Source organism: Mesoplodon densirostris, chromosome 11 (genome assembly GCF_025265405.1).
Source record: "Mesoplodon densirostris isolate mMesDen1 chromosome 11, mMesDen1 primary haplotype, whole genome shotgun sequence".
In the NCBI taxonomy this organism is placed as follows: Eukaryota; Metazoa; Chordata; class Mammalia; order Artiodactyla; family Ziphiidae; genus Mesoplodon; species Mesoplodon densirostris.
The window spans coordinates 64,803,160-64,929,554 of record NC_082671.1 but is presented as its reverse complement, the minus strand read 5'-3'; the positions used below and the strand labels follow the sequence as shown (position 1 = coordinate 64,929,554).

The window sequence follows — 126,395 nt, the reverse complement described above, 5'->3', positions numbered from 1 at the left end:
GGGCCCCATACTCATGGCCTTATTTAACCTTAACTACTTCTGTAAAGTCCCCATCTCCAAATATAGCCACACTGGGGGTTAGGGCTTCAGCATATGGATTTGGGGAGGACACAGACATTCAGGCCACGACACTGACTAATAACACCCCAGTGACCTCATGCCACTGTCCACAGAGGGTCCGCCATGTGTCAGGCACCGCCAGCCCACCATGCTCTTGCTGCAAGGAGGAGACGGCTGCCAGGGAGCAAAGGACAGGTGTCCACTGCAGATATCCCGTCAGCCTGTCCGTGCCTGGGATGGGGTGTTGATGCCCAGCTGAGCAGTGACCCCGGGTGTCCATGTGGACCCTTGGGGTCGCCCAGGGCTCCACTCTGGAACCTGGAGGGTGTGGGCACCTTGTTCACCTCCTGCCTCTTCTCACCTCCATGTTCACTCCACTCCCTGACCTGTGGAGTGCAGTCCTCTACCCTGCCTGTCCTCACTGTTTTTAAGGGAGAGGACATGTGCACAGTGAACCGTATCCCAGTGCCTGGCAGTGAATGGGTGACACCTCGTGCCGAGGACCGGGCAGACCAGGGCAGGGGAGCATCTGTGTGTTTCTCTGATGCAGATTCCGTGCCGCATCCAGGCTGGAATACGGAGTCCCCGAGTCCTGGCCATCCAGGTGGTAAGGACATCGGTCCTATTACAGCTTCTGGGGCAGAGGAGGTGGAGCTGGTGGCGGGTGCTGGAGGGGGGACCCTCCCACTGACACAGTGCATCTTTCTGGGGAGAGGCTGGCTCAGCCCCGTGGGGGCGGACGTGGTCGGGGGCTGAACTGGGTCCCTCCTGTGGGGCTCGAGGGCGACACAGGCTGTCATGCGGGGCCGCAGGCTGGTGAGGAGACCACTGCCATCCTTGCTGGGCACTGCGCGGCGCTGGGGCTGACGCAGAACCACCTCCCCACCTGCGTCTTCAGCCTCATGGAGCCCAGCTGGCTGGGTGTTCATGGTTGGGGCTTGAGAGGATTTAAAGAACATCCCTCTTCGCTGCCCGGGCTCAGAACATTGCGGAAAAAGCAGACTCAGGAGCCCCTCAGGGAGGTGTCAAAGTGTCTGCTTCGAGCTGACCAGGGCCTGGCCTGAGTTCTGTCGGTAGCCAAGGGCACTTGCTAACTAGTCACCCTGATTTCGACAAACACCACCTGGTCGTGGGCCCCGGGCAAGGCTAGAATCCACGTGCCCTGCACAGCTAGTTCCTGAGGAGCACGGGCTCAGTTCCGCCGCCCAGGCCCACCTTCAGAATAGTCCCTCCTCCTCCCAAGGGAGGGCCGGAGGGTGGGGAGAGAGGCCAGGAGGATGAATCCTCCCTGATGAAGTTTCACTGACCATGGGGCAGGTGGGCCTCTGTGTCTTCTCTGATAGTCTCGTTCCTCATCTACAGATGAGGACCTGGAGGCCCAGAGAGGGAAAGGGCCTTACTCCAAGTCACACAGCTTGTATGTGGCAGAGCAGGGATTCAGCCCTGTGCAAAGAGGCAGAGATTGGGGCCTCAGTCTCCCCACCTGTACAATGGGGGGGTGTTTCACACTGCACCCTCCCCTCCAGCTCAGAAGCCACAAGGCCTGAGCTAGAATCCACTCCACCGCACATCTGATCACGTTTAACCTCCCTGTGCCTGCTTCCTATCTGAGCACAGTTGAACGATCCAGTGTGGACATCAGGGCTTGTCTGCCCAGTGTTTACAACAGCCGAGACTTGGAAACAACCTAAGTGTTTCTCGATGGATGAATGGACAAAGAAGATGTGATTATATATGCAATGGAATATTATTCAGACATAAAAAACAAGGAAATCCTACCATCTTTGACCACATGGATGGACTAGAGGATGTTACGCCAAGTGAAATAAGTCACGCGGAAAAAGACAAATACCATATGTTCTCATTTAACGTGTGGAACAAAAACAAACAAAAAACACCAAACTCATAGAAAAAGAGATCAGATCTGTGGTTACCAGAGACAAGAGGTGGGGGAATAGGAACTGGAAGACAGTGGTCAGAAGTTACAAACTTCAGTTATAAGATAAATAATACTGGGGGTGTAACACACAACACGAGGACTGTAGCTAACCCTGCTGTATGATACATAGGAAAGTTGCTGAGAGAGTAGATCCTAGGAGTTCTCATCACAAGGAGATTTTTTTCTTTTTATTCTGTCCATATGAGCTGATGGCTGCCGACTGAACCTATTATGATAGTCATTTCACAATATACGTAAATCAGACCATCATGCTGTATGCCTTAAACTTACACAGTGATGTATGTCAATTATTTCTCAATAAAATTGGAAAAAAAAGATTTGTCTGCTGCCACACTATATTTTGGGCATTTCCTGGTTGTTCTAGAACCATCTACATCTTTGGGTTACTTTTTTATTTATTTATTTAAATTAATTAATTATTTTTGGCTGCCGTGGGTCATCGTTGCCCCGCGGGCTTCCTCTAGTTGTAGCGAGCAGGGGCTACTCTTCGTTGCTGTGGCCTCTCTTGTTGAGGAGCACAGGCTCTAGGCACACGGGCTTCAGTAGTTGTGGCTCACGGGCTCTAGAGCGCAGGCTCAGTAGTTGTGGTGCACGGGCTTAGCTGCTCCGCGGCATGTGGGATCTTCCCAGACCAGGGCTTGAACCCGTGTCCCCTGCGTTGGCAGGCGGATTCTTTACCACTGCGCCGCCAGGGAAGCCCTCACCTTTGGGTTTAAAACATGTCTTGGTTGCCCGGATGGCTGTCCACACTCCTCCCTCCATGTGTCCCGAGCCCTCCACACGTCTTCAGCCCCGTGTCCTGGGCATCTGGGGGGTGCCCAGGGTCTGCTGTTCTGAGTGGTATCGCCAGTCTCCTCCCAGCTCCCTCTCCCTCATCGGTCTCTCCACATCCCCCCTTCCTGGTTCTGGTTTTCCTCCCCTCCCCCTCCATCCGTCTTCTTTATCTGTCTTTACTGTTCCTTTCAGCTCTTCCTCTCTCACCACTAAGCCGACCAGAACGATTCTCTTGTACAACTTGAAAAGTGATGATTGTTTCCTTTCTTTTCTATTCTGCTACAAAGACTTTTTCTTTTTTTTTTTTTTTTCTCTTTCATTCGTTTTTCTTTTTTTAAAACACCCTCCAGCTCCAACCAACCACAGCCAGGCCCTAGGGGCCCAGCCCCCAGCCCAGAGGGGTTCAGTTTGGAGCCTGAGGCAAACACACCGCCTGTCCCCCCCTGGCCTCAGCCTCTGGAAAACCTGCCTGGCATCTGCTCCCCTGCCCCCAGGAAGGTGTCTTGTTCTCATACAATTCAGAACAACCCTAAAACAGCCTCAGAGTTCTGTTGCCAGGAAAAAAACAAATCTGAAATAAAAATGACGGCTCCCCTAAGAGCACAGCACTGTGAACACCAGAATTAACAACGACATTAAATCAAATCTCATGCATTATGCAGAAAGGCTTACAGTGCGAAGCACATTTGTGAAATATATGTTTCAAATTTTCTGACTCCGAGAGGTGGCCCCGAGATGTTCTCCTGTGGCTGCTTTGATAACAGTCTCCCTTTCACAAAAGATAATTGTGGAATCCTAGCTCCAGCAGGCGTGGCCCTGTCACCCTTCCCCTGTATCAAAGCACAATTTCCACAGCCAAAGAAAGTGATTACGGTGATAATGTGTTGGAGACACATGCCGCGCGTATCAGCCTAAAACAATGAAACATGTTGCAGAAATGAGGGCTCCCGGGTGTCTCTATTGATAGGACGTGTGAAAGAAATTGTCCAAACATTCACTTTTGCAGAAATGACGGAGATTTTAAGTGATTTGGGATATTAGACTGGCTGCCCAGACCTTGTAGCTGACATCTACCAGGAATGCATTAATCCTGCCCAGAACAGAAACGTCTGTAGGCAAAGCAAGTGGGCAGTCTACCCTGAAGGGATCCAGGCTGCCATCACTGGGGGAGCAGGCAGTGGGCTCCCCGCTTCTGGTACAGCTCAAACTCACAGCCGTGTGACCCTAGGCAAGTCATGTCACCTATCGCGGGGAGTTCAAAGTCGGAAGGCTCAGCTTGGGTTTCTGTCCTCCACGGTGGGAGGGAGGCCGGGGTAAGCTCTTTGAGCGTTTTCTTGTTTGTGTAATGGAAGGGCAGTCTCCACTCTGTGGTTCCCTGTGTGCTTTTCAGCCTCTGCTTTGTGCCAGGTGGTGCCAGTCTCACAATTATAGAGGTGAGGGGAATACACTTCCTGCCTTCAAGGGGCCTGCAGAATAGTTGGGAAGAAAAGCAAATAAATGCACAAACTACGTCTTTTTAGAGCCACTGCAGTATGCACAGGACTCAGGCAGGTGCGGGAGAAAGATGGGAGACAGAGGAGAGTCCCGGGAAGCTCCCAGGCTTGAGCTATGTGGGCCCCTGAGGGTGGGGTCTTCCCCTGGGGTGGATGGGATGGAAGAGGCAGGGCAAACCCTGCTGTTGGTTTGATAACAAAAAGCTTTACTGTTTTGTTATCAGAAAAATAATTGCTAAGGGGAAAAAAATTCACTGACAGAAAGTGCAAACAAAGTGAGCATCCTTTAAAATTTTACCACCCAGCGAGAACCATTGTTAATATTTTGAGGCATGAGCACTTTCCTACACTGCTCGTAGAAATGTAAATTGGTACAATCACAATTTAGCAAGCTGTTGAAGTTAAAGCTGATCCGGCAATTGTAAGTTGAGGGAAATAACCAAAAACGTAGGTACAGAGCATTACTGCAGCATTGTCATCAGAGCAGATAATTAGGTGCAGCCTGAGTGTCCATCAGTAGAAGAAATAGCAGATGAATGAAAGTTACATCCATGTGATTGAATAGTGTCCTGCAGGTAAAATGGATAAACTGGATCTGTATGTTTCCACACAGCTAGATCTCCAAATATTATGCTGAGAGGGGAAAAAGTTGCAGAATGATAAATACAGGGTGCTATCACTTATGTAAAGTTTTAAAACTCCCCAATCCTCTATATAGTTTATGAATTGAAAATATTACACGTTTGGAACAATATACAGAAGGAATTTTTAAAAAGTGAGTAGTAGGGAGACATACCAAATTCCTCATGGAGGAGAAGAACAAAAGGGTCTTTAACTTTTACTTCATTCTATCTAAGTTTTTCTAAGGATTCTTAATATATCTAAGTGTTCTGCTTCCAGTACGGCTGAGTTACTCTGTTGGCATTTGACTTTCCCACAGACAACATCTATAAACTCCAGACAAAGTACAAAAGAACAAAAGTAAACAAAGAGAAAATCAACAATGACTGAAAGGCACTGGAGAATGAACCAGGGCAGATTCTGGAGGAAAGTCCACACTTGTAGAATGGCAGGGATAAGGTTACTTTATGTGGCTTTTAACCCAAGCCAGGCCAAAGCTGTCAACTCTGATAGAATGGCTATGTCAACAATAGAAAATGACTGCCTTTTTGGCTTGAAGAACAGAGGACAGAATTTGGGACAACCGGAGTCCCTAGAAGGTGGATAGAGGATTCCAGACAGGAGAGAGGCAGACAGGGAGAGCCTACACTTTGTGCATAAACTCTGCTCAAAGTTCTGCCTGATCCGAGCCACACAAGCAGGACACCACCTAATGATAAAAGAACTAAACTGAGGTTTGAGCTACCAACTGACAGAGCTTGCAGTTTGAGTTCATCCAAGTTCAATGCCTGCTAAAGCAAACAAAAACCAGCCCTCTTCAGAGAAATAGAACCCAGGGTCTCTACAATATAATTCACAACATCCAAGATACAATTAAAATTTTTTCATCATACAAAGAAATAGGAAAATGCAACCCACTCTAAAGCACTCAATGGAGCTCAACCTTAAAATAATGCCGGTGTTAGAAATTGCAGTCAAGGATGTTAAAGTAGCTATTACACACATCCTCAAGTATATAAGGGAAAATATGATTAAAGTAAATGAAAAGATAGGAAATCTCAGTGAAAAATAAAAATAGAAACCATTAAAAACACAAGGGAATTCTATAAGAGCAAAACACAGTATCTAAAATTATTTTAAAAAGAAAAGAAAAAGAAACCCATTGGTTGTATACAATAGGAGAATGGAGTTGATGGTAAAGAGTTATCTTGAATCTAGACCAATAGAAATTACCCAGTCTGAATAACAAAAAGTAAAAGGATTGAAAAAATCTGATCAGAGCCTTAGGGACCTGTGTGACAACATCAGAATGTCCCCCCCCACACACATAATTGGTGCTCCAGAGGCAGAGGAGGGAGAGAATAGGGCACAAAAAAATTTTGAAAATTAATGGCCAAAAAAGCCACAATTTCGTGAAAGACATAAATTTTCAGATTCAATAATCTCAACAAACCCCAAGATAGATAAAAATCAAAGAACGATACACGTAAACACACTATATAGAGACTTCTGGGAATTATGCAGAGAACAAGGAGACATTGCATACAGAAGACCAAGGATGGAAGTCACCTGACCTATCAGCAGAAACTATAAGGCCAAAAGACAGTAAAACATCTTGTTCCAATACAATAAAGGAACAATAAAAGGCCAAAGGAGGGGAGAGGTTTCAAAATAGAATTCTATATCATCCAAAAAGACTCTTCAAGAATGAATGTTAAATAAAAACTCTTTTTAAGTAAAAGAAAACCAAGGAACTTTTTTCACTGGCAGCTCTGCATTACAAAAAAATGCCGAAGGAATTTCTTCAAGGTGATGGAAATAACACATTGAAACCTGGATGTTTAGGAGGTAATAAAGAATGTTGGAAACAATAAATATCTGGGTTATATAAAAGAGTGCTTTCCCCTCTTAATTTAAAAGAAGTAGACAGGATTGTTTGAAGCAAATATATATAATATTGTCTGGTAGGATTTATAATATATGTAGGTATAATACATATGACAGCTGTAGCATTGAGTATAGCAGCAAGGGACTTATATTACTTCAAGCTTTCTACCTTTTACATGAAGTGGTACAATATTAATCCTAAGTAAACTGAAAAGGTAAGGATGTATATTACAACCCCTAGAACAACTACTAAAAAATAATGCAAAGAGATATAGCTTTAAAAATAGATAAATTAAAAATGACTTCTTAAAAATACTCAGAAAAGGGGCTTCCCTGGTGGCGCAGTGGTTGAGAGTCTGCCTGCCGATGCAGGGGACATGGGTTCGTGCCCCGGTCCGGGAAGATCCCACATGCCGCGGAGCGGCTGGGTCCGTGAGCCATGGCCGCTGAGCCTGTGCGTCCGGAGCCTGTGCTCCGCAACGGGAGAGGCCACAGCAGTGAGAGGCCCGCATACCGCAAAAAAAAATACTCAGAAAAGTTTAACTAAGGCAAGAAAGGATAAACAGGAGGAAAAAAACCACAGGGGACAAAAGGAAAAAAATAATATAAACGGTAAACCTAAATCCATCTGTGTCGATAAAATTATCTCTAGTGTTAATGTACTAGACTCTACAGTTAAGGGGCAGATATTGTCCAAATGGATAGAAAAAAAAAAAAAAGGCATAACTACATGCACTTTAAAGATAGGTCAAAAGTAAAGGGATGCAGGGCTTCCCTGGTGGCGCAGTGGTTGAGAGTCCACCTGCCGATGCAGGGAACACGGGTTCGTGCCCCGGTCCGGGAAGATCCCACATGCCACGAAGCGGCTGGGCCCGTGAGCCATGGCTGCTGAGCCTGCACGTCCGGGGCCTGTGCTCCGCAACGGGAGAGGCCACAACAGTGAGAGGTCCACGTACTGCAAAAAAAAAAAAAAAAGTAAAGGGATGCAAAAATATATACCATGCACACAGTGAGCATCAGAAGTCTGGGGTGTCTATATTAATAATAAATAGGCTTTAAGACAAAGAATATTACTAAATATGGGTGGACTTTTATAATGATAAAATGGTCAATTTATTTAGAAGACATAACTATCATAAATATGAATGTACCTAATAATATAACTTAAATACATAAAGCAAAAAGCCCACAACAGATTTAAGGGATTTCTATAATTGTAGTTGGAGATTTTAGTACTATATTGCATCAACTGAAAGATGAACTAGATAAAAAGTTGGCAAAGTCATAGATAGTCTGAACAACACTACCACCACCTTGGCCTAATGGACATTTATAGAGTGCTACACTCACCAACAGAAGAATATACAATCTTGTCAATTGCACGTGATATAATCACCAATATAGACCAGATTCTGGGACATAAAACAAGTCCCAATAAATTTAAAAGAACTGAAATCATGTGAAGATGACAATGAAATCAAATTAGTGATAAAAATCATATCTAGGAAAAACCTAAATATGTGAAAAAAATTTTTGGAAGAAAAAGGAGCCACAGTTCTAAAGAATCCATGTGTCAAAGAAGAAATCATAATGGAAGAGAGAAAATAATTTGAACTGAACAGTAATGCAAAATATCAACAATTGGGAAACAGAGATAAAGCAATACCTAGAGGGAAATCTAAATGCTTATTTTAGAAGTAAACAAAAATAAAAAAGAACAGTCTAAAATCAATGACTAATGTTCTACCTTAAGAAACTATACATACAGGCAGACTTCAGAAATATTGTAGGTTTGGTTCCAGACCACTGCAAAAAAGTGAATACTGCCATAAAGTGAGTCACATTAACTTTTTGGTTTCCCAGTGCATATAAAAGTTGCGTTTGCACTGTACTATAGTATATTAAGTGTGCAACAGCATTATGGCTAATGAAACAATGTACATACCTTAATTTAAAAAATACTTCGTTGCTAAAAAGTGTTAACCATCATCTGAGCCTTCAGTGAGTCATAGTAGTAACATCAAAGATCACTGATCACAGATCACCGTAACAAATATAATAATAATGAAACGTTTGAAATACTGTGAAAACTACCAAATGTGACACAGAGACACGAAGTGAGCAAATGCTGTTGGAAAAATGGTGCTGATAGACTTGCTCGATGCAGGGTTGCCACAAACCTTCAACTTGTAAAAAATGCAATATCTGTGAAGTGCAATAAAGCAAACTGCAATAAGGCAAGGTCTGCCTGTATATATATTTGACTCCACCCTTTGGACACAGCTGATTATCCAGGCGTGGGGTCCTCAACCTACTGAGCCTATTTTATATATATATATGTGTGTATACACACACACACACACACACACACACAAACCACTAGAAGGAAGGAGATGATAAAGAATGAAATAATAACAAAAAATAGACAACTACAGAGAAAATTAACAAAGCCAAACTTTACTTCTTTGAAAAGGTAAATAAAATTCATGAACCCCTAGCCAGATATATTAAGATAAAATAAACCACAAATTAAGAATGAGAAAGCAATGATCACCTCAGAGTCTACAGAAGGTAAAATGATAATTAAAATATTATGAGAAATTTTATGCCAAAAATTCAAAATAGGTGAGATGAAAAATTCCTTGAATAATTCAACTTAACTGGAAATGACACAAAATGAAACATAAAATCTGAATAGTCTTGTATATTAAATACATTGAAATTTAATAAAAAAGAAGTCTTCCCACAATGAAATTCCTGGCCCAGATGGCTTCACTGGTGAATTCTAACAAATATAAAGATGCTCTTTCAGAAAATAGAATACTTTCCACTTGTTTAATAACATAATTTGACAGACATTGCAAAGGAAAGAAATCTATAGTCAATATCCCTCACAAACATAAATACAAAAATACTTAACAAATATTAGTAAATCAAATAAAGCAATATAAAACAGATACTACATCATGACCACATAGAGTTTATCCCAAGAATTCAAGGTTGGTTAAACACTGAAAATTAATATAACTCACTGTATATAGAGAACAATGGAGAAAATCCACGTTTTTAGATAGATGTAGTATAAGCACTTGACAAAAGTTAGTAACCATTCATGATTTAAAAAAAAAAATCTAAGCAAACTAAGAATAGAAGAGAACTTCCTCTTTCTATTAAATAACATACGTAATGGTCAAACTGCTGAAACTTCTTCCCTAAAATCAGAAACAAGACAAGGATGCTTATGCCCACCACTTACATTCAAATTATATTGGAGGTCCTAGCTATTGCAACAAGGCAAGAAAAATAATAGGCATAAAGATTGAAAAGAGAGAAGTAAAATTGTCTCTATTTGCAGGTGACATAATTGTTTATGTAGAAAACCATCTACCAGACAGCTGTGATAACTAATAAGTGATTTAGCATGGTTTCAGGGTACAAGGTGTTCAACCAGGAAACAGAAACCACACAATAATTTTAAAAGGAAAAGTTTGGTATAAACAATCACTGAGTGTAACAGGGAAGTAACTATGAAGGTATAAAGTGATCCCTAAAGAACAGTGCAAGAGAGTACCCAAAGAAGGGAGATCTGGAAGGCAAACACCCCTCCCCAAGGCTAGGATTCAGACCCCTTTGGAAAAGTGTGGTTGCAGCCCTCTGGATGCTGAAGTTTGCTGTGTTGCCTGGGCAGAGCTGATCCACAGTCACTGGATATACTGGAAACACCCCAAGGGTTGCAGGTAAGCTGAAGCTGGTGGGTGGTCATACAGAGGGAATTGGGGCTTTAAATACTTCTGTAAGTTTAAAAAAATAAAAGAGATGGCTCCCAGGTATTCCAGCTTACACGGACCTTGAGTGCTAGATGCTTCTTTCCTGATGGTGTCAGTGAAATTCCTGGGGAGCTCTCTCCCTGCATGGCTTGGGTCGTGTGGCCCATCCTTTAACAAAACAGCATAGCTGGGGTGGCCCCGGCAATCTGAGTTTCAACCAGCCCCTCAGATGATTCTGATTCTCACTCAGGTTTGAGAACTGCTCCCCTAGAATTACATTAAAGGCATACCTTATCTCCAAGTTTTGGATAATTTTTCTTGATCCCCCAAAAAACTGGTCAAATTACATTTTTGTAGTATTTGGCCAAATTCATTCACATCAGTGCAGGAAAATGTGTTAATTAACATATATCAGCCTCCTTGTGAAATTGTTACAGTTTAGAGACATATGTTTTTGGTGAACTGCTAAGGCCAGAGAATTTCCTTCTGTTTGGAAATTTTGTAAGGAATCTAGGGTTGCATTTTCAAACCCAGCAACTTTGGCTAATGCTGGACACAAGTTTACTTTGGACCCACCCTCCTCGATTTCTCTCTCATCTGCACACATGTACACACATGCATACAAAGAGCAGTTTGGTTCTAAATGTTTAACCACTGGCTCTCTAGGAATGTAAAGCCCTGATTTGTGGCATTTGCAATTTCCATGGTGTAAATACTCCCACCATGGCCAATTATAAACTATCAACATGAAGTCATGGACTTCCCTGGCGGTCCAGTGGTTAGGACTCTGCCCTTGCACTGCAGGGGGCACAGTTCGATCCCTGGTTAGGGAACTAGGATCCTGCCTACTACACAGTGAGGCCAAAAAAAAAAAAACCCATGAAGACAGTAAATGAGGATTTGGAAGAGACGCACACAGTGATTCCCTGGGGCTGGCGCGAGCCTGCTCTGGCACCAGTACCATACCTCCAGAGGTGGCCCGTCCCTGGCTGGGCCTCCCCTCCACTTCCGGGCAGTGCCTCCGCCTCACCAGAGCCCCGGCAGTGGAGGCCGTGGGGACAGCTTCTCCTGTTGAGTTAACTCCAGGTGTGGGAGAAACTGGGGGTAGAAGCACATCTGCACACACCCTCTGGAGCCAGCCTTCCTCAGCCTGGTTTTCTTACCCTGCAGGGACCTGCAGGCTGCTACTAGCACCAGTAGGTCTCTGTCACCTGACAACAATAGGGACCTGTTCGGAGCTGCCCCGCCGGCAGGTGGGAGTCCTTCCGTTCTGTTTGGAAACCAAGGATCCTTGGGGGTGGGTGCTGGAGCCTCGTCACACAGAAGGTGGCCAGTGGATGTAGCAGCAGCTACAGCCAGCACCCAGCGCTCTGTGGGTCCTCCCAGGGGACGGAGCAGGCAGGACAGGGTGTTGGACGGTGTGGCCTGGAAGGTGGTCTCACACCACTCTCAGATGGCAGCCACCTGCTCAGACTTCTCCCCAGGACGCCCTGGGAGTCCCTGGGGGAGCCCCCAGTCACAGTCTGAGCTGCTGCTCAGGGGAGGGCGGGACATCAAGGTGGGGACCAGAAACCACCCAGCGGCATCACCAGCAACTGCAGGCACTGTTCTCGGGGAGCCATGGGGGAGTCTGAGATGGGTTGGGGGCAGAGCAGAGTTTAGTCAAGAAGCCCGGCCCCCCCACCCCGTGGGACACACAGTCTGGGCTGAAAGGGTGGGGAAGGGCAGTGTGTGTCAGTAGCACTTAGCTAGCCTGTGCTCCCTCATCTGTCCCCTCACGCCTTGGTGGAGTCACCCAGGGGCCCGGTCACCATCTGCAGCCCCAGACTGGCCTGCTAGCCGGGTCAGGAGTGCGCACGTATGCAGCTTGGTTGGGGTGGCCTCCAGCCAGCCACAAAGGCCCCACGATGTGACCAGTGTCCAGTGTCCAGAGAGGCAGAGTGGCCGGGAACCACCGCCTGGGATGAAGTCACCTGCTGGCTGTGTGACCTGGGTGTGTCCCTTTAGGTCTCTGTGCTTCAGGTTCCCTGGGAGGGGTTGACGTGTCAGAGCAGGTCCGAGAAAGAAGCCAGGTGGGGTGGGCACACAGCAGGTTGTCAGGGAACAGGCTCCTCGGCAGGATGACATCATGGGCTCTCCAGTCTGCGGGCTCTGTGGGGATGGACGAGGCAAGGGGGGCAGCCCTGGGTGGTCCCGGGGGGCAGAAGCCGCAGGGAAGCTGCTTGCAGACACCCTACGGAAAGGTGTCTGTTATGGGTTGAATTGTGTCCCCCTGAAAAGGAGTTGAAGTCCTAACCCCCCAGTGTCTGTGAATGTGACCTGATTTGGAAATAGGGTGATTAAGTATAAGTGAGGTCATGAAGGTGGATCCTTATCCGACTTGTTCTTATGAAAAAGGGAAATTTGAACACAGACATGCACACAGGGAGAAGGCCATGTCAGGTGGAGTGGAGACGGGGTGAGGAGGCTACAGAAGCCAGAAACAGATTCTGCCCCACAGCCTCAGAAGGAACCAGCCCTGTTGCTACCCCTTGATCTCGGACCTCCAGTCTCCAAACTCCCTGCCTTCGTGAAGTGGCCAAAACCATACGAAGGTGACTCATAGTAGGTTATCAAAGTCTCAGGAATCAGAGCAGGGAAGGAGAGAAAACGCCAGGTCTTGTTGAGGGAGCCTGGGGACAGCTGCACTGGGAGGGGACTGTGGTCATGTCCCCAAGCAAGTGAGGGAGACAGCTGGGGAGGAGCAGGCGGGTGAGGACACAGCACGTGCAAAGGCCCTGTGGTGGGAGCAGACCCAGTGGGTTCCACGTAGCACCCGGAGGCCACGTGGCTGGAACAGAGCCGTGGACGTGGAGCAGAGCAGGAAGGGAAGCTGAAGGGGTCGGAGGAGGTGGGCGCTGTGGCCTTGGGGGCTTCAGCCTCTGCTGAGCCAGGAGGGATAGCAGGGGTTTAACAGAGGCACCGTCACACTGGCTGCCGGGGGAAGGGGAAGGTGACCATGTGGTAATCCAGGGGAGAGGATGGCTGAGACCCAGGTGGTGGTGTGGGTGGTGAGACATGGGCACATCCTGATAATATTCTGAGGGCACAGCTGACAGATGGCCAGTGGCCAGGGGTGGAGGGCCAGCCCACCTTTTAGGAAGGCTGAATCCCCCCAGGATGGGGTAGGTGAGGGAGGGGTTGGCCTGGTGGAGACCGAGCCGTTTGAGATGTCTGCTGACATCAGTGGGGCTGGCCGTGGGCAGCTCGAGTCCATGGCAGAGGTCAGGGCTGGAGAGGAAGGCCGGGGAGCCACCGGCACAGAGACAGAAACCCAGGAGGCTGGACAAGGCCCATGAGAACTCAGGAGTGGAGGGAGCACAGGCCTGGGGTCCACAGCGCTCAGGGATCAGGCAGAAAAGCTGGGGCAGTCTGACTCTGTTACCTGGGCCAGGGGGGGACAGGACCCCCACTGGGGGCTCCAGGGGGCCGTCACTTTGTATCCAGTCCCATTCTCTGGCCACAGCTGGTCCAGCAGTGGGCTCCTCTCCCAGCTGGGCCAACCAGAGGCGTCTGCACAATGTCTGGAGCAAGGATGCAGGGGGTCCGGCTTCCCAGTTGGGCTGTTCCCAGTTTGACTAAGCCCCAGGGCGGTTGTGGGAGCTTGGTACTGCCCGGGAGGCAGAGAAAGCAGTCACACTGATGCTGAGAGGGGGCAGTGTGGACACGGCCCCTGGGCCCCACACAACACCCGGCCTGGGTCCTGGTACTTGCAACCATCAATCCTGGCCCTAATAGGTGCACCTCCCGGGGCTGGGGGATCTGTGCGTGGAGGGTGCCCCAGAGCTCTCTCCTCTCTCCCTCCCTCCCTCCCTTGGGGTGGGGACCTGATCAGGAAGCAGGACCCTGATTTTCAACCTCTCCAACTCCCACCTCCCTGCCCCATGTGCTCTCAGAGGCCTCTCTGTTGAAGGCAAGGAAAGAAACCACAGGGCTTTGAAATCATCCATCGAGTTTAATGCATCGTACAGAAGGAAAACTACATCGACATATTTAAGACAAACACTTTCTCTAGTCCCACTATCCATCGGACGGTCCTCCTTGGTCCAAAAAACTAAGTATCAAGACACATTGGTAGCTACCCCTCCCGGGTCCAACCTTTCATATCTTCCCGTTACATTTTTTAAAAAAATTTAATTCAATCCATCCAAGAAGAAAAACCAACCAACAAAAAAAAGGAACCTGAAGACATTTACATCGCAAGCCACGCAGTAATGCATAATTGGCATCTAGAGTAACCAATATGTAAGACGTGTGTCTTACAGTTCACTTTGTTCATCAATAAAAGAATATAAAAAATCTTGTTCAACCCAGTGTTGAGTGTATTAAAATAGATCTGTATCGTACAGCACAGTTTCTCCCGGAGTCGTGAAAATGACAGGAGGGACCATGGCAGTCTGCGGGGTTCCGGCCAGCCTCCTTGCTCTGCACCTGGCAGCGTGCGTGCATGCGTGTCTGGGGCCACGTGTGCACACGCACACGTATGTTCAATGCAATTCGGCACCGTGTGATGTGCTGGGGGTGGGAGTCCTGTGGCTCCCGGATGCTCATCCTGTTGTGCTAAGTCCCTCGGGACTGGAGAAGCCAGTGGGCGTGACAAGCCCGCATGGCCCACCCCGGATGCAGGGCGGTGGGCACCCTTCGCTCTCCTGGAGACAGCAAGAGGGACCCTTCAGTCTCCCGAGGCCACCGCCCTCTCTCCCTCCCCCTCCCCCCACTTCTTAAAAAACCCTCTGGGTCCCTCCTGTTTGGCAGCTCCCCCGCCCCAGGGGTTTTCCGTTCATTCTGGGCAGCAGAGACCACTGTGAACAGGAAAAGAAGTCACCAAGGGTCCCCTTCACATTAAATATCTCACAATAAAAACGCCATACAAAAATGTAAAGTTATTTTTTGGCATAGTGTCTGTACTGGCAAGAAAAGAGGAATGGAATACTTTTATCGGCTCTTCAAAAGGAGGAAAGAAAAGGCTTCAGTCGTTAAGTTGAACGATTCAACCCAAAATAGAAAACCTGCCAAACGCCTCCCTGGCGTGGCTGCAGCTCCATCTCTTGCCCAGAAACTCCATGAGAAAAAGACATCGAGGGCAAGATGAGTCCAAAACGTCAGCAGAAGAGGGAGGCGTGCAGCGAGGGCGCCCCCAAGACCAGGGGGCAGACGGAGGCCTGGCCGGGCCACAGCAGCGTCCCCTGGGGAGCTTCCTTCAAGTTAAACAGTTGCGATTCTGAACGCTAATAACACTGACAACACGGATCGGGCGTTCTGGAAGGCCTGGCGTGAGCCCGACGGCCCCTGAGGGCGGGCGGCTGAGTCTACCTAGATTTGCTACCCGCCTCTCGCCCCAACTAGCTCTACTACTTGGCTACGTCGTGTCCTCGGCTCCCCTCCCGCAGGGCACCTCGGCCCTTCCCTCTCCCGCGGGGGTGGCACGAGGCCGAGGAGACAGCTGTGGCCAGAAGCCGGAGGGCCGGGCAGCCCCCCCAACAGCAGGGAGCTGACTCTGTGCCCGACCTGGCTTCCGGGCGTCCCATCTGACCTGAAGGGTGCAGGACTCCGTCCCCACCCATCCTGGCTCTAGGACTCTCACTCAGCTTCTTCTCCCTTCTTTCCTGTCTCTGTCTGGTTTTATTTTTGTCTGAAATTCATAGTGTTTATGAATTAAGGCTGACAGAACCCTCAGGTCTTGTGAGCAGGGTCCCAGTGACTTTCCATGGGTGTGAAGACGGGTCCCTTGGGGTCAGTTGTGCCCTGGGGGGTGCTGGAGGGCAGAGTGCATGGCCGCTGCTGAGGGCTTGGTCCAGGGCCCGGCCAGCAGCGGGGCGGGGCTGGTGGTCGTCATGGTGACCTGGAGCATCTGCTCGCCCTGTATCAGTCTCAGGAGGGCCCTCAGGCGGTCCAGGGACGACTGGGTGCCCCTCTGCTGGGCCAGCAGGCTTGTCTTAAGCTCCAGGCATTTCTGTCAGGGGGAGGGTGTCAGAGAGAAGGGTCTCAGAATTCAGTGACAAGCCACCTGGGGCAGCCACCCCTCAGCTTTCTCGGAAAGCCCCTCCCTTCCACCGCAGAGGCTGAAAGAAACCAGGAAGAGGGCCTCACGCACACTAGGCAGAAGCGAAAAATGGAATTAAACGGCAGCCAGACCCACAGGAGAAGTTTGTCTTAAACATTCAGGGCGGGAGATGATGTGCTTTGCAGGCATGTGGGAACGTGCTGCCTCGTGGCTGTGAGGCTGCCTAGCTGACCACATCTACCTCTGCCGCTGGAGGAAGCTCCGAGCCTGTTTTGGCTCAAGTGCAGCCCTGCAGACGACCTTCAGGCCACTGGCCAGTTTTCTGCACTTCCTCTGGCCTGCTGTATTCATGGCCATTTCTAGCCTTTTATATACCATGGCGACACAGTGAAGTGGTTAAGGACTGAAGCCTCGAGTTAGAGTTGTAATTATGTGCTGCCTGGGCAAATAAACTCCTTGAGTCTGCGTCCCAAACTCTAAGAATAATCACAGAGCCTCTTCATAGGGTTATGGAGAGGATTAAATGGGATACTACATTTAAAGGGTTTTACCAGTTGCTGTTACCAACATCACCACCATCATCAGAACCACCATCACCTCCATCATCACCACCACCTCCATCATCACCATCACCACCATCACCATCACCTCCATCATCACCACCACCTCCATCATCACCATCACCACCATCACCATCACCTCCATCATCACCACCATCATCACCACCATCACCATCACCATCACCACTACCACCACCATCACCTCCATCATCATCATTGCCATCATCACCACCACCATATCATCATCTTGTTTATCACCACTCTACAGAGAAGAAATCACTGTGTTCACTTTATACAAGAAAAAACTGAGGTTCAGAGATGGTCAGGGCCTTGCTGAGGTCACAGAGCTGAGAAGCAGCAGAGCCAGATGCTCAACTGCTCGATAACTATTTGTCGAATGAGTCACACAGCTGCCTTCTCCACCTGCTGACTCGCTAAGTGATGGTGGTGAGTCTGTCTTCTCCTGGGGCCTCAGCGACCAGACAGCGATGCTTTGGCTCTGCACCCTGTGGTTCTAAGGGCAGACACCGCACCCCGTCCCGCGCACCTTCACTGCACCCTGTGGTTCTAAGGGCAGACGCCACACCCCGGCCCTGCGCACCTTCACTGCACCCTGTGGTTCTAAGGGCAGATGCCGCACCCCGGCCCTGTGCACCTTCACTGCACCCTGTGATTCTAAGGGCAGATGCCGCACCCCGTCCCGCGCACCTTCACTGCACCCTGTGGTTCTAAGGGCAGACGCCGCACCCCGCCCCGCGCACCTTCACTGCACCCTGTGGTTCTAAGGGCAGACGCCGCACCCCGCCCCGCGCACCTTCACTGCACCCTGTGGTTCTAAGGGCAGACGCCGCACCCCGCCCCGCGCACCTTCACTGCACCCTGTGGTTCTAAGGGCAGACGCCGCACCCCGCCCCGCGCACCTTCACTGCACCCTGTGGTTCTAAGGGCAGACGCCGCACCCCGCCCCGCGCACCTTCACTGCCAAGGCCAGGTGCCGGTCCCGCTCCTCCAGCTGTCGGCGCTCGCTCTGTAGCTCGCTGCCCCTCTGCAGCAGCTTCCGCTTCTCCTCTTCTTTGACTGTGAAAGAGAAGACCAGGCCCCACAGGGAACTGCAGGCCAGCAGGGGCTGGGCCGAGGCTGAGCAGGAGAGGTAGAAAGAACCCCAGGCCTAGAGGTCGTTCTGGCCACATCCTCCTGCAGGGGCCGGCGGCTCTCGCTGGATGCACGGGGACTGGAATTCCATCCCTGCAGTAACTGCCCTGCACCCAGGACTAGTCCCAGGGAGCTCTGGCCCAGAACAGCCTCTGCTGGGCCCAAAGTGAGTCCAGTGGTCTAGGGGCAGGGTTGGACAAAAGGGAATCGGTGCCCTTTCCCAGATCCCGAGGGTGTCTTTCTTACCTGTCTTGTGGGTGACGTAGGAGTGCACAATAGCCAGCATCCCGGTCCAGGGCACACCTTCGTCTTTCTTTAAGGCCTGGAGGGCAGACAGGGAACTGAGCCAGCGGGCAGCCCGGGGCCCGGCACGCCCTGGCTGTGTAACCCGGGCTGGCGGGGGGATGAGCTCCCTGGGCTGTCACAGCCACCCTCTCCCTAGGTCCCCACAAAACCCAGAGTGACAGGCGCTCACGAGAGTTGTGTTGTTTGAAAAAAAGATGACTGCCCAATGATTTCACAAGTAATACATGCTGTAGAAAAGCCTACTTTTAAAAATGCTGATACTTCCCCACCACCCAGCCAAACACAGGTATCTTGTCCCAGGTTTTTATTATTCCGCACACTGTTTCTTCTCGGACGGCTGATGATCAAACTATACAGCAGCTATAAAACCTGTTTTTTGTTTTTATTTATTTTTTTATTTTTGGCCGCACCACATGGCACGTGGGATCTTTCCCAACGAGGGATCGAACCCATGCCCCCTGCAGTGGAAGCGTGAAGTCTTAACCACTGGACCGCCAGGGAAGTCCTATTTTTATTTTTTTAAAATGTAATCCCACATGGTGAACAAGTCCCAAAGGATCGCAAAATCCTTGTAAAAAATCATTTTCAATGACCACATCTCACTGAGTAAAGCACTGGAATCTACTCCACCAACTCCTGGGGGGAAGCCAGGCTGTTTCCTTCTTTTCCCTTTTATAAAGAAAGGATGAGGGGCTTCTTTTTGCACAGAACTTTACCTGTATATGACTATTTCCTTAGACTCTATTCCCCAAAGCAAGACGCCGGGTTTAAAAAAAGTACACATCTTTAAGGCAACATGTAAGAGTGCCCGCTTCACCGCACCGTCACCAGAAGGGAGTGTTGTCGTTTTTGCTAATTTGATAGCTTTTCATTTGCGTGTTGTCATCAGTGAGATCAAACGTGCTAACTGGCACTGTTTTTTGTGGTTTGTGTTGTTAGTTCGGTTCTTCCCTGGGAAATCTGGAGTCACCAAGTCAGACAGCTGCAGAGGGAACCTCTGCTCACTCTACACCCGTGGTCCTCAACCGGCAGTGTCTGAGATGGCCATGATGGGGGCTGCTGTTGGCATCTAGTGGGTGGAGGCCAGGGACACTGAACACCCTGCAGTGCACAGGACGGCCCCCAAAATGGATTATCCTGGGCCAAACGTCAATTGTGCCCAAGTTGCGAAGCCCTATTCTTCACCCAGTTCCTCTCCTCACCCCTCCACGGCCCTCCCCGTCTCTGCTCACGCGGGGGACGGCCCAGGAAACAGAGATGGTCTGAGTGGCCTCAGACATTGTGCCCGGTGAAGGAGGGCCCTGCGATTCCGGGAGATGGTGAGGGTGAGGGTGCGGCCGCTCCCCAGGGACACAGCCTCCTGTACCTTCTGCTGGCACTTGGGGCACACCCACACGCCCTTGGGTGCTGTCTTGAGGGGCGGATCCAGGCAGCTGAGGTGGTAGGCCCCTGGGCAGGTACCGCAGGGCTGCAGGTTGGCCCCTCGCTTGCAGGCAGTACAGTGCTCATCGTGGGTGATCTCGTTCTGGAAGAGACGGGATGGGGGGAGGCAGGTCAGCCGGGCTGGGAGTTGGGGGTTGGGATGCAGGACCTGCCTGGGGCCCAGCTCTTCCGCCAGGGTTCTCAGCAGCTCGGGAAGGGGAGGAGGAGGGGTGATGACCAAGGGGGCACAGGCCTGGAAACCAGCAGCATCCGGGTCTCCTGCCTCAAAGCCAGCACCCCTCCAGGTGTGTGGGCTCCGCGCAGCAGGACTCGGGCTCAAGGCACCTCCTGTCTCCACGCCCGGGCCGGCCTACAGCTACAGGGTGGCTGCAGACAAAGGCTGCCCGCCACGGCACCGACCTGCGACACTGCAGGGTTATGGCTGCAAACAGCACGGCCTAACGGGAGTTTCATCACGTGGTGCTTTTTAGCGGTTTGACTGTTACAGGCATGTAGGGACTAGAAATGTCTTTTACAATTAGATCTGAAACTCAGTAAAGAAAGACACTGAAAATAAACTCTGAAGCCGCGCCCACAAATGAGGTCATGACCAGCCAGCATCCTGGGAAGCAGGGACGTGGTGCATGTGTGGTGGGTTGGGGTCTCGCACAATCATCGAAATGTGGGCATGTGGGGTGAGACCCTGAGACCCAAGTCCAGTCCCTTATGAGGTAGGGAATGAGGACCAGAGAGGACCAGCTCTGCCCAGGGTCACACAGCGAGGCCAGACAGAACACACAGGCACCCAGCATCGGCTGCTTCCATTCAGGGCTTCGTGGCTCCCGGTATCCCTGCGTCCAGAGGGCTCCTGCTTGAACCTGCGGGCTGAGCCCTGTGGTGATGTCCAACTCTGCCGGGCAGGCTGAATAGTGGACTGGTGTTGTACAAAGCCCTCAGCACCGAGGACGGAGCCCGAGGCCCTCAGCTCCACTCCAGGGAAGCAGGATGCTGGGGTCCTGTGCCCCCGGCCAGGAGTGACCCTACCTGGACTGTATGGAAAGCATGCCCCACCCCCCAACCAGGCGTGAAGACCAGGGCACACGTACCTTCCAGCAGGGGTCCTCATTGGCTAGCACAGGGAAGAAGGGTGGAGAGCATGTTAGAGGGCACGGGAGGGGCACCAGTCAGGACTGGAGTCCATGAGGCCCAGTGTGAAAGGAGCATGATGGGAGTGTCACAGGCCCCAGTGACTCCTGGATCCTCACCCAGGGCCTGGTGGGAATGTCACAGGCCCCGGTGACTCCTGGGTCCTCACCCCACAGGCCCCAGTGACTCCTGGATCCTCACCCAGGGCCTGGTGGGAGGGTCACAGGCCCCGGTGACTCCTGGGTCCTCACCCCACAGGCCCCAGTGACTCCTGGGTCCTCACCCAGGGCCTGATGGGAGGGTCACAGGCCCCAGTGACTCCTGGGTCCTCACCCCACAGGCCCCAGTGACTCCTGGGTCCTCACCCAGGGCCTGATGGGAGGGTCACAGGCCCCAGTGACTCCTGGATCCTCACCCAGGGCACCATGGAAGTAACAGTCTCTGCCCCAGTCATGGCCAGGACCCGCCCAGAGACAGGTTCATGGTGGCCCCTGAGCTCCCCGAGGCACATGGCAGCTGTGAGCTGTCCAGCGCAGGGAACATCGCTCCAGGGGTCCCTCAGAGTGACTTACTGTCAGCTCGTCTTCAGCCATAAGGCACATCCATTCTAGTGAGTGATGCCAAACCACGTATTTTAATGATCACAAAAAGTAGTTTTCTTTTTAATTTCTGGAAATCATACCATCCAGTGGGAAAAACAGTTCCTGCGTGTACACAGCACTCGACAGTTTACAAAGTGCTGTCACGTTCACCCCTCCTGTCACTGTCCCAGCTCTGAGAGGCCGGGACTATTATGGGCCCATTTTATATAGATCAGCAAACCAAGGCCCAGGGAGGTAACGTGGTATGTGAGGACAAGTGTGGCCATGGCGCAGGGGGCCTGGAGCTGTGATGCGCTATCTGCCGGTCAGCAACCATGTGGCCGCTGCTGTGGACAGGGCAGGCTGGGTAGCCAGGCCGCTGCCTGTGGAGGGAGGTACGGCCCAGCCCAGCCCCAAAGCTGCCCTGCGGGAGAAGCGCTTACCTCTTGCTGTGAGGAACAGGGGGGTGTTGAGATAGTTGGACGCCAGCCGCTTCCTCTGCAGGGGACAGAAAACCAAACCAAACCACCAGATCATGGGGAGCCCTCCTGGGTGACACTGACCCCGCCCAGGGCTCACCCAGGACAGGCTCCCCATCCTGGGCTCCGGGCTCCAGCCGGACACCCACGGCCAGAGGCAGAAACGGGTACAGACACAGGGGCGTGGGGAGGGGGAGAGACAGGTTGGCCAGGGCAAAAGCCAGCAAAGGCTCTGCCCAACGGGTCCATCCCTGCTCCCCGTGGGAATATCTGCCTCATTCAGGAAGGTTAGGGCTCTCTGATTGGGGCAAATCAGTAACAAAGCTGACATGTGGCTGTCCATCTGTGTTCCTCCTGTATCTTCTTTCTCAGCTGGTTCTGGGGTCAGGTGGGGAAATGAGGTGTATTATGGACTGGCTCGCTAAACCCCACTTCTCGGCATGAGTTCCAGGAACCCTGACCACAAAGAGTGGCCCCTGGTGCCCAAAACATCACGGGTAGATGGAAGTTCCTGGTATATTCCAGAAGGTGGCTTTAGTCCTGGGCTTTAGCAACCACAGGCCACGTGGGTTCAGACTTTGGTGGTTCGACATGGCTTTGGCTGTGGCAAGAAGATGGTTCTAGACTTGGGTGATGGGCTGTAAACCCATCTCTCTCGACATGATTGGGCCGTGTTCAGGGCCAAGGGAGGGACCCACAGGAGGGCTACTCCTGGGCTACATATGTGTCCAGGGCTCAAGGTCACAGGGCTTTGCATCGGCTCTTGATTCGCTAATCAGGTCATCTCTGGCCGTGGCCACAGGCTTCGGAGAAGAGGTCACAGCCATGCCCACAGAGCAGGGGACGCTTCCATCAGTGAGCACAACCAAGGGGACAACGCCCATACTGTACAGAGGACACACCGTCTCCTTGGGTGGAGATGCAGAAACGGCTCTGTGACTCTCACAAATGGGGCCCAGCGCTTGGGGCTGTCTCAGGACATGGCTTGCTCAGAAAATTGGGGAGGAAGTGAGCAGGTATAAACACGTGTGTTCTCCGAGCAGGAGTCGGGGGACAGTATAAGCAAGGACAGGCGGGCGGGCTGGGGAGCCAGGCGACGCAGACACAGGTGGGCTCTCCCCACAGGGCCACCCACGGGAGCCTCCCTCCCAGTGAGGGCCAGTTTGTGAGCCATAGGTTTGGGACCACTGGCCCAGGCTGACGAACACCCCAGGGGAAGCGAGCATGGCATATCGGTGACCCTCGTCCGGGCCCTGCAGAGTCTTGCTGACCTCTGGAATGTGCCAGGCCCTGGCCTCTGCAGACATGGCTCCATGTCAGGGGGTTGCCCGACTTCGGGGCCTTCAGGCAATGGCTTCCATTCTCGGGGAAGATTCCAGGGAGTATTCCCTAGGAAAGCCCAGGGCATCTGGGAAAGGCTGCTGGCAGCCTCTGCAGAGCCAGCTTCTGGGAGATGACATCTGGATTTTAGCCTAGAATTTTGGACTTTAATTTGCAAAGGCAAGAAGATCTCATTCTGGATTCAGTTTTTCCCTGGGAATGTGCTGATGGGAGGGGGCCAAGGTGCTCCCTGGAAGGCATCCTTAAGTCCTGACACTGCATCACTGGCTGGTGTTTGGTTACTCTCATCATCTCCTTACAGGGCCGCAGCGGGCCCCGGGCAGGGAGTCTGGACGGGATTTGGATTGTGAGGGAATTCCCTGTCTTGGAGTTCACTTTAATGCCCTATTTTACCAGTTTCGGCTCTCTGGGGGAAGTGCACGCTACCCACCATGAGGAAACAGTCTTGGAGCCGGGGTACCGCCGTGTGAAGGGGAGATGGGCTCAGGGCGTCGGGAGGAGGGAAAGCCGGGCATGCCAGGCCACGTCTCTTGCTCCTGGCCTCGCGCCTCCACACGGAGGGAAGTCAGCTGGAGTCACGGCCGCTCCCTTCCCTCCTCCCCGGGGGAGACAAGGAACCACCCTCACTCAGCCCAGCCCCTTCCGGGACTTTCTCTCTGTGGCCTCACGTTCTCGGCTCTCCAAGTCACGAGCTCCGCCAAGCCGGCCGGGCTCCAAAGTTGGGCCCGAGTGGTCCCGGGAGGCCCAGGCGGCCAGCACTGCCTGCGAGCAGACCTCATGTCGGATAATCAGGGTGAAGAATCGGAGCCGGCTGCAAGCGGCATCCCGACCACACCCCCCAGGGCAGCCTAGGTGAGGCGCCCCACTGACATCCCGATCCTCTGCATCTGTCTCTCAACTGCTTCTGAGCCCAGGAGGTAAAGAAAGAATTATTGATGGCACTCCCTGAACTCTAATCCCTGGAGGGGCAGGTGAGGGAGGCCAGCCGAGGGGAGCCTCCCCCTTCCCTGGTGTGGAGACGGCGGGTCCCTCACCTCTGTCTCTAGGAGGCCGCTGTAGGCGGGGTTCGCTGTGCTTCTTCTCTTCCGCTCCTGGCGCTTGCTCTGGATTTCTGGAAAGGCACAGATGCAGCAGTTACTGGCACCTTCCTGCCCCAGGACCCTGGAGGCCTCCTCTGCAAACCCCAGGCGCCACCATCCCTTCCTGCCCTACAGCCTCTCTGCCTGGCCTCCGCGCCCCAGAGTGGCCCCGGGCGGGTGGGTGCCCCGGGAATTGCTCACTTCGAGGCAGGACGGACCTGCTGGCCCCAGGCTGAAGGACTGACTGGTGGTAGGATGGGAGGTACCCAGAATCCAGGCACCTGGTCTCAGCAAGGCCCCGTGTGCCATCCTCTGGCCCGGGGATGTCTCTCATGGGACCCTGGGGACAGCAGATGCCCGCTGGTCAGACGCTGGCCTGGCTGAGCTGCAGGGTGGGACTCCGGGCTCCTGGGAAGGGCAGGTGCAGCCACTGTTCGGCAGCCTGACTCCCAGGACGCCAGGAACGAGTCCTCCTGATGGGGGCCGGCGTGGTGGGCCTCATGCAGCTCGAGAACTGGGTTTTCTCTCCCCCTCATTTTCATTTTCTTCCTTTGCTTTGACTGCCAGGTGGGCCCTGTCTCTCTGTGTGTAGCTGTTTTGACATTATTTCCGAATCTCTGTCTCTTGGACCTGATTTCTTCTCTGAAACTGTTTCAGTATTATTTGTGTGTTTCCTGTAAGGCAACTCAGACCCTCTTTGGGAAAAGATAGGGTCCAAATAAATAAGTATTTAGGGTATCATGGGCAAGAGGGAGGAGAGTTTTCACAATGATGATTTATAAAAATCACAACATTCCCAAATGTATTCGCAGAGTGCTTTTATCTCAGTCGCCACGACACCCCTGCAAAGTCTGAAGATGTGGTTTTCCTCACGGTGTAGATGAAGAAACTGAGGTTCAGAGTGGGGAAGGAGCCTGCCCAAGGTCACCCAGCTGTAAGCAGCACGGCCAGGGCTTGAACACAGGACTTCTGACTTGGATGTGCAGGCCAGTCCCACTGCCCCAGGCTGCCTCCATGACCCCAAAGGCAGAGCATAAATAGCTCTCAAAGGCCGCCAAGCAGAGCTGGATTCCTTACACTCAAGTTCAAGCAGGAGTATTCAGACATTCAGATGGAAAGCTCAGAGAACCCCTTCCAGCCCTGCACAGCAGAAGGAAGGGGGCCACGAGCAGGGGCTGCTCAGATGAGACTTGCCCACTGGGGCCAGGTCAGTGGAGCCTTGGGGGTCTGGGTGGCTGGGCCACACTCCGGTCCCTCTCCACCCAGATCTATACCCCAGCTGCCGCCAGAGAGCGAGTCAGACCCAGGGAATGCAAAGGGAGGTGGCTGTGGAAAGGCCTGGACCCACCTCCTGGGCACGTTTGACTCAGCTGTACACGGGAGGCCCCGGCGAGTTGTGTGGGCTCCCCAGGTCCCTTCCCTTCCCCGAGCTTCAGTTACTCACCTGCTGTGATGGAGAGAATCTCCACCTGAGATTAAAGCCTGTAAGTGCCTCGGGCACTGGGGGATTCAGTTCATTCCCTTCCTTTCCTCGATTTTAAGGAGGAAAAGCAAGTTAGTTTTCCTTCCCAAATCCAGATTTACCTGGGGTGTAGGGATGTTTTCACTTTATAAAATAATTTTAGCGGTGAGGTCAGAATCGTGGAAAACACCCTGAGCTGGGAGTCAGGAGACCTGGATTCCAGCCTGGGCCTGATACTGACTGACTGTGGGACCTTGAGCAAGAAAATCAACTTCTCTGGCCTCAGCTTCCCCACAAGTGCAACCAGAAGGTTGGTTTCCATGCTTTCCAGGCCCTTAGATTCTATGACGACGCACAGACCTCATTTGTGATTGATCTTATCGGGACAGTCAAACAGCACCTGTAGTGTTACGCTGACCTGTCTGCTCAAATAATGTTCTGGTTTCCACCGATGGGTTTGGGGGCAGACAGGGCCCATGGACCAGTTCGATAGCAGGGGAGGTGGTGCTGGGCACTCCTCTTGGTTCTTTACAACAGTCCCAGGAGGAAGGGTGGGTTATTGTCCCATTTCACAGACACAGAAACTGAGGCCCAGAGGAGCTGGGTGACTTGCCCAGGCCTGAGTAGTTAGTAACGGCCGAGCTGGGCACCTTGCTCTTATCACTTCACTGTGCTGCCTCCAACTTGGAGGCAGGGAATGCACAAGTTCCCTCCAATAGACACAGTGGGTTTTGTGCACAGTCACAGGCTGGGAAAGCAGGCAGGCGCCTTGGTCTCTGTGATGACCACCTGGCACTTGGCATCAACCGCGCAGAAGGTGGGTCACACCCGGGTGCTGCCGTCTGACTGGGAATCCGAGACCCACTGCTTCTGTCTGATGCCAATTCAGCCACCCCCCGCCCCATCCCGCAGGCCAGGCCCAGCTCCGCCACAAGGGTCCTCACCTTCCAGATGCTCCGTTGTCACCAGGCCCAGCGCTACCATGAAGGCGATTTTCTGAGGGAAGGAAACAGAGAAGGGTTAACGCAGCTTTTCTATTTTGGGTTTCCTTAGTTTTCATTTAATGCCCTTTCTCTGTCCCAGGACCCCACCCAGGACCCCATATGACATCAGTCATCCTGTCTCCTTAGCTCCTCTGGGCTGTGATAGTTTCTCAGACTGTCCTTGTTTTAGATGACCTTGGCTGTTTGAGGACTGACCAGGAATTTTGGAGGCAGACTCTTGTCTGGGATCTGCCCGATGTTTTTCTCAGGATTAGACTGGGGTCCTGGGTTTTGCAGGGAGACCACAGAGGTGAAGGGCCCTCATCCCATCCCCTCAGCGCATCGCACGCACCATCAACATGGCTGATCGCTGTGATGTTGACCTTGATCACCTGGCTGAGGTGTGGCTGTCAGGCGTCCGCTCTGCAAAGTCCCTCTTTACCCCACCCCCATCCACGCTGTCACCTTTGGGAGGAGGTCACTATGCACAGCCCACATCTAGGGAGGTGGGGATTAGGTCCCACTGGTGCTTTTTTTTTTTGGCCATATAGACTTTTTAAAAATTGTACGTAGTAGAATTTATCAGTATTTTCTTTTGCAGTGTCTGGATTTTTGCATCTTAGCTAGAGACTCTGAGTTTAGAAAGCAAGTTGCTTATTTTTATCTTAGTACCTAGAGTTTCACTTTTTCCATTAAAATTTTTGATTTGGCATTCATCCTGTCGTATATGGTATATATGGATTCATTTTATTCCATGTGGCCACTCATTTTTTCCAATACCATTGATTGAAAATTCCATCTCTCCGCTTTTCACTGAAGAGTGAATCATACACTAGATTATCATACACACACACACACACACACACACACACGGCCCTCTATTCCATTCCTTAAATCTTCCCATCTATTCATGAGCTACCACCTCACTTTTAGTTTTCAAGGCTTTACAGTAATCTGATAGCATTAGAATCCCATCCCTGTTTTTTCCTGTTCTGAGCTTCCTCGGCTCTTCTTGTTTATTTTTTCATGTGAAATTTAGAAACCATCTTCGGCAGTTCTGAGAATGAGGGAATCAGTTGGTATATTTCCTGGGATGATGCTAAAATTATAAATTAACTTAGGACATAACGACAACCTAATAATAGTAAATTTTCCTCTCCAAAACCACAAGGTGCTTCTGTTCTTTGTCTTCAGGGGTTTCAAACTTTTCCTCAAACAGGTATTGATTATCATGTTTATTCCTTGGCATTTCATCCTTCTGTTGCAATCACAAATGCAGTTGTCTAGAAAGCTTCTAACAGGTTGCTATGTGTTTCTCTGAAGACTACTGACGTTTGTAAGTTAATATCACACCCGCCGCCACGCTGAATTCTCTTATTGTCTGCAGTTTTTCCACTGAGATTCTCTTGGGTTTTCTACAGCATCTCAAATAGCGACTGTTTACTCCTTCTTTCCAGGTTTTACTTCAATGCTGCTGAAAATAGTTTGCCTCAATTTGTCAGCTTTAAATCATATTCTTCGATCCACTGACAGTTCCAACTCTACAAACGTGACAATCTGAAAGTTTATTCCTCCTACCTTCTCTCCCTCGCTCTCTGTTCACTTAGGTGAATCTTACACATTAATATTTATGCGTCATCTTATACATGTAATATTTACATTCTGTTCCAGCACCCTTATCCTGTTTGTTTTACTCTGTAGTTAAATATGCACGACACTCAACCAGCGTTGGTGCCAAGCTTTCCCAAGTGTCTCGTGGTCGATGGGGGTTGAGTTTCTAGTAGTTTCTCATGAATGGCTCATGGGTACATCATTTCCTGAGTTCTTGGCAGATTTAAAACCTTTAGTCTGTGGCCTTTCAACGTGAAGGACATCTTGGCTGCACCTAAGATCCTTGGGTTCCCTTCTCTCTTCCCGCTCTCCTGTGTTCTGGACTGAATGGTTGCTGTGGAAAAGTGAGAAGCCAGCCCAGTTGTTCTCCCTCTAAAGCGACTTGATTGCTTTTGCCTGGATGCTTACGTATCCTTTCGTTTCCATTAAGTCAGTGACTTTACTGGGCTGTGACCCAATGTCAACCCAGCACACACGTCAACTTCCCCTGGTACCTGGTGTGTCCTTGCAGTATAGAAATTAAAGTCTCCTTTTATTTCAATAAATTTTCTTGAATTACCTTTTTTTTAAATTAAAAAAATTTTTAATTATTATTATTTTGGGGGCTGCTTTAGGTCTTGGTTGCTGCACGGTGGCTTTCTCTAGTTGTAGCGAGCGGGGGCTACTCTTCATTGCAGTGCATGGGCTTCTCATTGTGGTGGGTTTTCTTGTTGCGGAGCACAGACTCTAGGCTTGTGGGCTTCAGTAGTTGTGGCATGTTGGCTCAGTAGTTGTGGTGCACGGGCTTAGCTGCTCTGTGGCATGTGGGATCTTCCTGGACCAGGGCTCAAACCCATGTCCCCTGCATTGGCAGGTGGATTCTCAACCACTGTGCCACCAGGGAAGTCCCTTGAATTATCTTTTAAAAACAGTGAAGCATCACCACACCATGAAAAGTCAGGCCCATCAGATTCAATCCTGTAAGACGTGTGCTCATGTCAACACAAGACTACTAAAAATGACTGAGGTGGCCGCAGATCTGCTCCAACAGGGGTTCTGAGGTCCAGCAAGCTTCAGCCAATTGATGCCAGTGCAGGCTGCAATTTGGTGCCACCTGGTTTCAATGTCACTTCTAGGGTCCTGTGACTGAATGGACAGTGGCCCCTAGGAACCTGCCAGTCCTGGCACCCCCTTCACTGGCCTGAACTGGGAAGACTGGGCTGGGCCAGTACTAGCGGAGCCCATGCTCTGCCTCCTGGTTCCCCACTCAGCCTTCCCTTCCCTCCAGCCCTTCCTCCGCAGAAGATAACGTCAGCCCACCATCACTGACATAACAGGAGCAAACTGCCGACCACATTATAGCCAAATTCATATCGCAGGGAACCGTGGGCAAGTTTTACTGTAGCTCTTCTGCCCCGTCACCCCGGTTTTCTTCTTTAAAGCCTCCAATTATCCACCTGTTGTATCTTCTTTGCTTGTCTTCTCTAGGTACCACTTCCTAATATTTAAAAATCCATTCTTCCTTGTTTTGTATACTTCTCTCACTCCTGCCTCCTAGGTCTCACTCTGTCTTCTGCTGTGTCTACGGTGCCCTGTGCTCCCCCAGTTATGTATTTATGTGATGGTCTTCCTATTTTTTCCTGAACATTTTCAGCTCACGTTTCCCTCTCTCCAGTACTTCGGCCATTTAGCCATCTCTTCCCTCAGTCCTTGTCTTTCAGCACTGCAGTTTCCTCCTTAGTAGTGATTACTGTATTGATTTCTTTCTTTTAATTCATAGTAGAATACTGGACTCTGGCGGTAGTATTTTTTATTTATGGTAAAAATTGCTTCTCTTTCTCTTATTTCTCCTTACGGCGGCTTTGTACTGACTTCACTCTTCAAATATGGTGCCTCAGTGGGATTCTGTTTTATCATGCCTCCTTGCTGCCCAACAAGGTCAAGGAGAGTCCTGTGGCACCTTCTCTGCTCCTGGAGGCCTTACGGAGGTTCTCTTTCCATATTCCTTTGTGTGGTCCCAGCCCTGTCTACCCTAAGTGCAGCTCATAGACACTGCCTGTCCTTTTGCACTTGAATACAGACTTGTGGTCCTCAGTATGCATGACTCTTTCTGCAACCTGCAGCTCCCTGGCCTTCAGCAAGGCCCCGCCCACACCACTCAGTTCTGCTGCTTCATATATATATATATATATACATGAATATATAATTTATACATATATATATAATTTTATATATATATAAAATTATATATATACAATTTTTTATGCTTCTTTGCATCTCTGTGCTATCTCAGTGGTGCCATATTCCAAAGCACTAATTACCTCTGTTCATCCTATTAATTTTTTTATTTCAATCACGTTTTTCATTATCAGATTTTCAAATAATTTTTGTAACTGTCTGATGTTTAATTTTCATGATTTTTTTGTTTCATTATTCCTTATTTATTTCAAGTGGATGTTATTCCTTTATTTTTAACTTCTTTGAGTATCCTAAACATATTTAAAAGTCATTGCTATGAATACGCCACAAAATTAGCTTCATCTTGAATAAATTCATGTTCCAAAAGTTGATTTTATTGATTGCCCTTCTTAGCATTAGATTGCATCATGTGTTTTACAATTCTGTCTACAGACTCACCTTGGGCACTGCTTCTTTTCTTCTCTGTTTTATGTTTCATTTTCTCTCCCTACTGCTTACCCTCGCCTTATAGCAAGTTTGCAGTCACCCTGGCCTTACCCAGCCCAGGGGTGGCCCCAGGCACAGGCTGGCTCCTGGACTAGCAGGGAAGCCTGGTTCTGCTCCTCTCTTGCCAGAAGAATTTTGGGGACCCACTGCCCCTTGGGAGCTGCCTGGTCACCCTCATCTGATTCTGAACCTGGGGGCCACAGTCTGGAGTATCCGTCGTGCTCACTGCCTGTGTTTCTGGGACACAGTGATGCACAGCTACATCTTCACTACTGGCTCTTCCTGCATGCTATCTGTTGTTGCTGAGGGTTTGCGGCAGAGAGGTATGGTCCAAGCGAGAACTCAAAGCCATCCCAATGGGGGCTGTGCTCTGATGGGTTTCAAGAAAGGGGGTGACCAATACAAAATTGAGGAGACCCTGCCATTTCTGATGATATGGATGAAACTTGAAGGCATTATGCTGAGAGAAATAAGGCAAACAGAGAAACACAAATGCTCTATGATTTCACTTATACATGGAATCTTAAAAAAATGAACTCTTAGCAAAAGAGAACAAATTGGTGGTTGCCAGTGGCAGCAGGTGGAGCTTGGGGGAAATGGGTGAAGGTAGTCAAAAGCTACAGATTTCTGGTTATATGATAAATAAGTACTGTACAGCATTGGACTGAAGTTAACAATACTGTCTTGTAAATTTGAAAGTTGCTAGGAGTAGATATTAAAAGTGCTCATCACACAAAAAATAAATAACCATGTGAGGTGATGGATGCGTTAACTATAATTACCCATGTGATCATTTTGCAATATATACATATATCAAATCATTATGTTGCACACCTTGAACTTATACCATGTAATATGCCAATTACATCTCAATAAATTCTAAATGGAAGAATTTTTTTAAAAAGAAGACGGGTGACTTGATTATTTCTGAATTGCAGAAAGATCCTTCTAGCTGCAGAAGAACCCATCTAGGGGTTGGGAGCCTGGGCAGGGCCAGGGCAGGAACCGGGGCTGTGGCAGCAGGGATGGCGTGGAAGGAGGGAGCATCCGTGTGCACAGGTCTTGCCCAGAGAGGCGGCCGGGGCTGGCGTGTGGCAGGGCTGGAACAGGGCTGGAACTCCTGCTCTGGCTATCATTCCACAGGGCACGTGCTAATCTGAGGGTGACCAGCTGGGACAGATGCTGCCCGAGGCCAGGATAGTGAGTAGCACAGAAAAGGCCAGGCTCTGTCCTAAAGAAGGCAGAGGACTTGGGACAGGAAGGAGCCTATGGGGCCTGGGGCAGAAGCCTGGAGCCCCAGTTCTGTCTGGGTCGAGTGGCGGACACGCTGGCCTCTCTCAGCCCGCCTCCTCCTTTGTACAATGAACACTGTTAATTCCTGCCCCACCTACTTCGCAGAGCTGCTGGGAGGATGCGGGAGAGAAGGGGAGGAAGCGCAGTTAGCTATGAAGGCTCACTCGGCAGAGAGGTGGGCTCACTGCACGGGTCCCTTCGATGCCTTGGGCGGGCACTATCATCTCATCTCATCTCACAGGTGCCTGCGGGCTCACAGGTGCTGTGCGTGTGGGGTGTATGGACACTGAGACTTCGACAGCCGCTACCCCAGAAGCCACCGTACAGCTGAGCCTTACAAACAACCATCAGTGTCTCTACCCCAAATCCACGCCCCACCCCAGGACCCCTGAGCCCGCGCCTGGCTCAGCGGGTGAAGTTTCTGGGGCAACTGCTGCTCTGGCCTCAAGTGCTCCTGACTTAGATTCTTCACGAACAGGTTCAAAGGCCGCCACGAAACCCGCGTCTGTGCAGCACGACTGCTCCCAGCCCTCTTCTGAAAGCAACTTTAATAAGGATTTTTACACCAGGACGTGTTGTAATTGCAAGTTCTATTTAAGTCATTACACGTATTTACACTAATTATGTAATTAGATGTAATTATACTAATTGTATAAATGCACAATAATTGACTAAGATATACTTTGAAAGAACAAAGAGAATGTACCCAGAAAACCTTCCCGAAAATTAAGGGTGCAGCAAACCCCATGGGAGGACAGAAGGGTGCTCATGGGAGCCTGAGCTGCGAGCTGGCCCCAGGCCTCACCCCGCATATGGTAGGGGCTCATGCATTGCCACCAAATGGAACGCGTTGTCTCTCTTGAGACAGAAATGGGCCTGAGGCCACAGAGGAGACTGGCTCCATCTCAGCCTCGGTGACTGGTCGACTCTATGAATTCCCAGCAGGCTTTCTAGACATGTCAAAGCACAATAACCAAGTCACTCTCCTGCTCAAAGATATTCCATGGCTCCCCACTACCCAAGGAATCCAGTTCCACCTCGGCAGCATGCATCAGGTCGTCCAGGATTGGGCTCCGATGTCTATCTTTAACCCCATGTCTAGAAATTCTCACGCACACATGCTACCCACGGTCCAAACAGACCAGCTGACTTTCCTGGGAGTGCTAAGTCCTTTCCCCTCTGCCCAGGCAGTGCCCTCCCCCTGCCTCTTGCTCTTTTACTGAAACCCCACCTGTTCCCCTGGTCCCTTCGATTGTGCCCCTCCCCTGCAAGGCCTTCCGCAGTCCTTCCACATGGAAACACGGCTCTCTCCTTCTCCCTGGATCTCCCACAGCTCAGAATCTGTAACTCTCTTGACACCTGACATTTTTTTAACCCAAGTTCAAGTCCTAGTGGCCGTGCCTGTGTCTGCCAGTAGGAGTGAGTTTCCCTAGAGCCAGGATGAACTACATTTGCCCCGTCTCAGTGTCCCCACCCTCAGCCCAGAGCCTGGCCTGCAGCAAAGGCCACACGATTGACAAATAAATGAATGGATGAATGACTTCTTTGGATGACAGCACTTTGATAAAAAGAATCAGAAGGAACTGGAGGAGCCCAGAGGGATCTCTTCTGCCTGCTGGGGATGGGTGGTCAGGGAAGGCTGCCTGGAGGAGATGGTTTCTGAAGGGAATCTTGTAAGATAAACTAGTCAATAGGGAGAGAAATGGGGGCTAGGCAGGGGCAGTCACATGGAGAAAGGCCCAGGGGGTGGTGATTTGGGCCCAGGATGGCTGAGGATGCAAGCAGGAACACAGGGATGTCGCTTGCTGTGACCAAAAATTCCACAAAGAGCTGTTTAAGGCATTCAGGGTCCTGCTGTGCCACCTTCAGACATTCAGTGAACAGTGGGGTGGAGGGAGGAGCAGGGCTGCTTTAGGGCCACATGTGCCAAGAGCAGCGCTGTCCCCTGGACGGAGGGTCCTGAGGACAGGGGGACGGGTGGTGACAGCGGGGGCTTGGGGTGGTGGGTAACAGCCAGCAGTGCCCAGGCACTGTTCTGGGGCCTCGGCAGACACTGACTCGTGGGATCCTCCCAAAAACGCCGCCAGGAAGGCAGACTCACCTGTGCCATCCTCACAGATGAGGAAACAGACGCGATCTGCTCCCCACCCCCGTGCACCCCGCCACACCTGCGCTGGGATGCAAATCCAGGCAGTCTGGTCTATGGTTGGTGCTAACCACTGCCCCACGCTGCCGCTCGGCCAGCAAATCCGGGACACACAAAGGCTGAGACCTCGGCTCACTGGGCCAGTGCTGCCTGGAGCTCCCACTGCCCAGGGCGGCTGTGCTCTGGGCTTGTCAGAGTGAGGCCCATCCCCACTCCCTGGGCAGCCGTGTCCTACAGCGGCCCCCAGACCACAGCCACCCACCTCGGGGTTCTCCTGGCTCGGGGGCCGGTCTTCCTTCTTCTTTTTGGTGGCCTGAGCTCCCTGAGATGGCTCCTCTGTGGGCGGCCGCGACTCCGCCGTGCTCTCGGGCTGCGTCTGCACTTGAGGCTGAATGATGATGACCTGGAGACGGGGCAGAGGGGTGAGGGGGGGAACTGGAGGGCCCAGGGAGGGCCGGCACACAGAGCCCAGGGCCAGGTGTGTCCGCCCCAGACGGGCACAGGGCCTCGAATGGCGCGATCACAGAGGAACGAGGAGGCCTGCACCCACCTCTCCAGTCCACGGGGTGCCTGCACCCCAAGGAGAGTCTGCACGAGACTCGGTCCTGGTTTAGGAACCAGAAGGCCCGGGTCCAATCCTGTGCTACTGTCACCCGGCTGTGTGCCCTCAGGGAGGTCACTGCACATCTCTGAGCCTCCGCTTCCTTATCAGTCACACCTTCGCAATACCTACTTCCAGGCTGGCTGTGAAGATTCAGGTGGCAAGAACTCAAGGCAGGTTGGTTTCTTTCTCCCCAGCTCACATGCAGGGAAACTGAGGCTGAGAGGGCTCAGACCTGCTCCCTGCCTGAGGTCATCAGGTTAGGTAGCAGAGGGGCTGGGACCCTTCCCGGGTCTGTATGGCTGCCTGCCCTGCCCCACCCACCCCCACACACCCAGGCCACTGTTTCTGAGGTGCTCAAACCTGGCCTGGGGGTTCGGGCAGGTGGGAGAAAGGAGGTCCCGTTTTGCTCACTCTGAGGGGCCCTGCCAATCCTGGGGGGATGGAGAGGGGGAGAGGAGTCTAGACCCCACTCAGCATCAGGCAGAGCAGCCCCGATCCAGCGGTCCTCATGGGGTTCAGGTCTCATTGGTTGGGGTGAGGTGCCTGGAGCTGAGAAGTTTGAGATTGACTTCTGCTGCCCGGCCTCTCCCTAGGCCACAATTGCCTTCACCTGTGAATCATCTAGCTTATTTATTTTTTTGGACATTGAATTGGGAAAGAATCGTTCTTTTTCATGGATCTAGGTAAAAGAATTTACCAGGAGCAGCCCTGGGTCTGGCCTCAACCAGGACTGACTCGAACTGTTTTTCCCTCCTAAGAACACATAGTGACTTGTGAATTTTTTTCTCAGATACTTGCAGCAGACTTTTTTTTTTCTTTTTTTTCGTTTTCTGTGACTTGTGAATTTGAAGCTCTTACACATGAAGAGAAAATGCATCCCATTTTTCTGCTGGCTTAAGGGAAAGGACTTTGTTCTTCTTTGTAACATAATTTTGAAATCCCAGAATTCTCTGGATGGAAAAAAATCCTCCCTTTTTATATTCATGGGAAGAAAACAGTAAGATCCCCCGCAGAAAAAGGGCAAAGAATATCCTCAGATGAGTCACATGGAAGGAGACAGGATTCTTGAAAAGTACAGGGAAACCTTCAAGTTCAATACTAACCAAAGGAATTCCACTTTCAACGACCAGCATCTGTTTGCATCAACTAAAGGAGCAAAAAGCATTTAAAAATGACAACACTGAATGCTAGTGAGGTTGCAGTGAAAAAAGCACACTCAACCAACAAACGTCTGCTAAGCACCCCCTCTGGACCAGGTACCATCCTGGGGTGCACGTTTCCTCACTGGAACTTGCCATCCGACCCTGGCTGGCGATAATTCTTTAGGCTTGGAGAATCCTTGGGGATACTGTCCATAAGTGGGAGAGCTCAAAAACATACCCAGAAATATACTGAGTGCAATAACATACGGCTGCAGGAGAGTGGCTGACACTAGGGCTGGGAAGTAGGGGACACGGGCCATAAGCAAGAGAGGGGCAGCCTGGTGGACCCTGAATTGGAAACAGAGGAAAAGAGACCAAAGAGAGGAAATGGAACCTCCTGTGCAGCCCCAAACACCTGACACAATCATCAAGGAGCTCAGAGGGGAACAGGAAGAGGATCTTAGTTTTAAATCTTGGCAACAAATCATAGATATTCCGTTCAGGCACCCAGGGTCCAAAAAGTCCTTGACTATCTCCCTCCGTTGGCAGAGACTCTTCCAGTTGTCCACTTGGCCACACATTTTATTAATTAATTATTCCAACAAGTGAAGTAATTCATCCATCGACCAATCATTCTTTTCCTACTGGTATTAATTCATTCAGCCACAGTCTTTTGCTCACATATTCATTCCCTTGTACCCCCATTATTCCCACGCCAATTCATTCATTCATCCACACCCTCATTCACACACCATTCATTCTACCACTGATTTATTCATTCACTGGTACACGCCCCACCCCCACCCCCCCATTCATGCACTGATTCATTCACTTATTGTTCATTCCCACGCTGTTCATTCAGTCCTCTGTTCACACTCCATTCCTTTGGCCACCTAATCGTTCCGCCATCTGGTCATTCATTCTGCCCGGGCCCTCTTCACCTGGCCCCTCGGGGAGCCTGCCCGCAGGCACCCTCACCTTGTTGTCGGCACTGATGAGGAGGGGCTGGACTTTGACGCTGTCACTGACCACGGACACGGCGGTGCTGGGGGCCATGGCGTTGGCATTGCTGGGGGCGGTGGAGATGAGGGCGTAGGCTACCCCAGCGCTGCTCAGAGGAGAGGTGACGGTGGCAGGCGCAGCGAGGGCACGAGGCTGGCTGCCGGGCGTTGGCACATGGCTCACGGTGTTGTTGGCAGTGGGAAGGGCTGGGCTGGGGTTCTTGATACTGACCACGGTGGCCTTCTGGAAGGTTGGGGGCTGCTTGGGTGGCCGGTCCCGGCCCGGGGTGATGGGGAGGCTGTCTGGAATCAGAGTCTTTGGCCTAACCTGGGGAGGGAGGGACAGTGGCACAGTCAGATAGACACACAGACGGGGTGATGACAGCCACGGCAGATGACAGGGGCACAGACATGACCTGGTCAGGGACTCCCACGTTAGAGGTGAGGAGATGGCAGCGGAGAAACCATGGACCTGCCAAGGCTGCCCGGGCCCTGGGCGTGCACTGACTGGCCCGGGGGCTCTGGTCGTGGGTGTGTGTGCCTGTGTGCGTGTGTGTGCACGCATATATTGGGGCAGAGGGAGAGGTGGCCCTTGGACTTTTACAGTTGAGGGGTGTACGTGGGAGTGAAAACTCCTAGGAAAACAGCACTGGCCTTGAGCAGAAGCCTTTCCTTGGAGCCCAGTCCTGACCCTCCCTTTTGCTCAAAAGCCTTCCGTAGCTCCTCACAGCCATCAAGTCACTGACGGGCAAAGCTCAGCTCCATTTTACTCCATATCCAAGGTCCCCAGAAGGCCTCTGCTGACGTCTCCAGTGCTATGTCCGCTCCCACTTCCCCTTCCAGTGGCACCAGGCCTGCGGTTCCGGTCTCCCCACTGCCACCTGCCTCCTTTTCTCACCCCCGTGTCCTCATGCTCCAGTATCCTTCTGGGGTGCTCGTCCCCTGAAGCCTGCCTCCACCTTGGACTAGCAAGACTTCCTACCCTCAGAGTCCTGCTTCTAGCACCATCTCCTCCAGGAAGCCCTCCCTGACCCCCAGGCAGGCTATGAGCCTCCTCAAGGCTCCCATAGCCCCCATGAATCTTTCTGATTCAGGCCAATCACTCTGGGTTCAAATCGTCTGATTCTCTGTCTGTCCCCCTCCTGGAATCTGAGACTCTTGGGGACAGGATCCTGTCTAATTCAGCACAGGTGGGCATTCAGCGAGGCTGCCACAAGGACAAGAGGGCCCAGGGCAGCCGCCCCTCACTGTCCTCGAGCTGGGGGCATCTGCCCAGGCCTGCAGCCCCAGGACAGGCAGGAGCCGTTGTCGCCTGTGCAGCTGGCAGCCCCTCGCAGCTCAGCAGCAGGTGCCCCGCAAAGCTGCATACTGGGCGGTACCCAGCAGGCTTCTGCTCCAGACCAGGCCCGGCTACAAAGGCTTTGTGCCCCGATTCAGTCCTCACGGCCGCCAGGGAAGCACTGGCACCACCCTCTCTGAAGACGAGGAGACGCAGCCCAGATGACTTGCCCAAAGTGCAGAGCCCAGCGGGCGACCCTGGCTGGAACCCAGGCCTATGGCCTGGCGTCTGCGCCGTCTCCTGAAATGCACCCTTTTGTCCAGAGTTTCTAACACTTTTTTGACTGTGACCCATATTCAAAAATCTCCATTAGGACTTCCCTGGTGGTGGCAGTGGTTAAGAATCTGCCTGCTATGCAGGGGACACGGGTTCGAGCCCTGGACTGGGAAGACCCCACATGCTGCGGAGCAACTAAGCCCGTGCACCACAACTACTGAGCCTATGCTCTAGAGCCCGCGAGCCACAACTACTGAGCCCACGTGCCACAACTACCGAGCCTGCATGCCTAGAGCCCGTGCTCCGAAACAAGAGAAGCCACTGCAATAAGAAGCCCATGCATCGCAACGCAGAGTAGCTCCTGTTCATCACAACTAGAGAAAGCCCGCGTGCAGCAACGAAGACCCAATGCAGCCAAAAATAATCAATCAATCAATAAATTTATATAAAAAAAACTCCATTACGTCGTGATCCAGCCCAGAAAAAAATTGTTCACGAAAAAGTGCTTATGATGCGTCTTGGTATTTTCTGCTGTCTTCTAGTCCAGCCTAGTTTATTCCATTAAAAAAAAAAATCCTGGTCATGACCCACTAAATTGATTTCTCAATTCCTCACTGTGTGAAAAACTGGGTCTGGTCCAAACACCTCCTCTGAAGGGCAGGCAGAGGAGGCAGGAGAGGAAAGGGACTCCCACGACGTCACACCCAGCTCAGGGCTCACCTAAACCTCACTGCTGAGGGGCTGTGGACAGACAGACAGACAGACAGCCCGGGGCCCACCTGCAGGCTGCTTACCTGAGGTAGCACTGCCGCTCCTTGCCCGGCCAACCTCTGCAAGGAGCTCACCTGAGGACCCGTGACAGGCACTGCAGTGATGGTTCCCAAAGCCTGGAAGACAGAGGAGGGCGGCACTGAGACAGGACACGGCACCGGGACTCACGCGACCCCACCCAGCTGGGACCCGGCGACTCTCCCCAGCCTGGCGGCGCAGGGGTGCCTTAGAGACAGTGAACTCTGCTTTCCTCTCTTAATGGTAAGCTTTTAAATCACGAAAGTAATATGTATCGTGCAAGAAATTTTGGAAACCAGAAAAAGAAAGAGAATCCCCGGAAAACTATCACTGTCTCACATTAGCTTCCTTTTTTTTTTTTTCTTGCAGTACGCGGGCCTCTCACTATTGTGGCCTCTCCCGTTGCGGAGCACAGGCTCCGGACGCGCAGGCTCGGCCGCCATGGCTCACGGGCCCAGCCACTCCGCGGCATGTGGGATCTTCCCGGACCGGGGCACGAACCCGTGTCCCCTGCATCAGCAGGCGGACTCTCAACCACTGTGCCACCAGGGAAGCCCCCATGATGTATATCTTGACAAAATAAAGGAGGCTACTAATAAGAACCAGCGAAGGGGGGCTTCCCTGGTGGTTCAGTGGTTGAGAGTCCGTCCACCTGCCGATGCAGGGGACATGGGTTCATGCCCTGGTCCGGGAAGATCCCACATGCCGCGGAGCGGCTGGGCCCGTGAGCCATGGCCGCTGAGCCTGCACGTCCAGAGCCTGTGCTCCGCAACGGGAGAGGCCACAACAGTGAGAGGCCCATGTAGAGAAAAAAAAAAAAAAAAAAAAAGAAAGAAGAAGCGAAGGTTCATTAAGAAAAAAATCATGCTAAACTTGGAGTCCTTCCTTCCCAGTTTCCTTGGACTTGTCTTTCCTCATTTCCCCAGAGTGGAATCCACTCTCATTTTACCCAAAGACACAGCACCACTCACACCAAACAGAATGTGATGTATAACCTGTTTTTCTACTTGTACTTAAGGACACATGTAAGGTTTCCTGAAGTTGTTACAATCTCCATAAATCACTCCTTTAATGGTTATAGAGTCTTTCATTCAGCAGACATCATGCTATTTCCTCAGCCAATCCCATCCTCCTAGGAATTTGGGTTTTATTCCCATCCTTTTCCGATTAATAAACAGTGGTACAATATACATCTCTATGGATAAAGCCATTTCCACATCACAAAGTATTTCTGTAGGACAGAGTCTGAAAACAGGAATCAATGGGTAGGAATTTTATTAATTAATTTAGTTAGTTAGTTAGTTAGTCTGCACTGGGTCTTCGCTGCTGCACGCGGGCTTTTTTCTAGTTGCAGTGAGCGGGGGCTTCTCATTGGGGTGGCTTCTCTTCTTGCGGAGCACGGGCTCTAGGCGTGTGGGCTTCAGTAGTTGCAGCACGTGGGCTCAGTACTTTCAGCTCACAGGCTCTAGGGTGCGCAGGCTTCAGTAGTTGTGGCACTTGGGCTCAGTAGTTGTGGCTCCCAGGATCTAGAGCACAGGCTTAGTAGTTGTGGCACACGGGCTTAGCTGCTCCGCAGCATGTGGGATCTTCCCAGACCAGGGATTGAACCCGTGTCCCCTGCATTGGCAGGCGGCTTCTTAACCACTGCACCACCAAGGAAGTCCATCAATGGGTAGAAAATTTAAAAGGTAGGACTATTTTGGGCCCTTGATATATGTCCCCACTGTGCTAACTCAGGAGGGGCCATGACCAGGGCTCACCCCAACACACACTCAAATCTCAGCCTCCAAGTCAGGGCTCTTTCCAGTGCATGATGGGATGGCCACACCTGCAGCAGGGTGGATATTTAGGATGTGGAGATGGGAGATGACACGCTCCCAGGGACTCCAGGCCCACACAAATACAGAGGATGTGTTTTGGGGTGCCCATTTGCCTAAGGTCCCTTTTCTAGGAATCAACACTACCTACAGCTGATGAAGGGGAGGTTCCACATGGCCACGTTTGTACCCCATGAGCCTGCCTGATGGGGAGAGGCATCTCTCACTTGGGGCCAGCCAAACCACCAGTGACCAGAGAGGTTCTCTCTTGAACTAAGAGGCCAAAATTCTTAACAAAGTGTCAGCAAATCACCCCCAGCAATAATATGAAGGATAATACATCCTGAATGAGTTGAACTTATCCCAGGAATGCAAGGCTGCATCACCATGTGAAAATCAGTAAGAAAAAAATTGATATGGTTATCTCAATGTATGCAGAGAAAGCACTGAACAAAATTCAGCATCCATTCATGATAAAAAATTTCAGCAAACTAGGAAGAGAAAGTAACTTCCTTAACCTGATAAAAGGCATCTATAAAAAATGAACAGCTAGGGCTTCCCTGGTGGCGCAGTGGTTGGGGGTCCACCTGCCGATGCAGGGGACGCGGGTTCGTGCCCAGGTCCAGGAAGATCCCCCACGCCGCAGAGCAGCTGGGCCCGTGAGCCATGGCCGCTGAGCCTGCGCATCCGGAGCCTGTGCTCCACAATGGGAGAAGCCACAACAGTGAGAGAACTGCATACCACAAAAAAAAAAAAAAAAAAGAACAGCTACCATCATACTTAATGATGAATGTTCTTCCACTGAGATCAGGAATGAGGCAGGGATGTTCTCTTACCACTCCTGTTGCCATTGGACTAGAAGTCCTAGCCAGTGCAATAAGGCAAGAAATAAGGTTAACTTCCTTAACCTGATAAAAGGCATCTATAAAAAATGAACAGCTACCATCATACTTAATGATGAATGTTTTTCCACTGAGATCAGGGATGAGGTAGGGATGTGCTCTTACCACTCCTGTTGCCATTGGACTAGAAGTCCTAGCCAGTGCAATAAGGCAAGAAAAAGAAAGAAAAGGCCTTCAGATTAGGAAGAAGAAATAAAACTGTCTCTGCAGATGGCGGTAGCAACTACGTAGAAAATCTGACAGAATCTACAAAAAAAGGCTGTTAGAACTAATAATTGAGCTTAGCGAGGTTGTAGGTATACAAGTTCAACATACAAAAAGCAATTGTATTTCTATATACTAGCAAGAACATTTAGAAATTTTAAAAAAATGTTTACCTGCCATTTATAACAGCATCAAGAAATGAGGAATACTTAGGGATAAATATGACAATAGCTGTATAAGAGCTGTACACTGAGAACTTTCAAACACTGATGAGAGAAAATTTAAAAAGACTTGCATAAAGAGAGAGACATACCATAACCATGGATCAGAGGCCAGTATTATTAAGATGTAAATGCTCCCCAAATCGACCTATGGTTTCAATACAGCCTCCATCAAAATACACCCCAAAAAGGGTAGAAAATGACAAGGTCCTTTTTAAATGCATGTGGAAATGCAAAGGACCCAGAATAGCCAAAACAACATCAAACAAACAAAGTGAAGGACTTATATTTCCCAACTTTAAGACCTATTATAAAGCTACAGTAATCGAGACAGTGTGGTATAGGTGTTAAGTTATGCAAATAATAGATCAACGGAACTGAACAGAGTCCAAAAATAGACTCAAACATATATGGTCAATTGATTTTTCAGCAAAGGCTGCAAATTCCATTAACATAGTGGAGAAAGGACAATAGTTTCACAAATGGTGTTGGAACAAGTAGATACTCATATATTAAAAACAAACAAGACATACGTCTCACATATTTTTTTAAAAACCCAAATGGATCAGAAACCTAAATGTAAAGCCTAAAACTGTAAAATTTCTAGGAGAAAACACAGGAGAAAATCTTTGGGGCTGTGGGTTAGGCACACACAGTGTGTGTCTTGGATACAACACCAAAAGCATAATCCATATAAGGACAAATTAATACACTAGACTTCAAAAAATTAAAAACTCCTGACGTTGGAAAGACAGTGTTAAAAGAATGAAAAAACGAGCCACAAACTGGGAAAAAACATGTGCAAATTACCTATCTGATAAAAGACTTGTATCCAGAATGTATAAAACAACTGTCAAAACCCAATAACTGGAAAACAAACAACCCAATTAAAAACTGATCTGAAGAGAACACATCACTAAAGAAGATATGCTGATGACAAATAAGCAAATGAAGAGATACTAAACATCATTCGTTAGAGAAATGTGAATTAAACCACACTAAGACACCACTATGCACCCATTCAGACGGCTACAATAAAAAAGGCTGACCAAGTCCAGAGCTGGTGAGGATGTGGAGCAGTGCATACACTACTCTTGGGAACATAATGCAGTGCAATCACACTGGAACAGTGTGGCAGTTTCGCAGAAAGTTAAATATACATTTAATGCTATGGACTGAACGTTGATGTCCGTCCCCCCAAGACTTGTATGTTGAAACGCTAATCCCCAGTGTGATGCTTTTGGAGATGGAGCCTTTGCGGGTGACCAGGTCATGAGGGTGGAGTCCTCACGATGGGATTAGTGTCTTCATGAGGACAAACCTAAGAGGCCTTGCTTCCCCTCTCTCTCTGCCACGTGAGGACACAGCAAGGAGCCTGCCATGGTTTAAACGTTTGTGTTCCCCTAAAATTCGCTTGCTGGAATCCTAACTCTCAATGTGATGATGTTAGAAGGCAGGGCCTTTGGGAGGTGCTTAAGCCAGGAGCGGGGAATCCTGGTGAAATGAATGGGACTCGTGCCTATAAAAAAGGCTGCAGAGACTCTTAGCTCCTTCCCCCAGGCAAGAATACACCAAGAAGTCTGCAGCCGGAAAGAGAGCCCTCACCTGACCATGCTGGCACCCTGATCACCCAGTCTGTGGTATTTTGTTATAGCAGCCCGAATGGACAAAGACAGCATCCATCTGCAAATCAGGAAGAGGGTTTGCACTGCAAACCAAATCAGCCAGCACCTTGATCTTGGACCTCCCGCTTCCAGAACTGTGAGGAATAAATGTCTGTTGTTTAAGCCCCACCCCACCCCCAGTGGGTGGTATTTTGTTATAGCAGTCCCAACTAAAACATTCTACCCCTAGGCATTACCCAAGAGAAATGAAAGCACATGCCCACACAGAGGCTTGTTCCAGAACGTTCACAGCAGCTCTACTTGTGATCGCCCAAACTGGAAACAGCCCAGATGTTCATCAACAGGTCCACAAATGAACAAACTGGCAAATCCACCCAATGGAATATGACTCAGAAATAAAAAAGGAATAAGCAATTGATACACACAACGTGGATGAATCTCAAAGTAATTTTGCTGAATGGAGCAAGACAAAAAAAAGGACTTACTATTGTATGATGCCATTTATATGAAATTCCAGAAAATGCAAACTCATCTAAAGGGATCAGAGGTTGTGTGGAGATGAGGGGATCGGAGGAAGGGATCAAAGACACAGGGAAATTTTTGAGGGTCAAGGGTGTGTTTACTATCTTGATTCCGGTGATGGTTTCACAGGTGTAGACCTATGTCAAACATCTTGCACACTTTAAATATGATAATTTATTGTATATATTATTCTAACAAAGCTGCTAAAAATAACCCCCCTACTTCCCCCCTTATAGCTCTCTGTCCCTGGAATGAGTGTCATCCTTCTCCAAATGACACAGCAGAGGCCCACCACCCACAGAGCTGCTTCTCCTGATTATGATGGGATGGTTCCTCCCTCCTCTAGAATTTTCCACCTGCCCTAAAGTGGGCAAAACTCTGAGGTTCACGTCCTTCCAGCCAGCTGCTTGCCTCTCTGCATGAAGCCAAATTATCCACATTTAACTGGAAATTCACTGTGGACATTTGTTGGAACAGAGCTTTATATGCAAGGCAGAGAGCATCCAAACAGACGCGGTCACTTTAAGAGGAAGCGTCTCAATCCACAGTGCCGTTTTCAGTCCCCCTCCAGCACGGCTCAGTGAGCCCTGCCCAATGCCCATTTTAAAGGCTCTGCCCGGCTTCTACAAAGGGATGCGCAAGGAAGGCTGTGCCCTCTCCCTCCCCTGGACCTGCTGTCTCATCGGCATCACAACCCCTGGGGCCCGGCCCCAGGTGAGAAGCAGGCACGAAGGGAGCACCATTTGACTCACAAGCTTCCAGATGATTCCATCAACCTGGGGACCACAGGATGAGAAGAAGCTGGCCTGTCCATCCAGCAGGTTCCGTGATGAAAGGCCCACACGGGGGCCTCCCTGGTGGCGCAGTGGTTGAGAGTCCGCCTGCCGATGCAGGGGATACGGGTTCGTGCCCCGGTCTGGGAGGATCCCATATGCCGCGGAGCGGCTGGGCCCGTGAGCCATGGCCGCTGAGCCTGCGCGTCCGGAGCCTGTGCTCCGCAATGGGAGAGGCCACAACAGTGAGAGGCCCGCGTACCGCAAAAAAAAAAAAAAGAAAAAAAAAGAAAGGCCCACACGGGCACCTCACTCCATCAGTGAGCGGAGCTGTGTGGTCCCCTGGGTGCAGGGATCCCTGCACAGGTGACAGGTAGCCAGAGATTCCAGGGCCCCGGGAACACAAGAGCAAATCCATGCCCAACACCTACAGGAGCCAGAGAACAGGCACAAAGCTGCTTTCCCTGGGGACTCCCTTCTGGCTAAGATGCCCAATCAAGCCCTCCGGACGAGGGGTGTGTGCCGTCTGTGTGTTTTTCCAGTCCGTGTGTCTCTGCACGGAAAGGCATGAGGGTTGCTGTGTGTTCGTTTCCGGCTGTGTTTTTGTACCAGCTACTCCATTCTCTGGCATCCACGTGGGCGCCTGTGTCCTGTGTGTTTCCATATGGATTCTTCTCTGGGTACCTCTTTTGCTCTGATCCGCCTGTCTTGTGGATGCCACCATCTGTGGTTCTAAGCCTTCACCGCAGGTCGGCGCTCAGTCCTCTCTCCTGACTTGGGACACCGGGGACATCTGTCCACACACCTTAGAAATTCGCAATCAGGGAGGGGGAGGGAGGGGACCACGAGAGGGAGGGGTGGGTGGAGGCTGCTGGGGGTGCAGAGCCCCCGAGGTCGGAGTGGGTAGGGGGGAAGATAGGGGGAGCTTTACTTTGACCTCGTTCTCAAATACTCAGTTACCAAGAAAGAAACAGGACCCGCCACGGGGGAAATACTGAACGCCTGCGGGATGTTCACAGCACAAAGATGGTTCGCTTGCTGACTCCATGAACTAAAATACCGCCTGACTCCAACCCGACGGCTGGCATTTATACTACTGCCAGGGACTTGGGGTGCCTGATGGCTCTTTAAGGAGCACCTTACCGTGTGTGGGGTGCCCTCTGTGCCACAGCAGCCGGAGGAATACGGAAGAACGGATGACTCCCTGGGTCAAAGCCCGAAGTCCCAGGCTTTGGGGAGGAGTTTGCTACAAAGAGGCTTCTGAGCAGGGTCCCTCCGCCACCCCGCTTCTGGGAACCGTGGGTTTCTTCCGGGAACACCAAAGCCCCCTTCCACCCCCTGTCCATCCTGTGATCGCCATCTATTTGCTTCTCTTCGCTCCAAGGCTTACCCCAGAGCGCGTTTTTCCACATCCTTAAAAACCTTTAATTAACAAGCCGAAGAGACATTTTATCAGGCAGGGCCTGACCTTTCTGCTCCGTGTTGGAATTTATCGATACCAGCAGAAACAATCATCTCAGAGGCTATTTCACAAGCACCGGATAGCTTACAGCCACACTTTTGTCAAGATAAACGAGCTCCTGGGCTTTCCTGGTGGCGCAGTGGTTGAGAGTCCGCCTGCCGAGGCAGGGGACACGGGTTCGTGCCCCGGTCCGGGAGGATTCCACATGCTGCGGAGCGGCTGGGCCCGTGAGCCATGGCCGCTGCGCCTGCAAGTCCGGAGCCTGTGCTCCGCAACGGGAGAGGCCGCAACAGTGAGAGGCCCGCATACCGCAAAAAAAAAAGATAAACAAGATAAACCGCAGATGACTGCGGTTACAGCTCTAAGCATTTTAAGGGGGACAAAAAGGGGTATAAAAGTCAAAGATAACTTCACATTTTTTCTGCATCGGTGGAGTCCCTGAGGCAGCCTGGAAAACCCTGGAGAAGCTCAGTCGCAGCCGAGGCAGATGGGAGGCGCCCAGGAGACACGGGGGTGGGGACGGATTGGGCTCCACGTGGTGTCATGGCTCCTCCCCCAGACCACGTGGGCAGGGCTGAGAGGAGGGAGAGTTCCTGAAGCCTCACAGCCAGGGAGGTAGAGACGCAGGGCAATGCCCCACCTGGACGCCCTTTTCCAGAACTTTCCCCACTCACGGGACTCACAATTCAGGGCTGACGCCTGCTCTAACCCGGCCTGTCCCTGGACACACCATGCGTCTTTCTCCTGACCCTGAACTCAACCTCCGACCCTGACCAGCTGCATGCCCTGGGGCTGTTCCCTAGCCTCTCCGTCCCTCAGTTTCCACAGCTGTCAACCACAGACAACCTCACGCCAACCTCTCAGGACAGCTGTCAGCGTGAACTGTCACAGTGGGCGGGAGAGCACGAGGCAGACCGAGCTCAGCCCCGGGCCAAACACAGACCCTCCAGAAGCTTGGAGGGAGCATCCATCCCCAAACTGGAAACGTTCACACATTTTCGATTTAACGCTGGTGGCACAGAGGGTTTCCCTGGAGTGTGAGTCTGGGAGGCTGGTGGAGTGGGGGCATGTACAGACACTGAGGGCTTCCACACGCCTTTTCTCCAGCCTGACCCACCAAACCCAAACCACTGACCCTCAGACACGTGCCCCCAGAGGAGGCCCAACCCTGCTTCCGGTTGCACCCGGGACACCAGAAGCTATTTTAAAAACTTATTTCCATCCAGCACTGGCAGAGCTGGCCACACAGAGGGGCTTTCTCATATGATGGCACCAGAGAGGGGTTGCCATGGCAAGAGCCACCTGGGAATGCAGTTGGGGCGGGTAGTGGCCGTGTGGTCTCGCACCACCTTCTGGGGGACACTTGGCTCTCACGCTCCCGGGGGCCCGGGCTCCTGTCCACACATGGAGGGGGCGGAGCGCCTTGACCCCATGAGCTGCACCAGCAGTGACTGTCCTCACCGACCGTCACCAGAGAGACACATCCTGCCCTCTGAACTCCCGTCCACGTATCATGACCCAATCACTGGGCAGAAAGGGCCACAGATCGCCGCTCAGAGGCTGCGGGATACGGATCCAGGGAATAGTTTTCTACTTTAAAATCTCAGAACCCAAGGGTCTTCCCTGGTGGCGCAGTGGTTGAGAGTCCGCCTGCCGATGCAGGGGACACGGGTTCATGCCCCGGTCCGGAAAGATCCCACATGCCGTGGAGCGGCTGGGCCCGTGAGCCATGGCCACTGAGCCTGCGCGTCCGGAGCCTGTGCTCCGCAATGGGAGAGGCCACAACAGTGAGAAGCCCGCGTACCGCAAAAAAAAAAAAAAAAAAAAAAAAAAAACTCAGAACCCAGAGGAGAGAAACTTCTCAATGGGTGCTCAGTGGACTTGCCAAGGGAGCTCTGCTTTCCCTTCAGAGAAACCAAACGACGCAAAGCGAGTGTCTGGTGGGCACCAAGCAGTCTCCCCCTCGGTTTACAGGTGGAGGAACTCAGGCCCAGAGGCTGAAGGTGTTTTCCTAAGGCCACGGGACTCTCGGCTGAAAGCTCAGGTCTCTTCTTGGCTAAGAGCAAGCAGCCGCGAGAAGAGAAGGAATGTGCAGCTGGAGGAAGGCTGGACCCTGCCCTGCCCCGCCCCGAACGGGCCACGCCATGGTGCAGGACACACAGGACACACAGGAAGCCACGACGGCTCCTCGTCCGCTAACCTCGCTCGGAGCCCAGAGCGCCAGCAGACACAGGAAGAAAGGCCGTCAGGAGGTTAGGATGACTGGCCAAGCCATGGACGACTCAGACGTCAAGAGTCCATCCATCCAAGAAGGTGCTGGGCCGGCGGGTGGTGGAAGGGGGGAGCTGAAGAAGGCTGTGCAGGGCCAGCTCCCACAGGACACTCCCGGTGGCCCTGGACATCAGTCTCCGGCTAAGCCAGGTCCTTCCTGAAGGCCTCCTGGGGAGAGGGTGCAGCCTTCACTCCCGTCTCCCACACCCAGTGCTACCCGTGTGATCTGGGACTCAGTCTCCCCATCTGAGAAATGGGAGCTCAACCTTCCCCTCTCATAGGGCTTCTGAAGACTTGGGAGTGATATTCGTGGAGCTCCAAGTGGGCCCCAGGGCCCTCTCAAGGTGAGGACAGCACTAGCCATGGACGTTGGGATTAAGCCCCAGAAACTGGCACCACCGCCCTGGGGAGGGAACGGGCTGGTCAGGTGGCCACAGCTCGGTGTCTCTGGTCTTCAGCCCCCTCCGCACCAGGCCGTTGCTGTGGGACATTCAGGAGGGTTGGGTTTCTCCTCATCTATATGAAGGCCAGTGCCTATGTCAACACAGATATGCAGATAAAATTCTAGAAAAACCAACAGGGAAGCCGTCCTAAAGAAATGACATCCACACGATGTGTTTCCTGTCGAGACTGCGTTGAACAAGGTGGGCAAGGCTCCTAAGAGGGCTCACCTGCTACCACAGGGCAGCCAGCGGGGCAGTCTTTGTCCACTGAGGCCCTGGGGCTGGAGAAGGACGTCCTGAGGCCACGCTCTTGACCCAGAGCCTTGAGCCTTTGCCCTCTGCCGAGGTGTAAGAGAAGGTCGTCTGTACCCCTGGGGCCCACCCCAGGATACGCTTCCTGGTTCCTTCGGGGTGGTGGTGGTGGGGGAAGCCATCATTCAAGAGCAGGGAAAGCAGGGACTTCCCCGGTGTCCCAGTGGGGAAGACCTCGTGCTCCCAATGCAGGGGGCCCGGGTTCCACCCCTGGTCGGGGAACTAGATCCCACATGCATGCCGCAACTAAGACCTGGCGCAGCCTAAATAAATAAATAAATAAATATTTTTTTTAAAAAAAAAGAGCAGAGAAAGCAGCCGTCCAGCTGGTCACCTTCAGCCACCCACCCCGCCCACTTCCGGAAGCACAGCCCAAATCAGTTCACGGGAAAGGTCTGCATCCTGAGTGGTTGGGGATATGGTCGTCTGCACAGGAGCAACTTGTTGCTGTGTCTAAACAGCAGTGGGTGTCGCGCCATGCCTGGACCGGGCAGGAGCTCGCCCAGGGCTTCTGTGTCTCTTCATCGCCCACCAAGAAAGAAAAAGCAGAAGCTGAGTTTTGCTAAAGGCAGCCTGCCAGGTACTGCCAATTCCTTTCCCATTTACCAGAGCATTTACCTCTGCCATGCCTCCTCCCCACCGAGGGATGTCGAGAAAGGGGGCCGGTGCCCCACGGCCAGCCTGTGGTAGGGCCCGGCTCTCGCCAGAGCCTGAGCCCTTGGCCACCACGTGGGAACCCCAGACAATTTGGGAGGGGGGGTTCCTGGGGCCCCTGTGTCCTCAGTCCCTAAATGTCCCTGCAGATCTGTCCCCTGGTTTCATCCCAGGTGGGCTGCCGGCCCCTCCCTGGCATCACCCCTTGCTCAGATGCCCACAAACATACTCGTGGTGCAAGGTGAACCCTGGGCTGGGATGCTGAGCCTGAGGAAAGGATTCGGGGCTTGGAGCTTGGTGGGGAGGAGGGCCAGCGAGCGTGGCCTGGGAGCCGGGAGCCCGTGGTGCGATCAGCAGCCGGTTGAGGGTTTCCAGGCTGGGCAGGGAGAGCCGAGGCCGGGTCACAGCCTGATCCTTAAGGGGCTCAGACTTTATCACTGGAGTGGTGGTCCCCGAGGAACAAGACTAACTACACAGGGACAAACGTTTCTACAGCCCACGTCCCTCTGTCTTCTCATCTGACCTGGGTGGCTGGGCTCCAGCCGGCAGCGCGGTTACAGAGCAGGAGGCCCCCGGGAGCCTGGCTCCCGGCAGGAGGAGGAATGCCCTGTGTCCTGAGCGTCCTGTATCCGGGCACAGTGCCCGTGACCTCGATTAACCTCTTCTGGGAGGCTGGTGTCCCACAGTGGGCCCTGGGGTCAGGTCAGGGCAGCTGGGGCCCCGGACGCTCACCGTCAGGTCTGCGGGCCTTCAAGGATGGTAGGGAAGGGAGCGTCTGCTTCTCCAGCCCCTCCGCCGGCTGGGAAAGTGTGTGCTGAGCTGACCAGAGACGGGCCCCTGCTCTCCATACCCACGAGGCTCCTGCCTCTGTCCGGCTGGGTGAGGAAAGTGGGGCAGTAGCCCCAGACATCCAGGAACCACGCCGGGCGCCCCGGGAGAAGGTGGCCTGCTTCCCGCCCCGCGCCCACTGAGCGACTGGGCAGCTTGTCGAGCTGCAATTTTCCGTATCTTTATGGAACCACTGTGATGTGGGGCAAAGATAACAACGAAGCTGCAACATCAGCAAGTATTAATATAACATAAGCACCACTTCCACTGTCGTGTGAAACCAGTTAATTATTCACAGATGAAATCCGACTGCCGCCTTTATCACTGTCGGGAACTGAGACGTTCCCTGTGCTGCTGGCGCACTCTGCTGGCCCAGGCTCCTTGCCCCCAGGCCCGCTCTCCGCCTCCACTGGCCCCGAGCTCATCCACATGGAACCTGCAGAGGCCTCTGGGGGTTCATGTGAAAACCCAGGGAAAGGCACATCTGCCTTTGCTGCCCCATGTCTCCTCCCAGCCCACGCCGGTGTCCACAGCTGGGACCCAGCACATACCCGGGGAGGGGACCAACCAACCTGCCCTTGAATTTCACTCCCCTGTTGGCCTGGGTCACACCAAGCACCCCTGTCCTCACCTCCGAAGCAAGAGGATCAAGAACCGCTTTCCCAGGACTTCCCTGGTGGTCCAGTGGTTAGGGCACCATGCTCCCAATGCAGGGGGCCCAGGTTCGATCCTTGGTCAGGGAACTAGATTCCGAATGCTGCAACTAAATATCCCACATGCCGCAACTAAGACTCGGAGCAGCCAAATTAATTAATTAAATAAATATTTTAAAAAAAAACAAAAAACAAAAAAAAACCAACCACTTTCCCTGTTCCCAGGACCAGAGGGGTGGGTGGGAGTCACCTGGCACCGAGCCACTGGTATGAGTCATTCAATGAGTCCTTGATTCACAAATGCACATCAGGGACCAGGTGTCACGGTGACAAGGGACGGGGAGGGAAGGACTCGGGGGACAGCACTGGCCCCAGAGGGCAGTGGGGTCTCCTGATGAAGCGAAGACCAGCACGCCCAAGCCTGCGGTTCCCCTTCTGGACACACCCGGGGCCACCCGTGCCCACGTGCACAGGGACCACACGGGAGCAGTCTCACGACAGCACTTGCAATGGGCAAGACTGGGAATAGAACCGTCAGACCATCTGCGGGGGATGGATCAACGGGAATGTTCTCAGGATGGAAAACCTCCCAGCCGCCAGAGTGAATGAACCACCGTACATGTGTCTCCTGGTGAGCAGGGGCCTTAGATGACACACCTGGAGCTCGGACCATTCCCCGAGGGTGACGGGGAGCCAATGCAGGCTCTTGGCCGGTGTAGGGGGCCGAGCGGGGCTGCTGCAACGGAGGCAGGACCCGAGGCCAGGTGTAAAGTGCCAACTGTGGCCCAGGGCGGAGCCCTCTGGGGCTGGGGGAGCGGGGGGCTGGGGTGCATTTTCACCTGTTGGGACATGCCAGCCGCCTCCCTGGAGGGGCAAGGGGTCAAAGTGGCCAACAGTGCTGCAGAGGCCGGTTTAGATGTCCCCTCCTGGTGCTGGCCACGGTCGTGAGGCTCCTGCCCATGGGCGCTCACACCCTGGGCATCCTGCTCTCTCCCGGGGTTTGGGGAGTGGTCCCCAGTATACTGCAGCTCCCGGGGGAAGGGACCTATACCCAGGTGACCCTCGGGAGGCCATAACACTGGGTCTTTAAAACAAGAACCCTCTTCCAAAACCCACTTCTTCAAGCCTCACGAGGGGAGTCATTTTCTGCAGCTCGGATCCCAGGGTTGCTGCCAACTGAGTTTTACTGAGTGCGCCTGGGGCAACCAGCTGCTGGCACAGGTGGCTCCAGCCAGGCTGGGTCCCGGTGACCCCGACCGAGCGGGGCCAGCTGAGGCAGGCTGCCCAGGGCCACTTAACCAATGCAGAGGTCTTTACAGGGGAGGCCGTTCTTAATCAGAAAGCCCCAGAAAACACAAGTGGCTACCCGGCGCTGACATTTAAAACACCCTTTCAGCAGCCCCCAGTGTGGCAAAGTGGTTTAATTAACTTGAAAGGGTGTAATTTTATGCTATTTAGTAGGAGCTACACACTCTAAATGGCATCGTGGACTAAGTATTGGGGGCTGTGATCCTGAGAGTGTGGGGGAAAAAAGAGCCACGAGCCCCCGGCAACCACAGGTGTGGGGTGGGTGCATGCCAGAAACGCCCCCCCACACGGCAGTCTCTGAAGCCACGCAGGATCTGGGGTGGAGGTGTCCACAGGGCCAGCTACGTGGCTGCATCCCATCAACTCAGCTGGGAAGCAAACGCCGGGTCTGAAAGAGAACTGAACTTGGGGGAGGCTGGATCCGGTCAGGAGCCCCTGTCGAATCCCCCTACTTGGGCCCCCTGGGTCCCTGTATCCCGAGGGCGAGGCATCCGCCTTGCTGCCCGGCTCTGCCTGTGGGGCACATCCAAAGTCACAGGGATGGGGGGCAGGCAGTCCTGGATGGCAGCCCCTGGCTGGAAGCTCCCCCATCCCCACTGAAGGGGCTGCCTCTTGGGGAGGAGGCCAGTCTCTCAGCCCTGAGGCAGGAGGGGGCGAGGTGGTGTCAGCCACAGAGGACCCAGGGGCTGGGGCTGCAGCCTCATGGGGATCCTGGGAAGACCCTGGGGCCGGCTCTCCTTCCTCTGTCTGCCCCCTGGAACGATGCAGCAAAATCCGACACCAGAAGGGCGTGGGCTCCTGTCCAGGGCTTCAGGAGAGGGGTCACCGGGGCCGCTCCCTCCCCCGGAGAAGAGGGGCTGCCCCCCCAGCCTGGGGTGGGAGGAAGGCACGGAGTGGCGGGTGCCGGCCCCTCCCCGTCTCCTGGGCCCCACGGACCGCCTGGCCCCCTCCTTGCCTCGTGCTCCCCGCTACCCCAGACTTGGGAGCAGTCGTGTCTGCTCCTCGGCAGGAGGCTCCGGAGCTGCTCCCCAGGCCCGGGGGGCCACAGGCAGCCACCGCCCACCACACATCCTCAATACGAATCACAGTGACAGTGAAATGCAATCCATGGGAGCGTCCTAACAGCCTGCCCTGGCCCGCCCCCCGCCGACCCTGGACATCCGGAAAAGTCATTTAGGAAACCTAATTTCCACGTGTGATCAGCTGGCGCACGCCCCCCACGGGCTCTGGCTTCATCATCCTGCCGCCTCCGACGGCCCAGAATCTAATTTAGGGGACGTACATCTGCATGGCGCACCGGGGAGCCTGCTAACGGCCACGACTCGCTCCCCTATCGGGAGAGGCCCCCCGTGGCAAGCCTCAGGTGGGCAGTCGGGGGGTGGGGGGAGCACCAGTCCCCCAGAGGCGCCTGGCTCTCCAAAGGGGGGGCCCACAGGTAAGACTGAGACAGTTTACTTACTGTGAACCGGAGAACTGAGTGTATGGCTCGACGGATTTTGACCAATGCCTACAGCCAAGTAACCACCACCCAGACCAAGATACAGGACACACTAGCAACCCTGGAGGCTCCCAAGAGCCCTGCAAAGAGGGTCTGGCTGGGGGAGCAAGGTCCTGCCCTTGGCAATCGGCTCCTGGTTTGATTTCCTGACCCAGCAGCCAATAGAAACACAGGATGAAATTGCCACTACTTTCTCAACCTGTTGGCACTAGTTGGCACCGTTTATTGAGCAGCTACCCTGCGCCAGGCCCATGTGGACAGAAGGGAGCAAGGCAAGGTGGCCGCCCTGCCTGTGGGGAACAAGCTCCAAGCAAGCGCTCGGCCAGGATGTGAGCCAGGATCCGACGCTGCTCAGCCAGTGGAGATGCAGGTGGATGGAGGTCCCGCCAGGAAGGCAGGGGTGTGAGGGTGTGGACCGTTGTTGACAAAGCACCTCTGTGTCTAGGTGGCTTCCTCGGGTCTGGGAGGTGAGTTCAGGACCCCGGCGTGCAGACAAGGAAAGTGGAAGGAGGCAAAGTGACCTGCCCCAGGCAAGAGGCTAGCGAGATGCAAGTGGGAGGGGACCTGAGGGGGGCCCTGGCCCTCAAAGTGGATGGTCCTTCCACTACGTCAACCTTGCCCTTCCTTCTCTTCCTCCTAACCCTGACCCGCAGGATGAGATCAGGCCAGAGGAGGAAGGGAGGACACGCAGAGAGGAGCTCGGGGTCCCCGCGGGGTTCAGCGCAGTCATCTCACACACACAGGCTGGGGTACAACAGTGCACTGTGATGTGCCAGACCCAGCCTGGTCAATCACAGCAATGGATTATCTGGGAACTATTAATGGGCTAGTGGGTGGGCATGTGACCCAGCAGAGCCAATCAGAATCCCTCCCTGGGAGTGATTCTCCGACACAGAGAGAGAGAGGCCGTCCTCCTTGCTCAGGGACTGGAGGTTGTCCCCCAAGCCCTGGGGCCCCAGAGCGTCACCACTGGGCTGGTTCACACTGAGTAGAGGGGAGAACACAGGATGGGAGCCCCGTACATGCAGCTCTGCTCTATGCTTTAGAAATGAGAGCAGTGCCTGCTTCGCCCAAGGGGAAATTCCTGGGGCCTTTGAAATCTTGACACCTGGTTAAACACGCCCACACACAATATAAATACCTACTCTGAATCAAGGAAAAAAGCAGAGCCTCCAAAATGCCACTCCAGCCAAGTGCCCACACGTGCGAGAGCTGCCACTGATGTTCCCAGGAGGGTCGTGGAGACCAGTCCACTGTCACCTGCACCCCCAGCACGCTCCCCAGGAGGCCAGCGGGGAGCAGCAGGAAAGCGGCCTGGGGCCCTGTAGTCAGAGCCCGGTCCTGGCACCGCGGAGCTATGAGACCCTGCACAGGTTACTCAAAGCCCCTGAGCCTCTGCTTCTCTCATCTGTAAAGCAGCGACACGTACCATCCATACAGGTTTGCTGTGACAGGTAAAAGAGAAGCATGTGGCGCACACCTGGAGCCTAGGAGTCCCGGAAAAAATGGTAGCTACCACGAGAGGGAGGACAACACGTTCTCAGGCAGCTGGGACTTTGATTAGGCTCCCTACCCTCCCGAGCCTCAGTTTCTTCACCTATAAAATGGGCGTGTGGAAAGCAGATCCACAGGGTGGTGAAGAATCAGTGAGAATCAGGAATGTAAGGAGTTCAGCTCACCAAGAGGTGGTCCTGCCCCGTCTCTGCCCTCCCCCAGGATGCCCAGGCCTCACGCAGAGCCCGCCGAGCTGGACCCAGTGACCTGCTGAGCTGGGCCGTGCCCGGGGATGGGGCGCCCCTAGCCCGCTGCCCTTGGAGGACACTCAACACTCTGTCCTCTCTGCTGAGGTTTTTTTAAGAAGGGGAACAGTACTTCTGACTGGAAATGAGTAAAGTGTTAAAAATAAGCTTTAGAATTTGAGGTAGATGTGCTGGGGAGTGGGGAACAGGGAGGGACAAATCCTCATAGGCGAAATATAGTGGAAAACACCTCCCCAGAGTGTCGTGAGGAAAGCAGCGCTGCTGTCTTCACTCCTGGGATGAATGGTGAGTGCTATGGCAATGGGGCCTGTTTCGTTACCCCCACTTACAGGCGGCCTTGGAGGGCTCCTCCCAGCAGCATCCATTTGGGGCAGGGCTGCCGGGGCAGCGGGGACAGGGATGGAGAAGCTACTAGCAAACAGACCAGTTCAAAGCATCTCCTTGCAGAGGCTTCTGTGGGCACCCAACCACAAGGCCACACGCTCTCCCCCTGACCTGGCAGAAACTCTGGCCCCTGGCCGACAGTCTTCATCTTCTCACTGTGCACGCACCGATCCCCAAACCCCTCTCCTCTGCGCTCCAGACCCTCCCCCTCCTCTCAAGCCATCTCTTCCTCCTGGGTTCCCACGGCAGGAAGGGGTCCCCTCACTGCCCCCCCTCTGCCCGTGTCACACCTGGGCTCATCCCTGCCCCTCTTCCTGTCCTGGAAGCCTTCTCCATCTCCCCGGGCCAGGTGGGAGCTGGGGCCCTCACAAACTGCTGGGGAGTGGGAGATGGGTGTAACACTTTGGAAAAGAATTTGGTAGTCTTCTTAGCAAATTAAACACACCCTGTGCCCTCGGACCCAGCAGTTTCACTCCTAGGTACTGACACAGAGAAAGGAAAAAGTGTCCTCAAAACAACGTGTGCACCAACGTTCAGAGCAGCCTCATTCATAATTGCTCCAAAGTGGAAACAACCCAAATGTCCATCAACTGGAGAGTGGACAAGCGTGGTGACACATCAGGGCCACGGGATGCACAGGAATGGACGGCAGGTATGCCAGCATCAGGGAGGGGCCTCGAGAGAACGCAGCGGGACAGGAGGGCCATTTACTGACAGTTCCATCCACACGGAGTTCACTGAGGTGAGAGGAGCAGCTGCCCTGGGGGAGCTGATGGGGCAGGTGCCTGAGAGAACTTCCAGAGGAGATGGGAACGACTGTATCTCCATCCCCATCGCGGTGTAAGTTACTTGGGTGTATACAACTGTCAAAGTTCATCAAACAGTACAATTAAGACCTGTACATTTCAATGTTTGCAAATTATATCTTAAAGAAAAAAATTATATATTAAAAAAAAAACAGCGAGAGCTGTAGCTCCAGCACTCGTGGGAAGAAAGGAAAAGGGGGTGCCACTGGAGGGGAGCGCAGACCCACGCCCAGCTGGGGGGAGAACGTGGATCACCACACCCATCCCTCTGCCACCTTTCAGAGGCTTCACAGGCACCTTGCTGCATTTGGGCAGGAATCCGCAGTCCTAGTTCTGTGAATTAGGGCCTGAACAGCAAGGTCCCGTCTCCAGGAGGGGCCTCTGGACTGGGATCAGGATCGGTATGATTTCTGGGTAGCGCTGAGGAAAGCAATGGAATGGACGTGGGCCATTTATGGAAATAAAATGCGGACGGGCCTCACAATCGTGGACAGGACTTTACTGTCCTGTTACATACTTTTGTTCTCATGTCTCTGAAAAGCATCAAAAGCACCTGAAACAGCAGGGAAGGGGTGCTGGCTGAGGACTAAGAGGGACGGAGGACGTCCCAAACCTCACTCGGGCTCCTGGGCCAGGCACGCGGCACCTGCAGCAAACGCGCAGAGCTGCACGGATCAACAGCAGCCCCTGCAGTGAAGGGACAGCTCGGAGACGCAACAGGGACCAGAGGCTGCACACGTGGAGGCAGGGAGGCCAGGGAGGAGGTGCAGGGGGCCCCAGGGAGGCCACATGATATGAGGGACAAGGCATGGAGACCTGGGGGTGTTTTAAGCAGGACATGACACAAGTCATGAAAAACCCAGCAAGAGCCCAGAGTTCATTGGTCGGGACAAAGCTATGAAAAAGGTGAAGTCCCTGTCTTCAAGAAACGCACAACCAGGGGCTGGGGGAGTACAGCGCGTGGGCAAACTACTGCCGCTCTGAGCCTCGATTTCCCCATCTGTAAAAGGGAACCGTCAAGGTAAAATGCAGACGTGCCCAAAACATGACCATCCTCCACCAGGCACCACGCGGTGAGATCACAAGGAAATTCACGCCTCCTGGTGGCAAGAGGGCCTGATCCTCCGGTCTCTGGGCAGGCCTGCTCCAAACCCTCCAGTCAACTTAATTATTTCCACACTCCAAACATGAAACCCGGTCCTTAAATTCTGCGGGAGCCTGTGTCTTCGGCGTGGTTCTAATTATCAGCGTTAGCGCTGCTGAGATGCGCCCTCCTGCTGCGAGCGACTTCCTAGGTGGCCGTGGTCCAGCACCGCATCCTCCCCATCCTCGTGTTAATAAGCCGGAATAATGAGGCTGTGCGGAGCGCCAAGGCTCACTGGACAGAAAGATATTTTAATTTCACATTTGGGGTCTCGAGTTATGAGGGACAGCCAGAGGGAGAAGCAGGCACGAGCCCAGGGGGCCAGAGCAGGAGGCCGAGATACTGCCCGGGTCAGTCGGGCTATCGGAGGACATCATGGACCAGGCTGGGATGCAAGGCAGGGCTCTCGGGGTGGAGGGTGGGGGGGGGGGCTTTCTGTTCAAGCTGCACAGATGTGTGGGCCCCTCGCACCATCCCTGCCTGGGTCTGTCCCTGCACACCCGGGGGGCCAGGACACAAAAGGGGGCACAGCTCAAAGGGAGCCCATCTCGTCGGCCCTCACTCAGGGGGAAAAGGAGCGTCGCTCTCAGCCATGACCCCCTGCCCTTGGCCAGGGAGCCCTCCAAGTGCACCCACACCTGTCCCCGGTGCAGACGGTGGGTGCCCTGGAGTCCCCCAAAGTGCTGAGGGTGAAAACAATGAACAAGCAGCCCTCGAGGAAGAGGACCAGACAGGCCAGGGCGGGAATAGACACCCCTCACGAGGCCTCTGTGCACCTGGGACACCTGATCCCCGAATCGCCCTGCTGAGGAGTTGGCTGGGCAGTGGCGCGCCAGACACACGGGGGCTCTCCCACCACTGGCACCTCCCCTTCCTGCCCACTCGCTCCAGCCAGGCCAGGGGTGGGGTGGGACACACCAGGGCCCAAGGCCTCCAGGGAGGCGGACTTGCGGTCCAGGGGGAGCAGAAGCGACGGGCCGGGGCGGGGCTGCAGGGCATGGCAGGGAGGAGGGTGTCCACCTGACCTGCAAAGGGGGACTGGCCAGCTTACCGCCATTTCGTGCAATTTAATTTTGTGTTAGTATGCGAACTTCTAAACATTCCAGCTCGTTCCAATTTTTAAAAGCTCAACAAATATTTATTGAATGAGAAGAGGGATTAGAGAATGATAATTCCAGCATTTTTACCAAGCCCCTGCCGTGTGTCACGCAGCCCGGAATTTGTTTACTACTTCAGGACCCTGGAGAGCACTCACGACGACTGTTCCCTTTCACACAGGAGGACACGGAGGGCCAGAGGGGATGAGTGACTTGCCCAAGGTCACTCGGCTTTGAGCCCGTGACCCACTCGAGGAAAATGCCAGAGACCCCGGTCGGGGGGCAGCAAGGACCACCAGGTCCCGGCTGCAGGCTTGCCTCCCAGCCCCTCCCCATGTCCCCGGCACCAGGCCTCCCCGCGAGCTGCATGGCACTGGGCTCACAGCAAAGGCCAGGTGTGGCGGTCTGCCCGAGTGGGTCAGGCCTGCCTGCCCCTTTGTGGCTCAGGTCCTGCACCTGCAGGCTCACCCCCTCCTCTCCTGCAGCCCTGCTTTTAATCTCGATTGCTCAGAACAACAGCAGGCACAGGAGGCAGGGGACAGAAAGACCAGAGATTACAGGTCTCACGGAAGCCGAGAATATCCTGATTCTCTGACCTGCTGCTGGACACGGAGTGTCAACTGGTGAAACTCGGCCAACTCCACCAGCCACACTAACGGTGGGGGGACCTCAACCTGGACCCTCAGAGCCTCTCCCCCATTCAAAGACCTGAGCGGTGCACCTACTGTGTGCCAGGCACGGGGGCTGTGGGCAGGCCTTTGGTCCAGTCCGTGGTGACAGGCCAAGGTCAGGGCACTGGGGGCTGTATCAGAGGGAGTGGGGAGGCCCTTCCCAGCCTTCGGAGCTGCACCCACTCCATCATCAATTTCTTCCTCCCTCCCCTCCTTCGTTCAGCATTCTGTTCCAAGCAGCATTCTGTTCCATGCAGCCCATCCTCAAGAGCTTGCGGTTCAGTGTGGACAGACCGTCTGCTCTGGTCATGGGAGGCAGAGGGAGCATGTCACCTTCCCAGAGGAGGTGACAGTGAACCAGACCACAGAAGGAAAGGGCACAGCTGAGCAAAAGCCTGGCCAGGAGCAGGGGGCCTTGGGGATGGGGAGTAGCCTGCACCAGGCAGCAAGTTTGGGGCTAGAAGGGCCTCAGAGGCCAGGCTCAGGGGCCACACTTGTGCTGGCACTGCCCGAGGGTTCACTCCCCTTTCCCAGCTGGACTCACAAAAGAGACTGACATTCACCTAAAACCTGGAGGTGGGACCTGGTAACACAGCGCCAGCACCACTCGCGGGGCAGTGGGCTGGCCCCAAGGGTGCCCCGGGCCCCAGCACCACGGAACATAGAACCTGGGGCAAAACAGCCACAGGGACACAGGGCACAACGACCCTGGTCCAGGCCCGTCACGGGCATTGCTGATCTCCTGACAACCCTTTGAAAAAGCACCAGTCTCATCCCCACTCAACATATGGGAAACTGAGCTTAGTGACTTGCCCAAGCTGGGAGGGGTAGGGGGCTGGGTCTGAACCGGGCGCCTGGCCGCAGGGCCTGTGCTCTGACCACTGCTCTAACCACTCTCACAGCTGTGCGCCTGCAGCTTGGGCACAGCCTGGCGTCTGAGCCGAGACCCAGGGCAGCAGCAGGGAAACCGCGTTGGGGGCAGGCCGCCCGAGCTGCCAGAGAGACACAAGTACGTCTTTGGAGACCAGCCGGGTAAGGAGGTGGGTGTTCACTTCTAGCAAAGGGACCTGGTTCACTTCTAGCAAAGCCCTCGTCTTGGCTGGACCTCAGTTTCCCCATTTGTATGATGGGCCCTGAGGTCCAACGTGAAGGGTCAGTGCAGGAAGAGGGTATGCAGGGCTCACCGTCCGTCCTCTGTCCCCTACTGACAATTTCACCTTTGGTAACAGGCTGAGCCCCTTCAAGCCTCAGTTTTCCCATCTGTGACACGGGAATGACACCACCACCCACTGGTAAGCATCAAGGGGGATGTGGAGGACATTTGTAGACTGTGAAGGGCTCTGAACCTAGGCAGCTTGACCTACCACTCGCATCATTGGGCTGCGTAAACTCTGACAATGAATGTGCTCTAAAACCACATCCCTTCGAGGGAAATTCAGGGAGGAAATAAGCTTCATTTCCACGTGTACCTCATTTCCACGTGCATCTCATTTCATGCCCTGGTGGCATCAGGGATGGTGTCCTGGGCGGGGGGTGGGGGGGGTGCCTCCAGACCATATATTTGCCTCTAAAATCCACTTCAAGCTGTTCTTCCTCCCCCAGTCACTTAAAGGCCCTCTGGATTCTGGGAATGATCGAGACTTAATGACGGCCACCAGTAGGCCCTGACAAGGGCCTGGCCATCAGGAACACGAATGCATTATTGCCTCAGTACAGGGACAAACCGGGGACCCACAGACAGGCATGAGCAGAGCTGGAAGATGTACTGACAGTCACACAGGACGCCCAGACACACCCGGCCCCTGCCTGCTCCAAACCCAGCCTGCCAACCAGCAAGCTGACCCAACCCTGGGTGAGGCCGGCACACCCTGGTTCCCCATCAGTGGATATGGGTGTGGGACGCCAGGCCTGTGGGTGGGGTGTCCCCTTGCGGAGAGGGTCCTCAGGGCAGGGGAGGAAGAAGTGGGCAGGGCTCCTCAGAGTGAGTGAATGAGTGACTTGAGGAAAGACGTATTCTTTTCTTTTTTTCATATTTATTTATTTATGTATTTGGTTGCACCAGGTCTTAGCTGCGACTCGCAAGCTCCTTAGTTGTAGCAGGCATGCTCCTTAGTTGCAGCACATGGGCTCCTTAGTTGTGGCATGCAAACTCTTAGATGCGGCATGCATGTGGGATCTAGTTCCCTGACCAGGGACTGAACCCAGGCCCCCTGCATTGGGAGCACGGAGTCTTATCCACTGTGCCACCAGGAAGTCCCCAGGAATGCCGTGTTCTGAAGCCAGAAATAAAGTCGTGGACATGCAAAGAAGGACATGGGGAAGAGCGCGTCAGGCCCGGGGTCAGGCAGAGCGGGACCCTCGCTCGCTCCCTCATTCTCGCCTTGTCCAGCATCCACCTCTCTGAGCCTCAGTTTCCTCCCCTGTAAGCCGGAGCAAGATGCTTACCTCATAGGATCACACGAGATTTCTGCATAGAGGTTGGACTGTGTCTAGAACCTGTTTACTAATGGCCCGCTCCTACCTCCTCCTGCCTTAATTTCCTGTCAACTGCCGCTGACGATGCTTGAATAACATAACGAGTAGAAAAGCCCTTAGTGTGTAGAAAGGGCTGCAGGAGGAGGGCTCAAGCTCTCATTCACGAGTAAATTCTTTCATATTTCTCCCGCATCTTGGGAGGCCCGTAGGCTCCGTGCTTCCCCGGGAAGAATAGGCAACGTGGTTTTCGCAGGAGCCGGTAGGAAGAGGGTGAGGGAGAGATGGGGGTCTGATCCGGCTCCCCGCTCCGTGAAATGGGGCGATTTCATTCTGGCCAGATAATGTGAGGTCTGGTGCTTTCTATGCAGACACACACCTAAATCTGCACCTCCTCCACTCCCGAGAGGGAACCCAGAGCTCATGAAGCTTCTGCTTTCTACGAACCCCCTGCTTCGTGAGTGAATGTGGCCTGGGTCCCAGGACAGCAGCGGGCAGCCTGGGCTTGTCTCCCATCCATGGCCCTGGCCCTGGCCCCAGATCTCTGCTCTGCTCGGGGCTCCTGCACCTGGGCTCGGGGCAAAGCACCTCTTGAGAGGGCTGCAGTGGAGGCAGGGACAGTGGTGGGGGTCCTGGTATCCCCATCTTCTGCCACCCGACAAGGCTCCCCCAAATACTATGGCAGGATGGGGGCAGGGGTAATTGGTCCCTGCTTACCTTGACCTTGGCAGACAGCTGTGGGCAAGCACAAGGGGGGCAGCCTGGACACACCTGAATCTTGGGGCTCCACGGAAGGCTGACGGCTGTGCCTTCTGCCCGGATCACTCTTCCTCACTCTGCCTACCTCACCACTTTACTCAATGCACGAGGGGGTGGGCTGGGAATCTTGGGGGCACTGAAAACTCTCAGGGCCCCCCTTGGTCGGCCCTCAGGAAAGCTGAGCAGGGGGTGCTCAGCCTACTGACTTAGCTCCCCCCCATTCTGGAGACCCTGGGGTTTCTTCCGTAGCAGCCCAGGGAGAGCAGGGGGTGGGTGGGCTGGGTGCCAGGGGCCCAGGTTCCAGGCAGGACCCCGGCCTGAGCACTGGAGCCAGAGGAGACAGTCCCCACTGTGACCTCCTCAGGGACACCGAGGACCCCTACCAGGGAAGAGACGCTGGTCCCGCACTTTGGGACAGGAGGCACGTTCTGATCTCAGTGTGGCTTCCCCGTTTGCTCGGTTTTAACTGGAAACCGTAACATGCGGGCGCTCCACCTTGGAAGCTCCCGAGGGCCCCCCCCCCAGTCACCCCCAAGTCATCCGCAGACCCAACCACTCACAGGCACCACCGGGCTTTCATGGTGTGATCACTTTTCGGTTTCCCATGTTCCCGTTCATTTTATTTCTCCTGCTCTGAGTTATTAGTCTGTCTCTCTGCTCGCAACATAATCCCAGCCCCGGATCTTCTAACGCAGCCAACGCCTCTGACTGCTCTCTCTTCCAGTGCGCTGGGGAGGGGATCGGAGTGGGGGCTTCCTGCTACAATGGAGACTCCCCAGGGGAGCCCGCCCCGACCCCGCCCAAGACCCGCAGCTTCCAGGTGTGCGGGTTTGGCTTCCCGGGGTTATGCTGCCTCCAAGCTGCGACTCTGTCTTATTTGGCCCTGAAGGTGCCCCCTCCCCCATCAGCTGGGGCTCCCATCTGCCTCCTCTCCCGGATGGACTCGCCCTTCTCCCATCACTGCTCCCAGGCCTCAGGCCGGTCCTCCAGCTTCGGTCCATCTTCTTCAGGAGCTTCCTTGGCCCCTGGAAGGGCCTCTGCTTTTGCAGGGAGTAAGGGAAGCTGCACAACCCATGAGGTTAAAGCAGTGCTGTCAAGGTCTTCTTCCCTGAAGGCACTGATCCGCCACAGCTTCTTCCTTTCTCTTCCCAAATCCCCTTGCAAGATACTTTCACCAGCACCCAGTGCTGTTCAGCACTTTCCAGCTGCTGAAAGAATCCGCAGCCACCAGGACACATCGGCCCCTCCCTCCTCTGGGGCCAAGCACTCGGGGACTTTGAGCCACTCCTGTGAGCAAGCGGCTCATCTTTACCTCTGAGCCCCCCACACACAGGGATCTTGCTGAATTCTTTTCTCGTCCTGGGAAGACTTGGGTTATATGGTCTCAGCGAATGAAGCTGCCCCCTCCCCAGCAGAGCCTCTGTGGCTGGGGCCGCTCAGGCCAACCCAGCCAACCTGAGCCACGTGGGATGTATCTCCGTGTTAGGTCCTGACCTGACTTTACCAGCTTCCATCCTGTCACACTTGTTTCTCCGCAGGCATCTGTTTGGTCTCTCTGGGGCCATTCGGGTCTCCAGATTAACTGAGAAGCACAAAACCATCACTTCAACCATCACGGCAACATCCCTTCCCGCACCAAGTCCATAGAGTCTACCCCATCAGGTTCAAACCCTCCCACAGCGCACCTGCAGAACACACGTGGGAGAGCGAGGAATCCTGACTCAGATTCTGCTCCTTCCGTCTTTAACAAGGGGGCCCTGGGTCCCCAGAAAGCCACCAGGCTTCTATGGTTCACAGATCAAATCAGGCCAATTGCCTGTTTTTGTACAGCCCCCCAGCTAGGATTTGTCAAATGGTTCGCGGCGGCAGTGGCGGGGGCGGGGGTGGGAATCAAATAAAGAATAATACTTTGGGGGCTTCCCTGGTGGCGCAGTTAAGAATCCGCCTGCCAATGCAGGGGACATGGTTCGAGCCCTGGTCCGGGAAGATCCCACATGCCGCGGAGCAACTAAGCCCGTGTGCCACAACTACTGAGCCTGCACTCCAGAGCCCACGAGCCACAACTACTGAGCCCGAGAGCTGCAACTACTGAAGCCCGTGCACCTAGAGCCCGCGCTCCACAACAAGAGAAGCCACTGCAACGAGAAGCCTGCACACCACAACGAAGAGCAGCCCCCACTCACCGCAACTAGAGAAAGCCCGCGTGCAGCAATGAAGACCCAACACAGCCAAAAATAAAATTTTAAAAAAGAATATTTTGTGTCATGTGGAAATTACATGAAATTCACATATTCGGTGTCCACGAATGAAGTCGTACTGGAATACAACCGCACCTGTTCTCTCCGTACTGTCCACAGCTGCCTGACAACTAGCTGCAGAGCTGAGTAGTTACGACAGAGGCCCTGTGACCCATAAGGCTGAGAAGATGCACCGTCTGGCCCTTTTCAGGAAGTCTGTTGACCACCCAGCTAAGCGAGATGAAGGACATGTCCAGATCCAACCGTGTGCGCATGCGTGCAGACGACACGATTCTTTCTGGGGCTGCTTGTGACTTCCGGGGACACTTGGAGGTCAGACAAGGCTAAAGATCGTGGCTGGGCCTCACCATCCACTCCATTCAGGAGGAAGAGCCTTGACTGGACGAAAGGCCCCAGACAGGACAGTCAGAGGGACAGGTCACCCAGAGTACAGCTACTACGAAACACAGTTAACTCAGAACCCAGGCTGCCAGCGTCGGGAGAGATGTGAGGGGTGCTTTTCGAATGCAAACACCTACACAGCACTGATGAAGCTGGAAACAGAGAAGACTCCATAGCAGAGGAGTGTGGTGGCCTTGTGACAAGTTGAGGACAGCCTGGACCATGAGGGGATGGGGCTCCGGGCCTGGGCTAAGCAATCCCACGGGCTCAGGTTTGATTCCCAGCTCTGTCCTTCAGTACCTGTGAGGGTATGGGGAGGGCACATACCCTCTGGGCCTCATCTCCCCCACTGTCTACTCTGAGGGACTCCTGTAAGGAATAGAGAGAAGGGACGTGAAGCAGAAGGACCAACTCCAGGGCTTCCCTGGTGGCGCAGTGGTTGAGAGTCTGCCTGCCGATGCAGGGGACACGGGTTTGTGCCCCGGTCCGGGAAGATCCCACATGCCGCGGAGCGGCTGGGCCCGTGAGCCATGGCCATTGAGCCTGCGCGTCCGGAGCCTGTGCTCCGCAACGGGAGCGGCCACAACAGTGAGAGGCCCGCGTACCGCGAAAAAAAAAAAAAAAGGACCAACTCCAACGCAGGGCATGTGCTCAGGACATCGCACCTGCTGCTATTATTACTAGCCTGTCTCAGCTCGGCTCCCAAACAACCTAGTGGGCTAAGTATTCTTACCCTTGTTAACATCTTTTGAAATAGACTCAGAGAGGTGATGTGACCTGCCCGAGGCCACCAAGCAAGATGTAGCTGATCTGGCTAGACCTGGGCCTTCCGACATCAGATCCGCTCCATCCAAGGGTGTGCCCTGGGGAAGAGCCGTCCTACCCAACTGTACAGGTAGCGCTGGACGAGGCACTTCAGTCGGGCTTTGAAGAAGGGGCAGATCTTGACACATGGCACAGGGGCTGCCCTCCAGGGACAAGAGAAGGGATGTCCAAAGCAAGGAGGTGTGAGCCATCGAGGACAGCAGCGCCATGGGGTGGGTGGGCAGGCAGGCAGCCCAGCAGCCATGGTCAAGCTAAGCCCAGAGCAACCACAGAATGGACCACAGGCCAGTGATCCAGCTGGCTCAGGCCTGAGTGGGCAGAAGGTGGTGGCACACTCCCTGGTCGGAAGCAATGGCTCTGGACTTAGCCTGGTGCAGAATCCTGTTCACTACCCCTTGGCTGTGTGACCTCAGGAAGATCAGGAACCTCTCTGGGCTTCAGTTTCCTCATCTGGGTCATCACGACCTGTGATCGCAGGGCGGTTGTGAGCATTAACTGTGATGATACAGGAAATGATGGAGCAGATGCTCCGTGTATGTCCCGAAGCAAAGTCCCAACAGGCTGGCCCCGAAGGCCAGAGATCCAGGCTCCTCCAGGGGAAAGAAAATGAGGTGAGATCTCCCAGAAGACAAGGTTTTGAGAGCTGACCTGGGGAGGAGCCGAGGAGGAATGACAGAGCCAGGGGCTGTCCAGATGGAGGGCAGGCCCAACCACCCGGGCACCAGACCGACGGGGTGGAGGCCTGACCGGGCGCCCGACAGTCAGGACCGTGTCACCATGACAAGTATATCTTTTCCTCATTACTCAACGCTTAACGGGGATGACAGCCAGGATTAAATAGTAAGTCATCTCCAGCCCCATTACAGCCCCAGCAAGATGGCTCCAAATTAAATCTAACAGTCAATGAAATCGTCAATATTTAATTTACTCATTGCAGGTGGCAATGCAGCCCTCATGACGCTATTGTTTAATGGCAGATATACTGGGATTTATCACGCATCATGGGACTCAGAATTGGTGGGCTCTCTCTACGAGGCAGCCGCTGGCCAGGCGAGCGGGGGCTGGTGCCCTGGGGGACCCTCCACTCACTGCTCGGAGAGCGCAAGGCCCTCGGGGAGCCCGCCCCCACTCCCAGGGCAGTGGTTCCCATTTCTGAACCCCTTTTGGCCTTCTTTCGAAACAGGAAACTCGGGAAGAATTCAGGGATGAGTGGTACCTCCTGATCCTCTCACCTCCCTCACCTGGTCTCCCAGGAGCTGGGACGGGAGGAAGGGCTCTTCTGAGGGCAGCATCCCAGATGCTTTGGAGCATCATCCTGCATCCTCCTTCCCCTGGTGGGAGCCCTACCTGTGGTTGTTGCCCCACCTCCCGCCACCCTCCCCTATATCCTTCCCGCCCTGCTCCCTCCCCAGGCTTCCTCCAGCCCCACCCAACACCCAGGATGCTTCCCTGGACCCATAGTCATGGCCCGGCTGCCCCTGCCCTTCTGCAGAGGGACCAGATTCCACTGCCCGAGCTGCGAGCACAGCCAAGAAGTGTTCATCAGCCCTTTTGTGGGTCAAGCACAGGATGGCGTTCTTTACAAGGGTTAACTTTCTTGGAAAAGTCTTTTCCCCTCTGATTATACGCACAAAATACCTTATGAAGGCCAAAAGCAGGTTCATGCAGTGAGTGACGGGAATCAGGCCTGTGTGGAAGGGCTGGTGCGTGAGGTCCCAGGCACTTTGCTGCTGCTCAACCTCCAATGCCACCTCCAGGGGAGTTTCTAAATTAATTTTTATTTGTATTTAAATAACGCATGTCCATAATCAATAGTCATCTCTCTCTCTCACAACTACTTTTTTTCCGGCCTTGAGTTTTCATTGGCTTGGTTTTCTATGATCCTCTTGCTACTTTTCCCTAAATTCCCTGATTGAATTAGAAAACCCTTTTCTGTACAATGAGATGTCAGTTCCTTTTTCTTCTGGAAGCTTCCATCTCCTGCTCCAACCTAAATGGGCTTCTCCCAAGGTTACTGGGCCCCTCTCCTGCTGTTAGATGCCCTGCTTTTCTGGGTTTAATTCTTTTATTTTCGTGGAGCACCTCACCCAGAAAGGCAGCATGTGAACACATTTCCAAGGCCTTGTGTGTCTTCAAGCAGAATTCTAGGCTGGAAAGCATTACCCTCCAGCTTTTTGAACACCAGCTACACTGGCTTCTGGCTTCCAGGGCCACTGCTGAGACAGCTCCTGCCTTCCTGATTCCTTTGTGAGTGATCGTGCTTTCTGGCTCCCCAGGGTTGAATCCTAAACTCAAACCCCGTGCTGTGGACTTCATGGTGGTGCAGTGCCGGTGGACCGTCAGGCATCTTCAATCTGTAAACTTGTGCCCTTCAATTACGGAGAATGTTCGTATTTCTTTGGTCCTGTTCTGTCAGTTTCCTTGTTTTATCTGGAATTCCTCTTGTCAATTTCTTCCATTGCTCTTATCCATTCCCACCTATTTATCATTTTTATTCTACTTTTGGAGAGACCTCCCAACCATCCTGTTGACTACTGAATTCTACTACTGTATATTTTATTTCCAACGGTTCTTGTGGGTCTGTGGCTGTTCCTCCTTTTAGCCTCTTCTGATCTCATGGATGCTGCAGATTGCCTGATTTCTTGGAGGATTTTGATTGAAAGTTTGGGGGAGCTTCTCCTGCTTCCTGCATGGCCTCCTCATCCTTTTTTTAAATAAATAAATTTATTTATTTATTTATTTATTTATTATTTTATTATTCTGGGCTGTGTTGGGTCTTTGTTACTACACACGGGTTTTCTCTAGTTGTGGTGCACGGGCTTCTCATTGTTGTGGCTTCTTTTGTTGAGGAGCTCTAGGCGCGTGGGCTTCAGTAGTTGTGGCACATGGGCTCAGTAGTTGTGGCTCATGGGCTCTAGAGCGCAGGCTCAGTAGTTGTGGCGCACGGGCTTAGTTGCTCCACGGCATGTGGGATCTTCCTGGGCCAGGGCTCAAACCTGTGTCCCTTGCATTGGCAGGCAGATTCTTAACCACTGCGCCACCAGGGAAGCCCCCCTCCTCATCCTCGTCAACCCTGTTTTCCGTCTGTCTTGGTCTCTTCCTTGTTAGAAACACCCCTGAATGCACGGTGACCACTGACTTTATGTTCCCATTTCAGAACAAGGGATTGGAAAGCCTTCTGGCGGTCTGTCTGGTTCATCAAAGTTTTCTACAAAATGATGGCCCTCTGTCCTGATCCATCTTCTCACATGCCCACTGGATGCTTCATGTTCCAACTACGGAACTTGTCACAATTCCTGGGCCCCTTGGTGCCTCGGTGCCTTTGCTCCTGCTGTGGTCTCTCTTCTAACTGTGCTCCAGATGAAGGATCCCACCCCAAGCCCTCTGGAAGTGTCCACTCACTCAGCAGGCATCTGTAACACCTGCTGCAGTGGCTCAGACCCCCAGAGGAAGCCGGAGGGTAGGGGTGGGGAGGTGGGCAGGTGTTAGAGACATGCAGGAAAGGGCCCAGGGGCTCTGGAGGACAGCGTGCTGGGTGCGGCGGAAGGACCCAAGGGAAGGGAGAGCCAGAAGGTCTTTACGAAGAGCTGAGAATTGAAAAATGTGCAGATGATAGACAGGTGAACATGAAGGAAGACACTCTAGGAGAGGGAACAGCTTAGGTAAAGACCAGAGGCGGGAACAAGGCCAGTGTGTTTAGGGATACACAGGGATGCGGTCCAACTGGAGAGAAGGCAAGGGCGTGGGGCGAGCCAGGCACGAGTGAGCCAGGCCAGCTCCCTGAAGTCGCGGGAGCCCCAGGATCGGAGCAGCATGGACGCACCGCCAGTGTGCAGTTAGGAGCACGCCCTCCCAAGGTGCTCAGGCAACCACACGCTTCTCTCCACATGCCACCCTCACTGAAAGTCCACTTCCAAGGGCGCTTATTCACTGTCGTGCATCCAATGTCCAGCACAAGGCCTGGCACAGGGTAAATGCTAAATAAACATCCACCTGGAAGAAACAACCATCCCGAGACATCCTGGGAGGCCGAGTCCTCCACGAGCCAAGGGGCCTACTTCCCGAACATATCTCTGCTGACTATTTCCAGTTGTCCCAGGCCTGCAGAGACGATCCCCCGCCCACCTCCCTCCTCAGCTACCTAAGTTCAATGTCAAATGCTGGCTTTGAGAGAGAACGTCAAGACGTCTTTTCTTTTTCTCACTGCCTTAAAAATTAAGGAAATCTGTGTGGCACAGTGCAGTTTGGTGGCACCGTGCAGACACGGCGGGCGCTCCTGCCCATCGAGGCCCAAGGCCACCCCCTGTCTGCAACACCCCCCCAAACCCCTGTCTCTCCTCTGCCAGTTAGAAGTCACTTCTGGCTGCTCCACGCTTCCGGGCTGCACTAGGGGATGTGTCCTGCACCCCGGGACTGCTGGCTCTTTCGAAGGCCCGGTCTCCCCAGAAGCTGTGTGATGGTTAATACCATGTGTCAGCTTGGCTGGGCTGTGGGGCTGCAGACAGGTGGTCACGCCTGATTCCGGGTGTGTCTGTGAGGGCAATTCTGGCTGGGACTCATGCCTGACTCCATGGACTGAGGACAGCAGACAGCCCTCCCCGATGTGAGTGGGCCTCACCCAATCCACTGAGGGTCTGAAGAGAACAAAAGGCTGGGAAACGGGGAGCCCCTACTGCCGACCGTTTGAGCTGGGACATCAGCCTTATCCTGCCTTTGGACTTGAACTGACGTGGGCCCTTCTGAGATCTCGGGCCAGTCAGCTTCTGGAGTGGAACTTACACCACCAGCTCTCCTGGGACTCCAGCTGGCCGGCTGTAGATCTGGGAATTCTCAGCCTCTAGGACTGCCTGAGCCAATTCCTTATCATTAAGTCATATACCCTTGAACAACACAGGTCTGAACTGCGTGCGCCACTAATACGCAGATGTTTTCAATAAACACAGACCATAGTAACTACACGACCCGAGGCTGCCGGAATCCGTGGATGGGGAACCAAAGAAATGGAGGGCCGGCTAGAATGTTACAAGCGAATTTTTGACTGCTCAGGGGGTCGGCGCCCCTAACCCCGCGTTGTGTTCAAGGGTCAACTGTATATCTATCTATATCTATACTTTATCTATCCCCATTCTACTGGTCCTGTTTCCCTGGAGAAGTTAACACAAGCTGGGTCGCTTGTACCCCCGTGTCTTGCTCACAGGGGACACGATGCTGGGTGGATACAAGGAGAACTGCTCTCATCCCTCATAGAACAGGGGTTGGGGTGCAGGGCAGGGGACAGAGGAAGGCAGACCCTATTCACGACGTGGCCAGAGGACCGAGGTCTCCCAGGAATGCCTTGCTGGCCTGATACAGATCGACACCCTGCAGGACTGTTCTTCCAAGCGCCAAGGTGACCACGATGATAAAACCAGCAATGATTCCTGCGAGTTGTGCAGCATCTCATGGTTGACAAAGGACTGGCTGGCTCCTCCATGAGCATTTGATTCTCTCAGCAACCCAGGGAGCAGGCGGCAGGCACTAAGTCCATTTTGCAGATGAGGAAACTGAGTTCTCTGGGTGGCAAGCGCTCACCCCAGGCCTCACCTCGTAGCAGAATCAAGGTCTTGCTCCAAGCCAAGTGCTCTCTCCACGGGGACCCTCTGCCAGCTGTGAAATGGGTCCCCGGCCCCCTCTTCATCTGAGGATGAGAAGGGAATGGTCACATGAGCCTGAGCAGTGGCCCGGGGAGTGAGGCAACCGCTGATAAGTACAGGGTGAATGTCACACAGGAACGCTGGACACGCAGGGCACTCAGGGTGAAGCGACCCTTGCTGTTCCAGTGCCTACGGGTTTGTTTTTACCCAGAAAAAATGACTGATACGAAGTCCCCTCCAGGAAGCCAGTCCGGTGGCCCCAAGATGGCTCAACTGCTGTTTCTCCAAGTCTTTTGGGGCAATCACTGTCATCATTATCATCATCCCAAGCCAAAAGTGCTGCTCAAGGAAAGAAGGTGCTTTCTAAACAGCCAGGCAGAGTTCAGACGCTAACCGCTAACCTAAGACTCTGCTTTAATTCCGAGACCCCGAGGCCTTTCCCTGACCATCCACACCATGGGAGCCAGGAAATTCTTGAAGGGCAAAAACACCCGCAAAGTCAGGGCCACCCCCGAACCCTCTGCTCAGGGCTTCTCTCTCCACATGGAGGAGCATGCCAAGGACCAGCCCTAAAGATCAATTCTGTGAACATGCGTGGGACCCGCCTTCAGCTCAACTCACTGAATCCCTCGTGATGGAGAAAAGCCTGGCAGACAGAGGGCACTCAGAGTTCTCCGAAAGGGCACCAGCTCCAGAGAAAGACGGCCTGCGTTCCCACCCGAGCCCCGTCGCGTCCAGCTGGGTGTTGGGAAGGGTCCTGGAGGTCTCAGCTTCCCTTCAGCACCACAAGGCCAACGAGAAGGCGTCTGGCTGGGCAGCTGCCACATGACACGATTCCCGACGCAGGTCCCAGGCCTCTGTCCTCCCTGCATGGTGCTGATCACCATCTCCCTCAAAACACAGAACCCCCCAAGACACACTCTGCAGTCGAGTCCCTCTGCTGACGAAGCGCCCCAGCCCTGAGAGAGGGTGGGGACGACGTGTGGCCCGGCCCTGGCCCTGGCCCTGGCCCCTCCCACTGGGCGTCCCTTCCACACCCCGCCTCCAGCAGTAAGACAGCAGCCCCCCTACCCCACAGGAGAGAGCCCCACTCACTGTGCCCCGCATTCGAACGAACCAATTATGCTAATTTCAGCCACAGTGATTAATAAGTACGTTTTAAAGGGAGATACCTCCCAGGGTGAGCTTTCTGGGGGAAAGTTCTTGCCTGCAGCAAAGGTTCTAATGTGGCTTTAGACAAGAAAGGGGTTTCCTCGACTTATTTATGGGGCGGTGGGAGGATAAAAGCTCTTCCATCCCCGGGTTTGGATCCAAGTCACCCGTAGCCCAAAGGGAGAGACCTGCCGCTCGGCCTCCCAGAGACTCACTAAACACTGAGCTTGAAGATGCCTCTCTGGATGGTTCTCCGATCGGAGCCCGTGGCTCAAACCTATGCTCGCTGCTTTCTGCTGTGTGAGCCCGGGCAAGCACCTTAACCTCCCTGATCTTAGCCTCCTGTACGTACGCCCGAGATGAGGTGGTTGGGAAACGATGCATCTCAGGGCTCATTACCACCCTTTCCGTCCTCTGTGGTTGGTGGGTCTCCCGGCTAGGCTGCCCCACCTGGTGTGGACGCCCCAGCTACTCTGAGCCTCAGCCTTGGAAGCCACGGGCCTGAACCACCAGCCTGGAGATGGGCTTTGCGGGACTTCCCCTCCCCCAGCCTCCTGCCCCTCCCCCACCCACCAGATGCTGGTCCTTTGGGATCTGTGCTTGCACTACAGCCCTGGACAGCACATCCCCTACCACGCTCCCCGTTCCCACCCCTGCAGCCACTTGCACCTGGGCCTTCCTTCTGGAGAAGGGCAGGGGAGGGAAACAGGATTCCGAGCTTCCAAACACCCGCACCGGAGCACATCGCCTGTCCCAGCCGGAGCCTCGCCGTTCCTGGCCCCACCTCCGCACCCCGCACCCTGTCTCTTCAGGCTCTCCCCACGCTCCCTGGCCCTGCGCCTGCTCATCAGCCCCTCTCAGCCCTCCAACTTGCAGCCTGAGTTCCCAACTGTCCTTCAAGACCCGCCCAGTGGCTCCTTCCCGACTCCTTTCCCAGCCCCGTGGGCCCAGCTGATCCCCCACATTGGATCCCCTCCATCGCACCCAGACCTTCTGCTCCAGACGAGGGGCTGTGCCTGACCCAGGACCCAGCGGGCAGGGCCTCAGGAAGGGTCTGTCCAGCACCTCCTCCTGCAGGGCCTCGAGCCTGGCGTGGTCAGCCCAGCGGGACAGGGGAGGTGTTGGAGCCGCTGTCTGAGCACGGCTGAGACACAGCTGGGCAACGGAGGCGGCCGGTGGACCCCGGAGCAGCGTGGCCTCAGTCAGCCACGCGAGGCACCCCCTGCCCCAAGGCCCTGCTCTGCTTGGACACGGTGCCCTGCGGGCTGAAGCCACGCCGCCCACTGGCTGGGAAGTCACATGCGAGACAGAGCCAGGTACCAGGTGATGGCAGGCACCAGCCCACCCCGGCAGCCTGGATGCAAGCGGAATGCCAAGCACTCGCCCACCCCACAGCTGCCCACCCCCTGCACACACCACTTCCTCCCCACAGGAGCTGGAGCCCCAGCCAGGATCACCTGGATACCGTCAGCGGGTGCTCGGAGGGTCAGGGGTGCTTCCTGTGGCCACAGGGTCACCCCTGGCTTCGTGGAACCAACTGACAAGGGTCTGAGCAGCACGGCCTCCACGCGATGGTGGTGCGGCCTGGCCCCGCTCCCGTCAGGTAGCAGGAGGGCGTTTCCAGCACCAAGGACACCCTGCAGGTAGCGGCACAAACATCTAACAGCTGTGGGGTTCCTGCCGCTCAGATCCCCGCCCCCCACAATGCCCACTCCTCGTCAGAGGCCCGGCCTGTGGAGTCAGGAGGCCTCGGGTTCGACCCCCAGACCTGTGCTCACCAACCGACAAACATGCGTGAGAGTAACAAGAGAGCGTGTGTATGAAAGGCTGAGAAGCCAGGGGGAGCTCGATGATAATACAGTCTAGCGTTTGTTTGCCACTGTAGGCTGCATGTGATAAATCTCCACCGCCGCCTTTGCTCCTTGTGACAATCCTATAAAGGCCATTTTACAGATGAGAAAATGGAGGCACAGAGAGGTTAATTAATTGGCCCAAGGACATCCAGCGACTAAGTGTCAGAGCTGAGACTTGAACCCCGCCCCATTTCTCTGGCAACCTTCAGGGTCATGGCTCTGTCACCCTCACGTCCCCTGACAGCAGGGTCATCTCACGAAGCCACAGGAGGTGAGCTCTGGAAAGGTCTAGAGACCACAGCACCCTCCCAGCATTTGATACTAGGGAAAAGCAGAGCCCAGAGAGGCTGTGCGGCCAGCCCAAGGGCACGCAGCTTGCTCGTCAGAAAGCTAGGACAGCATGCCTGCCTCACCACTCAGCATGCCCACTTCTAGGGAGGCACATGAAAAGGGTCCTGAGATGGCAGAAAGGTCAGCAAATCCTGAGCCTCCTCATGTTCGAGGCCCTGGGCAACATGACCTGGTGGTGCATCCCCACCCCGGAAGCTGGGCTGGCCATGTGACCTGCTCCTGCAGAGAAGAGCCAGGGGACTCCTTTTCTGCACACTATTTTCTCAGGATGGACTCCAGCAATTCCCAGTCCACTCTGCAAGGCTACTGGGCAGATGCTGGCACAACACCATAGGCAGCATCTGGGCCAGGTGAGGACAGGGTTGGGCAGGGCCAGGTGTGCTAGAAGGCAGCCCCGCCGCTACCCACTGCATAACTGCCGGCAACACACCAACGCAGACCCCTGAGCCAGCTCAGTGAGGCACGTGCAGGCAACCCGCCCCCCCCCCTCCATGCACAGAGGAGTGACCTCTGCACCGCTGCCACCCTCAGCAGCAGCAATTCCCAGGCTGGACTCACCCGCCCTCCCTATAGCTGTGGGCTCAGCGGGCAAAGGTGGGGCTGGGCACCTGTGTGGTCAAGGCTCCCCCGGCTGCTCTGGGGAACGACGCCTTGGCGTCCAGGTCCGGCCTCTACTACAAGTATTCCCCTCCTTGCCCCCAGGGCTGGACGGGACGGAAGGGGGTGCTAACACACCCTGGGAGTCTCACTCACAGCGTTTCCTTATTCCACACCCCTCACCCCGTGCCCACAAAGCCTGTTACAAGTCCTTGGGACGTGACGCTTCTCCACGCACTGAAGCTGGTTTCAGGATTTCAGCTTCTTGCAGGGGCCAATGAGGGCTGGCCGGACTGGCCCGAGGCACCCAGCACGCAAGGCAGACCCACCCTCCAGAGTCAGGAAGATGGAAAGAAGGGGCTTTACATTTCCACCCTGGGCGTGTCCACGGTGTGTCCACCACTGACCGCAGGTACCTGCAGATGCCCGAGGGACCCAACGCAGCCCTGATTACCTCCAGGACAGGACGGGTAGCCGAGAGGGGGTCTGGCCTTCAGGCAGTCTGGTTTCCCCATGCTGTCCCGCCCGCCTGCCCGCTGGAGAACACAGACCCACCCATGCCTCTGTCTCTGGGAAGCCTCCACCATGTGCCCAGTAGACACTCTGTTCCCTGGGTCCCAGTGTGCCGTGACTTGAGTCTGTGCTGACCCTTCACACGCAGGGGTTGGGTCTGTCTCCCTGCTGGACCGAGGGCGCCCTAAGAGGTGCTCCATCCTACAAGCCTCGCAGCCCACCTGGGCACTGGACAGGCGCCCCACAGCTGCAGACAAACAGAAAGGAAGCCGGCTCGGGTCCTCAAGGCTAAGCACTCCCAGGTTAGGGCGGGGTGGGGGGCCGAGGAGGAGGGTCCCGCGGGCTCACGACGGGGCTGCCCGCATTGTGGCAGCGAATGCTGTAGAGTGAGCACTGATGCCACTTCGTTCACACTCGTGCGCTCCCTGACAGACCACAGCTGAGTCTTGGGGGAGCCCTCAGAGCAGAAAACATTAACGAGAGATAAAGGCTGGGCTTTGAAATTCAAATGCCTTTGCATTCTTCACCAACCGAGATGACTATGACTCAGGTTGGTTTTTCCAGACCTAATCGCTTTGATGTTGTTAATGGCAATGTGAAAGGTGATTAAGGAGAACTCCTTTTCTTTTTTCTCCTCTTTGTTTTATTTCTTTTTTTTTACTTTGGGAAAATGTATAATGAGTTATGGATTTAGGCATTTTGACCTGTTATGCTTTTCTCATCATTTTGTTAAGGGGGTGGAAAAAACGCTGAAAAGCCAAACAAGTCTGGAACCTAGTCCTGGCTGAGCTGACTTTCCGAGTGGGTGGAGGGAACGGGTGGGGCTCTTACCGCCCACAGGGTTGAGCCCGAACTCCTCTGCGTGGCATAGCTCAGAGGTGCTCTGGGCAGAGCCAGGTGCAGAGCTGGGACTGCAAGCCCTCACTCAGTCAGTCAACAGACACTGAAGGAGCACCTCCTCTGTGCCTGGCCCTGGGGGAGCTGTCCCCCTGGGACTAATATGATCCCAGCCCTTTCCCTCTCCTAAGCAGTGTACCAGCTCCACCAGGGCTGTGTGGGTGTTTGCCCCGACAGACAGGGAGCTCCTTACTCAGCAGGGATGGTGTCTTTGCTGCCAGACAACTGGGGCCCTAGTACAGCCTGGTACCTGGCAGGTCAAAGGAGGGGAGGCAGGAGGCTGCCTGGACACACAGACAGACAGGTGGCTACAAAGAATCAGAGCTTACCAGGAGCAGAAGCTGGGCAACTGGGTACTGGCAGCAACACTGATAAGGTAACTTCAACAAATTGCTAGAAGCTGAGTGGAGAAGAGCTTGAGAGCTAAAAACTCCTAGGGGCCAGTCTAAGGGTGGGGCCCGCATTTTGCGGTTTTACCTCCAGGAATACCATCAGGTTCTCACAGTGAACCTGAAGAAAAATCCTCTCACGTTTGGCAAGGGGAGGGGGAAAATAACTATTCCAAAATATAACGAACACATATGGAGCACGTACCATGTTCCCAGCTTTGGCAAGGCACCATGGGAAAAGAATGTGGTCCCTGTTCCCAGAGCTGTGCAACCAGCAGGGGAAGACCTAGTCCAGCACTGTGCAGTCAGGGGAGACTTCTCAGAGGAGGTGCCAAATCAATTTTTAAAGGATTAGCAGGGGAACTTCCCTGGTGTCTCAGTGGTTAAGAATCCGCCTGCCAATGCAGGGGACATGGGATCGAGCCCTGGTCGGGGAAGATCCCACATGCCACGGAGCAACTAAGCCCGTGCACAACTACTGACTCTGCGCTCTAGAGCCCGTGCTCCGCAACAAGAGAAGCCACGGCAATGAGAAGCCCGCGCACCGCAACAAAGACCCAACGCAGCCAAAAAAATAAATTAGAAAAAAAAAAAGGATTCGCAGGTATGTCAGAAGAGGCAGGAAATAGACAACACAGGCAGAATGAGCAGAAACAATACCGGGTGCATATGTTTTGGACACTTGATGAATCATCCAAGTCTATGGCTTGGCAGGGGCAGTTGTGTCATGGAGCCCTGGACTAAGTTGACCCCGCCTTATCCAAAAGCACCATCAGCTTTGGGCTGGGGTCACAGCAGTTATGACAACAGACAGGAGTGAAACATCAGTTCCACTCTTGGCCCTGAAGTGTTGGTGTGCGATGGTGTAAACACACATGTGTAAGGACCCAGGGGTCTCACGAACATGCCCTGACGTGACCCACGCTTACCTTCTCACAGACACAACATGCACACCCAAATGTGCTGGTGCCACACAGCACCGGCTCCCTTGGACTTAGGTTGAGTTTTATCGCTAGACAAACACTGTGCCCACAGCTGGTCACTTCCAGCCCTTGTCACCACCTCACCAACTCTGACTACAGTGTATGACACGTCAGGCCAGAAATCAAGGAGAAAGGATAGGTCTTCAAACAGCAGGAATCCTTGCACCCACGCTGGGTTCATGGTTCAAATCAGAGCTGCCCAGTGTGAATGTGATTTAGACTTCATAAGGCCAGGGTGGGATACGGAGATGAAGATGCCAACCAACTTGGTTCAACTGATGGAATGTTTTCCTTGTTATTGAGAGTCTAGATCATGTAATACTCCCAGTACCCAATCACTGAACAAATAAGTAAAAAAGAAATGTGCATTAACAGATGGGTGTTGTTGTGACTAGAAGCAGATGCCCCAGAATTTAAAGCTGAGAGAATCCTCTCCTGGACCGATGACTCCCCACCCTCGCCTCTGTCCTCATGCCTCCTCAACCTGCTCCCCAGCCACACGCATGGTCGAGGTCCTTGCTTCTCACTTCACTGAGAAAAGAGCAGAGAACTTTCCAGAAGCTGCTGCCACCACCGCCCCGCCACCATGTGCATCAAGCCACCCTCTTCAGAGACCGATGGTCAAGGGTCCAAGCTCCTGGCTGAGACACCTCTGCTCCCTGCACCTGCCCCACCCCTGGGACAAGCCCAAGGCAACACTAGCACCTTCCTGTCCTCGTCCTCCTCTGGCCACCCTGAGGCTGGTCCTGAGCAGGAAGTGCAGGTGGCAGATGGGCAGGTACCTTGCAGAGCGACAGCAGGGCTCCCCTCCGCCCTGCCCCCTGTGCCATCAGCCTAGGAAGTGTGTGAAGAGCCTGGTGACACTAGTCACCACTCATGGTGTCCCCCACATGTCACATGACTCCCAGAGGCAGGACGAATCTGGCTTCTCCCGCCCTGACCTGCTCACCCTGGCCCCCGTGACCATCCTGTCACCTAATTAGACACTTCACAGAGACACGTGCTGGACACACCTGTGTTGGGGAAAGGAGCCTCTTCCCCTCCCACAGCACAAAGCGTTTTCTAACCAGGACACCCACTCCCAGAGCACATGCTGGGGACCATGCAGCAGCTTCCCGGCTTATCTCCCCTCCAAGGAAGGCAGGAGGGAACTGAGGCTCCAGGACCCTAAGAAATATGCCCAAGCCCACACAGCTAACAAGCGCAAGGGGCAGGATGCCAGCCCGGGGCTCCAGGCTCCAGGCATCCTCATTCAGCAAAGCTGCCCCACTCGGCAAGGTGCGCCTGCGCCAAAGCAGGGAAGCGGGGGCGGGGGCGCTGTCCGTGGTGCTGAACCAGCGCGGTCACAGCCCTCCTCCCGCTGGAGTCGCCAAGGCTCCTTCTCACCTTGCCCAGGAGGGGGCGCTAATCAGTTTTGCTTCATTTAGAGATACATCTTGGTTAAAAACAAAACTTTTAAAATGTGGCCTTTACGCTACTTTAGGAAAAAAAGCAAATTTATGACTTATGTTTCACCATATACGCAGCTGGCTTCATACACTTTTGACCATTCTGCCTTATTTCCAAAAGTTACACAACTTTTTTCTTCTAGGAAGCGGGAGGTGCCCTGTCCCTGGAGGTTTTATGGCCAAGGACAGCCCTGACCCATCCGCCTGCCTAAAGCACATAGTCTCACAGTGGGTTTGAGGCAGGATGCCCCATTCCGCAGGTTCACTTTATTAAGGTTTTTATTAAGTACTGAAGAGATACCAGAAATAATAAAGTGCATGACATTTAAAGAATAACAATACCATCTGTGTACAAAGTACCAGCTTAAGAAAAGAAAATGAGGGACTTCCCTGGTGGCCCAGTGGTTAAGAATCCGCCTGCCAATGCAGGGGGCATGGGTTCGATCCCTGGTCTGGGAAGATCCCACATGCCGTGGAACAACTAAGCCCGTGCACCACCAACTACTGAGCCCACGCTCCACAACAAGAGAAGCCACCGCAATGAAAAGCCCACACACCGCAACGAAGAGTAGCCCCCGCTCGCCGCAACAAGAGAAAGCCTGCGCACAGCAACGAAGACCCAATGCAGCCAAAAATACATAAATTAATTTTTAAAAAAAGAAAATGAACACTAGCTTTGAAACACCCCTGCCTGCCCTCCCTACTCCCTCCACCTGAGTAACTATTATTTCATATTTATCATTCCCTGACTTTTCTTTATAGTCTACCAAATGTTTATAAATATACATTTTTATATATCATATATTTATATATATTTATAAATATGTTTATGAATATATATAAATATATAAACACATATATATTGTTTTACACGGTTTGAACTTTCTATAAATGGACTCATACCAAAGCATTTTTCTGCGACTTCCTTTTTGGACTCAAGTACACTTTCCTAAGTTCACTGTTGTCATTGCACGTAACCTGGCTCATCTCTTTTTGCTGCTACACAAGCCAGGCATGTAGCTGTTTATCAATTTACCGTCAGGGGGCATCCAAGCTCTCACCACTTTTACTTGTTGGGTATGTGCGGGTCTCCTAGCACACCTGTGCAAGAATTTCTCTAAGGTATATACCTAGAAGTAGGATTTCTGGTCACAGGGTGTGTGTATCTATCTTCAGCTTTACTAGAAGACTCCAGATTGTTTTCAAAATTCTCCAATTTCTGGCCCACAAGCACTGCATAGAGTTCAGGTGGTACACACGCCCACCAGCCCTGGACAGTGTCAGCACTTTCCACTGAGGTTAATCTGATGAGGAGGAAATGGAATCTCACTGTGGTTTTCACCAGCATTTCCTTAACTCAGGTAGGGCCGAGAGGCTTTTCACATGTTGATCAGCTATGCTTTTCCTCTTCTAGGAAGGCCTGTCCAATCCCCCAGGCCCGGTAGGAAAGCTCTGGACCACGGTTTCGTTCCAAGGGACCAAACACGTGTCCTTTGGGGGACTGTACAGGCTAGTGTTCTGTGTGGGCTCTGCACAGAGTCCCCTAGCGAGGCAGGCCATCCACCCACCCTAGGGACCTCACCTTACAGGAGAACTCATGTTCCCAGTTCACAGCTGAACACTCCTTTTGCTGCCCACCGCCCATAATAATCCCTTAAACTGAAATTGAACTTTGAGTCCACAAAGCATTTCCTCAAGCTGTACCCCTTCCAGCTCCCCAGACACTCCCACCACATGGCCTCGGGCAGCTCTGGACAAACAGCGCCCGCCCCCCCACCCCGCCCCGGCTCCCGTGGGCAGACCACATCTGTCTTTCTCTGCTGTACTCGATCCGGACCCCTCCTGATGGCTTGGGGGCTGTGGGGATGGGGGGGAGCTGCTGTCTGGGGGCTGCCCCTCCGAGCAGCCCTGGCAGATGCAGCTGCTGAGGCCAAGTCCACCCGTGATGCCAGGGAAAAGGGTGGCCACACTCCAGAGGCTGCTCTGGTCTCTAATGTGCCCAGGCAGCCTGGGGCCATCGTGGCAGCCTCCTCCCAGCCATAAAGATGGCCCACACTGCTCCCTTCCTGCAGTCCCTGGAGGGCAGCCAGAAGCAGAAAGGAAACATGGTCTTACCTCTGCCGGCTTCTCTCCACCTCTCCCCAAAAGGATGCACCGCACCTCTGCGTCTGGGTCTTCACTGCACCCCAGGCCTCACGGACATGCCTCTCCCCTCCTCACCCTTCCAGCTCTTTCCCACCTCAGAGGCAGACTCAGCATCCGTGATCATCTCCCCTTATGAGCACTGAGTTTTCAGAAACTTTATCTCACTAAAGCCTCTGAGATGTGCCCAGTTTAGTGTTTGGGCTTCCAAAGTATCTCTTAGCACTTTTTTTTTTTTAATTGAAGTGAAACTGACATAAAAATAACCATTTTAAAGTGAACAATTCAGTGGCATTTAGTACATTCACAAAGCTGGGCAACCACTACCTCCCATCTAGTTCCAAAACATTTTCATCACCCAAGAAGCTCTCGGCTGCTTCTGCAGGATGGCTGCTTCTCTGGCTTCCCCACTGCAAGTTTGGAAACTCCCGGAGGACAGGTAGAGTCTTGGGCATTTCCATCCCATCCTCCATCCTTGTCAAGGTCACTGACAACACACGTTGAGGTCAACTAACCTGTAAACATGCGGTCACATAGTTCCTGGTGTCTCCTGAGTCTATGCCAGCACCTTAAAGCACTACTGGCATGCACCATGCATCAGCAAAGGCACTCCAGAGGTCCTCGCTGAAGCCCTGGCCATGCCCTGGTCTCGGGGAGAGAGGCCACAGGTAAACCTGAATGAACAGCGTTGGGAGGGGCTGTGTTATGACAAAGGACCTGTGAAGAGATGTGAAAGGAACGAAACCATCCACGGCTGCTGTCATCAGTGGTGCCAATGCAGGGCAGGCTGGGAGGGGTTCGGGCTCCCCCAAAGTCAAGCCCACTGCCCCCTCAAACATCACGAAGTCACTTTACACAGCACCAGTAGGTCTGGCATACGTCTCTGTGATGTGACTAATTAGCTGTTACTCAGACTTGCTGACAACTGGGCTGGGGTCCTAGGTGCTCTGGGGAGCCAAGTCCCTTCACAAGGGTAGAAGTGCCCTCCCAGTCTAACCCGGGACCAGGAAGCAACATCTGTCACCCGGCACTGCCACCCAGAGTCATCAGCACAGCTAATTACCGCTAATTGTGATATCATTTCTGTCTTGCTGCTAATACATTTAGACTTGCTAATCAAATCAAACCATTCCACCTTGCCATGCTGCTTTCCAATAAACATTTCTGCAAAGCGAGAAATAAATAAGTAACTCCCGAGCTTTGTTCTCTCCTCTCTGTAGCCACTGTCTGCAGAGACATGGGGGGTGCCATTTATTTGTCTCTGGGACCAAAGGCATAGAAGGAATCTGATGCAGAACCAGCGTTTACTGTCCAGAGCTTCCAAAGAGAGAGACAGACAGAGGGAAAGAGACACCTGGGGACTGGGAGGGAAGGAGGGAAGTAGACACAGAGGAAGGGAGGGAGGGAGGGAGGGAGGGAAGGAAGGAAGGGAGGCAAGAAACTGTCACAATGGAGCCTGCATGATCTGTTAAGCACCCTTCCTGTGTCACCTTCACCCTCTCGGGGATGCAGTCTCCTGCACCCCTGGCTGGACCGGTGGCTCCTTCTCAGGATCCCACAGACCTCTGAGCCCCCCACTTCCACTCACCAGTTGGGCTGCTCTGATCCGTCGCCAGAGCTGGCTGTGAGCTCGTCGAGGGCAAGGGGCCCTGTGCTGCTCGTCTGTTTTCCCAACACTGAACAAACAGCCTCACGATTAGGCAGATGCCCCTCTACTTGCTTGCAGATTGAGGAGACTGAGGTGCTGAGGATGCTAAGTACCCGCCCAGCATTTGTGATCAGTGAAGAGCAGGACCTAAGCGTCAGTCCTGGGCGGGTCTGGCCCTGCACCTGTGCTCCTTCAGGAAGGGGAAGCGGGAGGAAGGTGGCACTGGCTCCTCCGTGGGCCTAAACAACAGCCACACAGGGACCAATGAGGCAATGTGAAGGCTACAGGGTGCTCTGCTCAAGGACACACCGGCGTGATTCTGAGAATTCTGGAATGGAACCTGACAAAGGGTTGACCATGAATGCAACTTAATATAAATGCATCCAGTTACTATAGCAATCCTGCAGAAGAATTTCCTCGCCCTACACATCCACCCAGTGCTGAGAGAGGGGCTTGCGTTACACCAGGAGGGTAGGTGATCACAGAGCTTCCCAGCCACGGCCCTCGGCCGGCTCCCTTTGCCTCGGAAAACGCCAACTCCGACCACCCCGCCAGCCTCGAGAGCACAGGAGTGGGGTTGGTGGAAACAGGTCCTCGTGGATGGGTCTGCAGGCCTGGCCTGGACCAAGTCATTCCCCGACTCCCAGGCCAGTGCTTTTGTCCAGATGACAGGAACTGTCTGATATCCCTGTCCTCTCTGCCTCCTGTCAGCTTCTGTTTATCTGGCAGCAGAAGTGAGGGAGGGAGGGAATGAATGAAACCATGGAGACTTTGCAAGGCTGGTTTGCTGCAGGGGGAGTGGGGAGGAAGATGGGTGAGACTAAGCCCGGACCACTGACTCTGACCAGGCACATCCTTGCCATCACTGGCCAGTGATCCTGGGAGGTTGCTACTACTAAACCCATTTCACAGATGAGGAGCCTGAGGCTCAGAAGGTCATCCAACCACCAAAAGAGGAGGCAGGGCTGCCAGCAGCAACTGGGCAACCCCAAACCCATGTGCTTCCCACTCCTGCATGGTGTCCTCCAGCAAATCCCCCCACCCGGCATCTTGCAGCCACAGCTTCTGCCCAAGCAATATCCACGTGGCTCAGATACATAACTGAAAAAATGAGAAGCACACCCTGCATCAAATGAGGCTGTCGATTTTCATTAATTTCAGACTTTGTGTGTTTCTGGCAATTATTTGTAACAAGGTTTACAGAGGGCATTTAAAATTAATTGTGATTTTTATCTAGAAATCAATGCTTATTTTTTAAGTAGGTCATTAGGGGTGAGTATGTATTACAGTAGCAGCATGCTCTGTGTCAGGAAGGAGGCACCTGGGCCGAAGGAGCGGCCGGCAAGAGAAGACGCCTCAACTGCGACGGCGAGATCAAAGCCCACGGAGTTAGGGGATGAAGCTCCAGTGGACAAAACAAAATCTGATCTGGATAGAGCAAAGGCAAAGTGGGGGGAAACCTATTCAATAACCTAAAATGGGAAAAGAGAGTCGGGCTGCTTTCACTCCTCGGCCTTGGCTGGTGACTCCTGGCGAGGACCAGCCGCCCAGGCCACTCGGCCCGGGGAGCTCGCCAACCCGGGCAGAGACTGCAGCGGTGGCAGCACCATGAACGGCAAGGCCCCCGCGAGGAGAGGAGAGCCGAGGCTGTGAGGAGGGGCGGCCGGCGGGTACCAGCGGCCAGCCTGCAAGAGCCAGGACTGGGGACGCGGGACCCAGGCCAAAGGGCAGGTGATGACGACTCCAGATTATCTTTTGCACTTTCTGGGTTTTTTTTTTTTTTTTTTGTGTGTGTGTGTGTGTGTGTGTGCTGTACGCGGGCCTCCCACTGTTGTGGCCTCTCCCGCTGCGAAGCACAGGCTCCGGACGCGCAGGCTCAGCGGCCATGGCTCACGGGCCCAGCCGCTCCATGGCATGTGGGATCTTCCCAGACCGGGGCACGAACCCGTGTCCCCTGCATCGGCAGGCGGACTCTCAACCACTGCGCCACCAGGGAAGCCCTGGGTTTGTTTTTTAAAGTTTTAAAAGAAATACGTTTTAAAATTCAACCTAGAGGGACCAATGCAAGTGAACGGAAATATCTAAATACATCAAATGTAAGGGACAACAGCCTGACATCAGACTATTCACAAACTGTTGGTCCTCCTTCCACCTCTCCCTCTTTACATAAGGATGTCACATGATTAGAATCGAGTACAGTCTTCTGAGTTTTAATCATAAAACCACTAATATTTGCAGAAGCCTTACAGCTAGTAAAGATATTGCTACTTCCATTTTGCAGGCAGGGCAAATGCGGTTCAGGAAGTTTCCACGCCTTACCCAAGTGTGTGAGATGAGTAATGTGAGGACTCGAGCTGGGCCTCTCCTTCCAGGCTCTAATCTCCTCAATCTTTCCCTGAGGTTATAGCAAGGGATGGCAACCATCACCACCATCATCACAAAATCACCACCACCACCACCATCACCACCATCATCAACACCGCCACCACCATCATCACCATCACCACAATAATCTCCATCATCATCACAAAAGAGGAAAAGATCCAGTAAGGGCTGAAGAAGCATGCTGTCCATACCTTTCCGTTTGGTCAGGTGGCCAGGGGAAGGGTTATCCTCACCCTGAGCCCTGGTCCTCACACTTCAGGGGCTCCAGAATCTTGAGGGGAGCCTGTCACACACACTCTTGGGCCCAGTGGTGAAGCTCCTGGTTCCACAAGTGTGGGGTGACACCAGGCATCTGCTGGCAAACGAGCTCCTGGGAGATTCAGATGCAGGCAGTCAAGGGGCAGGCTCTGAGGGGCCCTGAGCGAAGATTCAAGCAGGGCCCGAGTCTTTGCAAAGCTTGAAACCACTAGCCAAGAGTAAAGGGTCACCTGAGAGTTAAAAAATATGTTAAGTAGCAATTACATCCGTGAAAATACTTGACAAGTATACTTATCTGTATTAAATCTTGCTCCACAATTTATCAAGTACATTTTTAAGGTGGTAGGATTACTTATCTTGTTGTTGTTTTTCATTTAAAGTTTTCATTTTCAAGAAAAATCATATACCATTTTCCACGCCTGTGATTTCCTTCCAGGACCTCAGCGGTGCCCACTGGCGGCCAACAGAACTGCAGGCTCAGACAGAAGAGGAACAGACAGCTTCCAAGGGGCTGACCTGGGATATTCAGACCTACTGAGTGACATCAAAGGTCACAAAAATAACTGCAAAGAAAGATGCGTTTGCATCGAAACACGCAATCTGAGTCCCACAGTCTTTAAAAGTAATGTTAGCAGCATTTTGTGTTTTACGTCATCTTGTTTTTAACTCTGTAGGGGGTTCCCAGGTGGTGCACAAGGAACTTTGTTGCCTGGGTGTCCACATAAGTGACTTTAGAACTTTTAAAACTTTTTTCTTCTTCTTTATACAAACATCTTGTCTTTAGGACATAATATAACAGCAACAACATTTCCATCACGTTTACAGTTTCTAAGGCACATCCACTATCCATTAACTCAAACGTAACTGCTGTGAGCCTGTGTGTCAGACACAGACATTTTACTGAGGGGTCTGATCGCCACAAAGTAATAAAGCCAAGGCTGAGCGGCACTAGCACCTGATACGTGTCTCTGTTCCCTCCAGTGTACAGTGGGGATGATATTTCCTCATAGGGATGTGCTGTGTGATGGTAAGTAAGTTAAACTGGAAACACGCAGACCTACCACAGGAAGTGGCCAATACATGGTAGTTCCACCATCATCACTGATGTCATCATCACTTCACCATCATCACCATAATCACCATCACCTTTACCATCACTAGCATCATTACATCACCATCCTCACCATCCCCTTTATTACCATCATCTCATCATCCTCACCACCACCATCACCAGCATCGCCATCCCTGCCACCCCCTTTGGCCCCATCATCATCACTACCACCACCACCATTACCACCGTGACCATCATTACCACCAGTAGGACCCAATCCACATGAATCCAGAGGTGCCTTTCTTGAGGGTAAGGAGCTAATCTGGACTTTGGGGGGTGGTCAGGATCTTGTTCAAGAGGAAAGGGCAGTCCAGGCAGGAGCGCTGCCCTAGGTTAAGACCCGTGACCCACAGGCATTTAGTATGTCTGGGAAATGGTTAACAGTTCCGTGTTGGGAGATGAGGCTGAAGAAGTTCTCTGAAACCAGAAAATGAAAGGCCCTGTCTACTGACTGCAAAGAACTTCTGAATGTTCCTCCTCAAGTTCCTGACTTACAGACTGTGTTCCCCGCTGCCCCAGGTGTCTCCACCTGCCAGTGGTCCTGGAGTTGGACCTGAGGCTGTACGGTGGGGCTCTAGGCCTGGCCCCAGCTTCAACACAGCAGCTCCTCTGCCTGACTCAGCTCACCTGGGCAAGAGGTTAAGGAAGATGTGAAGCTCTTGCTGTGGGCAGTGGGGTGTGGGACATGCTTTTTAAGCACAGAGAAGTCACCTAAGGACTATACTTTAAAAAGACAACCTTAGTGGTGGTGTGGAAGACAGACCCTAAAGGCAAAGAGAGCAGTCAGGAGGCTGCTGAGAGGTGAACTGGAGTAGCAGAGGCAGGAAAAAGTGAGAGAAACATTTAGGAGGTGAAATTGGCAAGACGGTGGTAGGGATGAGAGCTGAGGCCAGTGGGACTCCAGAGAGATGGGTGTCTCCGAAGCTCAGCAGTGGAGGACAACGGCCTGGCTTAGAGACACAGGGTGAGAACTCGTTTCTCCGGAGCCCTCACTGTGCACCAGGCTCTTTGCTAAGCTCCTACCATCCATCACCCTGCCCCATCCTTCGAGTTCTACAGGCAATTGCTCGTATTATCTCCACTTCTCAGGTGAGTAAAAGGAGGCTGAAGGATAGTCAATAACCCGCTCAAGGTCACAAGGCAAACAAGGATCAGAGATGGGACCTGAGAGTTGAAACCACACGGAATTGTTCAGGGTCAAGGTTTAGAGCAAGAAGTCTCCCCGTCTTCTGACCTCCTGGAGCACCGCTGGCTGCCATCTCTGGTCATCACATCCTGATCCCAGGCTGCTGTCTAACTGCTCTCTCCGTGGTAATGAGCAGCTCCCTGACAGCAGACACTGAGGCTTACGGTTCTTAACTCTATGGAGCTCCCAACACACACACACACACAAAACACACACACACACACACACACACACACACACACACTCCATTGCCTACCGGTCCATGGATCATAAAGGTCTCCCCCAGTGGGTAGATGGATGGATGGGAAGTAGGAGAACTGATGGGCCTCAAAACAAGGTGGACTGCCCTGAAACTCAGAGCTGTCCAGGCCTGGGTGGACTTGTCAGGAGGTAGTAAGCTCCCTGTCACAGAAAGGACTCAGCCAGTGGGAATGATGAAGAGGGAATCCTTGGAGAATTTGGTCAGCATCTGTCAAATTCATCTAGAAAAGCAGAGCCTAGAGATAACATACTGCAGAACGCCATGAACTACTGACATATCTAATCCCACCAAGAAAAGACTTTACTGTAGAAAACAGAAATGCATTTATCTGCACGCAAAAACAGACATCTTCCTAGTCCTCAAAATAATCACAGCCAACTGTACGTTTTTGTCTGCTACTTAAGTCATTTTGTCCTCTGCTAGAGCCCAAACAACAAAAGTTTAAGAAATACTAATGCCAGAAAAAGAAGTTTAATTGTGAAGAGTCTGTGGATTGCTACTCTTTTCCTGGAGGAGCCTGTGTACAAGTTGGCGGTGGCGTGCCTCACCCTGGGCCAGGCCAGGCCAACACAGCGAGGGAACCCAGCTGAGGAACCACTCAAAGAGCCAGCCACTTCATTAGCAGACTTGGGGAACCTTTCAACAATGACATCCCTGAACCCCTGGTCAGGGAATGAGCAAGACTCGGCCGTGGTGACAGTGGCTCCAGGAAGCGGCCTCCGAAGCCCATGGGCCTCCCTCCTCTGGGTTCTTACCTACGGGGGCCGTAGACATGGCTTTTTCACCCGTGAAACGTGACCTTCCAGTAGGTTAATATATGTGGCAGTGCTGGATACACCAAAACACCGCTGTATAGATGTTAGTCGTTAATGAGTGAGAGGACTCCAGGGAATCGGTCCCATATCTGCATTAACTAATCATTGTAAGAGAAAAAAATGGAAAATAAATCGCATACTGTAACGTCTGCACAAACTACCACAAGCAGGTCGCATGTTTAATGTCCGTTGTTTTTATTTAAATTTATTTATTTTATTTATTTTTGGCTGCGTTGGGTCTTCGTTGCTGCACGCGGGCTTTCTCTAGTTGTGGCGAGCAGGGGCTACTCTTTGTTGCAGAGCACAGGCTCTAGGCGCACAGGCTTCAGTAGTTGTGGCTTGCAGGCTGTAGATCGCAGGCTCAGTAGTTGTGGTGCATGGGCTTAGTTGCTCCGCGGCACGTGGGATCTTCCATGACCAGGGCTCGAACCCGTGTCTCCTGCACTGGCAGGCAGATTCTTAACCACTGCGCCACCAGGGAAGCCCACTGTCCATGTTTTTAATGTCAACACAAAACTCTAGTGGGGGAAATCCTCGTAGACACAAACTCCCCTTTGTAAAGTGTGCACTGAAGGAACCGACAGGCTTCATGGATGCTTCTGCTGCATCCACATGACCCACACCCACCTCCACAGTGCAGAGATTGGCCAGGGACTGGGAAGCCAGCGGGGACACCCCAAGTTCCCTAGAAGATGATGATGTCAAAACTAGGGATCCCAAAGTCACAGGACGTCGGTCTGATGGAGGGGGCTGACCCTAGACTGTCTAGACTCGGGACGACCCAGGCAACAGCTCAAGCTTCTCTCTGCCATGGGTTTGTCTAGGATGAAAAGCGAAAGTCCAACCCAGCAATTACACTTCTGGTATGTACCCAAAATAACTGAAAGCAAGGACTTGAACAGATAACCTGTATCCCCACGTTCACAGCAGCATTATTCCCATGAGCCAAAAGGTGGAAATCGCTAAAATGTCCATCAACAGGTGAATGGATAAACAAGAGGGGGTGTATACATAGGATGGAATGTTATCCAGCCTTAAAAAGGAGTGAAGCACCGATACAGGCTACAACATGGATGGACCTCGAGGCCGTTATGCTCAGTGAAATAAGTCAGATACAAAAGGACAAACACTGTATGATCCCACTTAGAGAGGGACCGAGAGTCATCAAATTCAGAGACAGAAAGTAGAACGGCGGTTGCCAGGAGCTGGGGGAAGGGGATGCGGAGTTGTGTTGACAGAGTTACAGTTTGGGAAGAGATGACGGTAAGGGGTGCATAACATTGTGAATGTACTTAACGCCACTGACCTGTCCACTTGAAAATGGTTGAAATGGTAAATCTTACGTCTTATATACTTTTCCACAATGGAATATTCAGTGTTACTTAACAAATCCACGGTGTGTTAACAAAAAAAGAAAAGGCAAAAGTCCACTAACTGCCCATCCGAGGCGAGCTCTGTGCACCTCCAAAGGGAAGCTGCTACGGTCAACAGTGGGATCAACACAGGTCCCCCTCCTGAGCCTACTTCTGGGCCTGCCCACCTCTCGGGGCTGTCACGGGGGACCTGTCCCTGAGGGGCGGGGACAGCCTCAGCTGCTGTCCAGAGCAGTGCAAGCGGGCCTTACTCCAGCTGGGGCACCAGTCAGTCATGAACGTTTGTAATTTTCGCCTTTGTGCACCAAGGATGTGAAGTGAGAATGAGTAAACCTTCCTGGAGAAAGAGGGGTCTTTCCAGAGGCCGTGTCCTGGCTGGCGGCTCTGTGCTGTGCTCGCTTCCCCCGCCTCCATCGCCTCCCCCTCCTCCAGCCTGACTCTTGGCTCCGCTGGCCTCCATCCAGGCACATGGCAGGAGGACTCACCTAGGGACACGGGACAGCGTCCCCACTGGCTTTTCTGTGCTGGCCAGGGGGCCAGCTGGGTTTGGAGGGGGAAGGGGCTGCCAAGAACCCTGGACTTCCCTTCCTTTGGTGCCTCCCAGTATGCACTCAGTAAACGGAGCCGTGGCCGGGGCCACAGGCTGCTCAGACTGCTGGGCCGACTCCTGGTCGGAGGGGATCCCACTTGGCCCCGTCTAACCCCACGTGCAAACACCCCCAGCATCCCTCACTGTGGCAGAAGCTTGTTACCTCCTGGGGTAGCCAGCTCTCTCCATGCACACCCTGATCCTTAGAAAGTTCTTGAGGTTAGGACAAAATTCAGCTCCATGCAATTCCCGTCCCTCCACACCCTCTGCAGTCTTAGGAAGTACCACTAACCTCCCCTCCAGGGAAGGATCCTGCAAGGGTTTGGACAGAGCCACTTGAAGCTTACGTGGCACGTAAGGACAGTGCCGCCCTGCCTGCCGGGTCAGAGTGGACGCTCAGGACGGTGGTGATGGGCGCAGAGCAATGCGAATGAGCTGCAGCCTGAACTGGACTCTGAGCTGGGAGGGGAGCAGACAGCAGGAAGGGAAGGGAGCGGGCAGTGTGAGCGCGGCCGAGCCAGCTCGAGGTCAGGACGGTGGGCAGGGCTCCTCCATCCGTGGCTGCAGGACTCCTCCTCCAGCACAGCCCAGGAGAAGGGAAAGCTCTGGGGTCGAAGACCTGGCTGGGGACCTGGAGCTGGTGAGGTGGGAAAGTTACTTGGCCTCGCAGGGCCTCAGTTTCTTCATCTGCAAAGTGGGGGTAAGAGGGCCTCCTGCAGTCAAGCAGAAGCTTCCAGAATCCAGGTGCTGCCCCTCACTCGCTGTGGGCCTTGGGCAGGTCACCTAATCTCTCTACCTTTCGGTTTCCTCATCTGTCAAATGGGCAGATTCACACCCTAACGCTTCCCAGCAAGAACTGAGCGCCACCCCCCCTACCGGCAGCTTCACCCCAGAGGCTTGTACCAGAGCCCCCGTGACAGCTGGGTGCAGCGGCTGTCGGCCTGCTCGCTCCCCCTCCCTCCCTTCCTCTCCCCCCCTCTCCCTCTCACTCTTGTTCTCAGAGGCTGTGTCTCATATACATCCAAGTCCCTGACATCTGTCACAGGGCAGGACCTAGAGAATTAGGAGGGGTGGATGGAGCGGGGTGGGGGGTAGGGGTAAAGGGACACGCAGGCACCTACATGGGGTAAAGCAGACTTTTACTGATGACAACAATATTGATAATAACGATGACCCAAGGCCACCTCCTCCTCTTTACCTCTCAGGCCACGGTCACCTGGCGCCGAGGACACAATGGTCACTCACTGAATACTGGCTGAATGACCAACTGAATGACCAATGGTCTTTCAACAAATGTTTCCGCAGGTCCACACTGAAGCACCTGATTAAAGAGTGGCCCAGGGGAAAAGGATTCCTTTACAAACCACACACGGCCAGTCCCCCAGGGGCCGCCAGGCCATTGGCCAGCTCCTGCAATGTGCCCAGAGCCAGCGCGACAGGAGAGGCCTCGGGGGGGGGCCCTACCTCACACAGCTCCCACTCTCTAGTAATCACTGGAGTAGCAGCATCAGGGGGTGGGTACTGGAGGCAAAGAACTGGGGCCCAGGGCAGTGGGTGTCGGGGAGGCACTGCCTAGAGGACGACGGTTAAACCCCAACCTGTTGGCAGGACCTGGGAGCCAGGAGAGCACACGTGCACGCAGCCCGGGGCCCAGGGCAGAAGAGGTCTCTACGGCCAAGCCTGCAGAGGCAGGACGTGGCCCCACGTGTGTCCACTGGGAGGCAGCTCCCACAGCTCCTCCTGAGTCTCGCCTGGACTCCAGGACCTTCTGGGGGAATGGGACGCACATGTGCAAAGGAGCCACTTGGGCAGGCGACTTGCTGGGCAACCAGCTACACACTTTGGTGGGATGACATCCCGCCCTTTGTCACGTGACCCTTGGGGCCTCCTGCTCATCCTGTGGGCCCCACACCCAGCCCTCCGAGCCCACAGGCCGGATTTCCCCTTGTGTTTTTTTATCTCATCCTCACGATTACCCTCTGAGGAAGATGGTAAAGTGTTAGCCCATTTTACAGATGCAGAAACTGACTCAGAAAGATCAAAGCTTATCCATCAGCCCTGGGGATGCAGCAGGGATTTGGCATCCTCACCCTCAGTGCAACAGGGATCCCCCCAATCCGCCACTCCCCGAGGTGCCAAGGGCCACACGGCATCAGATGCAGGGAAGGGGGGCGCTGGTGAACCTCAGATCCCATACACACGTGTGGCATCCCTGGGCTGGCAGCACACTGGCCCTGCTGGCAGGGGCCAGCTGCTTGCGCAGGCTGGGTGTTCTGTCTTGGTAGCAGCCGGTATGATACACAGTCGGTGCAGGGGCTGGGGACCCACGCCACCCCAGTTCATGTCAGCCCAAGCTAAGCCCCTGGATGAGTAACTGCACTGCTCTGAGCCTCAGTTTCATCCCCTGAAAAATGGGGACGGTGGAAATTCCCTGGCGGTCCAGTGTTTGGGACTCGCGCTTCCACTGCAGGGGGGCCTGGGTTCGATCCCTGGTCGGGGAACTGGGATCCCGCAGGCTGTGTGGTGTGGCCAAAAAAAAAAAAAAAGTTAAAAAAATGGGGACGGGAGTAGGACTCAAAGTTGTTGGAAGAAGTAAAGGCACATTCTCACCTGCCACAGGAGAGTGCAGGCTCCATCCTCCCACCCCCAGAAGGTAATGTGTTCAGCAGACACAGCCAGCCCACTCCTGCAACGGGGCAGGTCACCTTTGTTTCTCCATCTCGGCTCCTGGCTGTAGGGAAGGAGGCCCTGGCAGGGTCAGCAGGGAGGAACCTCCACCTACTTGGACCCCCAACCATAATCTGAGGAGGCGTGACTAGCTTCAACTGGTAGATACACTGGGTTAAACAGTGTCCCCCGCCCCAGAATTCACATCCACCCAAAACCTCAGAGTGTGACCTTATTTGGTAATTGGGTCTTTGCAGATATAATTAGTTGAGATCATACTGGATTGGGGGGCCCTAAATATAATGATTAGGGTCCTTGTAAGAAGAGAAGACACAGATTCAGAGGGAAGACGGCCACGTGAAGACAGAGGCAGAGACCAGAGTGGTGCGGCCGCGAGCCCAGCAGCGCCAGCAGCCCGCAGGAGCTGGAAGCGGTAGGAAGGATCCTCCCCTTGGCTCTGGAGGGAGCGTGGCCGTGCAGGCACCTTGATTTCAGGCTTCTGACCTCCAGACCAGGAGGGAGTAGATTTAAGCTGCCCGGCATGTGGCGCTCTGTTACAGCAGCCGCAGGAGCCTCATACAGCAGACAAGAGAGAGTTAAGACTCAGGGAAGGGAAGTACCGGCCGAGGTCCCTGGGCTGAGGAGCAGCCAGGCCGGAAGGTCCCCCCAGCCCAGTGCCCCAGCCCTGCTCCTGTGCTGCCCTCCCCCACGTCCACTTCATCTAGAACACTTCCCATCCCCACTCACAGGCTTGCTGATTACGAGGAAAGATTTGCAAATGTCCCTACTTCCGCCGTATCCAAATTAGTGTCAAAACAGGAAAGAAGTCCAGATAAAAATACCCAAACCCAGGGTGTGCTGGAGAGAGATTCAGCATGTCCACAAGGCAGCCTGCGACACAGGCATCCGAGCTGGGCAGCCGCCCACCTTCCAGGCTGGGGCCACCGTCCCTCCTGCCGGCCTGCAAGGTCCCCTGCTCCCGGCACCCTGTTTGCCTTTTTCATCAACTAAACAAAGCAGAAGGGATGCAAGCCCAGCCATGAAAAACCGGGTCAGTACATTCCTCCCTCCAGTCACCAAAGAAAGTCAGAGTGGGGGGAGCTGGGGGGGGATAAATTACCGTGCCTGAGTCCAGCTGCACCGGGACGTAATAAAATGTGTTGCTAAGATACAAGTGCCAAAGAAGTTCATTAAAGGACACTTTAAACCAAGCTGTCAGACTCTTCTCCCTTTAAAGGCTGCTTATTTGGTAGCGTCCCTCGTGTTTATAATTAGATCCGCGATATGAGAGCGCAGCCCCCATTCAAGCCCACTCAGCAGGCTCATTAATAAACTAACTTCAACAAGCCACTGACTTGGGCCGGGGCTGGGGGCGGGACTGTTTTATTTACAGAAATATATTTGAGCGCCACTTCTTTATCTAAATGAGACACGAAGGCTCTTGAAGAAACTCAGTGGCCCTCTAGTCGCAGCATCAGCGACTGTTCCCCCCATAACAGCGCTGGGGGCTCCGGGGCGGTGGGCTCGCTGGACCTCAGGGCTCACGATCTGACTCCAACTCGCCCCATAGCTCTGAATGTAGGTACCACGCGGGATGGTGAGCGGGGGACACGGAGGCAGGGAATTACCAGATCACGGCCAGCCTGATGGAGCCGGACGAGGGGACTCGGAAGGGTGACCAGAGGATGCAGGTTCGGTCTGGGCTGTGGAGTGTCCTTTGGGCCAATGCGTCTAGAAAAGGCCATAACGTACCACCCACATCTAAACTGCAGATTTCTCATAAGCATGGGTTTCTGGCTCCTCTTGAAAAAAATCAAAAAAGCAGGCTGCCTGGGGCCCACGCCAAGTGATGGCAGGGGTGGCGCTGGCCTGGCTGCCCCACCTGCCCCGTCCCCTCGCGCCGCAGGGCATGACTCCCCAGCAGGCCCGGCCCTCAGCAGGACCGCTCTCCAGCCCGCCCGCAGCGTCAGAGTCTGTGATCCGGCGAGGGTCAGAGCATCTCAGGTTGGGATTGGTCAGGGATGGAACCCTGATGAGCCTGGGCTTTTCTGAACCACGGAGCCCCAGCACAGGGCCAGCCAGCCTGGCCTCCCACCCAACTGGCGTTGGTGCCGCTTCCCCTTTGCTATGAGGTGCTGCCTTGGCGGTCAAAGGTCTCAGAACAACTAATTCTAGCCCCAGGCAGATCCCTCTGTAAGGGAATTCTGCCAGACCTGGAGCTGAAATTGGCCTTCTGGTACCTTCCAGCGTCTAGTCAAAATTCTGCCCCATGAAAGGGCCGCTTTCTCTTCTTCATCACGGCCAGTCGGTGATTTAAAGGTGGGGGTCAGCCGTGCTGGAGAGGCCAGTTGCCGCCCTGTTCCATCAGCTCTCTGACCTCCACCCTCACACTCACCTGTCACTCACTCTCCCGGCCGCACTGGCCTCCACGGGAAAGGCCAGGCATGACCCATCTCAGGGCCTTTGCACGAGCTGTTCCTTCTACCTGGGACACTCTTCCTGCAGAGAGCCACAGGGCTCACTCCTCCAGCTACTCCTGCAGGCCTTGGCTCCAAGGCCTGAGGCCCCTCTCGAACACCCTATTTAAAATAGCCACCTGCCCCCAGCCCTGCACACCTCCCCCGCTCTACCCTTTGCCAGAGCACTGGTCACCTTCCTACCAACTCCATAACTCATTTATGATGGTTTTTGCCTGTTGTCTGTTTCCCCTCTTGGACTGTGAGCACATCTCAAGGGCCTATTCTGTCCACTGCTGTGTCCCCAGTGCCCAGCAGACTGGGCGCCCAGTAGCATGTGCCGAATGTCGCAACTCAGCACCGAGTTGTGGCTGCCACCCTCACCATCTGAGTGCTCACTTCTGCACACGCTGGTGGGCACACCCCAGAGGACACACAAAGCAGCACGAGACACAGGGGCTCTGCCACCCTGTCCCCTTCCAGCCCCGGACGCCGCACCTCCCTGGCCTCCCAGGCCCCAGATCCTGCTCTAAGACCCAGCCGGGCACTCTTTGCCACGTGCCCACTTCCCAGCGCCTGCAGCCGTAACAGCATCCAGGGCTCCTCTGACCTCTGTCCACAACAACACGGCTGACTGTTTTGTCACCTCTCGTCGAGCCAGGACAAGCCCTTGGAGGAAACTTCCTGAGCCCGTGTCCCCTTGGCAGTGACAGCTAGGAGAAGGACGTTGGTGATGAAGGCACAGAAAACTCTGCACTCAGCGGCGCAGTAGCTTAAGGAATGATGTGGCGGTCATCTGGGGTGCATTCATCACCACTGAGACGCATTAATCACGGAGAAGAGTTAGTGTCACTGATTGTAAGGAATGCGGCTTGTCACCTGGTAACCTGCATCTCACAGTAAATTCTGGATCACAGTCTCTAATATGTATATATTTTTAATTGCATTTTCAAGTTCATTTACATGTGCAGATTGGCTTTCCGCCTGAGTTACACGGAAAAGAAACACACCCCTCTCCCTTCCTCTCTCTGCCTGCCCCATCCCTGCCTTGTTCTCTTTCCTGGGGCAAAAAGCTTCTCCCCAAACTGATGACGGTGTCCCCCACGATGGCCTGCTGGGCCCCCACCTGCCATTTCAAGTAACTTTCTGCTGCCTCCACCCAAGAGATCAAAAGGCAGCCACTGTTTCCCCTAAAGATTGACCCCTACCCAAATTAGTGCTTTTTATCACCTTTTCTACTTTGGAGGGTGACTTTGCAAAATCTGATAGACGCTTCCCCGTTTGTGAATGTGTAGGTTACGGCCTCGGCCATACACACGTCCACAACCGGTCTCCACCCCCCAGTGCAGACACGCATGCAGGCAGTCTGGGCGGCGAGCAGGCCCAGCAGGTACTCAGCTTCCTGCAATGTACCTGCACCTAGAGATCGACAGTCAATTTGATGCAATAAGTTTCATAAAACGGACAGTTCCAGAATGCACTGTGTCCTGCCAGAGCTGCGACCCCGACCTGTGCCAACCGGAAGCCAGCTGCTCTGAAAGTATGACCACCTTCTGAAAACTACTGTGTTGTGCCCCCAGCAGCCCCACTGTCGGCACGAGGGCATCGTGTGTGGGACCCCAGCATGTCTCAAACAGCGGCCACCCCTGTGGGCAAGCCGCTTCTGAAACAAAATACCAGAGAACAGAATTTAATGGCTTAAAGGAAAACCACGGGCTTCTCGTGTGGCTGCACTGCGGTCAGGAAGACTGGAGCCCTGGGACCCCCGGGGCCCCCGGGTGCCATCACCACCTCTACTCAGGGCCGTAGTTCCAGCTGGAAAAAGGGGGCTTGGGGAGGTGCCCCGCAAAGGCCCCCCGGCCTTGCACATCCTATGTTTTACACCATCAGACCAAGTCTCGGGTCCAAAGACCAAATTCCAATTTAGGGCCCAGTCCCAACTGCGGACACACCCGTCTGTGGAGACAAAGAAGCAACCCAGAAGTCTCTGTCCCAACAAAAAGCTACAGTTGCCCGTCTACTTCTCCATGGCAGTTGCATCTCTGGGGCACTGCCAGGTCCCTGTTTCTCATATGACTGTTAATAAACTATGCTGATAACAGCTCCCCTATTACTCAGCTGCCCCGCTGCAGGCCAGCCAGGAATTACACCTGGAACTCGAGACACACGTCCTCATTGACCATTGGGACAACCCTGCTTGGGAAACAGCACTGTTCCCACTTTGAGACAAGGACCCACACAACCTGACCTTATCTTACCTGGGGGCTAAGGACCACTCAACCCTGAACAAAAAAAGAAAAAAAAATTCCCCATGGATGTACTTCTTTCTGCTGTGCTTTAACAAGATCAACACAGGTGCCAAGCCAAAAAAAAAGCAAAGCACAGCCCATCTGAGGCTTCAGGGACGCCCGCTGGTGGCAGTCAGAGGTCATCACCAGAACAAAGCTGCATCAGCATTTCTCATCACACACTCGGAAACTACTACTAAACAATAAGTAATGACCCAAAGGGAAAAAAAAAAACTTAAGGAAGCATGTTGGTTCCTTTGGAGAATAGAGGCCGTTTCAAAATGAGAAAGATGCCTCCACCTTAAAGTAGAAAACAACAACAACAGTGATAACAGGAAATATTGAAGTAGCCAAGCCAGAGAGGGGCTCAGGCCACAGCGGGGATGACAAAGCAGGGGGTGGAGGAGTATCTGCTTCGGGGTCAAGTCCAAACCTCCCGCCCGCCGCTGGCTCAGCTTCTGCACTGCCGAGACCCCTCACTTCACCCAGCCTGCCCCACACTCCCCAGCCCGGTGCCAGAGGCAGAGACCGGATGCAGACCCAGGCCCCCTCCCAAGTTCCACGACCTTCCACTTCAGGGTGAAATTCCCACTCGTTATCACAAACAGCTGCTAACCTGCTGGTGGTTCTCTCTGACATACTATCTCCATTTCCTTTTACTGGAACACATGCCCTGGAGTTACGTGACACACCAAACTTTTCATATGCAGGGCACAAAGTGTTGTCATGTCTCCGCCACAGGCTCCAGCGTAGGGGCTAAGATCACAAGGGCACAAGGGCCCAGAACTGGACCACAGCTCCTCCCCTTGCCAGCCGTGTGATGTCAACAAGCCGCTCAACCTCTCTGGGCTTCAGCCATCCCCCAAGTAAAACAGTAATTAAGAGCGGGCCTTCCCTAAAGGGCTGTGTGAACAGTGACCGAGTTGGTCCGTGGAGAGCACTAGAAGGGGCCTGGCCCAGGGTCAGCATCAGATGGGAAAGCTGTGACTTGTGACGCCCGCATCCCACCTGTTGAGGGCTCACCATGGCCCGAGTGTCACGTCTCATCTCATTTAATCCTGCCAGCGCCACGTCCGTGTCGTTTCCCGGGCACCCCACACGCCAGCTCTCGGCTGTCTCACAGGCGCTGCACTGTTACCCCATTTTACAGCCTTCAAAGCACGGAGCGGGGTTTACAACCCTAGTCTCCCCAGTTGTAAAGCCCGTGCTTAGCCTCTTTCTTACATGCTTCTCGGAGACAAAAGTGAAAAGCCTTCTTAGCGGGACTCTTCTGCAAGGAAAGTCAAATCCAGAGTTATATTTCCTTAAAAGCTGTAAATTCTAAACAGTGTGGAGAAGATGAACAGCAGCTGCACCCTCCTCCAGAAAACCATCTCTTCCCCCAAAGCCCTCCCATGTCTGCGGCAAGGGCCTCGGAGGGCGAGCCAACAGACACGCCGCAAAGGGGCCTCCTCAAGCCCTCCGTGCGTGACCAGGGTGCGCCCGGAGACGCTGCCCCACAGGCAGGGCCCCCCACCACGTGCTCAGGCCCCGAGCCGGGCTCGCTGGCAGACCGGACAGCAGCCACGTTCAGGCATCAGCTCGTGCAAGTGGAGCAGAAACAGCGGCAAGCCCGCAATTCGGTCCTGAATAGACAAAGGCGTTGGAGGAAAAACCCGCTAAATCACAGGGCTAATCATCATAGCCAGCAGCTCTAATGAGGCATCATGGGATTACCAAAGTTATCATCAGAGTCATCGCCTTGAAAAAATTCAAAGTTGATTGAAATCAATCCTACAGTTCCGACAGCAGGTGTTTTAAGAGGCTAACGTATCAGAGCCAACTCCTTGGACTGGCAGAGAAGGCGGCGCAGTCACCGTCAACCTCTACCAGGAGGGACCAGCAACAGTGCGAAGGCTCCAGCCCCCCAGGTGCAGGGCAGGGCGTGTCAGGAGTGTCCTGGGGTCACTGAGGCAGCCAACACAGTTCTCTTCAGATCAACCCCTTTGCTCTGCTCAGTAGTTTAGATGCACTTTCTCATCTTCGACCTGATTTCATCTCAATAACCCGGTGAGGTAGTTTCTACAACTACTACACCCACTTTACAGAGAGGAAACAGAGCTCAAGGAAGCAGAATGACTTGCTCGAGGCCACACAGCCAGAGGCAAAGAGCTGGGATAGGAGCCCTGGTGTCCTGACTGTCAGGCCTCTGCTCTTCCAGCTACGCTTTGTCAGACCCTAGAGGCAGGGGGCCAGCTAGAGGCCAGGCAGGGACTGAACAGAGGGCACCCTCTCCAGGGTCCCAAGCCATCTGACCTTGGGAAGCTGCCCTTCTCTCACCTGCCCCACCTGACCCAAGCCGTGAGACGATCACGACAATCAAATAAAAAGACGCGATGGAACAGACGCACTGAAGAATATCAGTGCTGCAGATAGCAGGGCGCTGGGTGTGCAATGTCTCTGCTTCTCCACAGGTGCGAATGTCACCTCCAGAGAGCGATCCCATGCACCTCATCACAGCACATCACCCCGTCTGCTGCTGGCTGAGCCCACGAGCTAAACCTCTCCTGCAGAGAGCTCACGGGAGAGGTAACGGTGGATACGCCAGCCTCCCCAACTACATGTGAAACTTTCTGCAAGCAGAGACCAAGGAAAACCACTTCGCAAGGGTAAAGCCTTATAACATGAGATGCCGCTATTACTAACAGCAGCACATCACCCACCATCACCCCAGCATCCTCCACCAGGCAGGAGCCCATTATTAAATGTTTGAGGAATTAAACTGCATTGGTCCCAAGAGATGTCCGGAACACAATGTCAAGTGTCAAAAGCAAGTTTAGGCATAGCATGCTTAGTAGCATATCCACTAAGCATGTTTACCCATGTTACAGACGCCACGTGCGCACAGAACACATCCTACGAACACACCTCAGAGCCAGCGCTGCTCTCGTCCACACGTAGGATGGGGCAGAAGAGGGGTCACGCTTTATGACTCTCACATCTGCGCTGCGAATTTTTTCCCCAACGAGCAGGTGTTGCTTTTACAATAAAAACTTTGTTAAAAGTCGAATTCTTCCTTAGCTCCTAATGTTACAGAAATAATAGCAAGAATCACTGCCTTCCTCAGCAAGATTTTACTTTAGCAGGGGCGTGGTAATTATTTGTCTTATTTCAACAAATTCTTCCTCTCATTTTGGTAATATAATCCTGGACAAATTGTCAACTGATGTTATATACACTGCATAGACTTCACGCATATTTATTGGCACAAATCAATACACAGCTGACCCTTGAACAACGTGGGTTTGAACTGCGCGGGTCCACTTATATGCGGGTCCACTTACACACAGATTTTTTCAGTAGTGCATACTGCAGTCCTATGTGATCTACGGGTGGCTAAATCCACGGATACAGAGGCCCTGCCTTACATGAAGGACCAACTATATACACAGTGTCTGTGCAGAAGGTCGCCACCTCTGACCCCCACGTTGCTCAAGGGTCAACTGTAATTACTATTTGTTATTATACACTTTATAAACAGTAAAAAAACAAAGTCAACAATAAAAATATAACCTATAAATGTAAATATGTTATACACACACACATTTTTTTCCCTTAAACCAATCGCGCAGAGATGCCCACCGAGTCATCTTCTAGAGGGTTCCAGAAGTGTCCCCCCACTAACTTCTCAGCCCTAAGAAGCTCTGGTGAAGGCAGGAGGGGGAGGTTTAGCACAAGTCCCTGCCCTCACAGCCTGTTATGTGCCAGTCACCCCGGGTCCAGCAGCCTCCTCTCCTCTCCCACGTCACACATGGGTGCCACCATCCCTGCAAGAGCCTCCTACGCAGGTGACAGACATCAGGGAGCTCACACGGCTGGGCCAAGCTGGGAGTGGGTTCAGGCCTCCTTCACGCTTCTCCCTTCTAATCTCCCCTCAGCACCAGAGCCCTGAAAGCCCCCGGCCATTTCCCAGCCCTGGCACAAAACCCAGGCCCTTCACCTGGCATTCGGTGCCTTGCTGGCTCCGGCCCCAGCCTGCCTTCTCTGCTGTCTGTCTGTCTCTCTCCCATGGTTCCACTGCCAGAAACTCGCCAGCACCTGCAGGTTTTCTCAGGCCATTAGCCCTCAGCTGGGCCACCGGCTCCTCCTGTCCACGACCCCAGGCGTCCTTGGGGACCCTTCTCCCCCAGGAAGCTGTCTTCCATCTCCAGGGGCCCGCAAGGCATGGTTTTCACAGAACTTTTCTGGAATTTCCTTGACACATGGTTACCTGCACCTCGCTCTCCTGTGAGGTTTCCGAGACCAGGGAGCTTCTAGTCTTATTCATCTCTGCCTGCTCAATCCAAACATATGATTTTAAAACTCTGTTTACTACAAGCCTACAAAGGACGACTCCCAGGGGCTCCTCTCGGGCCACGCTTCTCATCAGCACAGATCGCACACCTATCTTCTTACAGTCATCTGCTCGTTCAACCCACAGGCATCCAGCCCGACAAGGCACTGCTCTCAGAACACGGGGGGAGGGGGCGGAGCAGCACAGCCCCTGCTCCTCAGGGACTTATGGTCTAGCAGAGACATCGGACTTTTATGAAAAGATGAGGACGGATAACGGTCAGCAGTCTCCAGAGCAGGAATATGCTCGCGGTACCCGAGGCCCTGCTGGGTAACAGCCAAGGAGCCGCAGTGTCGGGGGCCGAGCAGGGGGGCAGGGTCAGCCCCCACAGAGAGCAGCGGAAAACCACTGGAAGGTCTCAAGCGAGGGAGCACCGTGATCCTGTTCAAGTTTTAAGACACTTACTCTGGTGGAGGATGAACCAGAGGGGGCGCGAGGAAACGCAGTACACTCTTCACAAGAGCCTAAAGGTGGAAACAACCCCAGTGCCCATCAGCTGGTGAATGGATGCAGAACGCAGTCTCCCATACAATGGACTATTCTTCAGACGTAAGAAAGAATCGAGTACTGACACGCGCTACAACTTGGATGAACCCTGAAACATTACGCTCAGTGAAAGAAGCCCGTCAGATAAGACCACATGTTACATAACTCCATTCACATGAACGTCCAGAAAGAGTAACTCTATAGCAATAAAAAGTAGATTTATAAAGACAGAGAGTACATTAGCGGTTGCTTAGGGTCTGGGGATGGGATGTGCAGCAGGGATGATACCCAAAGGGTTTCTTTCTGAGATGAGGAAAATGCTCTAAAATCGATGGTGGTGATCGGCTGCAAATATCTGTGAACGTACAAAACAATACTTAATTGTAAACTTTAAATGGGTGAATTATGCGATACATGATTTCAATAAAGCTTTTTTTTTTTTAAGTGGATGCAGTGTGGAGGCTACTGTCATCTTCCAGCTAAGAGATGATGGGGGAGGGACCAGAGGGGTGGACAGATGGAGGGGAAGAGGGGCCCCAGGAATATGGCTCAAAGTGTGGGTCTGGGAGACTCTGGCCATGGGAGGGGGAGTCAGGGGTCAAGGCCAAGCAGGTGGCAGCGGGCGAAGCCAGGACTGGGCCCCTGCTGTCTCAACCCCATGCTCTTTTCCAGAATATGAGAGGCGGAGCTTGGAGAGGCAGCATTACTTTTCTCTTTCACATGTAATGGTGCTATTTTAAGAATGAGATCTTGAACTCTAGGTCAGGACGATTAAAATTTAGCCTCCTGGATGAGAGCAGACTCGGGGGCAGAGCTTGGACAATGGCACATCCTTTTACTGAAGGACTGAAAACAACTGGGGAGCTTTCAGAATAAACCCACCCTGCAATTTTGTTTGGTGGACGCTTCCACTGTGGAATCCCTCTGGTGTCCAATGTACAATAGCTAGTGAATCACAGCGAAGATGTGATTCAGCGCCTGGGCGAATGCCACATACTTAATACCTTTCAAGAAGACATATTTTTATCGCTGCACTTGAGGACATCCCCTTAGAATCCAGAGTCCATCAAGTCGACGGATGGAGCAGCACACAAGGCCCCAAGTTCACTGGGGTGGAGGCCAGTGCGCTCCGCCACGCCAGCTCGGACTGCAGTTGATACAGGAGGCTCCTCTCACCCTGTGGTGAAGCTGAACTTGCGTGAAGTTCAGGCCTGAAGATGCCTGCTTCATGTGGCATCTACATGTTGTGCCGAGAACTCCAAAGAGGGAGGAAAAAAACACAAACCCTCCAGGATTTATGATGGGTCTGTTATTTACACGGAAGTGCTTGTTGCTTGACAATTTAGATGAAAATGTTACTGCCTCTCTGCATGTGCTGCAAATTCACGGTGTAAAACCACTGGAGCAACTAATGAAGTCTTCACACATCATATCTTGTTAAAGACAAGGAAGGGGTCCATCTTCCACCGGAATCACAACCCAGTGGTGAGGGGCCGCCACACCTGGGAATGCAGCCTAGCCAAAGCGGGCTGGCTCACAACTCAGATCTGACCAACTGCCCCACAGCTCTCTCTTTATTTTTTTTTTTTAAGGAAAAAATATGAACTCTGTCTTCAAATAGCACAGTCCTTTAGAAACTGGTTTCTTGTTTATCCCCTAGTCCACCAATGGTGGGAGAAACGCTGGACACTTACACAGAATTTGTATCTCTCTACTTCTGACCAACAAACAACCCATCTTCTTCTAGGAGTCCTTGATAAACATCTTTAAGCACTTGTCCATGTTTCTAGAAATAACTAAATAAATTCCAGTGCCAAGGGCATGAATGGGAAATTGGTGGCTAGGCACCAAAAGGTATTACTCGCTGCTATTGTATCTCTAACAAATGTGGATAATGGGGTCATCTGTCCGTTTTACTATCAAGCTCATCATCCTCATGTGCACTTTTAATTGAAACGTAACCTCTCTATCCCATATTCCAAGCGGGAGCAGGACAAAAACCACATCTCCCGAGATGAAGATGGTGTGAGTTTTTCCCCAAGCACATCACTAAAGGGACACTACCTTTACTATTCTGCTGAGTTAAAAGCAAACTCTGAAACACTGGTTTTTTAATCCCTGATCTGGCATTTCAGCTCCTCCTGGGCAGGCGCTGGGGTGACTAAGCAGAGCCTACTGCTCCTCTTCAAAGCCCTGGGTGCAGCCCGAATCACCTCCAAGAGCTCATGCATCGACCTTTCCCCAGCCAAGCTGCCAATCTCCACCAAACTCTCCCAAGGAGAGACAGACAGTAAATGTTAAGTCTGCCCAACTCATTTCATAGGTGACCTCTGAAGGATTTCACCGCGGAGCTTGGGAGAGACAAGGCAGCTTTATTAGCATGCTACACCACAGCCCCAGGCCCTCCCTCCCTCTTTTATGAGCCCTTGCTATATAAAATGCCACAAAGGAAGAAGGAAAAACAACACACTTACAGATACAAACACGAGTTCCAATGGCCAGGACAAACGCTGGATACTTACCGGATGTTATTTTTAGTCATTTAAAAGAGAAACATTTTTAAAAGGCCAGAGAACAAAAGTTTTTGGTTTTTTCTTTCTTTCTTTCTTTTTAAACACACACTCACACACACACAAAAAGATGGAGGTACATTCCGTTCACAAGCATCCTTCTCCGAGTTCAAATTTAAAGGCAAAGGCAGCCTGGAGTAGGACAGCTCCTTCGCCGAGCGGCACCGCAACCTTCAAACATGATTTTCAAATGTTTCTCTCTGCCTCATCTAAATTCAAGCATGACAGATAATAAATAGCCACTCATTTACTATCACCATAAAAATTTAAACAGCCTTGAAATAGTTGCTACAATACAGAAATGATCAAACCTAAGCTCCGAAAAGCCACTCCAAACAGTAAAACTACTGCCATGTAGAAGCACACATAAAGAGACATTGTTGCGATAAAAGCTGCCGGATTATTGGATTTTCTCTCTCTCTTTTAAATCTTCTACTCCGAGCATAAGAGTCAACAACTTGCCGTTTTACCCAGTGAAAAAAAGGCTTAGTAACCCTCGGCTATCACACTGTACCAGATTTGGTGGTGGATTTTTTTTTTTTAAAGAAAGTATTTGATTTGATTCCATACAGTGATTAAACATCTTTGTGCTCAGCGGAGAAGGGTCTTCCAACCCCTCCCCCTCCAAAAATGGCATCAAAGCAATCAAAATGGTAATGCCGGGCCTGGGTCCCCTCCCCCCGCGAACTCCCGACTTCGCCGGGGCCGCGCGCCGGCCCCCCGCCTCCGGCGGGAATGGAAGCTTCCACTCCTGAGCGGGGGCGCGGGCCGGGCGGGCGCGCGCGGCCGGGGAGGGGGACCGCGGCACCGCCAGAAAGGGGTTAATGCATTCGTCCCAACCCTCCCGTCCAGCCGGGCGCCCCCAACCAGGCGCGGACCCGCGGGAAGAGCCATCTTTCTTTCCGCAACCCCCGGCCCCCTCATCTCCCGCGCGCCCCCTCCCACCACTTTTCAACTTTAAAGACTCGAAATGAACACCCGGCCTCCGAGTTCTCCCCCGCCAGTCTCGTCCACGTCTCTCCCCGCACCGCCAATCCCTCCGGGGAGGGGGCTTCTGCACGGACCGCCCCCACCGGGAGTCGGGGGAGGAAGAAGGGGGCCAGCTCAGCGGCCGGTGCGGGGGCGGGGGCCAGCGCGGGCCAAGTTTGATGCTGACGGCTGCGGCCGGCATTCCGAAGGAAGCGCGATCGATGGCCCGGGGGCGCGGCGGGGCGGGGGCGGGCCCGCGGGGCGGGCGGAGGGAGGAGAGGGGGCAGCGGGGAGGGCTCCGGCGCCCCCGCCAGCCTCGGAGCCCCGAGAGCGCCATTGGCTGCGCCGCTCAAAGTTCTCGGCTCCGGGCGGCTCGGGGAAGGGGCGGGAGTGCGTGTGCCGGCAGGGAGCGCAGGGGGAGGGGCGGAGGGGGAGGGGAGCGAGCGGCGGGGAGGGAGGGGGCGGGGGCGCGCGGCCGGCCGCGCTCCGGCGGCGGCATCTGTTCGTGGTGCTGAAACCCCTACCGCTGAGCTCAGCGCAACTAAGTCACAATGGACAACTTTTCCTCGCCGAGGGTCCGGGAGGGGTCGGCGGCCGTGCCCCCCATCGCAAGGAGCTTCTTGCGTGTCCCAGTCTACACCTGATGCCCGGAGACCAAAGTTGGGGCAGAACTGGGGGGGTCCTGGGGGCGCCTTTCTTTTGTTCCCCGGGAGCTGGCGTCAGGTTCCAAGAATAAAAGTGATGCTGGAGAAGTGGAGGGGAGGGGAGCCCGGAGGAACGATTCTTTAAATAAGATTTGCAACGGAACCCAGAAATCGCTTCCAAGTAGTTTGGTGTCCAGGCCCGAATTACCGCCCCCTCTCCCCCCACCCTCACAACAGCGTGAGGCGGGGGGACACTGAGCCGGGAGAAATTTCCACATTCCAAAAACATGTCCACCAACTCAAAATGGACGCCGGGCTGCTCGCCGCCTTTTAAGTGCAGCTTCTCTTTTTCGGCCACCGCGAGAACCGCGCTCTCCCCCCTCGGCCTCCAAGAATCCGGCTCTTTCTTTCCAGAAAAGGGGGGGCGGGTAACTTTGAGGGCTGGAGAGACTCCTTTGGGAGTCTGAGCGCGCGGCGCCGAGGCCGGCACTTTTCAGGGTGCTGCCAAAGTGCCCGGCGACCCCTCCTCCCCACCCCGGGCGGGAGGCGGGGGGCAGGCTCCAGCTCGCTTACTTGTTTGTCGCTGAGCGCGGCGATCCGCGGCTGCCTCTCGTGGAGCTGTTTCTTGAGGTCGCCGTTCTGCGGAAACACGGAGGAGCGGGCTCAGGCCGGCCGCCCCGGGCGTCAAGTGCGCCCGGAGCTCCGCGGGCCGCAGCCCCCGGGCCGCCAGCCGCGCGCCCCAAGTTCCCCCGGCCGCGACCCGCACGCGCGGCGGCCGGGCAGTGCCGCACGGGGCCGCTTACCTGTGGCTGCCGCCGCATCTGGGCAGCTCGCGGGGCGGGGCGGGGGCCGTGGCCACCCGGCGGCGCGGCCCGAGCCGTGCAAGTTTGCAGGCCGGGGTACGTGTGCGAGTGAGTGTGAGTGTGTGCCGGGGGAGGGGGGAGGAACAAAGAGCCAAGTAAACACGGCGAGTCCGTGTCGAGCAAAGCTCATAAATATTCAAGTCGCGTCCTAATCTCCCCAACACACACACGCGCACGCCGCAATACCGCTCGGGCTCCGGCCGCCACGCCGCTGCTCGCCCGAGCAACAATCGCCAAAACTACTTTTGCAAACTGTGCAGGATTGCACCGGGGTATGGGGGCCGGAGGGGGTCGGCGCACACACTCTCACACGCACCCCGGGCAGGCGCACCAAGGGGTCCCCTCCCGGGACCCCTGTCCTGCAGACCCTGCTCGAGAAAGAGAAGACACCAGGCTCGGGTCCCACGGGCCCTCGACCTCCAAACTGTGCAGGATTGTACGAAAGGGGGGGCAGAGGGGAAGCCCAAAGGGGGGTCAGTTCATGTACATACTCCACCCGCCCCTGGGGCAGGCTCAAGGAGGGGCCCCTCCGGGCCCCTCCGAGCCCCTCCAGCCCGGAAGACCCTGCGACGGGGAAGAGGACGCGGGTCTCCGGTGCCTGGAGCCCCGACCCCAGGCCCGCAGCCCCCGACCGCCTACCTGGTGGCGCGCGAGTTCCACGGCGAGCGCCTCGGGCCGGCTCTGCAGCTCCATCCCGGCAACTTGGGCAGCACTTTGCGCTCACTTTGGCCCCGGCTCCGGGGAAGTTGCGCGGCTCCGCGGGGGCTGGAGCGGACGGGGGCCGACCGGGTCTCTGGGGAGGGGGGGGACACGAGCCCCCTCCCCCACGGCCAAAAGGGAGGCGGGTTCTGGCGAGGGGGAAGAAAGGCGGCCGGGCGCCGCGGCGCCGAGCCAGCGGCCGCCCCAACTCCTCAGGCTGCCCGGCAAGTTGCGCCGGGTCCCCAGGCTGCCGGCGCGGCCCGGCGCATGGCCCCCCGGCGCCGGGAGCCCCGCGCAGCCCCGCGCGCGCCCGCCGCCGCCGCCGCCGCCGCCGCCGCCGCCCGCGAGAGCCGCCAGCCAGCAGGGACTATATTTCCTCCGGCGCGTGCGCCTGTATCTCGCTGGGCCTCGGCAAAGTTGTGCCGCGGCACGATGCTAATTCGGCAGTGCCCGGATGGAGCGGGCCGGGGCGGCGGGGGGCGGTGCCGGAGCCCGCCGCCCGCCCCGCCCCGCCCCCGCCCCGCCCGCGCGTGCGCACTGCCGCCCCGCCGCGGCCCGGCGCCTGGAGCGCAGAACAAAAGTGGCGGCGCGGAGGGGCGCAAACTCCCGAGTCCGGGGCTTGGGGCACCAGCCCCCGGACCTCTCGCGCCAGCCGTTCCTCCTCTTTTCTGCCCCCGCCCCCAGCCAAACCCGAGGAAAACCGGACGCCCAGATTGAGGCCGGGGTTGGAGATACTTTCCGGTGGGAGGGGAAATGTCCACTTTTCCATTTCTGTTCTCCTCTGGCTCTCGCCGACCCCTCTTTCCCCCTGCTCCCTCTTTCTCTGTCTCCGTCCGCCTCCCTCCCCTACTGCCTCCTGTGCACTGGCGCTGCGACTTGGGAGATTAAATTACTCATGTCGCCAGATTCCGCCACCGCCTGATGGCCACCGTGTTATTTAAACAGTATGAAAATTGATCTCTTGACTGTTCCTTTAATGATTTTTTTTACACTCACAATTAAACTCTCAACAGATGTCATTGGACTTTTTAAGACTGTTGTTAAAAATCGTAAACGTGCCCGGTCAATATGACATTAAACAGTTATAACTACAGCTGCCGAGATCGCATTTCAAAACTCCCAGCCCCGCAGCCAGGAGGTTAATGTCTCCGAGTCGATTAGCATCGTGGAGTTACCATCTTTACCAATTAACGTCGGAAAGCTTTGTGCCGTATCGGTAGCATCCTGGTATGTTTGAGAGATGCTGGGGAGAAATGGTGCAACCGTATTACTCAAAGTAAACGTTAAACATTTACACCGATAAATCATTATAGCTTCGTATTCCTCTGCAGCACAAAAAATACCCAGGCACAGGCAGTTAACAAATGGCCCCTTTCAGCATGTGCCAACATGCCGCCCCTTGCTTCTACTGTCAGCAGAAGTTGTTGGAATTTTTTTCAGGTCGGGACCCCAGTGTTGTTCTGACCTCCTAGTCAGGACATTTGCCACAAGTGACTTCTGTGTTTCTTGGGCCCCCCAAACACCAGGGGCTTCTCCCCACCGCCAGCACCTAGCCTTTGGGAAACACTCAGTGAGGAATCACTGATTACTTTGTGAGCTTTGTCAAAAACTCAGAAAACTAATGCGTGTGCTAAGTGCTGTCATCGGTTTCGTCTAGCGCCAGCTGGGGAAAAGCAGGGCTCACCAAATGCAAAACAAAAAGTCTGACTCTGGCTCCTTCCACTCCAGGTTCAGCCCAACTTAGATGGTGTCCCCTCTACTTAGCACTTTAGCTGGCCTGGACGCCAGCCAGGGAAAGTGGACTGCCCAGGGACCAGTGTTCCCAGGGCCAGAGGGAGAGTGCATGCGAGAGGGTTCCTATTGTAATCACTGTAAATGTCACTGGCTTTTCAGTGAAATTTCATAATCATTTCATTGGCCATGTATGTAATTAAATCAACAGAGAGGATATTCAAGCTGTCCATGACCTACACAGCCTCAGGCAGAGTCTGGCTGGGAAATGGTGCTGTTTGCAAGTTTCCGTCAATGATCCTCTTCTCTGTTGTTTTCAGTTACCTAATTCCTGAGCAAGTGACAAAGGCCTAGGACTGGGTGCTCTCTGACAGTGAAGGAACTGATCATGTGGAGAAAAAGCAAAAACAAAAACAAAAACAAAACCTACAAAACCTACAAGGAGTCCTGTGCTGCTGCTTCAGACACACTTTTCCCTGAAAGCATCCTGCACGCCGGGACACCCTCCCTTGGCCCATGCTGTGCCCTCCCTATGCCCTCCGTCTGGAATGCCCTTTCTCTCAGAACCCACTTTTTAAAATCCTCTTCATCCCCCAAGAGTCACTTCAAATGCCACCTTTTCTGGGAACTTCTTCTAATTTCTACACATCAATTCTTCACTCCTCCTTCTGAAGACTCACCGTGAAGAGCTTACTTAGCAAGGGGGACATTCTGCCCCAGAGTAAAAGTAACTGCTTCCCCGCGTCGAGCCATCAAGCCAACAGCAGCATGACAGACTGTCACTCTGCTTCCTGCAAAGTGGGTGGCCAGACCCTGTCCAGTCACTTGCCTACCAGCTCAGAGGCTGAGCGGTATCGTGCCTGGGAGACACCTGCCGGACACTGGCAGGCTCAGACCTGTACCCCAGCTGCCCCGGTGCATCCCCTTGGATGTTGCTGGGCATCTCCACTCAACACATCCTAGTCTGAGCTCAGCAGCCCCACCCATCAGTTCCTGGAGCCATCCTCTCCTCTCTCCAGCCCCACATCATACACACTTCTGGTCATTAGTTAAGATGAAGTTGTACTGGATCAGGGTGGGCCCTCAATCCAATGTGACTGGTGTCCTTATAAGTAGGGGAGCAGAGAGAGACACACAGGGAGGAGGCCCTGTGACGACGGAGACAGAGGTTGGCGTCTGTAAGCCAAGGAACGCCAAGGATTGTCGAACGACAGGAAGCTGCAGGAGACTTGGGAAGGATTCTCCTCCAGAAGGAACCAGCCCCGCTGACACCTTGATCTAGGACTTCTGGCCTCCAGACTGTGAACAAAAACATTTCTGTGGTTTTAAGTGCCCCTTCCCCAGTCGGGGGTACCTTGTTACAGTGGCCCCAGGAATCCCACACACAGTTTAGTTCCACTGAGCAGGCACAGGCTCTACTCCAGGTCCCACTGCCCCGCAGCTCTCTGGCCTCTTGGGCGGTTTCTGGGACCCTCGCTCCTGCGTCTGCTCATAAGAAGACGGCACGATGTCTAGCAAGCACCCAGCACGGGGCCAGGTATGTTCTGATACACAGTGACCAAAATTTCTCAGATTTTAATAGTCACCTGAAGTGTGTACCAAACATTCCTCACCTCTCCAGCAGGTCGTCTCATTCCTCAATAATCAAACCTCTGTATTTCCACAGCCAGATGCACTTCTACTCACCAGAAGTGGAATGAGAGCAGTGAAGAGCCTCCTGTCAGCTCAGGGCAAGGTTTCCTGCCAAATAAGCATCACACTTGGTGGTGGAGGAAACTCAGGACGTTTGGGGCCTCAGAATTCCCCCCGGGGGGCTGTGCACGTGGACGGCACTCCAGAAACACGTTGACATCCCTTGTCAACTCCACGCCCTGGCCCTCGGAGAGTCTGCTTGATGCCACCAACACAGCAGCTCCAGAGGCCGGGGAGGGCAGGAGTGATGATCACCCCCCACCGAGTGAGGAAACGCAGGCACAGAGGAGCTACCAGGACCTGCTCATGGTCACAGGGACACGACCTGGGGCGCCACGAATGCCCTGGACACACGTCCAGCACAGCACAGTCCCCACCCCTTGGACCCTCACTGACACACTGGAGGAAGGGCTGCCCATCCCCTCCTCCAGGTACCAGACAGGACCCACTCGCCCTGCAGTGTTCAGGGCCTCTGCTCTGAACGCAGACTTATAGATATATTTTTTCCTAAAAGTGCTGTTTTCAAAAAAAAAAAAAAAGGAAATGATCTCCAGAAAGGAAGTTCTTCTCTTAAGCATCTGTCCACTGGTGGTGCTCACTTAATCCCTCCCACAGCCTCTTAGTACAGGGATCCAACCACTCTGGATGCAGCCTGGCTCAAGTGAGTTTGAGGAACTCCGTGTGGCTGATTGGTCCAGAGCAGAAATTAACACTTACTACAGGGCCCCTGTGGAAGTTTCCTGGACTGTCGTAACAAAGCACCGCGCACGGGGAGGCTTAAACAACAGACACTTACTCTCTCATAGTCTGGAGGCCGGAATCCGAGATCAAGGTGTGCACAGGGCAGGTTCCTTCCGAGGGCTCCCAGGGAGACAGTTCCAGGCCTCTCCCCTGGTTTCTGAAGGTTTTCTGACCATCTTTGGCGCTCTTTCGCTTGTAGATGCATCACCTTGACGTCTGCCTAGGTCTTCGCGTGGCCTCCACCCTGTGTGCCTGTGTCCAAATCCCACCCACTCCCGCTCCCGCTTTTTTTTTTTCCATTTATTTTGACCACGGCACGTGGGATCTTAGTTCCCTGACCAGGGATACCTGGGTGGTGTTTCCCCTCTCTGACCTGTAAGGGCCCTTCCTGCCCCAGCACTCAGTGGAAAGACCTTGTTCAAGGTGAGGGGGGAGACAGACTGGAGCTCCGGCCTCCTGGGTTCGCCTCATGGATATCAGCCAGACATTGGTTGACTACAGTTTGAAATTTTTGTTTCAAATACACTTTTTCCAAGAAGTCTCAAAGCTTTTGCCTGCAAAAACCTTCGTTGATCCACAGTCGCATTTCTAAACTATACACCTCTTGATAAGTCAGCTGACAAGGAAGGACGCGTCCTCTGTGTTGTGGATTATAGGTTGACAATCAACCAGACCAGGTTGTTCCTGCAATCCCAAATCGCTTCACACACACACAAGACTGCTCTGGAGGGGCAGGATGGGGAAGGTTCTGATGCGTTGAGATGGAGGTCCTGAGGGTGCCAGTGTGAGACTGAGGCTCCCTGGGTATTTAAAGAGGGAGAGATGAGAAAGGAAACCAGCATGGGTGGGTTACCCATCACCATATGTGCCCACACCCCCAGGCCGACTAGACTGTTTCACTACATCATCATCTAAGTAAATCTCATGCCTCCTGCCCACCCGGGGGGCAGATGTAATTACTCGCTTTTTGTAAAGGACTTTTTAGAAGCCCAGGGAAGCTAATAACTTGTCCCAGGTCTTGGCCAGAGTGGGCTAGAGTCAAGATTCCAACTCAGGGAACTTCCCTGGTGGCACAGTGGTTAAGAATCCGCCTGCCAATACAAGGGACACGGGTCCAGGATCTTCCCTGGCCCAGGAAGATCCCACATGCCGCGGAACAACTAAGCCCATTGCGCCACAACTACTGAGCCTGCGCTGTAGAGCCCGTGAGCCACAACTACTGAGCCCGCGTGCCTAGAGCCCGTGCTCCACAACAAGAGAAGCCATGGCAACGAGAAGCCCGTACACCGAAATGAAGAGTAGCCCCCGCTCGCCGCAACTAGAGAAAGCCTGCGAGCAGAAACAAAGACCCAATGCAGCCAAAAATAAATAAATAAATAAAAATAAATCTATTAAAAAAAAAAAAAGATTCTAGCTCAGAGCTGTCTGATTCCAAACCCAGGGCGTTTCCACCACCTCTGGCCACCTGCCCTTCTAGTTGGGTCTCCTTCCTGCTGTTATTACAGGTTCAGAATCAAAAGCTTTGTGGAGGTGGTGTGGCTGTTTTCCTATTACCCATGCATTTTCTTACCTACGCTGCAAACAACAGTATGATTTTCAGAGGCAGAATTTAAAACCCAGAGAAACCACATTATTGAGGTATGACTGGAATACAGAAAGCTGTATATATTTCCTGTGTACAACTTGATGAGTTTTGGAGATAAGGATATACCCATGAGACCATCGCCACAATCAAGACCATGAACTTATTCATCCAAAAGTTTCCCTCCACCTCCTTTATTAAAAACTTGTTCTTCGGGCTTCCCTGGTGGCGCAGTGGTTGAGAGTCCGCCTGCCGATGCAGGGGACACGGGTTCATGCCCCGGTCCGGGAAGATCCCACATGCTCCACGGAGCAGCTGGGCCTGTGAGCCATGGCCGCTGAGCCTGTGCGTCCGGAGCCTGTGCTCCGCAATGGGAGAGGCCACAACAGTGAGAGGCCCGCATACTGCAAAACAAACAAACAAACAAACTTGTTCTTTTTTCTTTTGTGGTAAGGTCACATGACAGCAGATCTACCCTGTTGGCAGAATTTTAAGTAATCTATACAGCACTGCCAATGATAGGTGCTAGGTTCTACAGCAGACCTCCAATCTGTTCCTCTGTCTCAGCCCCAGTGGACACCTCTGTTCCCCCAAAACGGATGTCGGCTGGGCTGAGGTAGAGAATTAGAACCAGGAAGGTGGTGGCTGGGCGGGGGAGGAGACTAGAATTAGCGCTTGCAGAGGACGTACGTTCAAGTGCCAGCACTGACTAGGTATTGTTACGTATGTTATTTGATTGTCTCTTCATAATAGCCCTGGGAAATAGTAACATGATGCCCCATTTACAGATGGGAAAACTGAGGTGCAGCGATGTGAACTAATCCAGCCACACAGCTGTGTGTTGGGAGCCCTATATTTGAACCCGGGTCTGCCAGATGCCCAAATGCAGCTCTCAGTAATTCGAGAGGAGGTAGCCCCAAAGGAAGACGCTCTTGGACCCCCGCCGGGAGGAGCATGGGGAACTGGAGAGACTGGGGTTGTACGCAAGGTGCGGCCGCCATGCCCACAGCCTCAGGGGGGCATCCCTGCACCAGCTCCCAGCACAAACTTCTCTGGGAAGGACAGAGTGGGAAGGTGGTACCTGGCCATCTTGGGAGTCAGAAACTGCTTTCGAGGCCTGGTTCCCCTGGTAAAAGTGGCTGATGTGCATCAAGTGAGAAAGTGCCCAGAGAAGGATAGGTGCTCCCCGGGTACACTCCTGATGGCCTGGAGCCCCACTGCAGGTACCGCAAAGGCAAGTGCGTCCCCACGGGAGCCGAGCCTCGGTCCCACCTGACGCTGTCTCTGTCCCAAAGCTCCATCCTAATTAGTACTTTCACACCCACATCATCAGAGGCTCTAAGTCAGCAGTTCTTGTTCAAGAACGTGTCTATGTGTTGCACATACATGGAGGATGCCCCCTTATAAGGAGGAAGGGAACACGCAGGCGGGGAGGGGAAGGGGGACAAGCCCTCGGTCTCTCTCACCTTTGCACGTGCAAGACCAAATGAACCCGAGAGTGGAATTGGTTCTCTGGTTTTCTCTCTCATTTGTGATGGTTTTACTTCCAGATTTCTGACCCAGCAGCCGTGATTCTGAGCCTGGAACCTTTCTGCAGAGCAAGAGTGGAAGTTCTTTTTGACTTGTCTGACCCCAAGCCTGGTTCTCCTCTCCGTGGACTAAGCCAAAGTGCTTCCAGTGGGGTGATTGTCGGGGAACAGAGTGAGAAAGAACTGGCTCTTGCTTCACGTGACGGGTGTCGTGCTGGAGGCTATGGGGACATTGGTACCTTCAAGGGGCTCCCAGTCTGACGGGGACAACACCGTCAACCCACCACCTCAGAAGAGGACCCAGAATAGATGCCAGCAAGAGGTATAAACAGGGTGGGGAGCACCGAGAAGGCAGTCCCCATCTCCACTGGCGAGCTTCACACTCTATTATGTCACTAACCCCTCACGACACCCTGAGGTGATTGCCATCACCTCCACTCTGCGTGGGGAAACTGAGGCTCTAGGCGGTTAGTTTACTTGCAAGTCACCTAGTTGGTAGATGTCATTGACGACTGAGATCCTGGAGGCTTGGGCTTGAGTCTGAGCTCCGTTGCTTTCAAAGTATAGCTGTGGGCAGGGCATTGCAGGGCGAGGGGCCCAGTGAGACCTGGTGTGGAGGAATAAATGCACAGGTGGGTGTGGACACAGCTATGCCGGGAGAGGAAGGAGGTGGTGGCTTAGCTTGGATTTAAGCCAGAAGCTGACCCTGGACTAGGATTCAATTGAAGGAGTTTAGCTGAGAGGTGATCCCCGGGGGTGATCCCAAGAAGAACCTGTGTGGTCTAAGAAGGAAGCCCAAGCAAGGTGACTTAAGGAGCAGGTTACCGCGATGGGACCCAGGGTTTCCAACTTGTCCTACTCGAGGGGAGAGAGCTGAGCTACTTCTCTCTTGTTGAATCTGAACCCATAGGCCATGCCCACTCGGGAGACTGGAGCATCACAGGTGATCACAGAAGCCTCAGGGGGCACGGGGTGGGGGACAGGGCAAGGCGGCAACTGCCCTATCCTGAGATATGGAGATATGCCAGGAACAGAGGCAGAGGCCAGACGCCTCCCAAAGCAGTTGGGATGGTCAGTAGGTGAGGGGAGCCATTGACACGTAAAGTACCGTGACAGTGTCACTGTCTGCAGATTCCAGATGTCAGGGGATGTGGGTCAGGGTGACAGGTTAGGATGCAGCCCTGGGAGGACGGGCCAGATCTGGCCCTGCCCAGGTGGAGAGGCAGGTGGGTTGAGGGGGTAAGGGGGTGCTTAGAGCTGAGGCCAACCTCAGGCAAGACCGCGGGGACAGAGAGGACTCCCCAGTACTTCTGCGTGTCTGACCTGTGAGCCCAAGTGGACAGTGATCTTGCCCTAAACAAACCGGGTTGATGGGCCGAGAGGTAGGGCAGGGAGGGGTTGCGTCCGAGGGAGACTCTGATGGTTAGGGTATCTGGGTGGGATCCCAAGCAGGGGCTGCAAGTTTGGTCTGAGCACCGAAAGAAGAGCTCAGTAACTCTCTGTGGTCCCTGATGTGCTGCCCCAAATCTGCCCAGACTTTAGCCTCTTGGGGGCTGGTGACGGGGCTCCATGGTGTCACTCTGGGATCCTGCGCTTGTCTTTTCCACTGGCTGAGGCTGGGGGGTCTGAAGCTTGGCTGTCACGTTAAGCAAGCGAATGGAATTCCTCCTCCTGGGCAACACTGCTAAGTGAGCTGTGCAGTGGGTGCTGGGATGGACCAGTGCCCGGGCTGCAGTGGGCAGGAGACAAGGTGGCCCCCACCCCTGAACTGCCAGTGCTGGGTTCAGCTGGATCCCCAAAGCGCACATGGCACCCCTGCGATGCAGCCACCTGGAAGAGGTCCCGGCATCAGAGGCCACGAGGACAGGCCTTGAAGGTTTGGGGCGAGGACCTGCCAGTCATCAGCAGTCACTCGGCCACCACTGGATGGAGGGGTTTCAGCCCCCGACCCTGGAGGCTGGGACGGGGACCCAGGATGGAGCGAAGCAGTAGGACCCATGGGGTAGGAAGGGTGAAAGTGACACAGGTTGACAGGGGAGGGGAGGGGAGCGAGAGAGAGGAGGGTGTCCAGGGCAGCCTCAGGATTCTGGCCTGGGGGACGGGACAGTGGAGCGGGTTTGGGTGAGCGGGGAGGGGGAGGCTGGGGAGATGACGAGGTTGGGGTGTTATGGTCCCGCCCTCCCCCAAGCTTGTTTGGGGGACATTTTTTGAACCACAAACGGCCAGGTCCTGTTGCAGGGGCAGGCAGAGGGGGAGCAAGGCTTGTGGTCAGTCCCGCTTGTTCCTTCTCTCCTTCACATTCCTTCCTGTATGGGGTCGGATATGTCCCCGAAAAACTCACAACCTTCCCAGAACCTCAGAAGGTGACCTTATTTGGAAACAGTGTCTTTGCAGATGTTATCAAGTTAAGATGAGGTCGTCCTGGGGTATGGTGGGCCCTTCGTCCAGTATGACTGGTGTCCTTACAAGAAGAGGAGAGACACAGAGACAGACACAGAGGAGAAGGCCACGTGACATCGGACCTAGGACTGCCGGCAACACAGAAGCCAAGGGTGAGGCATGGAGCAGATTCCTTCCTAGGGCCTTCAGACAGGGCATGGCCCTGCCAATGCCTTGATCTCAAACTTCTGGCCCCCAGAACCTTCAGAGGATACATTTCTGCTGTTTAAAGCTGCCCACCGGAGAACTTCCCTGGTGGTCCAGTAGTTAAGACTCCACACTTCCCATGCAGGGGCGCGGGTTTGATCCCTAGTCAGGGAAAGGAGATCCCACATGCTGCACAGCTCGGTCAAAAAAGAAAATAAATTAAAATAAAATAAAGCTGCCCACTGTGGGACTCTGTTATGGCCACCCCAGGACACTAATACACTCCCCGTCTTTCCTTCCTCAACCAAGGCTCACCCCTCACCCTATCTGAGAATTCCACCTCCTTCTCGGAGCCACCCTGATCGAAGTCCTAAATCTCCTTGGTTGGAGGGTTGAGGTTGGACTTGATTCTCCTAATTAGTATCACCCCAGCCTGGCTGCATCAGGTGGTACTTCCCATACTCTCCAGAGGGTTGGGTTTAATATTCTGCCTCTGGTCGTGATGAGGGGGAAAACCCATCTTCAACCTTGATATTCTACTGTCCTCAAATCCCGCTACCTCTTCCTTCGGTGGCTGATGTTTGCAGGCATAGAAAGTGAGTTCAATTATTCATTCACATATTCAGCACATATTTTTTCCATAGTTCATCAAAAACTTTCAAGGACTTTCGAAAAAATCTCTTTTATTCTCTACCCATTCAGTTAGCTGAATGCCAAAGCAGCAGAAGACTGCCTTGCTTCCTGTCTCACCCACCCTGTCTCCCTGCTTCTCCTCTAGCATGCAGATTCCAAATTAGAGAGCCCTTGTTAGCACCCACCCTGTGCCAAGTACCTGACAGGCTTTTAAAGTTATCATAAGAATAAGCTGCTTGGGCTTCCCTGGTGGCGCAGTGGTTGAGAGTCCACCTGCCGATGCAGGGGACACGGGTTCGTGCCCCGGTCCGGGAAGATCCCACATGCCGTGGAGCGGCTGGGCCTGTGAGCCATGGCCGCTGGGCCTGCGCGTCCAGAGCCTGTGCTCCGCAACGGGAGAGGCCACAACAGTGAGAGGCCTGCGTACCGGGGAAAAAAAAAAAAAAAAAGAGAATAAGCGCTTATTGAGTGAAGTGCATGTTAAATGCCAGACATCATGCTAAGGGCTTTCCATGTTGTCTCTTTTTTTTTTTTTTTTTTTTTTTGCCGTATGGACCCACCTGTTCTGCGGCATGTGGGATCTTCCCAGACCGGGGCACTAACCCGTGTCCCCTGCATTGGCAGGCAGACTCCCAACCACTGCGCCACCAGGGAAGCCCCCATGTTGTCTCATTTTAATCCTTCACAGTGATCCTTTGAGGTAGGTGTTAGCAACCCCATTATATAGATGAGAAAACTGAGGCCAACTTATCTAATGACTTAGCTAAGGAAGCACAGCTGGTAAGTAATTGTTTCTGACCGAAACTAGCCCAGGTCCAAGCTTGGTGTCCTGACCCCCACGTCGCAGCTCTGCTGGGCTTACAAAAGATGCCCAACGATGTCCTATATGGGAATAGAATCTACAAAAGAGTGGATATGTGTATATGTATAACTGATTCACTCTGCTGTACACCTGAAACCAACACAACATTGCAGATCAACTCTACTCCAATAAAAATTAATTAAAACAATAGATCCTTTTCCCCACAAAAGATGCCCAACAAACACTGGCCCGAGGGCTGACCGCTGTGGCCTGAGAACACTGTTGGCTGGGAAGCAGGGGTACAAGTTCTAGTCCCAGCCTTGTCACTCTCTGGGGAGGACACAGGTAAAAATCTCTCAACTGCCACGTGGCAGTCACTAGCGAGAAGAGTAGTTAAGGAATTATGAGGTATTAATAACATTTATAATGCTGAGATGAGGATCGTGATTATAACGATGCGAGGGGCCAGGAACTAGTGTCAATGGGAATAATTACTAATTTACTGGGGAATTAGAAGATGGCTCAAGGTTTGTAAATCAGGGAGGAACGAGAAAGCTAAGTATGTGAGAAAATATGTGAATTTGGAAGTTCTGAGGATTTGCCTGACAGTGGCCAGAGAAGGATTTCAAAACAGTTGCTCACCCAAGGCTGTTCTCCCGGGAGAGGTGATGATGTACTGGATCTCCTAAAAATGCAAAACAAACAAACAAACAAAAAAACCCAAGACACCCTGGACCCCAGGATTATTCTAAGGCTTCAGGCTAAGATGGCAGCTGTTTAGATACCAAGCCTGCAGCACAGTTAAACCCAGGGGCAGACGGGAAGAGTAGGGGAGGGGAACAGGAGCATCTTTGTCAGGAGCTCTTTCTGTTCAGCCCACGGAAGGAAAGTCAGGTCTGTCCACATTCTGCACATTTCCGCAAAGGAAACCAGGTCACTGGCACCACGCCCTGTCCCACATGAAGAACATTCCTCAGCAGGTGCACACTGACCCCTGTTCCAGGCCCTCTAGTGAATGGTCTTGATCTTGGGTGATATTTAGATGCTGTTTTCCTCGGCGGCCACAGATGTGTGTCACACCAATAACTCGCCTGGCGGCTCATCCTGGGTCTGCTTGACCTGGTGCGCTTTGAAAGCGGAAGAGAACACTCCAGTTTGCCAGCAACACCCATTTCCCTTGGGAACAAATGTTTGCATCCGGCCCTTTCTGTCCTCTCTTGTTTGGCTGCCTCTAACAGAGGAAGCGGCCTGTCCCCGCATTCTGTCCGGGTGGCCCAGGGCACTAGCCGGCCCCTGGGGGAGGCCTGGGCAGCTTTGGTCTGGAACTTGCACAGAGGACCGCCCAGGCACCTCGTTTGGTCTGATCCCCGTGTGACCCCGTGAGGGTTCGGAGCCAGAGGGGCCTCTGAGCCTTGTGGTCCAGGTGAGAACGCTGAGGCTCAAGAGATGAAAGCATTTGCCAAGGTCCTTGCAGGTGAGAGATCCAGGGGGCAGCACCTCCAACTTCCGCCAACACAAGGCCACGGTACCTCCCACTGCAGGACACGGCTGGGGACACAGGGGGCTGACCCCGAGCTCGGGGGCTCCCCTCTGGTCCCTGCACCCTCCTTGCTGGGAGACTTTAGAAATGCTCTGCTGTTCTCCCCAAGCCAGGCTCCTCGTCTGTAAAAGGAAGGGGCCTGGCCACCACCAGGGAAGCTGCATCGCCCCTCCCCTTGGTCATAGCCACCCCTGCTTCATTTTCTCAGACCAGCCTGCTCCCCCAAAACCACGGGCTGCCCTCTCCCCAGCCCCACAGGCCAGCCTGGATTTCTCTCACTGCCTGGCCAATGACAGGGAAACGGAGCTTGGGAGCAGCCAAGGGACACCCTGAGCTGGCCCAGCGCGGACACACAGTAGCTCTGAATGAAAAAGAAAAGGGGAGAGATGCCACCTATCAGCCTGTACCCCAGGACCAAGGAGGGTAGTGATGCTCCAGCACTTCCGCATCTCTGACGATGGACTGGCTGTAGCCAGATGTGGTTCTCCCCCACCCAGGTGAAGAGATGGCCCTGCTTGTCCCATGGCGTCCGGGGGTCCCACCCCGTCTGGTCTGCAAGAGGCTCTGGTCACACGGAACTCTGGCTGGAGGAGAGAGTAGCACCTGTGGGAAATAAAACAAGCACTGGTCTGAGCCACTGAATAGGGCCTTCTGGCTTGGGGCCCTCAAACCAGGTTCTCTGTGACACCGGGGACACAGTTTCTCCCCCTGAGACCTGACTTGGACCAGGCCCGTTGGACCCCTTTTCCCTTGACACCTGTCCCTCCTGCCCCGATCCTGAGATGTGATGGAGCGTGCAGCAGGTAAAGTCTTTTCTCCCCCCAGTGCGTTCTACCCTCAGGACCCTCTGAGGGACAGCCATCCGCAGGTCTTGTTTGCAAGCTTCCTACCTGCCAGCCCCCAGGGCCTCCGCCTGCCCGGGCCCCACTGTTCTCCTATGACTGTTACAGCACCTCTCAGCTGCCCACAGTTCCAGGATCGTGAGCCTCTGATCTGCCTTCCCATGAGCAGTTATCTTCCTAGAACACGGCTCTGGGGGTGACACTCCTCTCTCCCCACTGCCCTATGCCTGCCTCCTCAGACTAGCACGAGGACCCTTGATCTGCAGCCAACCAAGCCGACCCCCCTCCTCCCCACACACAATGCCTGGGGTCTTCCCAGAGTCCCCACCCACTTTCAAACCTCAGCCCGTGACAAGCTCCTCTGTCCCTGGAATTCGCACTCCTGCCCGCTTCCGCCTGGCAAGCTCCAGGGCATCCCATCGGGTCCCATCTGCATCTCCCCTGCTTTGGGAAAACGTCCCGGGCTCCCTGGGTAGTTGCACTCTTCCCTGGGCTCACACGCCCCCCTGTCCCCTTGCTCACCGCAGGGCAGGCCACTCCCAACAGGCGGAGCTCCTCTGGGAGGGACCACCTTCTTTCCCTGCCCTGCCGGTCACAGGCCTTCCAGAACACTGCAGGGTCGACACCGAGTGGGAGTCAGCACACTGGTTAAATGAACAGACCTGGGAGGACTGCGTGTAAATAATTTTTAATATGTTGAAACACATTAAAAATGCATTAGGAAAGCGGGCTATTTAAAGGAATTCCATAGGGAATCATTTTCTAAAAACGAGACCGTCTTCTAAATGGGAAGAATCACTCCCTAATTCAAATGGTGCCTGTGTTTGAATCTTCATTGACAATATTGCCTCTCTTAATGAAAAGAACGCCTTACAAGGACATCCTTTGTTGCCAGAAACTTTATTCCCAGGGACAGTAATAACACTTACGAATGCTTAGGCCGGAAAAATGCAATGAAATATTAACCAAAATTATGTGAAGTGTCCAAAAAACTATGAAGTTCATTTCTAGGTGTCTTTGCTGGAGGTAAGGGGTTAGGGCTGGGCAAGAGCCAGCGGCATAATTTACAGGGCTCGGTACAAAATGAAACGCAAGCCCCTTGTTCAAAAATGGTTAAGAATTTCAAGGCAGTGACAGCAGAGCATTC

At 53.7% G+C, this 126,395-nt stretch overlaps 1 protein-coding gene across 1 annotated transcript; it reads right to left on the bottom strand.

Moving 5' to 3' along the window:
- Nucleotides 1–15,437: 15,437 nt before the first annotated feature.
- Nucleotides 15,438–111,798, bottom strand: PHF21B (PHD finger protein 21B). Its single transcript, XM_060112949.1, has 13 exons — nucleotides 111,511–111,798; nucleotides 110,582–110,647; nucleotides 39,927–40,019; nucleotides 37,555–37,905; nucleotides 35,093–35,233; nucleotides 27,078–27,129; nucleotides 24,627–24,703; nucleotides 22,216–22,270; nucleotides 21,152–21,174; nucleotides 19,990–20,148; nucleotides 18,564–18,639; nucleotides 18,139–18,242; nucleotides 15,438–16,554 (listed from the first exon to the last, which is right to left on the bottom strand). Exons 1-13 carry the CDS (start codon nucleotides 111,562–111,564, stop codon nucleotides 16,336–16,338), a joined length of 1,470 nt encoding a protein of 489 aa, XP_059968932.1. The 5' UTR covers nucleotides 111,565–111,798; the 3' UTR covers nucleotides 15,438–16,335.
- Nucleotides 111,799–126,395: the final 14,597 nt, after the last annotated feature.

Bases quoted from the DNA above. Each gene is read 5' to 3' on its own strand.
- PHF21B (XM_060112949.1), bottom strand. From the start codon at position 111,564: ATGGAGCTGCAGAGCCGGCCCGAGGCGCTCGCCGTGGAACTCGCGCGC. The intron at 35,234-37,554 runs GTGAGGGTGCCT...CCCCGTCTCCAG, and splicing joins TCATCAGTGCCGACAACAAG to GTCATCATCATTCAGCCTCA. The intron at 21,175-22,215 runs GTAAGCGCTTCT...TCCCTGTGCTAG, and splicing joins CCTGTTCCTCACAGCAAGAG to CCAATGAGGACCCCTGCTGG.